At 48.0% G+C, this 141,737-nt stretch overlaps 3 protein-coding genes across 9 annotated transcripts; all 3 read left to right on the top strand.

Annotated features, from left to right (window-relative positions):
* Window positions 1-34,487: 34,487 nt before the first annotated feature.
* Window positions 34,488-68,157, top strand: LOC144373442 (uncharacterized). 6 transcript variants are annotated; one of them, XM_078036513.1, is made up of 15 exons: window positions 34,488-34,501; window positions 36,201-36,337; window positions 37,341-37,671; window positions 38,389-38,489; window positions 39,787-40,992; window positions 51,011-51,223; window positions 56,048-56,235; window positions 57,202-57,407; window positions 57,644-57,849; window positions 58,923-59,037; window positions 60,407-60,522; window positions 60,689-60,919; window positions 62,002-62,116; window positions 64,419-64,519; window positions 64,686-68,157. In XM_078036513.1, exons 6-15 carry the CDS (start codon window positions 51,182-51,184, stop codon window positions 64,911-64,913), a joined length of 1,548 nt encoding a protein of 515 aa, XP_077892639.1. In that variant the 5' UTR covers window positions 34,488-34,501; window positions 36,201-36,337; window positions 37,341-37,671; window positions 38,389-38,489; window positions 39,787-40,992; window positions 51,011-51,181; the 3' UTR covers window positions 64,914-68,157. The 6 variants fall into 6 exon arrangements, with proteins under 6 accessions (XP_077892639.1, XP_077892643.1, XP_077892640.1 ...); XM_078036517.1 differs by lacking the exon at window positions 38,389-38,489 and having other exon boundaries at window positions 40,013-40,992; XM_078036514.1 differs by lacking the exon at window positions 38,389-38,489.
* Window positions 68,158-72,230: 4,073 nt separating this feature from the next.
* Window positions 72,231-95,839, top strand: LOC144373443 (uncharacterized). The gene is made up of 12 exons (XM_078036519.1): window positions 72,231-73,082; window positions 78,674-78,886; window positions 83,731-83,918; window positions 84,885-85,090; window positions 85,327-85,532; window positions 86,606-86,720; window positions 88,086-88,201; window positions 88,368-88,598; window positions 89,681-89,795; window positions 92,098-92,198; window positions 92,365-93,570; window positions 95,465-95,839. Exons 2-11 carry the CDS (start codon window positions 78,845-78,847, stop codon window positions 92,590-92,592), a joined length of 1,548 nt encoding a protein of 515 aa, XP_077892645.1. The 5' UTR covers window positions 72,231-73,082; window positions 78,674-78,844; the 3' UTR covers window positions 92,593-93,570; window positions 95,465-95,839.
* Window positions 95,840-99,323: 3,484 nt separating this feature from the next.
* Window positions 99,324-120,614, top strand: LOC144373444 (uncharacterized). 2 transcript variants are annotated; one of them, XR_013433133.1, is made up of 11 exons: window positions 99,328-100,765; window positions 106,358-106,570; window positions 111,417-111,604; window positions 112,571-112,776; window positions 113,013-113,218; window positions 114,292-114,406; window positions 115,764-115,879; window positions 116,046-116,276; window positions 117,359-117,473; window positions 118,056-118,199; window positions 119,716-119,852. XR_013433133.1 is itself a non-coding variant. In XM_078036520.1 (10 exons), the coding sequence occupies exons 2-10, from the start codon at window positions 106,529-106,531 to the stop codon at window positions 119,877-119,879; spliced, it is 1,383 nt and encodes a 460-aa protein (XP_077892646.1). In that variant the 5' UTR covers window positions 99,324-100,765; window positions 106,358-106,528; the 3' UTR covers window positions 119,880-120,614. The 2 variants fall into 2 exon arrangements, 1 of the variants encoding a protein (XP_077892646.1); XM_078036520.1 differs by lacking the exon at window positions 118,056-118,199 and having other exon boundaries at window positions 99,324-100,765; window positions 119,716-120,614.
* Window positions 120,615-141,737: the final 21,123 nt, after the last annotated feature.

Raw genomic sequence — 141,737 nt, 5'->3', positions numbered from 1 at the left:
GTGATTAGGAACTGGAAGACAGGGTGTACCAGCCAGTTGTTGTCACTGAGTGACTAAGCACAGTTCTGATAAGGAGTGCTGGGGTCCATGTAGATCATGCTACTAGTAGAAGCCCTCCTACAGGGTGAGAGAGCTGGGGTGTTCTCCACCCACTCCTGCCAGCCATGGTTGGAAGCTGCTTCTGGCCTTCACTGTAGGCAAATGGGCCATGGTGTTGGGTGCTGGAGGTCAGCTGGGTGTGAAGAAATGGCATAGTGCTGGACAATGTCATCCAGCTTTGAATCCCCAGACTGGGATCTATAGCAGGGCAAGGTCAGAGACTGTGCTCAGTGCAGCGTCTACTTCTCAGCATAGTGCCAGGCACACAACGGAACTTCATCAATACCCGTGGAATGCTCTGACTCACCCCAGCCCTTCTCTAGGCCTCTCAGCTGGGCTCTCTCTGCTGGTCCTGTCTGTTCTAGTATATTCAGCTCTTGCTTCTTCGTAATTCGCTTTCCTGAATTGTGTCCTCTTTCTCCACACTCCTTTGGTCACTCTTTCTCCACACTCCTGTGGTCCCAAATGGCTGTGTGGTGGGGCTGTGGCAGAGAGATCTCATTACTACCAGAGATGGAGTTTTTAAGCCAAATAAGACACGTGCTCTGCTGCTAAGGATGGTCTTCAGCATAACGTGAGGTAGAAGGTTTGAAATTAGGATTTTCCTCCCAATCTTAAGGCATGTCATCCCTGTGTGCAGACCAGGAAGTGCCCTGGGAAGAAAGGCAGGTATGGGTTTGGAATCAGAGACCAGCATGAGAAGAACACTTTCACTGCTTACTGGACAATGACCTTGGGCATGTTCTGTAACCTCTTGGGACCTCAGTGTTTGCATATCTGAAATGGGGATAGTTGTATGACTGACTTCAGGAGGTGGGTAGAGAGAATCCTAGAAGTAGAGGAAGAAAACACACAGCATCTGTGAAGCACCCCGCCCCCACCTTTAGTCTTTCCATGATTTTCTAAGCGTGTGTTGATTGACTGTTGGTAACAGCATGCCTGTAGAATACCTGAGGGCCCGTCTAATTTTGCCCAGTTGCCACATTTGCAAGGACACCTTCTACTAGAATCCGATCTAGGAAGCTGGGGTCCCTTTGCAGAACATACAAGATCCACAGCAAAGTTCAAGCCCCTGAGACAGAGGGCTTCTGCTGGTGTCCTCATGTCCTCGTGGGCACTGCAATGCCTTTCTCCACCGATGTTCATTGAGAGCCTGGTCCAGGCCAGGCAGGGCTCCCTGCTGAGAATGTGGCAGAGAATGAAGCACATGCCTGGCTGGCTTGTAGGGGAACAGTCGGGGGCAAGACAGGCCAGTGATGGTGAAGACAAGACCAGTTAGTTGACTTGTCCCAAGGTCTTTTAGCCAAGCACTCTTCTAAGCACCTTTTCATAAAAGCTTCCTCATCCCTCAATAGTTGCACGAGGAACAGTCCTTTGGTTGTCCCCATTTTCCATAGGTGACAACTGAGGCACTGAAAGATCAGGTCACTTGGCCAAGGTCATGGAGATAGCACAGGGGGAAGTGTTGGCTGCAAACCCTCCCAGGTGGCTCCAGCTTTGGGCTCTTTATCCCCCCCGGCCTGCAACCTCTTGGTCATGCTGTGGCCCCTCTGACCTGTCTGTCACCAAATAGTGATTCACTGCAGGGCCTTTCCCGAGTCCTGTTCCACCTCAGAGTGCCTGTGTCTCACAGAGAGTTAACCAGTTTCCTGGGCCCCACTGGAGTTCCTGGTTTTGCCAATCTGGGGTGGGGTCTGAGAATGTGTGTTTGTAACAAGGTCCCAGGTGACCCTGAAGCTGATGGGTCTCAACACAGGTGACTTTCCTCCTCCCCTCAGGTCATTTGACAATGCCTAGAGACCTTCTGTGTTATCACAAGTCAGGGGTGCTGGTGCACAACTCAAGTAGAGGCCATGGGTGCTGCTAAATGTCTACCACTGCACGGGGAAGGCCTCTACAGACTAAGAAGGCAGGTGTGGGTTTGGCATCTGTGAAGCACCCCACCCCCGTCATTAGTCTTTCCATGATTTTCTAAGCGTATGTTGATTGGCTGTTGGTTACAACATGCCTGCAGATCTACCTGAGGTCCTGTCTAATCCACACGGATGGAGAAGCTCACTTTTGCCCAGTTGCCACATTTGCAAGGACACCTTCTAATAGAATTGGATCTAGGGAGCTGGGGTCCCTTTGCAGAACATACAGGATCCACAGCAAATTCAAGCCCCTGAGACAGAGGGCTTCTGCTGGTGTCCTCATGTCCTCATGGGCACTGCAATGCCTTTCTCCACTGATGTTCATTGAGAGCCTGGTCCAGGCCAGGCAGGGCTCCCTCAACACAGGTGACTTTCCCCCTCCCCTCGGGTCACTTGACAATGCCTAGAGACCTTTTGAGTTATCACAAGTCAGGGGTGCTGGTGCACAACTCAGGTAGAGGCCATGGGTGCTGCTGAATGTCTACACTACACGGGGAAGACCTCTGCAGACTAAGAAGGATGTGGCCTGATGGGCCAAGGGCGCCAAGGTGAGGAACCCAGTGTGGAGTACAAGCACATGAGCTTGGGTGTGTTCAGGTATGGCCTCGGGGCTTGTTTCAAATGTGGCTTCTGTCAGTGCAAAACTCCAGCACCTCTGAGTGGCAGCGTTTCTGACAAGCTCTGAATAGCAGTGTATTCTGAAATTTTTTTGTATACATATAATTTTACCCATTTTCACAATTATTTGATAGGTGTCATGAATGTTTTAATTGTTAGAATTTGTGTGTGTGTGTGTGTGTGTGTGTGTGTGTGTGTATGAGGTTTGGAAACAGGACATAAATTTGGCCTTCTTCATGGGCCATATTAGTATACACAACTGCTAACAGATGCTTAGCAGTAATTATAAGTCACATTTCTTTCCTTTAATCTTTCCATGAAGATGTGCCTTTCATGTGTAAAAACAAGTGTTTTCAAAATTGACTCTCTGGACAGATCTTTGGGCTCAGGTGTCAGTGTTCCAAACTGTGCCAGAAAACACCAAATCTGATTTCACAGACTGGGCTGTCCTTAGCTCTGGCCTCCAAATTCATTCCCCTTCCTGGCTGTACAACCCATGAGACTTGCCAGAAAGGAAGAGCCATGGAAGACTTTAAGGAGGACAGCCACAGGATCCTCTTTGCTCCTAGCCTCTTGAGAAAATAATAAAAACAATCACATCAAGCAAACACATGGTCTAGAACCTTCTTCTGTAAATAATTACTATTTACCATATTGATATGTGTGCCGTGGTCCAAATTGTATTTGAGAGAGAGAGAGAGAGAGAGAGAGAGAGAGAGAGAGAGAGAGAGAGAGAGAGAGAATGTGTGTGTGTTTGATTCTTAAGAATCAAAGCCAGAGAACAGAGATAATTCTATTAGCTGCATTTGAATAGCACTTGGCCTCCTTTCCTAGCAGGGAAGGACCTGAAGTCAATGGCAGAGCTTGTTCATGGTGTAGCCAAGTTGTCTCTGTGGCATTTTCAATGCTAGAGCATCTGTTCTGAGAATTTTAGTAGAGCACCTAATTTTTTTATCTTTGCAGGAACTTGCAGATGTGGGTGTTGAATGAGGGGTATCCATCAGAGGAGAAAAGTTCTTGTTTTGGAGATGGGGAATGTCTAAAGGCTTGTTAGAATGAGTGGAATGAGGTCACTTAAGACTTCAATGAGAGATAGCAAAAGCAGGGGTAGGGGATGGGGTTATGGCTCAGAGGTAGAGCACTCACCTCACATGTGCAAGGCCCTGGGTTCAATCCTCAGCACCACATAAATAAATAAATAAATCAAGTTATTAAAAAGAAAAGCAGGGGTGAGGGTGGATATACAACAAGCCTCTGAGATGTTCTTTCCATGTCAGGAGGTAGCAGGACATTGGAGCAATGCCTCTGCATCCACTGCTCAGTTCCATCTTGGGGGCAGACCCAGCACTGCAAGCTGATGAGGAACAGGACATAGGAAAGCCATTTACTGCAGATGACACGATTGAGCATCTGGCTCATCCCAGAGAATGGGGGGAGGCAGATGCAAGCCAGGCTTGGAAGACCCCATGGAGTACCACCAGGTGACCAACAGCCAGTTCAAAACTCTATTGTTCCTTAGAAAACTTGGATTAGAACCACCATTTAGCCCAACTACCCCACTCCTCGGTCTGTACCCAAAGGACTTAATATCAGCATACTGTAGAAAGGCAGCCACACCAATGTTTATAGTAACTCAATTCACTATAGCTAAACTGTGGAAGCAACCTAGATGTTCTGCTGTGGATACAAAAACATTATCCTATATAAACACAATGGACTAATGCTCAGCATTAAAAGAAAATATAATGATACCATTTGCAGGTAAATGAATGGAGTTGGAGACTATCATGCCAAGTGAAGTAAGCCAATCCCATAAACCCAGAGGCTGAATGTTCTTCTCTTAAGAACTAGATGCTGATCCAAAATGGGGGGAATGTGAGAAATGGAGAAATTTTGATCAAATGGGAGGGAGGAGAGGGAAGGATGTATGGGGCAGGATAGATGGTGGAATGAGATGGACATTATTCCCCCAGGTACATGGATGAGTAACATAGGGTGCAATGCTACATCGTGTCCAATTAGGTAAATGAAAAGTTGTGTTGCAATAGTGTACAGTGAATCTAAATGCATTCTTGCCGGGGTCCTGCCCTAGCGGGGTCCAGGGAGTCCTGAAGGATGAGTGGCGTCGGCGAAAAGATGAGACAGGAGTCGTTCCATTGGAGCAATCTCCAGAGAGAGATGCAGTTTTCTCTGGGTCATCTTTTATTACAATTTTTCTCATCATTATAGATTCAGAATACGTCATTGATTATATAATTTAAAACTTTGCCGAGACATGAAATTTCCTTAACCATGATTGGGGGTACAAAAAAATGTAACATTAATTTACATTTTTCCAGGATATGACCTTCAGTTGTGTAATTATTAAAAGTACAGAATCATTAATAAAATATGTCACTTATTTACATTTTTCAGATTTTCCCAAGATTTACTATTTTTCCCGAGATATGTTATATTCTTATTAACTAATGCCAAGCTACGTAACCAGACTCTAAGTCTCTTAACCAATCATTGACCTAAAGTACACTTGTACTTTATTTCTAATCTAAAATTCCCATCTAAAAAAGTCCCTTTAAATCTTATATTTAAAATATCCTAAAGCTTATGAAGCATGTGTGAGGCCCCAGGTTCCATCCCCAGTATCAAAACAAATAAAATAAAAATCCCAAAGCCATATACCCTTTGGAAGATGGAGGTGTGGATGTGGCAAGCCGTCATCAGGGCTCACCCCTTATTACACATCAGAGAATTCATGCTGGAGAGAACCTTGGGGTGTGTGTGTCGGGGGTGGAGCCATCCCTTCAGAAGCCGGAGAGCTCCCCCTGCTGGTTACAACCCTGGAATGTGGACCATGTGGGGAGCCTCTGCTGGCTCTTCTGCTCTTTGTTATACTGGATAATTTGTAGAACAGTCACCTTTTAGGCAAGTGGGTCTATCAAGCTCCTAGTCTACCATGCTAGAAGTTAGTATTATTAAGATTGTTGTTTTGAGATGGGATCCTGCTGTTTTGCCCATGCTGGTCTTGAATTCCAGCAATCCTCCTGCCTCAGTGTGTGGGACTACAGGTGCATGCCATTGTGCCTACCTCTAGAGCAACTCTTTGAATTTGGTAAAACTGAGAAAACCCACTAGTATAACTCAGAACTCGGTATACATCGATTCTTCACCCCAGAGAAAAACCCTGGGAGCTGAAGGAATGTGAGGAAAATTCCTTTCAGATTTGAAATCCACCACATGAGCTGAAAGGAAGCTGAAAATGGCCTGCCCGGTGCCTTCTACCTGCGGAGGCCAGTGTTTAACTGTGCCTGTCCTTGGTCACCACATCCTGTGGATCACAGGGAGGGGTGTCACAGGTGCCAGAGTGACAAGGCTGAGCAGGTGGACAGCCATCAGTGACCTAGCCCAGCCATGATTAGGCTAAGGAGATGGATCTTTAGAGAGCATTGCCCTGCAGACCTTCCTGGGCTGGCCTCCTCCCGTGGGTTCAGCTGTAGTTTGGGGATGAGACTGAAGGCCCTTGCTATAGGACACCCTGTGTCCTTGTTTCTCTGTAGCACATTACCTTCTCTGTGAGGCCACAAGTAGTCTGTATCTGAGCAAGAAGCAATTCCCATTGCAACTGCATGCTACTAGATTTGGAATTTTTGGAATGAAATCTTCTTTTAAGATGAAAACCACTAAAATATGGCTGTCATAAAAAAATGAAAACCTCAAAAACATTATTCTAAATGAAAGACGGCAGATATCAGAGTCCATATTATATGGTTTTATCCTTAGGAAATGTCCAGAAAAGGACATTTTTCAGAGACAAATGAGATTTAGTGGTGTCCTGAAAATGGCAAATGAGAGTGACCACAATGTTATGGGGACGGGGGGGGGGTGGTTCTAAAACTGAATTACGGAGATGATTCAATGTTTTGGTAAATTACAAATCTCTAAAGTGTGGAGAGCCACAATGAATGACCACACCTTCCAGAGGTTCTCTGGTCTTGTGATAACCATTTAAGTAATTTTCTGTTCATCATCTCACCACTCTTATCAGTTGCTGAAGGTCATGTCTCATGCTTCCTCTGAGAAGGGAGCTTCCAGTGGGTTCTCACCAGTTGGGAGTTACTTTGAAAAAAGAATTTGACTTTCCCACGTTGTCTCAGTGCACCTGGCTGATTTCATATTTTTGTACTAGTTGAAAAGCTTGCCTTCTAGAAAACTGCCAATTAAACATTTCCTTAGAAAAATGTAATGGTGCCTCCTGTTTTTCAAATTCAGAACTAGATTAGCATAGTTTCATCTTTAGGATAGTGTGGTGTGTTTTTGTGTGTGTGTAATAGAAATTGAGTGCTTTTAGATTTTGCACTGTAATAGTTTCTGATGCCAACTGCTCAGAATTGGGATAAACGTCATGGGTTAAAAACATGGTAGTTTACAAGGCTGCCCTCACAGATTGAGGAGTCCCCAGACCACCTTCACTTCTGAGAGCTGGCTACAAATTCAGGGCTCCCCACTACCCCTGTATGTTAGGTAACTCACTAGAATGATTCTCAGAACTCAGGACAAAAAGGTGTGTTTTTGTTGCTTGTTTTTGGTACCAGGGATTGAACCCAGGTGTGCTTAACCACTGAGTCACATCCCCAACCCAACCCTTTTTTATTTTTTATCAGAGACAGGATCTCTCTAAGCTGCCTTTCTAAGATGCTGAGTCTGCCTTTGAACTTGAGAACCTCCTTCCTCAGCCTCTGGAGTCACTGGATCATGGATATGCACCACCATACAATATTACATTGTCATCATAAATTTAATGATAGCTAAAAGAGACCCAGTAGAACCAGCCTAAGGAAGAGATGTAGATTGGGCAAGGCCTAGGAACTTCCAAATGCAAAGCTCCTGTCATTTCCCAGGAGCACATTAGGCTACCTGCACACTTATGTGTGACAATACACAGAGTACTGCCAACCAGGGAGGCTCACCTGAGCATCAGGGTCCAGGGTTTTAATTGGACTTTCATTACACAGATATAGTGGATTCTATCCTTGACCCCTCAGTTGAACCCAGTCACCAGCCCCCTTCCTTTCCCTAGAGGATGGACTGATACCACATGGCTCAAAGCCCCAACCCTCGAATCATTTGGTTGGTAATTCTGGCAAGGCCAGGCTGCCACTCTGCATATCATGCATGGTCCAAGGGCTCTCTTGTTGCTCAGGAAATTCCAAGGAACCAGCAACAAGGATCGGCCAAATACTTTATTACATAGCACCCACCCTAAAACAAATCAGTCAAAAATCCTTCTTCACTTATTATTCAATTAAACATGTACCGCAGTCTGTCTGGGCCAAAAAACTGGGAGGTGACAAGCAACTTGAAGGTTGAAGCGGGAACTGCTTCATTTCGGGAAAACTCAGCGGGAACTGAGTGGGAACTCAAGTAGTGGGCACCCAAGGTAGTAAGAGCCGCTTTATTGCAGAACAGCAGAGGTATACATACCTAACTGATTACACACAGCTTGACTCAATTAGCATTATCTAGATACAACAGTCAGCCAATAAGGAATCCCCACCAACTTAATGGCTCGGTGGCGTTGTCTTACAAACCACTCCTCCTGGCAAACTGCCAGGCGCCATCTTGATTTGCGGTCCCCAACAAACATGTAACAAACATGAAGATTACAGACATTCCTCAATAAACAACTGCAGTGTATCACTCCTGCTTATAGACTCCCTGTTGAGGAGACTGGAAACCAAAGTCTTTGTCTAACACAGCAGGAGTGAGCTCAGCTACAATTACTAAGGAAGAAGAGGGGGACAGGAATCTGTGCCAAATACTCCAAGACATTTGGAGGTCCCCTCGATGACCTTCTCTGGGACTTGGTTTTCTTCTCTAGAAGAGGAAGGGCTTTGCCCATGTGGAAATAAAGGCCTTTCAAATAAGAGCAGTCAGAGATGATTCAGAGGTTCCTATAACCAAGTCATCAGCCACCTCCACCTGCAGCAGACATCCAAATGCATGCAGGGAGTGAGACACCTTTACAATGAAAAAAAAAATAATAAAAGGAAGCTCAGGTGTGCCCCAGGTTGAGAGCTGTTGGCGTGGAAAACTGGGCTGACCTAGCTGGGAGCAGGACATCTCATGTGGCTGCTTCAGGGAGATATGTGACTTTCCATGGTTGGTCCTGAGTTGGTAGTGGGGGCAAAAGACAGAGGAGCTGCAGTGATTGACCAAGTTCAGGCCATGTCTGAGATGACTGCTGCACACGTCACCTTCTGGCTTCCTGGTTGCTGAAGAAGTGTGAGCCAGACCTGTGGCTCAGTGGTGTGGCCATCTTCCGCTTGTGTGCTTATGGATCCCCCTTCTGCACATTCTCTTGCTGGAGAGAGGCTGGCCAATTCAGGGACCACTAGAGATGCTATCTTCACCACGTGGGGAATGTTCCATTGTTCATGTACACCGTAGCACATGATCTTGTTATATCATCTTCATAATATCTGATAAGAAATGGAGGCCGTGCAGAAGAATGGAGCAAATTGTTCTCTTTAATGTGACGTCTAGCCTGTTCATTGATCCAAGTTCAGAAACAAGCGCAGATGCCACCACGTCAAGCCAATGAGAAATCCAGAGCAATGCAGCAGCCCATCACTTCCTTTGCCAATGCACAGACACAGATCTGTATCCCAGGGAGAGCTGCTGTCAATAACTTATTCCAGAGTTAGTGATACTTTTGTTAGTGGTTCCTTGAAAGGTCCTTTGCAAGGAGGTTCAACCTTTCCCCTGTGACTCTTAATAGACAAAATCTTGTGGTTTAATGTAACAAAGAGGTCTTTAGGAAGATGCTGTGGGAAGGATCTAGACCCAAGTCCTTTGCAGTACTTTTCCATGCCTGAGAATAGCAGTGTAGATTTATCATTGGAGGCAAAACCCCTAAGTAAGTGGGCCTTACTGTACCAGTACTCAGGGGAAGAACTGATGTGTCCCAAGTGAGTGAATCTTATGGCCATAAGGAATTCTCTGAGTAAAATTTTTAGCTAGGAGTTCAAGGGTTTCTGAAAAATTTGCTCATTTTAATTTAAGAATAATGTTGGTTCTTTCAAGCTTTCTGGGAGATTATGTATGGTAAAAACAGTGTCATTTTTAAACGTGGGGTAATGCCTTATGGAGTTCTAATGATTCCTGTAAAATATGTGCCTTGATCACTTGATATGAAAGTTAGGAGCCTCAGGTTGGGGGAAAAAAAGCAAGCAGCTGCTAATGGTTGTAAGGACTGTGCATGTTTAACAAGGAAATGCTTCAGCTCATCCTGAAAACAGATATACATTGATGCATACATATTCCAACTCTTTAAGAATGGAAGCTGGGTAAGACCCACCCGAAGGTACGCAGGGTGGCCCCGGAGGCCTTGGTTCCTGGCCAGGCCCCACCTTTACAGGATTTCCAGAATTATGCTGACAGGTGATCCATAATCTGAAAATAACCTGTTAAAAAGCTCCCTTTTAAAAGTTCCTTCTCCAATACTAATTTAAGATAGTGACCAAGTTGTCTGTATTATGATGGGCAACTACATGGAGAAATTTAGATAATATCCATCTGAAATAATCTGATACCAGAAAGCAGCCATTTTGGGAGCACTAGAGATTATCCAAGTGAAGGTTATAATTTTTAATATTATTCTTTTTTCAGAACCAGGGTCTTCACGTTGATAATGTGTAATACTCTCTTTGAATCACTCTAGATTTACTCTTTGGGGTCCATTTAGGAGCATCATTTTGGCTGAGGCTGCTACTTTGGCATAACTGCTTGCTAGAGCATTTCCTTTCACATCCATGGTGCCATTTCTCATTCTGACTTTGCAGGGGCCACAGCCCTGATGATAGCCGGCCCTCTAAGAAGGAAGGAAGCTGCATCTACATGTTCCTTAATTTGTTCATTTTTATGGGGGTTCTAGCAGAGGTTAGGAAACCCTCCTTGTTTTCAAAGCATCCTAAAGTCACATGATGCTGCCAAGCAAACCTACTCTCAGTGCACATGAGTTCACAAACTCTGTGTGGTAAATGCAGTACATTTTGCCATCTGGTCTGACATCCCCTCAGGTCGACTATATTCTAAAGAGAATTCAAATTAGTGATCACGTATTCTGCTTGATAACCTCCAGTTTCAGTTCTGAGAGAGGATTCATCAACAAATAATAAGACAGGTTTCTTAATTGGAACTTCTAACAAATCCAAGTGAGCTACAGAGATTCTGTGATTAAGGAAAGACAACTGTGAGTGTCCCCTTCTGTTAAAAGCTAGAGAATGTCAGGATCCAGAGCACGAGAGTGGTAAAAAGAAATGTGAGAGGGAGAGAACAACACATGTCCTAAGAGGCTAATTAGCTAGCTGAAAGTGAAAACCTCTTTGTTCACAGATGACATGATTTTGTACGCAGAAAATCCTAAGCATCCACTAAAACCTATTAGAATACAAGAGTCCCACAACATTGCTAGAATCAAGATCAATATACAAAAATCACTACTACTTCTGTACATGCACAACGGGCAATCCAAAAATGAAATTGAGAAAACAATTCCATGTATAATGTCACCAGAAAGAACAAAATACTTAGGGATAAAATAAAAAAGGAAGTGCAACATTTATATTCTGAAAGCTAAACACACTGGTTGAAAGAAATTAAAGAAGTTATAAAAGAGAAGTGGAAAAACATCCCATGTTCATGGTCAGAAGACATGCTATTGTCAAGATGACTGATCTATACAGTAAAGCACTCTCTATCAGAATCCCAGCTGTATTATTTGTGGAAATTGACATGTTGATTCTAATATTTACATGGAATTGCTAGATATCAAGAGTAGCCAGAATAACTTTTAAAAAGAAGAACACAGTAGAAAACCCCATACTTCACAACTTTGAAACCTACTACAAAGCAACAGCAGTTAAGATAGTGTGGTACAGATGTTGTAGATCAATGGAATAGAATCGAGAGCTCAGAAGTAAACCTACATGTCTATGGATGGCTAATTTTCAACAAGTGTGACAAGACCATTCAATAGGGAAAAAATAGTCTTTCCTTTCTTCTCCTTATCTTTTTCTTTCTTTTTTCCCTTCCCTTAACCAATGATGATGGAACACTTGGAGGGCCTATGCACAAGAATAAAGTTGGACCACATCTCGCCAATATGAATACAAAATAGATTAAAGACCTAAATGTAAGAACTCTTAGAAGAAAACATGGATCAAATCTTCACGACCTCAGATTTGACAGTAAATTCTTAGACATGACACCAAATGCATAAGCAATGACAATAAAATAGAAAAACACAATTGAAACTCAAGTCTTTGTGCTTCAAAGGATACTTATTAAGAAATGGAAACAAAACCTACAGAATGGAAGAAAATAATTACAAATCATGTACCAATAAGGAACTTATATCCAAAATATTCAAAGAACCAATAAAACTGGATAATAAAAGACAACCAGATTAAAACAGCAATGCTGGAACTCCAAAACTATTGGCGAGAAATCAGAATCCTAAGGACTGCTGGTAGGACTGTAAAATATTGCAGCCACTTTGAAAAACAGTCTGGCAGAGTTACCATGTGACCTAGCAATTCTGCTCTTAGGTACATATCTAAAAGAACAAAAACATGTTTACACAAAAGTTGTACATACATGTATATGGCAGCATTATTTATAATGGACAAAATGCAAAAGTAACCCAAATGTACATCAACTGACGAATGGATAAGATGTAGTATATCCAAGCAAACAGAATGTTACTCAGCCATAAAATGTAAGGAAGTACAGATACCTACGACAACATGGGTAAACCGCAACAATGTTATACTAAGTGAAAGAAGCCAGCCACAATGGACCATGTGTGACTGCATTGATAGGAATTTTCTAGAAGAGGCAAATCTATAGAGATAGAAAGTAGACTAGCTATTGCTTCAGGCTGGGGTAGCAGATGGGGATCGGGGGAGTGGCAGAGGGTATGGGGATTTCTCTTTGGAGTGATGAATGTGATCTAAAATTGACAGTGATGATGTTGCACAGCTCTGGGAATACACTAAAAATGGCTCCAGGGCCATGTGGATGGCTGACCACACAATGACAGATGAGCTCAACAGTAGTTTATAAAAGGAAGATACAGAATGTCCCACTGGGCAACATGGGGATGCATGTGGGTGCAGAGTGGACTAGCAGTGGCTGTGGGAGGCACTTTTGTAGAAATGAGGATAAGGGGACCCCTGGCTCCTGGGGGAGGAAGTGACTAGCTTGTCTGAACCCTTCTGCAAGCCGACTTCAACCTCACACATCTTACAAAAAGAAAACAAAATAAAATGGATTACAGACTTAAGTGTAAAGCCGCAAACTACAAAACTTTTATAAATTAACAGGAGACAAGCTTTAGACCATGAATTAGGGATATGGTTCTTAGACACGACACCAGAAGCACAATGCATGAAGGGAAATTAATAAACTGGACTATCAAAATAAAAACCTGTTGCTTGGTGAATGGCCAAGTGGCCTTGCTAAAAGAATGAAAGGACAAACTGTGGATTGTGAGAAAATATTCGCAAATTATCTATTTGAAAATGGAATTGCCTAGAATAAATAAAGAAATGAACAGTAACTGAACAGTAAAAGAAATCATCAGGGTGGAGCTGTAGCTTAGTGGTTAAGCTCTTGCCTAGCATGTGTGTGGTCCTGAGTTCAACCCCCAGTACTGGGGGGAAAAGAAAGAAAAAATAAACAAACAAATAATCCAACTAGAAAATGAGCAAAACATACAAACAGACATTTCACCAAAAAGGATATGCAGATAGATGTTTAAGAAAAGAACACACACACACGGAAGGAGTTCAGTGTTATTAACTATTAGGGAAATATAAATTAAAGCCATAAGGAGATGTCACTATATACCCGCTAGAACAGCTTTTAAAATGGTGATAATACTACATGCTAGTGAGCATGCAGAGAGCATCTATCTCTTACACGTTGCTGATGGGAATATAAAATGCTAAGACCACTTTGAATAAACAGTTTGGCAGTTTTTTTGTTTGTTGTTTGGTACCAGGGATTGAACCCATGGGTATTTAACCACTGAGTCATATCCCCAGCCCTTTTTTATATTTTATTTAGAGCTAGGATCTCACCAAGTTGCTCAGGGCCTTGCTAAGTTGCTGAGCTGGCTTTGAACTCATAATCGTCCTGCCTCAGCCTCCCAAGCCACTGGGAGAACAGGCAGATGTCACGGCACCCAGCTGGCAGTTTCTTTAAAAACAGAGCATATACCGACCATACATCTAGGAATCTTAGAACTTGGCATATTCCAGAGAAATGAAATCTTATGCCCATGCAGAAATAGGTATGGGGTTGGTATACACTTCAGAGAATTGAAAGCAGGGACTCAAAGACATGCTCATACACCCATGTTCATGGCAGCATTATTCACAATAGACAAAAGGTGGAAATAACCCAATTGTCCCTTGACAAGTGACTATATAAACACCACAGGGATGGAGTTATATATAGGCAACAGCTGTATACATGACATATATATGGAGTTATATGTGTGTGCACACGCATGTGCATGCAAATGTTATTGATCTCTAAAGGTCGATTCTGCCAAATGCTACTAAAGTGAAATCAACGAGAAAAAGGAGAAATACTGTGTGACTCTACTTGTATGAGGTACTCAGAGTAGGCATACTTCTTGAGACATAAAGGGGAATGGTAGGGCTGAGAGACAGGGAGGGGGAGTTAACATTTGGTAAGTACAATTTCAGTTTTTCAAAATGTAAAGAATTTTCCCCCCAGTGCTAGGGATTGAATCCAGGGGTGATCTACCACTGAGCCGTATCACTAGCTCTTTTTATTGTTTTTATTTCAAGATGAGGTCTCATTAAGCTGCTAAGGCTGGCCTTGAATTGTGATGCTCCTGCCTTAGCTTCCTAAGCAGCTGGGATTACAGGTGTGCGCCACCACACCCAGCACAGAGGAAATGAATACTATGAACAGAAGGTGATTATGATAGCACAACAATATGAATTTATTTAATGCCAATGTTCTGCACACTTAAAATGGTTAAGATGGTAAAGTTTACATGTATTTGCTACAATTTTTAAAGTTTAAATGTCTAAAATATGTACATGAGTGTTTATGATAGCTTTGGTTGGAATAGCCCCAAACTGGGAACAAGCCAAATATGCTAGAAAGGGCAAATGGTTAAAAAAAATGGCAGTAATAATAAGTACTTAGTAATAAAAGTAAGAAACTATAAACCAACTTGAATAGACATCAACAGTCTAAAAGCCAACTCAAAACATCACACACTATGTGACTCCATTTATTTTTTTTATTTTTTATTTTTGTATTTGTTTCAGTTTAAACTTTAATGAAATACATATTTTATTTCAATTTCTTCTCTCTACATTTGAATGGTATCTATAAATAAATTTTATTCATCTTATATCAACACATGAATTTCTTCTTTTGTGAGTAGGATGGTAATAACTAAATGTTCTCAAGTTTACAAAATTATAGATATGAAGAATAGATTGGTGGTTGCCATCTTCCAGATGTTGGGAGGGTGGATGAGTGTCTCTACAGGTGAAAGGAGGGATCTTTGTGGAGATAGAAGTTTTGTACATCGATGGTGGTGGTGGTTACATAAGTCTACTTCTGCTACAATTGCATAGAACTCCACACACACACTTTCACAGATGAGTCCATGCAAAACTGATTAATCTGAACAAACTCAGTGGGTTACATCAATGCCAACTTGCTGGTTTTCATATTATAGTTCTGTAAAATATTACCATTTCGGGAAACTGGGTGAATGGTGCATGGGTATCTTTTTGTACTAATTTTGCAACTTCCTGTGAATGTATAATTATTTCAAAAGTATAATTATTTAGGTATAAACAACATGCCAACCAAAATAAAAAACAAACTTGCTAGTGACCTTACAGCATTTGAAGGCTTGACCACAACACAGACCAGAAAGTTGCCACCGATCTGACCTGGGCTGTCCATACTGAACTGGCTTTTGTCTCACTTAGCCACAAAGGTCAGCAGTGCACAACAACTGTGTCACTTTTTTTCTTTTAAATATATACTTTTTAGTTGTGGTTGGGCACAATACCTTTGTTTTATTTATTCATTTTTCCGTGGTGCTGAAGATCGAACCCAGGGCCTTGCATGTGCTCTACCGCTGAGCCACAACCCCAACCCAACTATGTCGGTCTTGGTCGGCTCTGCCACGATTTCTACTTTTCTGTATATCTGAACATTCTAACCCTGATCCGATCGATCTAAAGACTATCTGAGCAGGAGTCCGTTTCTCACAACACATTCCTGCCGTCCTTTGTGGCAGGTTTGTGCATCATTTGTGCAAGAATGGACTGCATAAAGCGGAGCCTGAGATGAACGGGAAAACCCTGGGATACGCGTGTGTGACGACCACACGTTGGAATCAGAATAAATGCAGAAATGCCTGTGAAACTGGAGAAAGTACTTCATCTGCAAAACTCCAGGGCTTTCCTGGAGCGGGTTTCAATCTCTCCACCCTGTCTTATCCACCCTGTGGATCCTCCCTACACTTCGTGGGTCCCGGGCCTGGATAGCTTGGAGAGCTCCCTGCGCCAGCCCGACCTCCCAGGCGCTCACAAGCGGCCGCCTCCAACTCGCAGACCCGCGCCCGGGGCTGGCCCCGCCCCAGCCCCGCCCCCGGGCCCTAGCGCGAGGACCCCGCGGAGCTGTCCGCGGCTACGCCTGATCCAACCTACCCTGTGGCCCATCCGGATAATTCTTCCAACACGATATGCGCTACGGCGTGGTCCTCGGGTCTCGCACCTCCAGCCGAGGGCTGGGGCCCGCCGTTTGACGAGGAGCCTCGTGGCAGGCGAAGGACCGGCTGCCCCGGAGGGAGGAGGCGCGGCTCGCGCTTCAGCATGGCGGCGGCGGTGCGCGCTGAGGGCCGCTTTCCTGCGCTGTGCGGTGTGTCGACCGGTGAGCGCGGGGAGGGGGCGCGGGAGCCGGGGGTCGCCGGGGCCTGCGGGAGTCCAGGCGGAGGGAAGTGAGCAGCGTCCCGCGGCTCTCCCATCCAGCCCGGGACCGCTGGGTGACCTTGCGCGCGTTCCCTGCCTCTCTGGCGTCGGGGCGCTTGGCTGTAAAGTGACCGTGAAGTGTAGTGGGTTCTTCACGGTTCGTTTTGGTGAAGAGGAGGGAACTGGCGAGCCTTGCTTTCCCGGCGGGCAGGCGCGACCCCCCCCCCCCCCCTCACATGGTGATGCCCACCGGGTTCGGGGCTGAGAGGCGCCCGCGGGGCTCTGAAGGTGATGGTGGTTGTCCAGGTGGAGTCGGAGAGCACTGGCCTCCGTCAGCTGAATTCCAGCTGGCCGGTGGCCTCCGTGCAGAGACGGATGACTCGGACGTCAGCCCTCAGTGTCGCCTTTCCTGTCCCCCGGGGCCCTGGTGGGTTGTGTGCACCCTAGGAAGGCGCCCTGCTGCTGTGTTGCCTAAGGTTGGCTCCAGGGCCGCTGCGTGGCCGCCGCCTGCCTTCTCTGCCCTATTTTGTTGTTAAGTCCACAGTTCAGCATTTCCAATTGTGGAACTCAAAGCCCCCTAAAACCCTCAAAGTCCTTTTTTTTTTTTTTTTGGTAACTCATTTTGTAGCAAAAAATTTCACCAGCAATCTTGGCAGAAAATCTGACCTTAATATTCTTTTCTTTTGTCTTTATGATTGTCTCTTCCCTTTTATTTTTCTTTCCCCATCTCCTAGTATTTCAAGGCTGTCTTCCTTCATGAGTCTAAACTGTGTGCCAGCCACTGTCTTCCTCTGTTCATGCGTTTTCCCTCACTGCCTTCCCAGTCCCTTTATGGAGTAGGTTCTGTTATTATACTCTTTATACAGGTGGTGGAGGGAGCCACATAGATTGAGCAAGGGACATAGGTTTTTGCACCCAAAATTCCTGACACCAAAGTGTGTTTCCCCGTCCCCCCCTTTTTTGTCTTCTTGTGTATAACTATTTTTTTTTTGGTTTTTTTTTTCAGCTTTCTTGAACTATAATTCACATACCATACAGTTCATCTATTTGAAGTGCACAATATTTGCACAAACCTGTGCATTTATCATTATAATCTAATTAGAACATTTTTATCACTCCAAGAAGGAAGCTTTTTAGCTGTAGCCACCACTGATCTATTTTCCACTCTTCTTAGCTCTCCTATTCTAGACATTTCATGTAAGTAGAACCACATACATGGCTGGCTTATTTAGTGCAAGGTCATCAAGATTCATCCACATTGTAACATGTATCATCCTGAATTTCTTAGGGCTGAATTGTAACGTGTCCATCACCACACTTTATCTGCTCATCAGTTGAGGGACACTTGGGTTGTTTTCCATCTTTTGGCTATTATGCCTAATGTTGCTGTAAACATCAGCATGCCATGTTTTTACATTGTGTGTCTATTTTCTTTTCTCTTGAGTATGTGCCTGGGAATGGAGTTGCTGGATAAAATGGTAATTCCACACTTGAGGGATGGCCAGAATGTTTTCAAAGTACCTGAGGGTACAGTGAGGGTTTTGATTTTTCTTTAGCAACATTTCTTATTATCTGTTCTTTTGATTATAGCCATCCTAGTGAGTATGAAATGGTATTAATTTGAAATTTTGATTTGCATTTCCCTGATGGATAATGAATGTATTTTCATGTGCTTATTAGCCATTTTTACATGTTTTTTTGAGAAATGTCTGTTCAAGTGTTTTGGCTCTTTTAAAATTGGGTTTTCATTTTATTATTGAATTGTAAGGAGTTCTAAAGATGTCTAATCAGATGTATGATTTGCAGAATTTTATTCCATATGTTGTTTTTTAACTTTCTTAATAGTTTGTGGGTTTTTTGTTTTTTGTTTTTTTTTTTTTTTTTTTTGTACTGAGGGTTGAACCCAGGGGTGCCTAATCACTGAGACACATTTTCAACCCTTGTTTATATATATATTTTTAGAGACAGGGTCTCACTGAGTTGCTTAGGGGTTTTCTAAGGCTGGCTTTGAACTCAACAATCCTCCTGCCTCAGCCCCTAGAGCTGCTGGGAATATAGGCGTGCACCACGAAGCCTGGCTTGATAGTGTTTTTTTGAGGCATACAAGGTTTTTGTTTATTTGTTTTTGTAGTGCTAGAGACTGAACCCAGGCATGCTGGTTCTTCTACCGCTGAGCTGAGCTTTATCCCCATCCCCGAAACACAGGTTTTAAATTTTGGTGAAGTCTGGTTTATGGGTTTTTTTTTTTTTTTTTCTTTTTATCACTTGTACTTTTGGAGTTATGTTTAAGAAACATTGCTAGACCCGAGGTCATGATAATTTACCTCTGTTTTTCTTCTAGGAGTTTTATAGTTGTAGCTCTTACCTTCAGGTCTTTAGTCCATTTTGAATTAAGTTGTACATAAGGTGTGAGGTAGGGCTCCAACTTCATTCTTTTTTTTTTTTTTTTTAAAAGAGAGAGAGAGAGAGAGAGAGAGAGAATTTTTCATATTTATTTTTTAGTTCTCGGCAGACACAACATCTTTGTTGGTATGTGGTGCTGAGGATCGAACCCGGGCCGCTCGCATGCCAGGCGAGCGCGCTAATGCCTGAGCCACATCCCCAGCCCCAAATAATTAAGTTGTATTTTTTTAAATATCTTTTTTATTGTTGTTGTTTATTATTTTTTTTTTTTTATGTGGTGATGGGGATTGAACTCAGGACCTCATGTGTGCTAGGCAGGCACTTTACCACTGAGCTATCTCCCCAGCCCCCCAACTTCATTCTTCTATGGGTTGACACCCTGTTATTCCAACACCATTTATTGAACACATTCCTTTTCCCCTATTGAATGGTCATGGTCCCTCTGCCAAAAACCAGTTGCCCACAAATGCTGTCTAAGTGTGTTCTGGAGAACCACACTGTATGAAGGGTTGCACAGGGAGGTACAGTCAGCCTGGTGCTGTGGGGGCTCCAGAGGGTGGAGGTTTCACAAGAGCTGCTGAGCATCCAGGATCTGGTGGATCCAGGATCTCATATACAAAAGTGTATGAGAGCGAATTCAAGACTAACTGTGTGTTTGGATGGCTATGGGGAGGGTGGGGCAGGGGCAGCAGGAGGCTGGTGTGGAAGCCTGGGGCCATGTGGCAGTCCTGCAGGCTGTGCCCAGAATTTGTAACTTGGCAGCAGGAAGCCAGGGAAGGACATGTCAGGGCTGTTAATTGATGAAGCCTCTTACTGTAGAAAGGTGGTAAATACAAGGGGAGAGGTGGGAGACCCATTAAAAAACCTTGAACCTGTGTCTGAGTGATGCTAAGGCCTGAACAAAGAAGTGGCAACAGGACCGCAGCAGAGGTGTGGCCCACGGCAGAGGGATTTTTAAGGTGACTGCCAAGCATGAAGCCTGGTTGATGGGAGGGTGAAGAGAAGGTGCAGCATGATGGCAGCTACCTGGCCAGTGGTCACTAAGCCTGGAAATCACTCATCCACTTCTCTTAGTTCTTTAATTCTGTGGATGGTATTATTCTGTGAATGTTACTGTTTTATTTATTTTTGGGGTACTGGGCATTGCACCCTATTGTGCTTTACAGAGCCACATCCTCAACCCTTTATATCTCCAGACCTGAATTTGCACTTCCCCTGCCTTAGCCTCCTCGGTATCTGTGGTTGCGGGTTTGTGCCACAGTAGGTGGCTCACCTTATTATTTTAAATGTCCCTCTTCATGTAGGAATGTATCTTTAAAATTTATTTATTCTTGTTGGAGGCCTGTGGACATAGCTAAGTGGTAAAGCACTTGCCCAGCATATGTGAGGCTCTGGGTTCTATTGCCCACACCATAAAACAACTCCACTTTTTGCTGAGTGCAGAGGCCTTCATCTGTAATCCCAGCAACTTGGGAGCCTGAGACAGGAGAATTGCAAGTTGGAAACCAGTCTGGGCAACTTAGGGAGACCCTTTCTCAAAAAACGAAGAGGGGATGTGGCTCAGTGGTGAAGCACGTGCCTGCAGGCTCCGGGCCCTGGGTTCAACCCCAGCACTGGAACCAAAAAATATTTATTTACTTATTTTTAATTGACAGGTCATTTCTGGTGCTGGCAGCTTTCCCTGAACACCTTTCCAACAGCTTCTGTTTTGGCGCTGAAGACCACTCTCAGCAATGGTGAGATTCATTTGGGAAGTATCTGTTCTCATAAGATTTAATAAGAGTTTCTGTAGATTTGAAAATGTGAATGGACAAGGCATGTCCTTGATGATGGTATTGTACCGTCTTGAGTATTTTTCAAATTTTTTATGAGTGCAATTGTTGTAGTTCAAGGCTTTAAAAAATAATGGTTGCCATTTTTGAGTAGGTATTGTGCACTAGGCTTGAAACATATCACCTTGTTCAGCCCTCACACTGGCTTTCATGAGCTTATTCGCATTTTAGAGATGATAAGGTGAATCTCTGAGAAGCCAAGTGACTTGTTCAAGATCATGCAGCCAGGCCAGGCACAGTAGTGCACACTTGTAATCCCAGTGACTTCGGAGGCTGAGGCAGGAGGTTGCAAGTTCAAGGCCAGCTCTGTCTTAAAATAAAAATAAAAAGGACTAGGGATGGGGCTCAGTGGTTAAATACCCCTGAATTCAATGCCCAGTACCTTCCCCCAAAAAAGAATGAAAGAAATCACACAGCCAGTGAAGCAGGGCTGGTCCCAGAGCTTTCTGGCTGTTGTGATGCCCCCTCCTGTGGACACAGACTTCCTTGACATAGTGCAGGGCCTCTGTTCAGCTGCCTTCTGGGAAGTCCAGGCCAACCTTGCTGTGCAAGGAAGCCTGGCCCTTTCACCTTGAGCTTCTGGGACTCCTGAGTGCTGGGCTTCCCTGTGGGTCTCCTGCCTTTTCCTCTTGTAGACCCACCTGTGAGATGCCTTGGAGATCCTGGGAGAAGTCCAGCTGACAGGGCTTTCTCCCTAATGGCAGATTTCCTACGACCTGTCACACCCACTGTGAATCAACCAGTTTGATTTGTTGCTTGGTTGATTCACTCACTGATTTATAAACAGTTTATTTACCCCTTAACATGTGCCAGGCACTGCCCTGACCTGAGCCGGTGTAGGGCCTGATAGGGATAGCTGTCCTCACTGCAGGTTGCTGTGCTATTCATTAAAATATTAACTTTCAGGCTGGGGGTGCGGCTCAGAGGTTGAGCCTTGCCTAGGGTGCCCAAGGCCCGAAATTGAATCCCCAGCTCCACACCGGAAGTAAAAAAAAAAAAAAAAAAAAAAAAATTGAGTTTCCAAAAGGTCGTAAAAGGCTCAGAGCTTTCATTCCTAGTCCTTTTCTGCTCCTTCCCATCATCTAGGAACACTAATTCTTTCACCTTCCTCTGGTTATATTTCTAAATACACTCAGTCTTCTTTAAACAACATTGTTATGCTAATTGGAGATGTAACAGTCTATCCTTACCCTTACTTTCTTCCAGTATAGGTAGAAGCCGAGTTTGGACTGAATCTCTGGGCATTGTTTTTGTTATTAAATTATGTGCACATTCAGAGTGGAGCTAGGTAGTATTCTACTGTTACATTTTTTCCTGAAATTCATAATTGCCTGACTTTTAAGAAGTTGATTGCTTTCCTTATCACTCTATTTTTCTAAATGCTGCAACAAATTAGTCAGAAACATAGTAATAAATTTTCTAAAATCTCTCACCAACCAGTTTTCCTAGAAGAGACCCAAGTGAGAAGGAAGGAGTTCTTGGTGTAGAACGTGATGTGTGCTGAGGTAGAACCCTGGGGGCCTCTCCGTCCCCACCTGAGGGGTTGTGGCCTATCCCACTTTAGGCTGCAGGGTTGTTGCTTCCTGAGTCTGGGGTCTCATGACCTAAACTTAATAAGAACTCAAAGGATCAGAACAGAGTTGATAAGTGAGGTGGATTGTGATCTGTAAGTGAGCTTCAGAACGTGACTCAGCCTGAACTACTGAACTTTCTTCTTTAAAAAATCATAACACGGGGCTGGGGATGTGGCTCAAGCAGTAGCACACTCCCCTGGCATGGGTGCGGCCCGGGTTCAATCCTCAGCACCACATACAAACAAAGATGTTGTGTCTGCCGAAAACTAAAATGTAAATAAAATATTAAAAAAAAAATCGTGACACAATGTAAGCAAAACCGTTTATACAAGTGTGCATGAAAATTGACTGTTGTTTTGGTGGTACTGAGGATTGAACTGAGGGGCACCCTATCACTAAGCTACATAACCAGCCCTTTTGATATATTTTTTCTTTGTTTATTTTTTTGATGGTGCTGGGGATTGAATCCAGGGCCTTGTGCATGCAAGGCAAGCACTCTACCAACTGAGGTATATCCCAGACCTATGTTTTATTTTGAAACAGGTTCTTGCTAAGTTGCTAAGGCTGGCTTCGAACTTGCAATCCTTTGCCTCAGTCTCCTGAGTCACTGGGATTACAGCCATGTGCCATGCACCCAGAAAAAGTGACTATTTCTAATGTGTACAAAGCCCTGGGTTCAATCCCCAGTTCTTCCCTGCCTCCCATTAAAACAAACAAACAAAAAACAAGTGGCTATTTCTAAATTCTAAAGTTGATTTCTTTTTATTTTTGACAGTTGGTTTCTTTTAGGCTGGGTACATTATTAGCTATGAGTGATATTTCAGTCTTTCCAAAAAATCTGTTAATAATTTTTACACTTCTTGAACTACATTAAAGATTATAATGCTGAACAGAGCAAGATGAAATGTTTTAATATTAGATATGTGTTGAAGATGAAGGTGTTTACAAGAAAGGCTGTGTATAGCAGAATGAGATTTGTAATGATAAAGTTCTGGTTTGTTAAACAATGAAGACCCAGGGCTGGGGTTGTAGCTCAGTAGCAGAGTGCCTGCCTAGCATGTGAGGCACTAGGTTTGATCCTCAGCACCACATATAAATAAATAAAGATCCATCAACAACTTCAAAAAAAATGAAGACCCAATGTTTTCTGGCTACATTTTATTTGGTAGTTCATCAGGTGGGCTACAGGTCTAGAGGACATCTGTGTGCTAGGTGCGATCTCCCTCCCCACAGGTGAGCAAATCATCTGGAATCGAAATTAGTGTTGAAATCTCATCCAGTCATCCAGTTCCTTGTGGCATTGGCAAATGTATCTCATAGGCCTACATTTGAAACAAAATGGTCGTATTAAGTGCTGTCCAGTAATCAAAGATTATCCCTTTGTGTTTGGGTCTCTGTATTCAGTGGAACTATTTCGATGGCTTCCTACCACCCTTAGATGTCACTCTCCCTGTCCTTACCCGCTTTCTTTCTCTGGTCCTGTGAGTCATGGTTGATGCTGCTGATGAATCTGCAGTTACTGTCCTCTGCATGGCTTCACTCAGACTTGAAAACAGCTGTTGTCAGGTTTTTGTTTTGTGTTTATCAAGCCAATACCCTAAAGGCCACTTTCCCTCCAGGGCTGTTTGGATCCTGTCACTTCTCTAGTGAAGCACAGAGCTCAAGAATCTGTGCATGCACTGATCTTGCCAGCACTGTCCCACTCCTTCATCACCACCTGTTCCTGTCACCTCTGCCTTCTTCCTCACGTGAAACCGCCATCCCTGGGACTGGTCAGATGGCTTCCTCTCAGACATGGCTGTTCTAAAACCTTTTCTCAAGTAATAGATGCATGTGGTTAAAAAAAAAAAAAATCCCTCAAAATACAAAAATGCGGGTCTTTCACATCCAACCTTAAGTGCCCCTGTTTTCTTCCACAGAGGCAGCCGCTCCTCAGTCTCTTGCCTGATCTTCTGGAGCTGTCTACAGCATGCCTTCCCTGCTTCCTTGTGTTTTGAACATAAAGGGCAGGGTACCCTCTACACATTGAGTCTTGTTCTTCTGAAGAGTTTCACTTGAAGGTCTTTCCTCATCTGTCCACTGCCCAGCTGCATACAGCAGAGGGCGCCATTTGCCCAGAGCAGCCCAGGAGCTTGGGCTGGATAATGCAGGGCAGAAACCCTGGCTGTACAGAGCTTTCTTGAGACTGGGACATCCACTGTGGAAATGAACCATGACCTCTCTAGGAAGGGCATTTAGGTGGCTTTCATTCCTAAAAGTTTGGTTTTATTTTTTAAATAACAATTGTCCTCAAAATATGATTCTTAAAAGATTAGAATTTTTAGAGACTTATTTTCATCAAGTCACAGTTATTTGGTGCTGGCAGCTCCACAGCCAGGGAGCATCTAACTTGGTTTTGTTTCATCTCTCTGTAGGCCCTTTGTCACTGCAGGGAACCAGAGACAGCCGACACTTCACCAGCTTGAGTCATGCGCTACAGACACAGTGCTGTATCTCTCCTCCCACCAGCCGGTCAGGCCAGCAGTACAGACCCTACAGCTTCTTCACTAAATGTAGGTAGACTGGCACACACTTCCACTTCCTGCAACAGGAAAGTAGGGGTGCTTTCCTATCTTAATTTTTCTTCTGTCATAAACGAATTAACATTTTAGTGATTATTCAACTAAAAATGCAACTAGAATTATCTCATGTGCTACAGCTGTATTTGGAGAGCACTAGTTTATCTGAGCCCCTCATTTGGGGCACCCAAGGCCTAGAAGTATTGAATTGTGCCCCAGATACCCTGCTGATTTAGAGTCACACCAAGAAGGCCCTTACTGTTTTTAGCTGGGCCTTTGCTAGGACATATCATTTGGAGAAGTTCAAGAGACGTCACTACTGAGACCTGAGTTGTGATTGGCAGACATCAGGGAAGCAAGTCTACTTACTGGTCAGGGACTTACTGGGATTTAATGTTAGCCATCTTTTGTGGAAACAAAGTGGAATTGTCTCCTCTTGTGTTTTCCAAATGTAATCATGTTTTATGTTCACTGTATGATTTTATTTTATTTTCATTACCTCAGTGACATGGATGAAGCTGGGCTTTGTGGCCTTTCTTATTCTTAGGAGAGTGTAGATCTTTGCTTTACAACTACAGAGTTTTTCAAAACCCCGTTTCCTTACAGTGACAGCAGATGAGCTCTGGAAAGGTGCTTTAGCAGAGACTGGTGCTGGGGCAAGAAAAGGAAGAGGCAAAAGAAGCAAAAAAAAGAGAAGGAAGGATCTGAACAGGGGTCAGGTCATTGGTGAAGGTAAACGTGTTTGGTTGTTTTGACAGTTTTCAGATTTGGTCCTGAACTTGGGGTGGGAAACTGATGATCTTGGGAAGGGGAGAAATAGCAAGCAAGCTGGGTCTGAGGGAGGCCTGGGGGGGCCCAACGGCAAACTTTGTTCTAAAAAGAGTCTATGTGCTTTTAAAGTGTTTTCCCCCGATTTTATGGATATTTGGCAAACTGGAAACATTCTCATTAAGTGCATAAGAATCCATGGTTTAGAGTCCAACCAGGGGGCTTACCAGCTGCCCCAGAGTGTCACGTACTCCATGGGGCACAGCTGTGATAGGTCCTGTGCTGCACACAGCCCAGTGCAGGCAGGTGGAGCTCGCAGAGAGCTGGCAGGCTTCCCCTGCCCAGAGAAGACAGTGACCAAGAGCAGATCTGTAGTCACAGGGCCTGTTGCCGCTACTCAACTGGGCTGCTGTCACACAGAAACTGCCCTGCACAGCGCATGGTTGGACAGGCCCAGCTGTGTTCCGGTAAAACTTTATTTACAAATCAGCTGGTGGGCCGCACTTGGCCTTGGTCCTTCACGTGCTGATGTGATTGTTTATACTTGTGCTTTTGAAAGCAAAAATAGGATAGGTGAACTTGAATTGGCTTATTTTTACTGTTGTGCAGACTCATCACTTTTGATACTAACAACCTTTCAGAAATAAAGGAAGCACCTTGTGCTGCACTTCTAAGATTGCACATCTGCTTGGGTGCTTTTACTACTTGTATCTTGTTTTAGTTTTTAAGCATTTGTTATTTATTTTTAATAATGTTAATAATAATAATAATAATTATTATTATTATTTTTGAGACAGGTCTTGCCATCTGGTCTTGCCAGGCTGGTCTTGAACTTGCAGGTTAAAACCTCCCTCCTGTCTCAGCCTCCCACCTAGCTGGGACTGCTCACATGCACCACTGTGTCTGGCTATAATTTATGTTTTCAAATTATAAAAATCGTATGCATACCTTCTCAGTAAAAACGCAGAGTGTAGAGAAAACTAAAAGCCCCTGATGTCCTTCCTGCCGTCCACATTCCCATTGTCTCCCCTGAGGGGCCACTGGTCTCCTATTGGTATTTCCTTCAGTTGTTTTTGTGTGTGCTGGTGCGCGCTTTTGTATCAATTCCTTAAAGAAATAGATATCGTCTTTAAAAAGAAAAGAAAAGAAAAAGATAATTATACTATATGGTACATGCAATTGTATAATCTGCTTTTTTTTTTTTTTTTTTTTAACCCAATAAGAGGTCTCAGGGCTGGACATGGTGGCAAACCCCTTAACCCCAGCGACTGGAGAAGCTGAGGCAGGAGGATGACAAGTTTCAAGGCCCGCCTCAAGAATTTAGTGAGACCCTGTCTCAAAATAAATAAAAAGGGTTGGGGATGTGGCTCAGTGGTAGAACGCCACTGGGTTCAATTTCCAGAACCAAAAGTAATAATAATAACATGTCTTAGAAATCATTCCACATCAGAACCTGGAGAGCAACGTTTTTTTTTTTTTTTTTTTAAGAGAGAGAGAGAGAGAGAGAGAAATTAATATTTTATTTTTTAGTTTTTGGTGGACACAACATCTTTATTTGTATGTGGTGCTGAAGATTAAACCCCGCGCCGCGCGCATGCCAGGCAAGCGCACTACTGCTTGAGAGCCACATCCCCAGCCCGAGAGCAACGGCTTTTGATTTTGTGCAGGATATGGCGCCTGCTGGCTGTGCGTTCAGCCGTTCCTCTGTTGCCGACTCTGTTGCCGACCTGCATTACAGGTCGTGTTTCAGCAGACATCTTAGCGCTCACAGGCCTCACGAGTGTTTCTCTTGGTAAAAGTGAAAATGCGGTCACATGCCTGTAGGGTAGATGTGCATAAAACTGTGACAGTGCCAGGTCACCTGCCAAGTGATCGCATCAGCTCCAACTCCACAATACTGTGCTGGTGTCTGTGCACGCGTTCCCTGGCATCTTAGCAACATGAAGAGTGAGCACCTTTTAGAAGTTGTCACTTACCTATAATCTTTACCCTTCAGGACGCTCCGGCTTCTTGTGGCCGGGTCTGAATGCCCCTCTCATGAGAAATGGAGCCGTGCAGACCATTGCCCAGAGGAGCAAGGAGGAGCAGGAGCAGGTGGCGGCTGACATGCTCCAGCAAAGGGAAGAGTGGGACTGGAAGCGGAGGATGAAAGTGAAGCGGGAGCGAGGCTGGAGCGGGAACACATGGGGTGGCCTCAGTGTCGGTCCCCCGGACCCTGGTCCCAATGGAGGTAGTGGAGGCCTGGTTTGCTTGCCTTTGGTAGAGGACGTATCGTCCTACAGTGTTTCTGAAAATAATTTTATTGTTTACTTGTCTGTTTAGATTACCCTTTCTGAAAAAAGAATTTGACCTCTTTGACTAACTTTCCACATTGTTATCCCGGTTGCATTTGTGGGACACTAGAGGCCTGTAACCAGGAAGTGTTCCTCCAACAGGATGGAAAGCCCTGGGTCCCAGTGCCTTAGCAGGTGCCTTAGACATGGTGGTGTGCATTATAGATCTGTAGGGCACAGCGTTTCCCAAACACGTGGCCTCAGGCTTGGAGTGCTGTTTAACAGCAGAGTTGAGGGACCCCAGAGAGCTGTCACTAAGCCTTCGTAAAAGCAAACATGAAACAAAAACTGACGACACTTAGGCTGAATTAGAAAACAAAGCCTCCCCCTCCCCACAGAGGCAGATTCACCTGAAAATCTTGCTCTTGCCAGTGAGTGGGAGAAGAGGAAGCAAACAGGAGTTTGGCTCAAAGTAGAGGAACGGTTGGGCTGGAGAGGATGGGGCGAGCGTGCAGGAGGGTGGAGGTCTGGGAGGGAGAGGACCTGCCCACGAGCCAAGTCCCCAGTAACCAGATCCAGAGTTTAGACAGACAGGCTGCTGTTACCAGCAGGGGCAGGGTGCAGGTTTGGGTGAGCCTGTGCAATGGGGGTGGAAAGGCGGGGAGGTCACCTGGTATCTGGTAGCTTTGGTCAGGAGTCATCAAGCCAGATAGTGGCATTGGTGAACATGGCCACCAGAATATTTCTTGATGAGAAGGTGGCACTTGGCACTGGCTTCACTATCACCCAGTGGGTGGGACCCTGGCAGTGTCCAGGAAAGAAGATTGACTCTTGAGCTGACCGCTTTCAAAGCCGACTGCTGGGTACAGAAGCTTTTATTCTGCTCTCCTATTTTATTTTGTAATTGAGATTTTCTGTAATAAGTAAAAGCAAGAGAATTTGGGAGTGTTGGAAACAGCTGTGGTGGTGAGCGGAGGCTGAATTAAGAGAACTGAAAGCTGAGGAGCCGGGAGTTCCCGAGCGGGTCAGACCCGCAGTTGAGAGTGGTGAGCGTAGGCCAGGCTCTGATCTCTCCCGGCAGCAGCAGCAGGCCACTTGTGACCAGACAGCTGCGTGGGTTCTGGCCTGGAGAGGGCGGTAGAGACAAAAGTGTAGGGATTGAGGACGTTGGCGAGATCTATGAGGAGTGAGGGACTTTGGTGTCTTTGAGGGACTTTGGTGAGAGAGGCTGTGAAGAGCCCAGGAGACCAGATGGGAAAGCAGCGAGGAAGGCTCTGGAGGTGTCGGCGCTCCAGGAACCTGTGCCTCGGGAGCCGGCAGCAGGGAGCTGGAGAGAGGGAGGCTGCGGTCAGAGAGCCGTGGCTGAGCTCGTGAAGTCAGGCCAGGCAGTCCCTGTGGATGATGGGAACTGGGGCGCAGCCTGGAGAGCGGCACCAGAGAGCTCAGGTTCTTCCCATTAGAAGTCTGAGGGCACCTGGGAAAGGCTGTCCCACGTGAGCAGCGTGGATGCTCTTATCTGTGTGCTTTTTCTTCTCTCCTTGTAGAGACCTATGAGGACTTTGATACCAGGATACTCGAGGTAGGCCTGCCGAGCTCAACTCCCAGGGTCCTCTGGAGAGGTTGCCGGGGTCGGGTGGGCAGGAGGAGCTGAGCAGAGCTGTGGTGACAGTGATCTCTCGGACACAGACTCAAGTTCAGGGAGGAATTAACACAATTTGAAGTTCAGTTCCTTCATGTTGGTGGTCCCCACTGCTGCCTTGGTTTGTGGGGACTATGAAATTGAGGTTTGTGAGGGGCAAATTCAGGAGCACAATTTGGAGATTATGTTAAGTTCCTTCTTCCTGGAGCTAGAGTGTGCTCTGTGGTGGCCTCTTGTGGAGCTGTACACCAGTTGTATCTAGGACACAATCAGAGAACAGGTTGGGAGGAGCAGGGGCAGGGGCAGAAAGCCTCAGGTTATGGCCAGTGTGCAGTTTGACTAGGGCAGTGGTCTCTGGGCTGCTCACAGATCCTGTATCAGGTGTGCTTGAACCACCCTTCCAGGGTGGTTCTCTGATGGCCAGTGTTCCTTGGAGCTGGCACTGTGCATTTAATCAGTGTTTCATAATGTGGAACAGAGCCGGGCTCGGTGGTGCACAGCTGAAATCCCAGTAGTTTGGGAGGCTAAGGAGGGAGGATGGTGAGTTCCACAGCCTCAGCAAAAGCAAGGCCCTAAGCAACTCAGTGAGACCCTGTCTCTGAATAAAATACGAAAAAGGGATGGGGATGTGGCTCAGTGGTCAAGTGCCCTGAGTTCAATTCCCAGTACCTCCCCAAATTGTGGAATAATTTATATATCAAATTTGTGACAAAGCCTCTCTGAATATGTATATTATTTCTTCAATATCAGTTATATTATGGAATTTTTAAAATATGTTTACAAGTGTTTTATGTTGGTATCCCATTGTGTGTTATTCCCCCCACCCCAATTCTAGAGATTGAACCCAGGGCTTTGTGCATTGCTAGGCACGCACTCTGCCACCAAACCACATCCCCAGCCCTTTTAACTTTTTATTTTGAGAAGGGTCTCGCTAAGTTGCCCAGGCTGGCCTTGACTTTGCCTTCTTCCTGCTTCAGTCTCCTGAGTCACATGGATTACAGGCGTGTGCCCCTACACACACCCCAGTTCATAGCTTTTGAAAGTTAATCCCACTGAAAGAGTCTTTCATATGTAGGTTGTTTCCTATAAGATCATTCAAAAGTGTGGCCTCAGCCTCCCTTTTCCTTAAACTTCTTCCTAGGAAGGAAAGGGGACAACTGTCATTTAAGCAGTTTAGTTAATAGTTTCATAATTCCTGGCCTTTAAAATAGGCTGAAAAAATGGGAGATTTTCCTGAAGTTTATAATGAATAGGTGTTTCCAAATTCTGTATTCTTGTTTAAGCCTGATCCTTAACATAGCAGTCCAGTCCTGCGAAGTTTTTTCCTTACGTTGCATTTCATCATTTCTAAGATATTTTAGTACCTTTGATACTGGAATTTGTCTTATAATCAGTGTTAAACTATTTCAAAGTTTAATCCATAGTGTTTTCTTTCCTGTGTACATTTATTAAGATGGGGTACATTGAGTTGTGTAGTTGTAAATTCCTTTAAAGATTATCTTAGTTAACTCTCCTAATAACCCAATGAAATAGGAAGAGAAAGTCTTATTTCCATTGTGTTCCCGAAATGCTTCAGAGGGAGGGTTTGTTTGGGAAGTTTGCTTTTGTGCCTACAGACTGGAGGAGGTGCTGGGTCCTGCACCAAGCCTTGTGTGGCTGAGCCAGCAGGTCCTCGTCCTCTACCTCAGAGTTTTCTTCAGCTGTCCTATTGATGAAGCATTTTGTCTTTTAGGTCAGAAATGTTTTCAATATGACAGCCAAAGAGGGAAGGAAGAGATCAGTCCGTGTCCTGGTGGCTGTGGGGAATGGGCAGGGAGCTGCAGGTGAGTGGGGTGACGCTGAACACAAAGAGGCCTGGCTGCCCGGCTGGAAGCCAGGGCCCTGCTGCCAGTCTCACTTTTTCTACTAATAGAGCCGCCTAGAGGTCTGGGCTCACAAACCTGGTGGTAAACCACGAAGCTTCTCAGAGAAAGAAAGAAAAGCTCTTAAGGCCTACATCTGAGGACTGGGTATTTTAAAGGGCTTAAGACACTATTGTATGGTGCATAATAGTGAAAACTTAGAACAAGTTCAATCGGGCCTGGTTACAGGATAGCTGTCCAATATAATATTCTTTTTTTTAATATTTATTTTTAGTTATAGGTGGACACAAGATCTTTATTTTTTATGTGGTGCTAGGGATCAAACCCAGTGCCTCACGCATGCCAGGCGAGTGCTCTCCCTCTGAGCCACAACCACAGGCCTCCAAAGTAATATTCTATAGCCATTAAAGAATTGTGAAAAATTACTTACACAATAAGTAATTTTGGTTAAAAATTTGTCATGTAATCATGATTTTTTTTTAAAGTCATTTATATGCAAGGAAAAAAACTAGAAGACTGTACACTGACTGATAAGTGTTCACTTGGGTTAGCAGGTTTGTCAGTCATTTAAATTTTCTTCTTTAGACTTTTAAAGTTTCCCTACTGAACATCTTGTTTTTGAAATGTGTTCACATAGAACTGAAAAACTGTTTGTTGCTTCCTTTTGAAAATTTCAAAGCAAAAGCAAAAGACATGATAGTGCTTTGCTGTAAGAGACCATGGTTAGCAGTTAGTGTTGTCTCTTTTCAAAAATATCTTTTCTGAAATTTTGTGTCCATGTTACCTCCCTTTACCTTTTTATCAAAAGCTTAGCAGAGATCTTATTATAGCCATGAATTTGCACCTTGCTCTTCTTGCTTGGTTTTGCCCTGAGAGGTCTTCTGTTAGCATAAGCAGATTTCTGGTATTGGTTTCATAGTGTTCCAGTGTGTGCATAGACATGATTTTTGACCCAATCCCTATTGTTTCCAAATTTGTATCATTTATTACAAACAACAACAATAACATTGACCTTTTTGTACATGGAGCTTGTTGAACTTTTGGAAATATAGAAATAGGAGAAATGTCTTGAAATTGCTGCCGCACTGGGTGTAAATGTCAAGTATTGCCAGATCTCCTCCTCAAAGGTTGCATCAGTTTATGTCCCTCTGTACCACCCATCCTTGCCCTGAGTAGTATCAGACTTTACTGATTGTCAGTATGATCCCTGAAACGTCTCTCCCAGTTTACACCTGTACTTTCTAAGTTAGGAGAGTGCCGACGCCATTTTGCGTGTTCATTGGCCGTTGCGCTTTCCCTTTGGACATCTGTCAGTCCAGGTGCTTTGCCTATTGTTTTAATTGGGTGGTTTTCTTGTCTTTATTGATTGGGATTAGCTTCTTGTAAGTTAAGGACATGAGCCTTTTTTGTCTTATCATCTTTTGACTTAGTTTTGAATTTTTTTCCACATCGAAGCTTTAAAATCCACAGAAGTTTTAAACCTTAACATAGCAAATTTATCAGTCCTAGGTCACTTCTGGTTTGTGTTTTGCTTAGAAAGTCTCCTTTTGAAGATTATAAGTAAGTCCACTCATATTTCCCTCTAGGACTTCCATGGTTTACTTTGTTCTGTTTAAACTAGGAACTGGAATTGAAGCCCTTTTCATCCCAGGCCTCAGATGTCTTGCCTATTTTATTTTCCTGTGTGTAATTTTAAAACAAAGTACTTTTTTCAAATTAAATAATAAATGGTGGCAGCAAATAATGGAAGCATTTCTGCAACTTGTGATAGACCTCATTTCCTAGGGTAAAGCATTTACAAATTGGAAACTATTAGGTTTATTTTTCTGGTTAATTAAAATTGAAATTCTACTGAAATCATAGTTTTACTCTATAACAATGTATTTTTCCCCTATCCCTTCTTGTCATTTTAATCTCTTTGCACAAGTGCCCCAAAACATTTGCCTTTTATAAATATAGAGCATACTTAATTTTAAAAATTGAGTATATTTCATTTTATTAGAGATTTATAAAAGGTAATGTTATGTATCTCAATGTCAAGTCTGTCGAATGCCTCAGAACAGATGAGCACATCTCTGGCTTTCTTCATGGCTGGTTGTGCAGAGCAGGTGTTCTGTGGGCAGTTGAAAGAAGGGCGTGAAATGCTGTAGAGCCCAAACTGGGAGCTGGGGAGAGGCACAGGCTGGGTCAGAGTAGCTTTCCTTTTCATAAGTTTTGCTTTTTCTTTTGAAGGTTTTGCCATTGGGAAGGCCACTGAGCGGGTGGATGCTTTCAGGAAAGTACGTGCATGTTTTTCTTTGTTAACATTTAGTAGAAGATGAAAAGCTCTGTGTTCACATGGGGGCACTGCAGGCACACAGTCACGTATCACGAAGGAATCGTCAGTGTATGTGTGATAATGATATTGTAGCTAAGTCCTTATGTTTTAAGGTGCATAGGTGGAATTTTTTATAATAAAATACTTTATAAAATAGTTTTGAAACCCAGCGAGAGATTTAGGAGAATTTGTTCCTTCCTTTCTTCAGGCAAAGAACAAAGCCATCCACTATTTGCATTACATAGAGCGGTATGAAGACCATACAAGTGAGTGTGGGTCTTTTCTTGTAAGATTTGCAGAATGCCACTGTGTCCTGGTGTGTCTGTGACATGCCCAATGGGTGTCTTTGTGTTGCTCTGACTGCATTCTTACAAATGTGCAAAATGAGGAAACAGCCTGGCCTCGGGGGGTGGCAGGAGAATGAGTGGGGTCAGCGTCTGTGTGTCCTGTGGGCTGGCTTCTTAGGGCAGCACCCAGTGCTCTGTGGCTTTTGCAGACATTAAAGCCACATGCCTGACCCTCCTGTGTCTGCTTTACCCCCCAGTATTCCATGACATCTCCTTGAGATATAAGAGGACACACACATCAAGATGAAGAAATAGCCCAGAGGTAACTGGAAAGCTCTGACTCTCTGTTGAACATAAAGCAGAGAAAGCACCACAGTCCCACCCTCCCCCCTGGGGTTGTTCGCCTCTCCTTGAACTCATCCTGAGAGTGACAGATGGAAGTCCTGAATTAGGCTGAGGAAGGCCAGGCTCCTGGGGAAGAAGCCAAGGTCGGGCTGCACAGGCCCAGGCCTGTTCCTGGAGTGGCTGAGGCATGCAGAGCAGGTGGTGGTGGTCCGGTTGGATGAGTGGGCACGTGGTTCCTCCTGGAGCCTTCACCCAGCTGGACGGTGTGTTTTCCTGCCAGTCACGTGCTGTTCCTCTACAAGTGTCGTGGTGTTAGGCTTGTTATTTGGTGCTGGGGATTAAAGCAGAGCCCCACACCTGTGAAGCACGCGCTGTCACGGAGCTCCCCCAGCCCCTCACCATTGAGTACTGTTGAACTTCTATGATCTCTATTCATTGAGGCACTGGGTGAGCAGAAATGGCCTTTCTTGTCTTGTGGACAGGCCACAGGCAGTGTTGGTTATGGGGACAGTCACACCCAGTGCACTCTTGGTGCAGAATTCTTAAACATTTGGATTTGCATTTTGCTTGCAGTTCTGTAGTAAGAACCTGTTTCATTTGACTGTAGTTTTTTAAATCTCAGGAGTTCAGGTCAGGAGCTGGGCGCAGTGGTGCACACCTGTAATCCCAGTGACACTCAGAAGGCTGAGATAGGAGGATTGCAAGTTCCAGGCCAGCCTCAGCAACTTAGTGAGGCCCTAAGCAACTGAGCTACTGCCTTGTGCCTTCCTCAGTGCTGTCAAGAGGAGGAGGAGGGCCACCTTCATCAGGGTGGCCAGAGGTGGCCTCTGAGCAGGGGCAGTGTGAGTGAGATCCTGAAGGAAGAGGAGCAGAGGGGCAGGTCTGGGAGAACGTTCCAGGCTGGTGCGTGCCCCAGGTAGTGTGCCCTCCTGCACAGGCCATGTGAGGACAGTGCAGTAAGTGGGGTCGGGCACGGGGTGTGTGTGTGTGTGTGTGTGTGTGTGATAATGATATTGTGGGGGGAAGATCCTGCAGATGTCTTTGTTTAATTCAGAGAGCAATGGCCAGTGAGAGGTTGTGCCCCGGAGCCTTGATTTGCTGAGGATCAAACCCAGTGCCTCACACATGCCGGGCAAGCGCTCTGCTCTATAGCCCCAGCCCTGGCTTGTGTTTTTGATGCTCTTCTGGAGGAGGGATTGCCGGTGGCCAAGAGCAGGGCACGTGGCTAGAGGGGAGGAGACCACCCCAGCACTGAAGGCCATCAGGGAGGTGAGAAAGCACTCCAGGAGCCACCAATTCAGGAGACGCTGCCACTTAGGCCAGAAGGTGTTCCCAGGAGAGGGAAGTGGTGTCGCTGCCAGGGCAGCTGAGTGGTCTAGGAGGGTGAGGACAGGCGTCTCCCTTGATGGTAACCAGGCATGGACACGGGAGCTGGCCTGGGCAGAGGGCCAAGAGTTTTCAGGCACTAAAGTTTTAATGTAAGTAACATCGTGGTTTCCCCCCCCACTACGTTTAAGGTAGATATTCTGTTTAATTTTTGTACATACCATTGAATAAATGTCGTCCTAGAAGTCACACTAGCTGGGGGTGGTGAAGCCAAAATGTCATTCCCTAAACCCAGAGCCACACGAAAGACAGCATGCTGGCAGGTGCTCAGTCCATTTCCTGTCTCCTAGGATACGGCCTGCGCTGCCACAGGGCCATCATTACCATCTGCCGGCTCATTGGCATCAAGGACATGTATGCCGAGGTCTCTGGGTCCGTCAACATGCTCAACCTCACCCGGGGCCTCTTCCATGGGCTCTCCTGCCAGGTAACCTTCCCTGGGGTTTGAGCAGGTCTGGCTATGCTGCAGACCAAGGTGCTGAGGGTCTCCTAGGGGCTCCCACGGCCACCTGCTGCAGTGACCCCAGGGCTCTGCTGCCCAACCAGAGCTAATCTTGTTTCTCAACATCACCTCACCCAGTCGTTTTGAACCAAATCTCAGGTCCCATTTTATTTCATTCGTAAATATTTCAGTGTATTTCTAAAGGATCAGAATCAGAAACCTGAGAAGTGGTTTCTGATTCTGATCCTTTAGAGGATCTAAAGGATCCGTTTACTTCTATGGTAGAGCGCTTGCTAGGAACACTTAAGGCCCAGGTTTGATCCCCAGCACTGGGGAAAAAAAAATGTCATGGTACCCTTACCATTCCTAAATATCATGACTCAGTATTATCAAGTATCGAATCTGTTCATTCAAATCTATCCATTCGTCTGATTTAAAAACTTTTTTTTTTACACAGTTTTTGATTCAATCCCATTGATTTGATTCAATCCAGTTGAGAAGATGTCAGCACTTCTAAAGTTTCTCCTGTGTCTTTTAAGTCTCTCTTGGTCTGTCCCTCTCTCTTCCCCCCTTGCTGCTGTTATGTTGAAGAAGTCAGGTGTTTTGTCCCATAGTGTTTCCAGGGTTGAGCACCCGTGGAGTCCTTGATGTCCTTTCCCCCCTGGACCTCCTGTGATTTGGTTGTTAGATCTCAGGGCTCCACCAGGTTCAGGCTTGGTGCTTGGCCCGGCAAGCACGTGCTTAGGGAGTTTGGAAGGCGAGGCCTGGCGTACCCCAGTTTGGGGTGGGAAGGTGGGCTGAGGCATCCCCCTGTGACAGCCACTGTGGTTTAACCACCCAGAATCAGCTGGCACTGCTCTTTCCCCCAAGCTCTCTGGTGGGTTCTGCACTCCCACCCCCACCCCACCCCTGTGGTGGTGCCTCTCACTCCTATAGCCACAGGGACCCTCGGAGACCTAACTGCTGTTCTCACTTTGGTCTTGCCCAGGAAACCCACCAACAGCTGGCCGACAAGAAAGGTCTCCATGTGGTGGAATTCCGGGAGGAATGTGGCCCCCTGCCCATCCTGGTCGCCTCCCCCCGGGGGGCCTTGAGGAAGGATCCTGAGCCAGAAGAGGAGGTTCCCGACATCAGGCTGGACTGGGAAGAGGTGAAGGCTGCACAGGGAATGAAGCGCTCTATTTGGTCAGGTCTCAAGAGGGCCTCCACCTGACCTTCCTGCCACCTGGCTCCCCTACTGCAACACCGTGCCTGCTGCCCTAGGCGCCTGGGACTCCCCCGTCACATCTTGCTGTGTCACCTCTTTTTTCTTTTTTGAGGTAATTTCAACCTTCTTTATTTACAAATAAATAATTCTAGTTTTGATTTATTGATCACGTGATCTGTGCCAGGCAGTGTGACAGGGACATTATGTACTGACCTCAGTTCAAGACTACTTTAAATACTCCATGAAACCAGCAAAAGCAAATGGAGCAGGGAGACAGGAAAAGACCCACCCAGGGGTAATGTGCACAGGGACATGAAGGGCTGTGGTGGCTGTGCCCGACGCCCGCTCGGGCTGACCCATCCCTGGGAGGTGACCTCCTGCCCTGTCCCTCACAGCTGCACCCACCTCCAGCAGGGCCCAGGCTGCCCTGGTGGCAGGAAGTGCCTCATTGTTCCAACTTGAACATCAAGTGCCAGCAGCAGGAACCTCTTGTCACACGCTTGACACCTCTTGTGTGGTGTCTGGAGAAATGTCTCTTCACCTCTTTTTGCCCATTTGAAAAATTGAGTTATTTGTGTTTTTATCATTGAGTTGTAAAGATGCTTTAGTATTGTGGACACAGGCCCCTGTAAGGGGTGTGACCCACCATGTTCCTCCTCCGTGGGCAGATCATCATTTCCTGTTTCTTTGAATACTTTCTCTGCCCCCATCCTCCCCCAATCCTCTGCCTACCCAGGTAGGCCCTTGTCACAGTCCCCCAGTTTATTGCCTTTAAGACAATAGAGTAGTTAAAGCACAATTAATGCCAACATTTTTTTTACACATGTAGATGTGCAATGTATGATAACAACACAGAGACCAGGCAGGAGTCCTGGAAATATGCTGTCACCTGGTTCTCTCAAGGGGTCATTTGAAGGTGGACTGGTTAAGGTAAAGATGTGCACTTAAACCCTATTGTAAAGGAGTCACTAGCGTGACACAGAGCTGTAGCTATTAAGCCAGCAAAGAGAATGAGGTGCAATCTTAAAAATAACTCATTGTGCTGTTGCAGTGGCACACACCTGTAATCCTAGCTGCTCAGGAGGCTGTGCAGGAGTTTCCCAAGTTCAAGTGCAGCCTCAGCAACTTAGCAGGACCCTGTCTCAGAAAGGGCTGGGCAAACATACAATGCTCTTGATTTGTTGATTATACATATCCTTTGATTAAAGTCCAAACATAACGAGTCTTTAGAGACATTTTGTATCAGAAAAAAATAAACTTTTCTTTTGCAAGTTGCTAGATAATGTAGAAATTTGGTACAAAAAAAACAAAATGCAAAAAAATGTGTATGTATTTATAGTGAATAGGATTGCCTGAGGCGCGTAATACTTGTTTATTTAATGTGTGCCCTTGCAGACAATTTTACATGTTTGTATGACAGGACATACATGTATGTGTGAGTGTGTGTGTGTGTGTGTGTGTGTGTGTGTGAGAGAGAGAGAGAGAGAGTGTGTGAGAGTGTGTGTGTGTGTGTGAGTGAGAGAGAGAGAGAGGGGGGAGAGAGAGAGAGAGAGAGAGAGAGAGAGAGAGAGAGAGAGAGAGAGAGAGAGAGAGAGAGAGAGAGAATGTGTGTGTCTTTTATATACAAAAGAGGCTGAAATATCTATCCAGGCAGAATATGTGATCAGACCCAAGCCTGTGCAGGGAGTTGGGTGACCATTAACTTATGCTGATCTGATGGGTCACAAGTCCCAATGTGTATCACCCACACTTCAGTCAGCAACAGCAGCCAATCTCCCAACTGTAGCAGCATTAGTTAGTTTCCCTGCACACTCTGTGTTCCTGACATCACAGTGCTGTAAGTTGGTGGCCCTCGTTAAGCAAAGTCATATTTGCAAAATAGCATTATTTGTTTTTAAAGCTTTTAAAGACATGGTTTTCTTGGGGGGAAAAAAAAAGGCTTGGGACCCAGCTCAGTGGTGGATTGCTTGCATCGATGTGGGAAGCTATGGGTTCCATCCCCCGCACCACAGAACAAACTCAAAAAACCCTCAATCCAAGAGAAGGCAGAGAAAGAGGAGAAGGGGAACAAGGAACAGGCGGCCCCAAAGAGAAGCCTGGGAAGTTCAAAGCAGCCGTTCCTAGACCGCACTAAGTGCAAGCCCTCTGAACACCTGTGCACATCCTGTCAGCGCACTGTGCTGTGTTCTGTTGAGCTTAACTTTGTCCTCCTGGTGTTCCCCTTCAGGGTCTGTCCACTTCTGGCAGCAGGCTGGTCCCGTCTCCACCTCTCCTCGCAGTTCTCAAGTATTTTAATGTTCTGCCGTACAGTGCGTGCTCCCTGAGTATGGTACATCTTGGAGAACTGTCCCATCATCATTCAGGTGGTGTCCCTCTATATGATTGGCAGTTTTCCTTGCACGTAGTTAATATAGTCTGAGCTTCATACAGTGACTACTGCTTTCCTTCACTAGAGTTGGCCCCGTGTTTCCCTCTTCAACACTTCACTCTTAATCTACGGTGGTCCCCTCGTACCCACGGTTCAGCTCGCCAAGGTTTCAGGTACTTGTGGTCAACTGCAGTCCCAAACTGTTAAGTGGAAAATTCCAGAAATAAAAAAATTTCCTAAGTTTTAAATTATATTTCATTGTGTGTAATGCTATGAAGTCTCGCACTGTCCCCCTGAGGTATGAATTGTCCCTTTGTCCAGTGTGTCAACACTGTATACGCTCCCTGCCTGTTACTCACTCTTGGTAGCCATCTTGGTTATCAGATGGACTGTTGCAGTATTACTGCTGACACTCACATACCCCTGATTTTACTTAAAGCTTAAGGGGAGCGATGGTGGGAAGTTTATTGAATTATGTTAAAATTATTCTATTTTACTATTAGTTACCATTGTCAATCTCCTCCTGTGCCTAATTTATAACAGTCATAAGAATGTAGATATAGGGGGAAACAGTGTATATAGGGCTCAGTGCCATCTGCAGCTCAGGCATCCACTGGGAGTCTCGGGATGTATCCCTGGGTGGGGGTACTACTGTATATTTTAAGTGGACTTCTAGACACCAAAGGGTTGGAACCTGTTTTTTGAACCCCTCTGATAATCTCTGATAATTGGTACGTTTAGGCCCCTGACATATAATGTGATTATTGATCCAGTTGAAATAGCATCTGCTGTGCTTGGTACCGTTCTGTGTAATTGCCCTGGTTCTTTGTGCCTGTTTTTGTCTGTCTCTTCTTTTCCTGCCTTTTGATTCCATCTACTCACATTTCTCAGCACACCTGTTATACTTCTTTTTAAAAACCTTTTTTAGTGGTTGTAGTGTATACTGACAACTAACCCAGGTCCACTTTCGGATGACACTGCCGGGTCAAGACTGGTGTCAGTACCTCACAGCAACAAAGCATTCCTGGTGCTTCTGCCACCCCGCGTCACACTGTCATCTCACATGTACATATACAGTTCTCATCGAGGACATTTGTTAATTTTGTTCTGAACAAACTTATCCAAGAAAACTTAAGTTGTTATTCTTTTCTATGTAAGTCTCTTTCTGGCCGGGATCATGGTCCTTTTCTTTTAAAGGACTTCTTTTATCATTTCTTGCCAGGCAGCTTCCTGGTGACACAGTCCCTCCGTGGTGTGTCTGAGAGTCTCTATTTCTCTTCACTCTGAGGCTGAGTTTTCAGGACATGGCTGTAGGTTGGGGGGCTTTCACCTCAACACTTCTAAGTGTTTTGCTCCACGCTCTTCCTTGAATACTTTCTGAGCAGTTGGATATATTGTGTCTCTGTTCCCAGAGGCAGGGCTTCTTCCACTGGCCCCTTTAGGGTGTGTGTGTTTGATGGTGGTTCTGTTTTGGTGTTGGCTTGGCTTTCTCTTGGTGCTGCAGTTTGGATTCCTGGAGGCTGAGGCTGGGTGGAGTTGTTTTGTTGTTCCTTCTGCTTGAAGTTCTCTGAGCCACTTTGATTTGGTACTAATTTGGGAAGTTCTCCTCTTCCGTGGATTCCCATCTTGTCTACATGACACCTCTTATCTTCCCACAGTTCTTAGATGTTGGTTCTTTCTCTCCCTGTCTCCCTCCCCCTCAGCCTCTCGCCCTCTCCCTCTGCTCCTTTCCCTCTCCATCTCCCCCTCTCCCCCTCTACCTCTCCCTTCTCCTCCCCCACTCCTCTGCTTGTCTCCCTTTCTCTCTCTGTCTCCCTCTCCCTTGTTGCCCCCTCCTTGTCTCTCTCTCTTTCCCTCTCCCTCTCCATCTCCCTCTCCCTGTCTCCCTCATCTCCCTCTCCCTCTCCCTCTCCCTCTTCTCCCTCTCCCTCTCCCTATCTTGCTTTGCTTTCGTGTTTTGGAAGCTGAGACATTCTTTGCTCAGTGGAGTCCAGTATGTTAATGAGCTCATCAAAGCTCTTCCTCATTTGTGTCCCACCATTTTGTGTCTCCATCTCTTTCTGCCTTGTCCCCTCTGCTGGTGCCTGTTCTCTGTCTTTCCATGAGAGCCCTTGGCAGGTTAGTCGTGGTTGTTTGAGGGGTTCCTGGTCTGAGTGTCCCAGCATCCCTCCTGGTGGGAGTCTAGTGTCCGTGCTTGCTCCTCTCTCAGGCCTTTGCCTTTTAGTCTGCCTTGTAACTCTAGCACTGGGGAAGGGAGCTCGTGGAAATAGGCCTTGAGGAGTGTCCAGGAGTGGGAGGCAAGCTTTCTGTGGCCCCTCCAGCGGGTCCCTGTCTCCTGAGCCTGCATCCTGGGCTGGGAATGTCCCTAGTGCTTCTCCCTGTTGCCCTCTTAGGTGGAACAGCAGGACTCAGGGTGCTGGAGCTGGTTGCCTGCCTTCCCCCAGGTGACACAGGCTCTGGTGATTCCCAGTTGTTCAGACTCTGATAAAGCAGTTTCTCTAGAGGGCAGCCTTGTTAGGAACAGAATGCTCTGGCATATGTCAGAAAGGTCCAGAAACATGAGGAACCTGGAGACAGTCTCAGTGGGAACACTGAACTCCTGCAGCTGAAACCCACAAAGGTGGAGGGCCCCTGTGATCTGGCGGTGGTTCTGAGTTTTTCTTTTTCTTTTTTCTGTTTCTTTCTTTTTTCTTTTCTTTTTTTTTGGTACTGGGGGTTAAACTCAGGACATCACTCTGCAGAACAAGCTCTGCCCACTGGGTTCCCTCCCTGGAGTTTTCAATATTCAACTTGCCTACTGAGCCTCCAGAAATCCATCAATTACAACCTGCCTTTGCCAAGACTAGTATACACATTTTCATAGCAGCTTTGTTTATAGACAAGAACTGGAAACAGTGTAGATGTCTATCAGCAGGTGAGTGGATGCAGACTCCCCAGGCCCACCTTATGAGACAGTTGATCACTCAAAAATAGGAAAGGGTGAGCTATTGGCACTTAACCTTGATGATGCTCAAAATAATTATGTTGAAAGAAGCCAGATTTAAAAAAAAAAAATAAAACATGCTGTATGATTCCGTTTATTGAAACTTCTAGAAAGTATATAGTAACAAAAAGCAGATCAGGGGTCACCTGGAGATGTGAGGGGGGATGGTGGAGGTGTGAAGGGATTGCAGAGAGGCAGGAGGAAACTTTTAGGGTGATAGACATGTTGTTTACATTGATTGTGGTGCCCTCACAGCTGATGCATAGTATTGGAACTCAGCAGAGTGTGCTTGAAATGTGCAGGTTGCTGCCCTTCATTGAAACTGTTTTTTGAAATTAGCTACAACCAACAGGGGACAGAGAAGCCCCCAAGTGGTCTCTTCCTTTACTGAAGACTATGATGTAGAAATTGATTGCAGAAGAAATCTCTTTCCTGTCCATGCAATGTTTTGAGCTTATCAGTGCTTAACTCCTGCGTGGCTAAATCGATCCTGCTTCAAATGCTGGGCGAGATCTTCAGGGGTGTAAGTACCACGTAGGCAACATGATGCCAAAGCGAGGTCTGTGCCCCCAGATGCAGGTCCCTTCCCTCATGCATCAATCCTTTGGGGATTCCAAGGCCTTTGGAAAGAAAGTTGAGGGGTCCTGGGAGCAAAGAGGGTTGGGGATGTGCCAAGGGATGAGTAGGAGGTGCGCACTGGGAGGAGGACACTCCACACGGGCCTCCACTGTGCACCCAGTGTTCCACGAGGCTGGTTCAGAGCCAGGGCTGCAGGCCAGGCACATCTGGGAACATTGCAGGTTCAGGGGACTCTGCCGAGCCTAGAGAAGGGGATACTGGTGCTGAGCAGCATATATCAGGGAAATCGGTCGCTCCCACCTGACTGATCCCTTTCCAGGGCAGTCTTGGGGCCCTGCTGCAGGGACACCCAGTGAGGATGCTCGAGGAAACCTTTCTGTCCAGGAACGCGGTGGGGCTGGTGAGGGCTGGGGTCCTAGGGCGAGCTGGCTGCAGCTTTTTACCTGAAGTCCCCCTGTCCCGCCCCTTGATGATCCTCCTGGAGTCGGGCCCCAAGTGACTTCTCCCTTGGAAGCCTTTGGGAGGCACCGAGGAACTGTCTGGGGCCCTGTCCCTGAGGGCCACAGGGCTTTCAGTGTTTGCTGACTTGAGTCTTGGGGAGTTTGTAAGGAGGACTCCAGCCCTCCACCTCTACCCGCAGACATCCAATGGATGGCTAAAGGCAGAATTAGAAGGGCAGCATCTCTGCCTCAATATATGGCCCATCCATCCCCTTTGCCTGAGTCACCTTGGATTTGTTACTGGACCCTGCTGGCTTCATCAGTGCCCACCAGCACAAGGAACAGGAAAAAAAAAAAAAAAAGAAAGAAAAAGGAAAAAATCAAGAACTTTGATCAAACTGGGGAGAAGCAGCCAGAAGGCTTGGAAGAAGCCCCTGACCCACAGAAGTGGTTACAGTTTATAGAAACAAAACCGAAGTGATCTACATACGTGAATTTCCTTGGCCTGAAGAAAAGCAAAAATGGGAAAAACACAGAAAATGCCTAGGCAGATGGCCTGTGCCCAGGCCTGAGGAAGGGCAGGACCCATCTTAGCTTTCCTGGCTCCTGAGGTGGGAGTAGGGTTGCAGCCCGTCTCTATTTTCAGCAGAAGAAAGTTGCTCTTAATTCAGAATCCAGACCCCCACCCCCATGCAGTCTGTTTCATGTCCCAGGAACAAGGTCTGATTGATGTGCATCTGAGAGCCAAAGCTGGTGACACAGCTCTCCTGACAAGGCACCACCTGGCCAATCCTGGGAAGATGGACAGACCTCAACTGGTCAGGACCACCTGCTTTGGCAGCTGTGCAAAGCCCAAGCCCTTGCCCTCATTCCCCTCTCTATAAAAGCTCCAAGTCATTGTCACCCCCTGAAAACAGGCTAAGATGTGGGTCCCCTGCCTTCCCCGTGTGGCTGCACTCATAAAAGTTCCTTTCCTGCTGGGCATGGTGGTGCATGCCTGCAATCCCAGAGATTCTCGGGAGGCTGAGGCAGGAGGATCACTTGAGGTCAACCTTGGTGATTTTGTGAGACCCTCAGCAATGTAGCAAGACCCCTTCTCAAAACAAGAATAAAAAGGATTGGGGTGTGCTCAGTGGTAAGGCACCCGGGTTCAATTCCTAGTCCTTTACCTGGAGCTGAAGCTCCCTTCTTCCTTTTCTTTTGCGGGTTAAAGCTTCCCCTGTGCATTCAGTGTCATTGGACTTGGAGTTATCATTGACCCAACTCAGAAGTTCCCATCTCTGGTATCTCCACCTCCTCTTGGTACTGGGGATTGGACCAGGGGCTCTGCCACTGAGCTACATCCTCAGCCCTTTTAATTCTTTATCTTAAGACAGTGCCTCAATAAGTTGCTAAACCTGGCCTCAAACCCACAATCCTCCTGCCTCAGCCTCCTGAGTCACTCTATCACAGGTGGGTGGCACTGTGCTCGGCCTGTGGTTGCATTTGGATGCAGTCCAAGCTGCTGCAGGTTTGAGGAATGTTCTGTGGGCATCTATATAACAGTACCTGGACAGGGGTGCTTTCTGCAGGGGGCGCCAGACCCTCTCGCTGTTTTTTTCTGTGGATGTCTGCCTGGCCTGTAGTGGGTTGGTCACAGGACATTCAGGAGAGATCTAGGGCACTGGGCAGTGCCCTCCATCCAGCAGGTGACCTGGCAGGAAGAGCCCTTGCAGCAGGGAAGTGGGGTGGCACTCTGTAGGTGAAAGCACAGAGCTCTCTGATGACTAGTGACTAACACAATGTGAAGCAGAAACATCCCATGAACTTCATGTTCAAGTACAAAGCTGGCTAGGATGACTGGGTGGCATTGCAATCTCCTGAAGGTCCTTCTTGGATTCATACAAAAAGAGAGAGCGAGGGACTAAGGGGCAGGAAGGAAACACAACTTTTTCAAACACTGAGATCTGGAGTCCAGCTCCTGCCATGTAGTCAGTGAATGAATGGATAATAATTGTTTTTACGGGACCATGTGACCTGGGGCTGCTCGGCTTCCTGTGGGCCCTCAGCATCCCTATGTATAAAGCAGGGGCACAGACCAAGGGTGCTGTCAGCTTTCTGTTGCTGTGACAAAGCATCTGAGAGAATCCCCTTAAAAGGAAACAGGGTTTCTTTTGGCTCACGGCTGCATAGGTCTCAGTCCATGGCACCTTAGCCCTGTTGCTTTGGGCCTGTGACAGCACAGTAGGACATCCTGGCAGCTGGAGCACATGACAGAGGAGGCTGCTCATTTCTGATACTGGGGATATTGGGACCCAGCCCAGTCCTACCCACCCTGGGAAGAGGGTGGGTAGGACTGGGCTGGGTCCCAATATCCCCCTCAAGGTCACACCCCTAATGATCTCATTCCTTCCAGGAGGCCCCACCTACTAAAGTTTCCATTATGTCCCAAGGGCCACAGGCTGGTGACCAAGCCTTTAGCACATGGGCAATGGGGACATTTGACATCCAAACCACAATACCAAGTGATCATTAGCTGGGGGCTAACCCCTGGTCTCCGGGCCAACCCCTCCCCACAGCCCAGGCCTGGGGAGATTGACTGCATTCTGCAGGACATTCACTGCAGGCAGCTGCCTCAGCCAACAGGGAAGTCCTTAGCAGAGGCTCTTTTATTTCACGGGGGGTGGTACCAGTGATTGATCTCAGGGATGCTTGACCACTGAACCCCATCCCCAGCCCAATTTTGAATTTGATTTAGGCTCAGGGTCTCACTGATTTGCTTAGTGCCTTGCCATTGCTAAGGCTGATTTTGAAATTTTTGATCCTCCTGCCTCAGCCTCCCGAGGTGCAGGGATTCCAGGAGTGCACCACTGCGTTGGCCAAGGGGCTCCTTTTTGGCAGTGGGGTTTCCTTGGAGAGAAAGCTGACCCTGTCCTGGGGTCATCCCTGATTTGCCCACACAGCAAAGCTTTGTTACTTTTTCTTTTCTCTGGAGGGCAACTCAATTCATACCTAGTAAACATAGCCCCACAGGTTCTCTGATTAAGAATAGTGCAGAGCTGGGGGGCAGTGGTACATGCTTGTAATCCCAGACACTCTGGAGGCTGAGGCTGGAGGATGGCATGTTTGAAGCCAACCTTAGCCATTTAGTGAGGCTCTGAGCAACTCAGTGAGACTCTGTCTGTAATGAAGTATTTTAAAAAGGGCTGGGGATGTGGCTCAGTGGTAAAGCACCCCTTGGTTCAACCCCTGGTACCAAAAGAGAGAGAGAGAGAGAAGTGAAGAAATAAGGGAAATCAAAACTCAAGCTAAGATCTTAACCCTGCAAACGCAGCTGGTAGAGAAACGTGCTGACTTCAGGGCTATGAGGATTCACCTCACCAAGACTCAGGTAGCAAATGCTCTCCAAACCTGTCACCCTCAGGGCTGGGTGAGCTCTGCGGTAGAGCACTTGCCTAGCATGTGCAAGGCCCTGGGTTCAATGCCCGGTGCGGCAACAAAAAGAATTTCAAAACCCCATGTGATCTTCAGGTCCAGGGAGAGCAGTCAGAGCAGCTGTCTGCCCCTGAGACTGGGCCTGGGAGCATGCCAGGGGGCTCATCAAAGGTCCGGGGAATTGCCACCAGTGCGGCCAAGGTCACTCCTAGATGGCAAAATGAAACCTGTGAGCCACGTTTTCTGTGACTCTCAGGAATCCCTTCCACACCTCTGTCCTTAAAACAGGGAAGAGTAATAATGTCACTCAGTCCCTTTGTAGTGCTGGGACCACAGTGGTCTTTAGAGGAGATCTCATGGCTGCCCTGGGTCACCCCCTGCTTCACATCCCCTTGGTGACCAGTGGTCTCTTCCCACCTGAATGCTGTCCAGACCCGACTCCTGGGGTGCAAGCCTTCCCCTCCACCCTTTACCAGTGCTCACCAGCTGCCCTGGGGCATGGGAGGCTGTGACCCAGGCTTGGGTAGGGCTTCCCCCTTAGCCAGAGCCGTCCTGAGAGCCCCAGGCTGCAGCCCCAGCCTGGAAGTGGCTGCCTGGAACAGAGCAGGAGGTTGCTCCCTGTGGCCCCTCTGGCCCCTCTCTTCCTCCTGTGGAAGGAGCATGTGAGGAATGGCTTGTCCTTAACCCTGTGCAGAAGCTTCCAAAGAAACCGCTTCAAAGCCCTGGAGCAGGGGAGGGTTTTGAAAGGTTTGTGGAGCCATCTGAGAAGAAATGGCAGAACTTCAGAGATGAACAAGAGAGCAGGAGTTCCAAGCCTCTTTCGATGGAGTTTCTAGCAAAACAGGATGTTGGTTGCAGGAGCCAGATGCAAGCCAGGCTCAGATGACCCCATGGAGTACCATCAGGCGACCAATGGCCACTTGAAAACTGTATCGTAAAAGAGCTTCCAGTCCTGAAGCGCAAACTATGCCAGGGGCCTCCAGGCTAAATGACAGAAGCAGGCACACAATGACACATGGCCTGTGACCTCACTCATGGAGAGTATAATACAGATGTACCATAGAAGTAGAAAACATTATTGTGACCAATATTTTCATAATGATGATTGTTAGGATGGCCTTTCATGTTGGTTGTGATAATTGACAGCTGTCATTTTACAAATAATGTTGATCAAACGCTCCCTCTGGGCCATGCTCTAGGCCAGCCACTCTACCTGCCTTGCCTACCTGATCCTCACAGTGTCCCCAAGAAGCCAACACAACAAACCAGAAAGCACAATGTCCCTGCTAGCAAGTGCAGGACCTAAGTCTTGAACCCAGACACAGAGACCAACCAAATTCAATGAAATATTTACTGGAATACTGGTAGAAATCTAGGAGAAGAGGCTGTGGCCTAGAAATGGGGAGGGTTGGCTTCAATCCTCAAAACCCAAAGCTGTCAAGATGGTTCAATTGACCATCCACGTTAGAAACTACTCTCCAACGAAATATGCCCCAAACATTGTCAAAACTGAGGGACCGATTGGGAGGAAATGGCAACCCAGTAGAACAGGAGGCACGAGGAGAAACACAGATGAGCACTATGCACGGGAGGAGGTCACTGGAACACAGCTGGCAAGAAGATGAACACAGGCTCAAATGATGTGTTTTATTTATTTATTTTTTACCCAAATTAAGGATGTTGATAATATGTGCTGGGAGGGGATAGGAAGATAAGCTTTTTTCATACACTTTGGAGGCACATTTAACATTATCCATGAAACTTAAAAAATGCACGAATGCTATGCTCCCTACAACACAGAAATTCAGGTCTTGGGACGTGCCCTGGGAAGCTCCCAGAAGGAAGTTCATTTCAATGCCGTGTTAAATTATAAGACGTGTACAATGCAATGGCCATTGGCAGGAAGTCTGTGGCCACAGTGAATAAGGAGGCACGTGCTGACTGCAAGTTCTTAGGACCTGTGGGTGGAAAGAAGACCCTGGACCACATGTTTCAGCTGTGGGACACAGACACAGCCCTGAACATAGGCTGGTCCAGCGGCACTGTGCATCTCTCCAGATCCACACAGTGTGGAAACCGCAGCCATCACTTGGCTTTAGGGACAGAAGCTGAGGTGATTTTCTTTTCTGAGAGATAGGGGACCACGGGTGACTCCCTAATAGACAGATGACCAGAGCCACCTCTGGGGAGAGTCTGGGCCAGGAGGTGATGGGAGAAGAGGAATTCGATCATCTGTTTCCATTTTTCTGTGATTTGGTTCAAGTGGTAAAGCGGTGCTATTTATTAATTAATGGATCAAATAGGTTCATCATTGTTTTAGAGTACAATTAGGTGCCTTCAAACTTTAGGCTACATGGGCACATTTGAGAACGGTGCCAGCCATTCTCTCATCCTTTGGGTCATTCCCCTCCTATGTCCTGTGAGACATTTTCTATGTGAGGCTTGAAGAAGAAGAAGAAGAGAATATTCTGTAAAGAAAACCTTATGATCTGTGCATTATAAAATTGAATGGGTTCATTCAGAAATCAGAAGTTCTATTGAAAGCTCTTTGCATGAGGCAAATAAAACTTATTTTTAGGCATCCTGGTGAAGACAAGGTTTTATCTTTCTGTCTCATGTCTGTGTTTTTCTTTTTATTTGTTAGAATGAAATCCATAGGTTGGCAGACCATTCTATCAGATGTGTACCTAGATGACATTTCAATTACCCACTTTTACATGGTAGACATTTTGTACATGAACACTGCCTGTCTGCAACTTTTTTTAAAACAGGACTGGGCTCAGGAGCCCAAATACCAATGTTAGCTGGAACATGTTCTCCAGTTTGGCCTATCTGTCAGTATTCCCTGAGGTCATCTGTTCCATGAGCTTCGTTACTCCTGCTCCCTCACCAGCTTTCATAGAAACCACATGCTGTCTATGAGTCAGAGACACCAATCTCACAACATAGCATTCTTTGAGTATCCAAAGTCCCACTTTTCACTTCGCCATGCCTGACATTGTCGGTAATATTTATCGGCAAATGTGAGATTTTCAAAGATCCAATTCTATGTGCTCCTTTCCCAAAGAGCCTTAGGCAGGGCTATAGCATACATAAATATGAAGGAAAGGCCTAGTTTTTAAAATGTCATCCATCGAATAGTTGACACATGTCTGAGATATTTTTTATTTTGGAGGAGGTATTATTTAATAGGGAAATCCAACAGCTACATGATAGTGAAATGAGAAGTCTTGCATCCATTTTATTCTTTGTGATGATTTTGATGAGTAAGGATAAGATACTTCCTTGTTCCAATGAAGATGTTGCCCACTTCTGTGAATGGATGCACCGTGTCACCCACTACTTGCATATCTGCATGTTGTGCTTGACATTACCATCGTACTCGGCACGTGGCAGAAAGTCAATACTGAAGTTCAGCTCTTGTGTTCTAGCAGCTGTGCTGCAGATCCTTGGTGTGCCACCTTGTGCAATCCATGCTGCTCTGTTCATGTTCCTATTGACTTCCTGGTGATGAGCATCATGGTCTCCTGGTCTTGAGAATGGCCAAGCATTTCTCTGTGAATGTGGAAGGTGGGCATGTGGAAGGCTTCAGGGAGGAGGGATCATTGATCATGTACTCTAATCCATGTGCCTGTTTAATGACCTGTTTTTCTTCTTGGGTTTTAAGGGAGACACTGTCCTCAAACACTTCTGTGTAGCTGGGAATGCAGGCTTCTGCTTCACCTTGAAGGAAGCATTCATGAATCCTTTCCAGAAGACATGAGAAGAGAGAGTGAGCCTCTGGTAACATGCAGGTTCCTTGCATTGCCCATGGGCTAGAGGAGAGAAGAGTTGCTTCATGAGATTTGATCCCCTTTTTCCTGAAAAGTTCCACACGGAGGTGAGTCCCCAGCATGTTTAGACATCATTTCAGACATCTTTGTTGATGGAAATGAATCACACCCCCTGATGATGTGGAAGAGCTAAAGATGGGTTTGCTATGAATTTTCTATTTCATTTCTCAGGGCCTGAGTCAAGCCAGCCATTGTGCTGTCAGCGCATGAGCTGCTGGTCAAATGTGAGGAAGTGGTCTTGCTTTATGAAAACACCATCCTGAGTCAGTGAGCCAGAGGCAGCCTGCAGTCCCTCTTTTCCTGTAAAGGCAGATTGCTGTGGATGGCCTCTGGCCTCATCATGCAGCCCTGCTCAGAGTAGGGGATTGAGGGTCCAGGCAGATCCCAGTTCCTTTTGACCTTTATTGCCATTGGGCCACCCCAGGGTCCTTGGACTCTACCTGGTCTTCTGGCCTGGGTCAGGGGATGTGAGGTTTGGAATCCCCCTCTGTGGCAGGATCCCAGGCCCCCCAGCCACTTGAGGGCAGCACATCCTTCCCTAATTGTGTTAGAGGGGGAGGATTCTCCCGCCCATCCTCATCCATGCTCATCCCTCATTTTGTAGCTTCGCACCTTAGGACCTTTATTCATTGACTTACGCTAAGATGAGTCAATCAGCAGTCTCCCAAGGGTTTACATTGTGGTAATTGACACCGAACATCTGTTTTGTAATTAAACCATTTTGGAGGACACAGTTGAGTGGCATTAAGCATGTTCATGTTGGTGTATAGGCGTCACCACCATGCATCTCCAGAACTCACGTGGACGTACTCTTGCCATCAATGCGGAATTCTAGTGCCCTTGAGGCCCAGGAAAAGAACATTGTACTTTATCTTTTTATGAACCTGATAATTGAGAATCTGAGATAAGTGAAATCCTACAAAATTTGCCTTTCTCTGGACACGATCATTTTCAAGGGATGCAGTTCACCCCCACTCGTGGGCATATCAGGTCCACTGCTAACTCTGCGGGTGTTTCAATTGCACTCTCGGTGACGGTGGTGACTGTGTGCACATGAGCTGTGTGTCCAGCTCAGATCCCAGGATCTAGGGTCTTTGGTTCCACGCAGCCTATAGGTTGCCTGTTCCTCCAGGTGTCTGCAGGCCAGTGGCACGAAGGCCCTGGGCCTGGTGGTTTCTTTAGGTGAGTGCAATACGTGTCCACAGTGTGGTGGGACATGATGGACTATAAATAGAAGCAATGCCTGGATACTCCTGGGATCTCAGTAGGCTCAGCCTGTGTGCTGAGAATTGTTGTGACCTCCTAATTAATGGGGCCCCAGAATCCCAGAGAAAAGGGCAAGTCCAGAGCAGTGGAACCTCACTGTCTGTGAGAGAACTTTTGGGGTGGGGGGCCGGGATACATTGATGTGAGGACTCTGATGCAGAGTCACGTGCTTCGAATCCAGGTAGAGGTGCTCAGGAACAGCCTGGGCTGGCACGTGGGTTCCCCACCTGCACACCTGTGGAACATCTTGGGGCTCTGATTAGCACAGCAGCCTGACCACGTGAGGGCATCTGCTGTCTCTGCGTACAGTGAGCTGGGTTTTCTTCACGTCCCTCAACAATTCCACATAACACCAGCTCTGAACCCAGAGTCCTGGGCACTTAGTTGAGGCTCCATCAGCTCCCACCTCTCTCTACCTGACAGCGCCCTCCTGGCTCCCTCTGCACTCATTACATTGAAGATGAAACCCTGGAGGGTGGGACTTCCCGTCATCCAGAAGTTCCCAAACACATTCCACTGTTCCTGGAACTCAAATGGTTGGGGGGTCCACAAGCACCCTGGCATCCATGTGTGGGAACCATGGTAGTATAATCAAGAAACAGGAAGGAGAGGGGTTGGACTGATCAGTACAGATGGCAGGGCCTAGTACAGAGTGGAACGGAGAGTTCTCACCCGGGGTGATTGTTGTGATGTGCACAAATGCTCTGCTGGTGCTGGGGTGCCCGCATGGTTTCTGGGGTCTTGAAAGGCTACAGATGCCCACAGAGTGTTCTCAGATGCACAGTGGGAGGCCCGTTGCAATATGTACATGTGGAAGAAGTAGGAGACCCCCTTAGTGTGGAGGTGCCATCTAGAAGGCAGCCTCACTTCTCTGAAAAAGTTGATTGGAAAAAAAGGGTCCGTACCTGTGCCCAAAGGGCCATATATGCTCCTGGAAGTTGGTGGTGGAAATAGTTCTCCATCCATTAATCACTCCCTCACTCACTAATGTCCTTGTGTCCTTGAGAAAGGCTCTCCCTTTCCTGGTTTTCCTGAATAGAAATCCTCTTGCCTCTTGGGTGAATAGGGTTATGGGTTGTGCAGAGGGTGGTGGTTTACTGAGCATCTTAGAGACTGTCCTTTATGGAGCCTAATGATCCTAACTGGGGAATGAGGCCAGGGTCCTAACTGTGGTTAGTGTGAGGACACCATGGGTTCAGAGAGGGAAAGAAGGACAAGGGAAACTCAGATGTCCCTTCATGGCCCCTGGAGTTAGAGGACTTACCCCTTTGCACCTGGGATCAGGAGACCTCGTTTCCTCGAGGACACGCACACTCAGACGTTAATCTTGAGTGTGGGTTCCTTTCTGGGGTCCAGGGCTGTTGTTAGCCACCAGGAATGACAGTGCTCTCCATGCTGAGTGGAGCCAGTTTTTGCCAGGAAATAGCCCGTGGTCACGCCTTGTGCAAAGCATCCCACGCCAGGGGCTCCCATCCCTACATTCCTGTCCTGAAAGGAAACCACTCAGAGGCAAGGTGGGTCCAACCACCTCCCATGTGTTCACTCATCACTGTGTTCCAGCATCACCCCAGTTTACAGTCCTGATGGGATTGGATGTGGCTCAGAATGTCACCTTCATGAGCTCTACCCTGCCACGGCTGCAGTTCTGCAGTGGGAGAAACTCAAAACCTCAAAACACATGCACATGAAAGAAAAGAGCAAGAGCCAGAGCCCAAACAGGGCCACATGTGGCAAGGACAGCTGGAGTGCCTAGGTTGGGACTCAGAATTATGTCAGTGGGGTGGCATTGCTGCTGACACCAGCATGATAACAGAGAGCCAGCCCTGCTCCTTTTGCGGAGCAGTGTGTTGGGGAAGGCAGAAGAAATTGAGAGGCAGGATTGAGTTTGGCCCTAGGAGGAGGTTGGGTAAAAGGCCAGTGTGAGTTGGAGGGCCTGGGCAGATAGAGAGAGGCCAGGGCACACCCCAAAGCCTGGAGACTGCACTTGATGTCCAGGGTTGTGAAACACCACCTCCCCTCTTACTCACAACTGAGAGCAATGGGCATTGATGAGTTCCGTTTGTGTGCGGCTGCATCCAAGGTGGCTCGGCTAGGCACCTCTGTTTCCTTGACTCAGGAGGCTGGGAGTCCAGGCTCCACTGAGGCTCGGCCGGGAGGATCGGACTCTGAGTTTATGCCTGTGTTCCTGGTAGGATCCATGTTGGCTGAGCCTCAGTGTTTTTGCAATGAGAGGATGGGTGACTGTCATGTCTTTATCACAGGACACACTTGCTAAATGGATTTGTTTGCTCTGGGGAGGAAAGAGAGAGAGGGGAGTGGTGCTGGAGACAGGGATGCAGACAGGGGTCATGGACTTGGCATAACTCAGTCTTGGAGGTGATATCCCATCACCTGTACCCACTTCAATTCCCATGAATGCAGAGGCTGAGCCCCCTTGAGGTGAGGGGTGAACCGGTTCTGGGCAGCAGGATGCTGTGGTACCTCGGAGTCTCTGTGAGACCCCAACACTAGACACACTTGGCCCTTTTGAAATCTTAGGAGAAGCCTTGGGAAGTTGTATGGCAGAGGGGAGCAGCCTCTGCATCTCAGTCCCCTCCAACTTGCCATGGTATAGAGAGGGAACTGCAGCCACGATGGGACGGACATTGGCCACGTCCCTGTGTGGGACACAGGCCTGATTGAGTTGGGGTGCATTCTTTGTCTCTGCCCTTCTTGTGATTGTCCCATCTCTACATTTGTGCTTTAGCCACCTGTGAGTCCCATCTCTGGTTTCAGAGAGAATAGAGGGTGTTATGGGCCAATAGACACAATAAACCCTAGAGATTAGATGCTACCCTACTTTCCAGAAAAGACTGGGCACACCATGAGTTGCACAATGATGGGACCAGGGTCCAAAAGCTGCTGAGAGGGAAGGACTGGTTGTGAATGCATTTTTGAAGGCTCCAAGCTGGAACTCTAGTGGCACCAAGCAGGGCAGATGCTGGTGGGGATGTTTGGGTAGTTGTTGGTGAACACCTGCGCACCTGAGATGTTTAGGCATGGAGGAGAAATCAGCAGCTCACAGGGCTTTTGAAAGTGGTCTTATGTGAAAAGAGGCTCAGGTATGGGCACAGGAAATGACATCATTGCCTTGACAATGGATCAAACAGAACATGGAACCCTGGTATCCAGGCACCCACTTAACTGACCAAGCCATCCGAGCTCATTTGGTTGGAGAAACTGGAGTGAGAAGGATGTTCTCCTGTGGTTGCAAACAATGCCGAGCCTCAGGCTCCCAGGAATCTCAGGGGGGCCAACTAGCCCTTTTGTGGATGCACTGGGTGAGGCTTCATCTTAGACGCCAGAGCCTCTGGCGATTGTCGCAGAGGAGCTCAAGAGTAACAGTGAGTAGCACAGGGCAGGTGAGCCCAGCAGGCCCTCTAGTCTGATCCCTGATGAATGGCCCAGGACTCCTATTCTGACTGTGTGTGTGTGGGTGTGTGTGGGTGTGTGTTTGTACTGATGGGAACTGTCCCATTGTGCTTTGACTCTAGTGTATTGGCACAAGTCATTTTTCTGTTTGTCACCATTTCCATTTTAAACCAACATTCTTGGTCCCAACCCAGGATGAAAATGATGAGAACACGGAGGAGCCCTTCAGGGTACAGAGCCTTGAACCTTACAGGCAGGACCAGCTTAGGAATGAGCTCCTGCCTGTCATTTTTGGGAGGAACCTACATTTCAGCGGCAACATGGGGTTAATCTCCTGGGATTCCATCCCCACCCATCAGGTGCTGGATCTCTTGTTCCCAAGGTAAGCACCAGACCACCAAGCCCAAGTGTGTAGCCCCCTCATGCCTGGGTCTTGGGGCTGCCATGTACCTCTCAGGGACCCAAAGGTTTGTGATACCTAATGAGATAGAGGACCACACTCATAGTGGAATGTCAGTCCTGAATGGGACGAGTCCTGGAGGTGCCTGCCACAGCCTTGCAAGGGGAGTGAACTCCGCTCTCAGGCAGAGAAACCATCCTGACTCCAGCTGATCCACAGAGGTCCGTGGAGCAGTCCCCACACACTGGGCACCACAGCTCAATGGTGTGCACTGAGCTCATTCCCAGGTGGACTCAGCGAGGCCAGGTGGTCTTTCTGGTGTGATATTGGCTTTGTGAAGAACGTAGATCTGTGCCAGAGGCGTCTCAAAACTCAGGCCTTGGGAAAAGCACTTTTGGGTTAATAAAGACATGTTAATTTCCATAGTGGGACAGAGCATCCTAGCTGGGACATAGCTGGACAGGGGCTTTGGACATGGCGGCTCCCACACCCAGAGATATGTGGGAATCAGCAGTTTGGGCTCATTCACTGATGAACATGGAGAAAGCACCCACTGTGTGAAGACACGTTTCCAGTCACATTTCATAATTCATTGAAAAATAGGGTGCAAATGACTGCCATTGTGTCCCTTTTCATGGGGGTCAGCCTCAAACCGCAGGTGCCATGAGTACATATCCTACATGTGACTGCATCCCTGACTCCATGGGGCATAAGTGCACGTTGTCCTCTTCAGTGACTATGGTGGACCCCTGGACCAACTTCAACATGGAATGGGCTTGGGGTCAAGAGGGTGGGCTCCTGTTTCCAGAATAGGGACCTGCAAGGTGATTTGACTTGGGAAGGCTGAGGAAAGACTGCTCTCCCCAGTGTAGGGTCAGAGGTTTTCTCTGGAGGCCGTGGTGAAGGCAAGGCCAGGGTTTTGCTGACTCCACACCTTCCTCCCCACAGTGCCTCACCTTCCTTCCTGGGGACCTGGGTGAACCTCTACTCCGAGGCTTCCCATCAGCCTCCAGGCTTTCTGAGTCTGCAGCAGCTGCTATCCATGTGGCTCCTGCTGGGAGGCTTGAACCTGGAACACCAAGCACACCACCTCCTGGCCGCAATTGAAGATGGCAAATCAAGCCAGGCAAAGCCTGAGAGCCAGGCGGACTGTGGTGAGTACCTAAGGGTATATGAGGAAAGGTCCGACTGTTGTCCCACTGCAGGGAGTCTGTATGCCTGGTGTTGGGCTGGAAATTAGGACAAGCCTTTGTCCATTCAGGAAGTGACCCCAGTCTGCAAAGAGGTCCTGTGTGGGCCAAGGGCCTGAGTTCTTCCTGGCAGCAGAGGTATTGTCTGTCTGTGGGAAGGTCAGGGCAAGGCAGTCATGTTGGCATCTTTTCTCCTCTAGCTACAAGCTCAGTTCCTGTCACGGCTCCTCAGCCAACCCCAGAGCCAGAGCCTTCTCCCAGGGAAGGGGCAGAGCCGGAGTCCAGGACATCAGGGGTCTCTACTTGGTCCTCCCCAAGGCCCCAATATAACAAGCGGATGAGAGGCAGGTGCCTCATTCACGTCTACCTGGAAAAGGAAAGGACAACACAGTATAGGAGCATCCTGGTGAGTCTTCGAGCAGGGGAGTCTCCTGGGAGCCCACAGTGGGGAAGACCGAGTCCACAGCAAACACTTTGGACTAGGCCTGTCTTCTTGAACTGGAGCTTCTGGAAGGTCAGGAAGGAGAGCAGAAAGTGAGGAAGAGAGAGGCGGGAGAGCAGCAGCATGCCAGGTCTGGGTGCGAGTGGGCCTGCGTGTTTTGGGATGTGCAGGTCAGAAGTGCAGGAGTGAGTGCTGGGTTCAGAGGAGGTCAGAGAAATATCGAGGGTACAGGCCATCCTCTACTGACCTTGGTATTGAGGAGGAGTATATTGAACCGTGGAGGTTGAAGCACAGGAGTTGGCAGTCATTTTCTTGTGTGTGGGAGGGGATATGTTGCTGGTTGAAGGGAAGGGAGCCATTGTAGAATGATTAGGGTGGGTAGGTGTGGGTCACAGAGAACTGGGGGCCTTGGAGGGGCCCATTAGTGTCCTAGTTTGCATGTATGTGAATAGAGATTTAGCGGCTCTCTCTGCAGAATTTTCCTGGGTGTGTAGTATCCATCATGAGACTCTGGTGTCCACCTCCAGGGGAGCTATGTTGAACCACTGCACCTGCTGGGTCCGAACCTCCTGACACCCTAGCAAGCACTGACACTCTCGAGCCCAGCAGCTTCCATGCCTATCATTAAAGAGTCCTAGTGTGTGTTGTGCCCTGGCTGTCAGGACCAAAGCACCTAGGGTTTGTGCCTGGTCCACACAAAAATGCAGCTGCATCCCAGACCAGAGCAGGGATATGGAAGTGCACTGGACCATTCCTCCCATCTTGATGGGACTAGAGTGTGTCTGTACAAAGTCTTTTGGTCCTTATTCCCTTGTCCCTGTAGGGCATAGCAGGTTGAAGCAAACTCTTGTACCAAGATTGGACTAGAGGCTCATAGGAAGACCCCCACATGATCACATGAAGGCCTCAGGTAGCAGGGTATCAAGATGGTGCCCTTGTGTTGAGAGCTCACTTGTCTCTGATTGTCCTTGAGCACTGTCCTCTGGGTAGCTACTCCCAAATTCCCTCTCTGATGAGCTTTCTCCAACCCTGCTCAGGTGACCTGCCAGGACAGGGCTCCAGTCATCATCCGCAGGGCCTTAGATGCACACTTGCTCCAGCAGGAGGACCCAGAAAACTACGAGCTTCTGCAAATTCTCTCGAACCATCAGAGTAAGTGGAACCATCAGAGGGTAGGGAGCAGTGAGTCACAGTGGGCTCACGATAACTGGGAGCCAGAACACAGTGTGCATTGACCCAGTGCCCAGGATGAGTATGGTGGGACTTGTGCATAAAACAAAGTGTAATGATGGGGCATAAATCTGCAGGTTCTTCATGTTCCCCAGGGGCTGTGGACCTGCCTATCATGTGTTCTTTCCTTGGCCTGAGGAGGCATTGCAAAGCTATTATCCACAAGGGGCCAAGAAGAGAGGCTTCTTTGTCTTGTGTCAAAGAAGACAGACAACCACAGGGTGCCTACTTTGGTGGCCTTTCCTGACCTAGATGAGTACATGAGAAAAGCAGTTCAATGAAGAATCATTTCTGGCTTCCAATCTTTCTATTCATTGCAAACTGAGTTTACTTAGGACCAGAGGCCATTTCTAGAGAGAAGAGTGTGGTAGAATAGAACCCTTCACAGCTTGTAAACTCTTCTTGGAGAGAGAGAGAGAGAGAGAGAGAGAGAGAGAGAGAGAGAGAGAGAGAGAGAGAGAGAGAGAGAGAGAGAGAGAAAGAAGAAGAAGAAAGAGGAGGAGGAGGACGAGGAGGAGGAGGACAAGGATGAGGAGGACGAGGAGAAGGAGGACATGGAGGAGGAGAAGGAGAAGTAGAAAAATGAAAATAAGTTGAAGGAGGAGACCATGAATAAGAAGGTCAAGATGACTTTAAGAAGAAGCATGAGGAGAAGATGAAGAAGAACAAGAACAAGAAGGAGAAACACAAGCCGAACAAGAAGTATAACAATAAATTGATTAAAAATGTGAATGAGAATTAGACTCATGAGGAGAAAATGCAGAAGTGGGGAACTCAAGAGAAATATATATCTCTGGATGGCACAGCCCTGCTGTGGACATCCTCCACCTACGCTCAACACACCTCCAAACCATACCCCTCCAATTAGTGTAGCCCTGTATGAGTGGATGAATCCACTGGCAAGGTGGAGGCACCCACCATCAAGTGCTTTTCCATAAACCGACCTGTGATCATTGCTGCAGTGGGGAGAAAAATTTGAACACATGAGTCTTTGGGGACCAATCCAGATACAAACTCTAGCTGTTTGTCTTTGGTGGGTCCAACGTGAACTAAGAAGGTCTGGGGTACAAGGGGCTATTTCCTTGAAAGGTGTTCCTGTAGGGGACCTCCTGTGCATAGAGGGTCCTCAGGGAGGAATCAGTGGGGAGTCTTTGGTGCAACAGTAGCTGGATTCGGGGGCTCTCAGGTCTGTGTGTGAGACCTGAGCTGGCAGAGGCTCTCAGTTGTGGGGGATGTTGGGTAGTGTATTACTTGAGTGTCACCTACCACGCCTCTGCCCCTGCCTCTCCAGAGCTGAGGATCCCTGCTGATGGAAACGTATATTACGCCCTGGATGGCAGAGTGGATTATAACTTTCTTCTTCAGGAAACAGCTGCCAGCAAGTTGTTTAAAGTCAAGCCAAAGGAGGTAAACAGCCACCTTCTTCAGTCTTTACTCCTGGTTCCACTCCACATCTTCCAAGGGGACAAGAACCTCAGGTTCTGGATGGATGTTTTAGAATGCCCACAGAGCCAACTGCCAGGCTGGGTGGGGTGCAGGTGCTGGGCTTTGCTGATGTTGTCATCCCCCACAGTTCTTGGAGCCTTCTGTGGCAGTGGCATCCAGGATCCCAGCAGCTGTGAGCAGCAGCTCTGCGGTGGCTGCAGGACCATTGCCCCAGGCCACCCAAACCAATGAGTGGTGCATGAGAAAAGTCACCAGTAGCAGCTCCTCACTGCTTCACTCCAGCGACCAGGTGGAAGACAGCCGCTTTGTCCACGTCCTCCTAGAGGGACAGAGCCTGAGGGAGACAAAGCGCATCCTGGTAAGCCCGACAGCAGGGCTGCCTCCTGGGTGTCCCCACAGTGGAAGGCAGGAGACACAGCTAACCCTGGGGCTGTGGTGGGAAATTAAGAAGAGAGAGGTCAGTCTTAAGGGCTTGACCTGAGTGGGGAGAGCCTCAGCATGCCCAGCTGCAGCGGTGAGTGGGCCTGTGTATTGTGGGTTTGGCAGGCCAGAAGTGCAGACGGAAGTGCTGTGGACAGATGAAGGCAGAGATATGTCCAGGGTGCAGGCTGCAGTGCCTAGAACTTGGTATTCTCAATGAGTGAGGTTGGAGCAGCGGAGCTGGCAGTGACTTGTCACATGTGTAGGAGGGGGTGTGTTCCTGGTGGCAGGGAAGAGAACCTCCTTAGCATGACTAGGTGTGAAAATTTGGGGTCGGGATCACCTGGGGGGTCATGCCAAACTTCGGAATGTCAGTCTTTGCATGTATGTAAATACGGAGCTAAAGGGGTTCTTGGCAGAATTTCTATGGATGTGCAGTAGACACGCTAATGCTGCAGGTGTCCAGCTGCAGAGGAGACATGTTCAGTGACTGCCAGTGCTGAGTCAAGTACATCATTAGAACCAGACCCGCACCGAGCTTCCAGAGCCCAGGGCCTCTCCAGGCTATCATGAAGCACTCAAGTGCACACTCTTGTATCTGAGTCTGTTTTGTGTAGTGGCAGTCAGGACCAAAATTTTCAGTGCATCTGCCTCTTCCACCCACAAAGGCAGCCTGCATCCCAGAGCACACTTGGTGCGCAGATCCCTGGCCCATTGCTGTCATCTCAGTGAGATGAGAGTGTGTCTGTGCATAGGCAGTTTGGTCCTTTGACCTGAGTGGAATGTGGCTCCCCAGGGGGAGGGGAGATGGCAGGTACAGGCAGATATTTGTACCAGGATTGTTCTAGTAGCACGTTGCAAGAACCCAGGTGGTATATGGAGGCCACACTCAGGTAGCAGGATAACAAGATTGTGCCCTTGTATATGTAGCTAACATTTCTCCTGAATGTTTGACCACAGTCTTCTGGGTAGCTCCTCTAAAAGCCATTCTCTGATGACATTTGTCCCACCCTGATCTAGGTGACGTGTCAGGAGAGGGTGACAAGCTTCATCCGCAGGGCCTTGGACCAAAATTTGTTGCAGCATGAGGATGTGGACAACTTTGAGCTGCTGAGAATGATGTCTCTGCATGACAGTAAGTAGGACAATCAGACAGTGGGGAGACATGATCCACAGTGGGCTCAGGATAACTCACAGCCAAGAGAAAGTGGGCCTTGGCCCTAAAATAGCCAGAGTGTGGTGGGCCTGGTGCAGGAAACCAAGTGCAGTGATGGGCGTGTCCAGTGTGGACGAGTTCAATGAGGCCCCAGGCGGCTGCTGGACCTCTCTAAATGTGTTCTCCCCTGGACCTGGTCTGGCAATGCAAAGCTAATATCGATGAGGGCAAGGCAGAGAGAGGCTCAGTCTATCATCAGTTTGGTTTATGGCTCACTGATAAGGATGCCTTCAAATGAAGAGGAGCAGAGCATGGGTCCTGATTGGATCAGCATTGCTATGGACAGAAGCCGCACAGGTCCCAATCCATGGCCAGGATATGAGAAGTCCTGCCTACTCAAGAATGTCAGGATTGCAGCAACTGGGAACAGGACTCAGTGAAGAGGAAGTCAAGGCCAGGGGACAGCCTGTTTGGGTTCTTTTTGGAACAATTCCAAGTCCTCTGTGCCTGGGTGCCCATCTCCTGAAGATATCAGAATGGCCAGGTTATTATTCCTTCCAGCAACAAAGAAGGGCATCTGAAGAACAGAGGCCACAATGCTGAGCTGTCCACAATGCCAGTGCTCTTTCCTTTCTTGTGAGCCCGACACTCCTAGCCTCCACCATCCCAGCCTGTCCACAGTAGAACCCACCATCTGTCGAGCACGTAAGTGAGTTTTCCCATTTTCACACACTGCCTCATTTGAGTTGGCTCTGTCTCACACATGAGGAAGACTGAGGTGCAAGGAGCTGGGCAAGGGGCAGTGTCTGCGAATCTCAGGGACTTGGGAGGCAGTGCAGGGGGAAGGGGATTTCCAAACAGCCTCAGAAACTTAGGGAGACCCTGTACCCAAGTCAAAAGGCCTGGGAATGGTCTCAGTGCTTAAGTGCCTCTGGCTTTATCCCTAGTAAAAAAATAAGCCAGTCAAAAGGAATTACCAAACCGAGAATCTACAAAGGTGATTTCAGAAACAGACTTTCAACCCAAGCATCAGTTGAGAGCAGGCTCCAGACCAGGGGAGGTTTGTGTGTAACAGACGTCAAAAGGGAGGACTACGGGGGGCCTGGAACCCACTAGGTGTGATGGCATCTATGCCTTATGGCAGGAGGGTGGCAGTGATGCTGGCCCTCTCCTAGAGTTTGGAAACCTTGTTTTCATTGGGGAAGCTTTATGGAGGTGGAATCTATTTTAGCAATCCTGGTCCAGATGAGGTGCTGACTACCACAGGTAGAAGCCTATCCAGAATGCGGTGTCTGTTATTCAGTCTTTCCTGACTGTGACAATGACAAAGAAAGGAAGTCACTTGTCTTTGGTCTTGGTTTCACTCCTGGCCATTGATTGAGAACTGATTTCATCTTGGACTACTGAACAGAGGCTGCATCTGGGCAGAAGAGTGTGATAGATTTGAACTCCTCAGGACGCCCCACCATTGCCAGAGAAAGAAGGAGAAGGAGGAGGAGGAGAAAGAGACACTCCTGAGTGGGGAGAGGATCACACGATAAAGAGCAGGAGGCAGAAGAAGAAAAAGAAGGAGGTGAACAGAAGGAAGGGTGGAGGGAGATACACAAGAAGAAGAACAAGAAGGAATCATGTAAGAACAGGAAAAAGACCCAGAAAGAACTACAAGAAGATGCAGGACAGAAAGAAGAGCCAGAAGTAGAACAAGAACCAGAATAAAAGTACCAAGCAGACAGCTCCTGATGAGAAACAAGGGGAAGGAGAGCGATCCTAGAAAACAATAGAGTTCTCCAGGGCACCACCCTGCTCAAGTCCTCCCATGTCCACGCCCAACACACCTCTGATGGATACCACCTCCCCTCCGTGTATTCATCCATGAGTGGATTCATCCAGGGCAAGGGGATGAATTCCCCCACCATCCAACGCTTCCCTGAATGCCCATGTGTGAGCATGGCTGCCCTGGGGAGAAAGGCCTAAGCACAGGAGCCTTTGCCAATCCTGATGCAGATCCTGGCAGTGTCCCTTTGGCAGATCCAACCTGCACTGAGAAGTTCTGGGCCCAAGGTGCTGTTTCCATTGCCAGGTGCTCTTTTGGTTTAGAATCCTGTACATCATCTTCTCCAGGGAAGAATCACTGAGGGAGTCTTTGGTGGCACTGTAGCTGGATAGGAGGGCTCTCAATTCTGGTGCAGGCTCGCCCTGGCGGAGACTCTCAGGGGTTGTGGGTGTTTTGTGGTCTAATCCTTGAGTGCCACCTAACAATTCTCTCCACTTTGCTCTGCAGAAATCAAGGTCCCTGACCACTCACTGATGTATCTGTCCATGAATCCACAAATCAAATATTATTTCATCGTGAGGAAACGCCGCGAGGTCAAGGGAAAGGAGGTAAACACCTACCTTATTCAAGCTGTACTTGTGCTGCCATTCCACTCCCACCTGGGGAAATGAGAAGCCTGAGCACCTGGACATATGTGCTAGAAGCCCATAGAGCCAACTGACAGGCTGGGGTGGCTTTCTGTTTCTGGGTTTGCTGATGTTCCATCCCCCACAGTTCTCAGAATCAACCTGCAAGTCCTCCAGGCCGCTTTCCCACAAGCAGGTGGGAGACACCTGCTTAATTCGTGTCCACTTAGAAACACAAAGTCCAAAGATGGCCAAGACTGTTTTGGTAAGCCTGGGAGCAGGGGTGTCCCCTGGTGCTTACACCTGGGTGGGGAGCAGACACTGGTCCAATACCATGAACTACTCATGCCCTCTTGAATTTGGAGCTTCTGGATGATCAGGAGGATAGATGGGAATCAAGAAGGAAGAGGTCAGTGTGAAGGGCTGGAGCTGAGATGAGGGAGAGCAGCAGCTTGTCCACCGCCATGTCTGAGGGAGTCTGTGTGTCAGGTGGCAGCATGCAGTCCAGAAGGGCAGAGGCAGGTATGGGTGACAGATGAGAACAGGCCAGGACCTAGGTTGCAGGTTCCTCTGTATGGGATGCTGGCCTCTATGGAGCAGGACACCAGTATGAGGTTCTGCATGTTCCTTGAACAAGGAGCTGAGAGGGTCTCTCTGCAGAGTCAGTATGGATGTGGAGCAAGCACACTAAATGTCCAGGTAACCCAATGTTTACCCTTGGCGGAACAGGTGCCCTCGTACACCCCAGCCAGCACTGAGCCTCTGGAGGCCAGGAGCTCTCATGGCTCTCTTTCGTCACTCCTGTGTGTGGTCACGTTCCTGGGTCTGATTTGGGCCCTGGCAATCCAGACCAAAGCCTCTAGGTTTTGTGCCTAGGCCATTCCCAATGCCGCCTGCATCCTCGGGCAGACCTAGGATCTTGGAGGCTATTGTCCCATTCCTCCCAACTTGTGGGATGAGATTGCATCTGTATGCAGGTAGTGGGGTCCTTTCACTTGGAGAGGAGTGCAGCTCCACAAAGAGCAATGGCAGGTCCAGGAAGTCCTATGTACAAGGATTGGGCTAGTAGCCTATGGGAAGAGCCCACGCGATGAGCAGGAGGTCAGCCTCAGGTAGTAGGGTCATGGATGTTGCCCTTGTATTTAGAGTGGAGGTGCCTCCAGAATGCCCCTGCCCACTGTCCTTGAGTAGTCACTTCAAGGCCCATTTCCTGAAGGCCTGTCTTCCATGCTGCTCCAGGTGACCTGCCACGATCGGGCTCCTGTCGTCATCCGCAGGGCCCTCGAGCTACACTTGCTTACTCAGGAGAAGCCGGAGGAATATGAGCTGGGCCAAATCATCTCTCACCGTCAGAGTAAGTGGGACAATCAGATGACAGAGAGCAAGGGTCAGGATGTGGACTCAGGTCGACTCTTAGCACCAAAGAGCATTCTCTGACCCCCAAGAACACTCTAACAGGGTGTGTTGGGCTCGTGCACAAAGCCAACTGCACTTCTGCTGGTGTAAGCTCTCCAGGTGTTTTGGTATACCCCAGTGGCTAGTGCGGCTCCCCACCAGGTGCCCTGCCCAGGACATGAAGACGCATGCAAAGCTGACATCATTGAGGAGTGAGGAGGAAAGCCTCTTTCCAGGAGCAGTATGGTTCTGTGGTCTGAGATAGGAGTGGTTTCAGAGGAACATGGGAATGCATGGGCTAAAGATGGAACTGGCATTTTGTGGACTGAAGCAGTAGGATTAAAAGCCTTCTGTGTGACCAGAAAACCACTGCCTGGGCAGAGCATTGCCAAGATTCTAGCAAGCAGTAACAGGATGAAATTGGGAAGAAAACACAGCCTGGGAGACAGCTTGAATCATCTGTTTTTGCATCAATTCCATGGTCTTCCGCACCTGAGTCCACTAGCCAAGGAGTGATCCCAATAGCCAGGTTATGATCCCTAACTAGAGTCAGATGAGGGCTTCCTGAGCACGTAGCCACAGAGCTCATCTGATAATAATGTCAGCGCTTTTTCATTGGTTGGTTGGTTGGCTTTTGTGAGCCAAACACCTCAGCAGCCATTATCCCAGCCTATGTACGCTGAAGACCACCATCCCAATGAGTTCTAGGATCACTTGTCTCCTATCTTAACCTTCTGTTAGGTTAGTAGAGTCTATGGAAGAGGAAGTCTGTCTGGGGCCTTGGTAGCCTAAGAAATTCATAGCAGAGATCCCCACATCCAACCCAGAAGGGATAGAGAACAGGCTCTAGGTTAGAGGAGGGCGAGAGGAAAGAGGTGTTCAGAGGAAGAAGAAGCTGGCTGTTGTATTCCCCCACTCGGGGTCATGGCACCACTGGGCCATACACCATGTCGGAGGGAAGCAGTCCCTTTGCTGGTCTTTGGAATCATTGTTCTCAGGAGGGCAGCATTTGGAATGTGGCCTCCATTCTCAGAAGCCTGGTTCACATGGAAGCAGGCTCCACCAACGCAGAAGCGTGGCTCTAATGTGGTATCCGTGCTGGTCAGCCTGTCCTCACCGTGGCCATACTTGAGAATCCTAGGCCTTTTCTCTGGGTTTCACAACTTTCTCTTTGGTTGTGCACTGAGGCTGTCCATAAAGCTCTAGTGTGTGGCAGTGGAGAGCTCCTCAGCCCTTGCCACAAAGGCATAGACTGGGAGAGAGAGAACAAGGCTGGGAGAGAGGGAGAGAGAGAAAGACGGAGAGGAGAAGGAGGACCTCTACTTGGAGAATGAGGATTCAGTGGAGCCAACAGGGACAAGGTACTGTTGCCCAGGGCGCACTCCTGTTTAGGTCTTCCTCCAAGCATGCTCCACCTTTCTTCCAGTCCCTCCCACCTCCCAGTAGTGTATTCATCTTGAATGAGAATTTCATGTTGACATCAGAGCACTCACCATCCAATGCTTCCTTCCAAACCCACCTGTGAAGATGGCTCATGTGGGGTCTGAATCTTCGGCACTTTTGTGGGAGATTTCAGATGCAAACCCTAGTGGTGTGCTTTGGCAGACGCAAGAGGACCTGGGATGTTTTGGAGTCCAAAGCCTTTGGTAGGAACAGACATTAGGTCTGTTGAAGTGCTCTGCCTAGTTCTTCCTCAGGGAGGACTGTGGAGGCTGTCTTGTTGGTATTGGTGCTGAATTGGAGAGCTCTCAGGTGTGTGGCTCAGTTCGTTTCTGGCACAGGCTCTCAGATGTTGGGGTGTCCCAGGGAGCACCTCCTGAGCCACCTTATTTTGTACACCCCTCTCTCCCCAGAGCTGAGGATTCCAGCGCAGGCCAACGTATTTTACGCAAAGAACCCTCACACGAAACCCAACTTCGTGCTGAGGAAAAGGAGCCTCTCCCAAAAGAATGATGAGTGGATCCAGCCTCAACCTCCCTCTCGTCCTGCAAAGAAGGCTCCAGCCCTCCTGAGGATGCTTGCAAAACCATTCTGCTGCTGTGTGCCTGGGCGGGGCTGAGGCAGCCCAGGAATATTTACATTGATTACTATTTGCTTCAAAGTTTGAATCTATAGTTTGCCATTGTCTTTGACCTTGTTTAGTAACACAGTTGTTACTCTATCCTGTATTTGTTGTTCCCATTAATATATTATTATTTTAAAATATATATGTTTTTGTTACCTGATCTACTGTGATGATTTGTTACCTGATCTACTGTGATGGTTTTTGATCCAAATTGTGCATTTGATGATAATGAATGCCATGCATTTAGGAACCTGTAGACTCTAGACAATGAATGAATGTCTACTGTTGCATGGACTGGTCTGCAGAGTCCTGTAGCATTTGAGCTTGTGTGAGGGCTTCATAGGGCTTGCAAAAAGTCCAGGTCAGATGGTCCTGCATGAAGCTTAGCTCCTAGTGGTCTCCTCTACAGCATAAGGGCCAAGGAGAAACCCACTTCCACACAGAAGATGGGAAGCTACCTTATGAAGGTGATCGTAGGTGTGGGACCCTCTTGCTAGGACCCTTTTTCTATTGGGCCAAAACTGTGCTCTGAATGTGATTGCTGAGAAGAGCTTGGAATTTCCTGATTGAAACAGTTCATGCAAGCTGCTTCCACTTGCAGGAACAAAGTGTGTTCTCGTTGAGCACTTTGGGGTGTCCCAGGTTGCACTAGAGTGTGTCAGAAGCACTTGTAATGATTGGCATTCACGGTTTCACATTGAAGCCTCTGTGCCATCTGTCAACCACTGATGGCTGCAAGTGGGTACCCTGCCTTTCAATGAGTTTTCTGAAAAAGTAGGAGTTTTGAAGAACTGATCTTCTCAGCATTCCCCTTGCCTCCCCAAGTTGGGTGATGTCAATTATACAGGCTTCCTTGGGAGCACACATTTTATATTGAGCTGGAATTGGACTCTGGATGCGATTGCTGAAAATAGCTGGGGAATGGGAGAATGGAAGCTGTTTGCTGCAAGCAGTTTCAATTTGCTTTGTTGATTAACTTTGTTGTAAGTGAGCACATGCTATTTTTTTTTTCCTGTGGACCTAGAAGAATTCAAAACTGCTTCTTACAGGTGACAGGCATGCTTACACATTGAAGCCTCTGTGCCATTGATAAAAAAAAAAACAGTTCACTCATGTGGGCACCTGCACTTCAAGTGAATGTTGTAAATGAGTGTGACAAATGGATGTCAGTGAGACTTTGGAGAACTGATCTTCTCAGCTGGTCCTCTTTTTCACTGCACGTTGGTGATGCTAGATTCAAGAGATCTCTTTCTGGCACCCTTTGTGTTTCATGCCTGAACTGTGCTCTGAAAGTTCTTGAGGAGAACAGCTTAGAAGTGCAGAAGTGAAGCTGTTTGTTGAAGCAGCTTCAAGTGGCACAAGCTAACTTGTTCTCAGTGAGCACATGGGGATTTTCCCTGGTTGAAGCAGTGTGAATGAGAATGGCTTCTCAGAGCTGGTAGGCATGTTTGCATTTGGCAAACTTTGCCATCTGTCACCCAGAGTTCCTTGCATGAAACCTACATTTCCAGTGTTTTCAGAAAGGTGTGATGAGTGGGTTTCCATGGAATTTTGTGGAATTGATCTTTTCAGGCAGTCCTCATTGCCTTCTCAAAATTGTTGATCCTGGTGCAAGGGCTCTCTTGTCAGCCAACATTGTATTTTGGGCCTGACCTCGGCTCTGAATGTACTTGCTGTACTTCCCATCTTTCCTCTCTCTGGTCCACTCCTCAGATCCCATCCTCCTTTCAATAGGGCCTCATCCAAGAAGCCTCCCCATGTGCCTCCCACTTGATTTCAACTTCTCCAGTGCACTTATTGTCTAAGCAGGGATTCCCAGGAGAGAGGGCTCTCCATTCTGCACACTGAAATTTCTCAGCAGGGAGGACTCCTCCATGCTTGGATGGCGGGGCTGCAATCACCTGGAAGGTGGAAATAGGAGGCTGGTGGTGTTCCTAGCCAGGATGCTGGTGATTGCAGTGCATTTAATCTATGGCCCTCAAGGAGGTTTATGCTGCAGATTTGTGTACTTCTGCATCTGTATGCACACAGTTCTTCATGTGGGGAAAAAAGCAATGTTCTCAAAGTTTGCTTTATATTATACTCAACTGGTAATTTACAAACCCCAGTGTCCCATCTTAGCCCAGAGCCATTCCATCAGCCCAGGGCCAGTGGGTGGTCCAGCGGTCAGTACTATGCACAGCTCCCAGGTGGCTCCAGTGTGTAGCTGAATTTGAGAGCCAGTGTACTGTAGGATTTGCTCTTGAGGTTAGAATTCATTGACTTCCTCTTATGTCATTTCACTGGTTCAGGATATTCCTTGTCTCATGGACTATTCTGTGAAATCTTCAAGTTAGCCATCTCTGGTCATTTCTTCCATTTGATGGCACCTGGTTCAACAGCTTGTTGTTGGGTGGGGTCGGTCATGGGCAGTCCTGGGTCACAGAGAGGGACAGGAAGACCCTAATGTGGAATGGTGGTGTAGAGAGTAAGGGTGGGGCCAGAGCCCACACTGTGGTTAGGGTAGGGAAGGGATCTGAAGAGACTACCTTGAAAGCGAGCTCTGGCTGCAGTTAACCAGGAATCAGGGCCTGGAAATGGAAGCCATGACAGGGCTTCTGACTAGAAAGGACACATCTTTCTGGGCTCAGTTGGAGGTCCATCGAGGCAGAGGAAAAGAGAGAGGATGCAGGAGAGGGGGATGGTCTAGATCACAGAGCCGCTCCGTCATCATATCTTAGAGAATGGATTTTTTTCTTCCAGTTGTTGGTAAATGCTAATTCCTTCACGTGTTACATTCACATCCACCTCGTCCATTGGAAAGGCTGCTCAACCACCACAGGCAGTGGTATCTTGGTGGATGTGTGCATTCTAAAAGGAGGTGAGGTTGGCGCCAATAGAGTGTGTGGGCGCTCAGGCATTGGCAAGCTTGCTTTGGAGAGTGAATCCTCTAAATGTTATTGGGCTGTTTTTGAAAGATCGTGTGGTTTGGCTAGACCTAGAATGCTTCCACACAATTTAGCATGGTGTATATTTTAGAGAGCATGATCACTGAGGGGCAGGTTGCTGGTGTGAAGCCGTGAGCATTAACATCTATCAAGTTTCTCACCTGGAGTTGGCTACCTACAACTGGTGACAGTGTTTTGCTCCTACGGAGCAATACTGAACAAGTCTCTGGGCCAGTAATCCATTGCTGAACTCCATCACTAACAAAAAGTCCCTGAGTGAAGGTGAGGACCAGAAGAGCCCGGGAACCACCTGACAGCAGCCCTGAAGTCCTGACCTCTGGCACATCATATGCAAACTCAACTGGGTATCAACCTCTTCCTGGGCTCATTAGAACTGTGTGCTTCAACTTTCAGAAACAAATGCAGAATGACAGAATCTTCTCTGAGGACACTTTTCTAAGTCTTGTTTGCAGCACGTGTTCTAAGTCTTATTTGCAGCATGTCTTCACTGGAATGAGTAGTCATTTGGCATTCTGTTGTACTTAAAATTTCATGAGATTCTGTCGCTCCCACCTGACAGATCCCTTTCCAGAACAATCTTGGGGCCCTGCTGCAGGGACACCCAGTGAGGATGCTCGAGGAAACCTTTCTGTCCAGGAAAGCGGTGGGGCTGGTGAGGGCTGGGGTCCTAGGGCGAGCTGGCTGCGGCTTTTTACCTGAAGTCCCCCTGTCCCGCCCCTTGATGATCCTCCTGGAGTCGGGCCCCAAGTGACTTCTCCCTTGGCAGCCTTTGGGAGGCACCGAGGAACTGTCTGGTGCCCTGTCCCTGAGGGCGACAGGGCTTTCAGTGTTTGCTGACTTGAGTTGTAAGGATTTTGTAAGGAGGACTCCAGTCCTCCACCTCTACCCGCAGACATCCAATGGATGGCTAAAGGCAGAATTAGAAGGGCAGCATCTCTGCCTCAATATATGGCCCATCCATCCCCTTTGCCTGAGTCACCTTGGATTTGTTACTGGACCCTGCTGGCTGCATCAGTGCCCACCAGCACAAGGAACAGGCAAAAAAAAGAAATAAAAAGGAAAAAATGAAGAACTTTGATCAAACTGGGGAGAAGCAGCCAGAAGGCTTGGAAGAAGCCCCTGACCCACAGAAGTGGTTACAGTTTATAGAAACAAAACCCAAGTGATCTACATCCGTGAATTTCCTTGGCCTGAAGAAAAGCAAAAATGGGAAAAACACAGAAAATGCCTAGGCAGATGGCCTGTGCCCAGGCTTGAGGAAGGGCAGGACCCATCTTAGCTTTCCTGGCTCCTGAGGTGGGCGTGGGGTTGCAGCCCGTCTCTATTTTCAGCAGAAGAAAGTTGCTCTTAATTCAGAATCCAGACCCCCACCCCCATGCAGTCTGTTTCATGTCCCAGGAACAAGGTCTGATTGATGTGCATCTGAGAGCCAAAGCAGGTGACACAGCTCTCCTGACAAGGCACCACCTGGCCAATCCAGGGAAGATGGACAGACCTCAACTGGTCAGGACCACCTGCTTTGGCAGCTGTGCAAAGCCCAAGCCCTTGCCCTCATTCCCCTCTCTATAAAAGCTCCAAGTCATTGTCACCCCCTGAAGACAGGCTAAGATGTGGGTCCCCGGCCTTCCCCGTGTGGCTGCACTGATAAAAGTTCCTTTCTTGCTGGGCATGGTGGTGCATGCCTGTAATCCCAGAGATTCTCGGGAGGCTGAGGCAGGAGGATCACTTGAGGTCAACCTTGGTGATTTTGTGAGACCCTCAGCAACGTAGCAAGACCCCTTCTCAAAACAAGAATAAAAAGGATTGGGGTGTACTCAGTGGTAAGGCACCCGGGTTCAATTCCTAGTCCTTTACCTGGAGCTGAAGCTCCCTGCCTCCTTTTCTTTTGCGGGTTAAAGCTTCCCCTGTGCATTCAGTCTCATTGGGCTTGGAGTTACCATTGACCCAACTCATAAGTTCCCATCTCTGGTATCTCCACCTCCTCTTGGTACTGGGGATTGGACCAGGGGCTCTGCCACTGAGCTACATCCTCAGCCCTTTTAATTCTTTATCTTAAGACAGTGCCTCAATAAGTTGCTAAACCTGGCCTCAAACCCACAATCCTCCTGCCTCAGCCTCCTGAGTCACTCTATCACAGGTGGGTGGCACTGTGCTCGGCCTGTGGTTGCATTTGGATGCAGTCCAAGCTGCTGCAGGTTTGAGGAATGTTCTGTGGGCATCTATATAACAGTACCTGAAGGGGGCGCCAGACCCTCTCGCTGTTTTTTTCTGTGGATGTCTGCCTGGCCTGCAGTGGGTTGGTCACAGGACATTCAGGAGAGATCTAGGGCACTGGGCAGTGCCCTCCATCCAGCAGGTGACCTGGCAGGAAGAGCCCTTGCAGCAGGGAAGTGGGGTGGCACTCTGTAGGTGAAAGCACAGAGCTCTCTGATGACTAGTGACTAACACAATGTGAAGCAGAAACATCCCATGAATTTCATGTTCAAGTACAAATCTGGCTAGGATGACTGGATGGCATTGCAATCTCCTGAAGGTCCTTCTTGGATTCATACAAAAAGAGAGAGCGAGGGACTAAGGGGCAGGAAGGAAACACAACTTTTTCAAACACTGAGATCTGGAGTCCAGCTCCTGCCATGTAGTCAGTGAATGAATAGATAATAATTGTTTTTATGGGACCATGTGACCTGGGGCTGCTCGGCTTCCTGTGGGCCCTCAGCATCCCTATGTATAAAGCAGGGGCACAGACCAAGGGTGCTGTCAGCTTTCTGTTGCTGTGACAAAGCATCTGAGAGAATCCCCTTAAAAGGAAACAGGGTTTCTTTTGGCTCATGGCTGCATAGGTCTCAGTCCATGGCACCTTAGCCCTGTTGCTTTGGGCCTGTGACAGCACAGTAGGACATCCTGGCAGCTGGAGCACATGACAGAGGAGGCTGCTCATCTCTGGGTAACTGGGAAGAGGGTGGGTAGGACTGGGCTGGGTCCCAATATCCCCCTCAAGGTCACACCCCTAATGATCTCATTCCTTCCAGGAGGCCCCACCTACTAAAGTTTCCATTATGTCCCAAGGGCCACAGGCTGGTGACCAAGCCTTTAGCACATGGGCAATGGGGACATTTGACATCCAAACCACAATACCAAGTGATCATTAGCTGGGGGCTAACCCCCGGTCTCCGGGCCAACCCCTCCCCACAGGCCAGGCCTGGGGAGATTGACTGCATTCTGCAGGACACCCACTGTAGGCAGCTGCCTCAGCCAACATGGAAGTCCTTAGCAGAGGCTCTTTTATTTCACGGGGGGTGGTACCAGTGATTGATCTCAGGGATTCTTGACCACTGAACCCCATCCCCAGCCCAATTTTGAATTTGATTTAGGCTCAGGGTCTCACTGATTTGCTTAGTGCCTTGCCATTGCTAAGGCTGATTTTGAAATTTTTGATCCTCCTGCCTCAGCCTCCCGAGGTGCAGGGATTCCAGGAGTGCACCACTGCGTTGGCCAAGGGGCTCCTTTTGGGCAGTGGGGTTTCCTTGGAGAGAAAGCTGACCCTGTCCTGGGGTCATCCCTGATTTGCCCACACAGCAGTGCTTTGTTACTTTTTCTTTTCTCTGGAGGGCAACTCAATTCATACCTAGTAAACATAGCCCCACAGGTTCTCTGATTAAGAATAGTGCAGAGCTGGGGGGCAGTGGTACATGCCTGTAATCCCAGACACTCTGGAGGCTGAGGCTGGAGGATGGCATGTTTGAAGCCAACCTTAGCCATTTAGTGAGGCTCTGAGCAACTCAGTGAGACTCTGTCTGTAATGAAGTATTTTAAAAAGGGCTGGGGATGTGGCTCAGTGGTAAAGCACCCCTTGGTTCAACCCCTGGTACCAAAAGAGAGAGAGAGAGAGAAGTGAAGAAATAAGGGAAAACAAAACTCAAGCTAAGATCTTAACCCTGCAAACGCAGCTGGTAGAGAAACGTGCTGACTTCAGGGCTATGAGGATTCACCTCACCAAGACTCAGGTAGCAAATGCTCTCCAAACCTGTCACCCTCAGGGCTGGGTGAGCTCCGCGGTAGAGCACTTGCCTAGCATGTGCAAGGCCCTGGGTTCAATGCCCAGTGCGGCAACAAAAAGAATTTCAAAACCCCATGTGATCCTCAGGTCCAGGGAGAGCAGTCAGAGCAGCTGTCTGCCCCTGAGACTGGGCCTGGGAGGACTCACTGGGAGGATGCCAGGGGGCTCATCAAAGGTCCGGGGAATTGCCACCAGTGCGGCCAAGGTCACTCCTAGATGGCAAAATGAAACCTGTGAGCCACGTTTTCTGTGACTCTCAGGAATCCCTTCCACACCTCTGTCCTTAAAACAGGGAAGAGTAATAATGTCACTCAGTCCCTTTGTAGTGCTGGGACCACAGTGGTCTTTAGAGGAGATCTCATGGCTGCCCTGGGTCACCCCCTGCTTCACATCCCCTTGGTGACCAGTGGTCTCTTCCCACCTGAATGCTGTCCAGACCCGACTCCTGGGGTGCAAGCCTTCCCCTCCACCCTTTACCAGTGCTCACCAGCTGCCCTGGGGCATGGGAGGCTGTGACCCAGGCTTGGGTAGGGCTTCCCCCTTAGCCAGAGCCGTCCTGAGAGCCCCAGGCTGCAGCCCCAGCCTGGAAGTGGCTGCCTGGAACAGAGCAGGAGGTTGCTCCCTGTGGCCCCTCTGGCCCCTCTCTTCCTCCTGTGGAAGGAGCATGTGAGGAATGGCTTGTCCTTAACCCTGTGCAGAAGCTTCCAAAGAAACCGCTTCAAAGCCCTGGAGCAGGGGAGGGTTTTGAAAGGTTTGTGGAGCCATCTGAGAAGAAATGGCAGAACTTCAGAGATGAACAAGAGAGCAGGAGTTCCAAGCCTCTTTCGATGGAGTTTCTAGCAAAACAGGATGTTGGTTGCAGGAGCCAGATGCAAGCCAGGCTCAGATGACCCCATGGAGTACCATCAGGCGACCAATGGCCACTTGAAAACTGTATCGTAAAAGAGCTTCCAGTCCTGAAGCGCAAACTATGCCAGGGGCCTCCAGGCTAAATGACAGAAGCAGGCACACAATGACACATGGCCTGTGACCTCACTCATGGAGAGTATAATACAGATGTACCATAGAAGTAGAAAACATTATTGTGACCAATATTTTCATAATGATGATTGTTAGGATGGCCTTTCATGTTGGTTGTGATAATTGACAGCTGTCATTTTACAAATAATGTTGATCAAACGCTCCCTCTGGGCCATGCTCTAGGCCAGCCACTCTACCTGCCTTGCCTACCTGATCCTCACAGTGTCCCCAAGAAGCCAACACAACAAACCAGAAAGCACAATGTCCCTGCTAGCAAGTGCAGGACCTAAGTCTTGAACCCAGACACAGAGACCAACCAAATTCAATGAAATATTTACTGGAATACTGGTAGAAATCTAGGAGAAGAGGCTGTGGCCTAGAAATGGGGAGGGTTGGCTTCAATCCTCAAAACCCAAAGCTGTCAAGATGGTTCAATTGACCATCCACGTTAGAAACTACTCTCCAACGAAATATGCCCCAAACATTGTCAAAACAGAGGGACCGATTGGGAGGAAATGGCAACCCAGTAGAATAGGAGGCACGAGGAGAAACACAGATGAGCACTATGCACGGGAGGAGGTCACTGGAACACAGCTGGCAAGAAGATGAACACAGGCTCAAATGATGTGTTTTATTTATTTATTTTTTACCCAAATTAAGGATGTTGATAATATGTGCTGGGAGGGGATAGGAAGATAAGCTTTTTTCATACACTTTGGAGGCACATTTAACATTATCCATGAAACTTAAAAAATGCACGAATGCTATGCTCCCTACAACACAGAAATTCAGGTCTTGGGACGTGCCCTGGGAAGCTCCCAGAAGGAAGTTCATTTCAATGCCGTGTTAAATTATAAGACGTGTACAATGCAATGGCCATTGGCAGGAAGTCTGTGGCCACAGTGAATAAGGAGGCACGTGCTGACTGCAAGTTCTTAGGACCTGTGGGTGGAAAGAAGACCCTGGACCACATGTTTCAGCTGTGGGACACAGACACAGCCCTGAACATAGGCTGGTCCAGCGGCACTGTGCATCTCTCCAGATCCACACGGTGTGGAAACCGCAGCCATCACTTGGCTTTAGGGACAGTAGCTGAGGTGATTTTCTTTTCTGAGAGATAGGGGACCACGGGTGACTCCCTAATAGACAGATGACCAGAGCCACCTCTGGGGAGAGTCTGGGCCAGGAGGTGATGGGAGAAGAGGAATTCGATCATCTGTTTCCATTTTTCTGTGATTTGGTTCAAGTGGTAAAGCCCTGCTATTTATTAATTAATGGATCAAATAGGTTCATCATTGTTTTAGAGTACAATTAGGTGCCTTCAAACTTTAGGCTACATGGGCACATTTGAGAACGGTTCCAGCCATTCTCTCATCCTTTGGGTCATTCCCCTCCTATGTCCTGTGAGACATTTTCTATGTGAGGCTTGAAGAAGAAGAAGAAGAGAATATTCTGTAAAGAAAACCTTATGATCTGTGCATTATAAAATTGAATGGGTTCATTCAGAAATCAGAAGTTCTATTGAAAGCTCTTTGCATGAGGCAAATAAAACTTATTTTTAGGCATCCTGGTGAAGACAAGGTTTTATCTTTTTGTCTCATGTCTGTGTTTTTCTTTTTATTTGTTAGAATGAAATCCATAGGTTGGCAGACCATTCTATCAGATGTGTACCTAGATGACATTTCAATTACCCACTTTTACATGGTAGACATTTTGTACATGAACACTGCCTGTCTGCAACTTTTTTTAAAACAGGACTGGGCTCAGGAGCCCAAATACCAATGTTAGCTGGAACATGTTCTCCAGTTTGGCCTATCTGTCAGTATTCCCTGAGGTCATCTGTTCCATGAGCTTCGTTACTCCTGCTCCCTCACCAGCTTTCATAGAAACCACATGCTGTCTATGAGTCAGAGACACCAATCTCACAACATAGCATTCTTTGAGTATCCAAAGTCCCACTTTTCACTTCGCCATGCCTGACATTGTCGGTAATATTTACCGGCAAATGTGAGATTTTCAAAGATCCAATTCTATGTGCTCCTTTCTCAAAGAGCCTTAGGCAGGGCTATAGCATACATAAATATGAAGGAAAGGCCTAGTTTTTAAAATGTCATCCATCGAATAGTTGACACATATCTGAGATATTTTTTATTTTGGAGGAGGTATTATTTAATAGGGAAATCCAACAGCTACATGATAGTGAAATGAGAAGTCTTGCATCCATTTTATTCTTTGTGATGATTTTGATGAGTAAGGATAAGATACTTCCTTGTTCCAATGTAGATGTTGCCCAGTTCTGTGAATGGATGCACCGTGTCACCCACTACTTGCATATCTGCATGTTGTGCTTGACATTACCATCGTACTCGGCAGGTGGCAGAAAGTCAATACTGAAGTTCAGCTCTGGTGTTCTAGCAGCTGTGCTGCAGATCCTTGGTGTGCCACCTTGTGCAATCCATGCTGCTCTGTTCATGTTCCTATTGACTTCCTGGTGATGAGCATCATGGTCTCCTGGTCTTGAGAATGGCCAAGCATTTCTCTGTGAATGTGGAAGGTGGGCATGTGGAAGGCTTCAGGGAGGAGGGATCATTGATCATGTACTCTAATCCATGTGCCTGTTTAATGACCTGTTTTTCTTCTTGGGTTTTAAGGGAGACACTGCCCTCAAACACTTCTGTGCAGCTGGGAATGCAGGCTTCTGCTTCACCTTGAAGGAAGCATTCATGAATCCTTTCCAGAAGACATGAGAAGAGAGAGTGAGCCTCTGGTAACATGCAGGTTCCTTGCATTGCCCATGGGCTAGAGGAGAGAAGAGTTGCTTCATGAGATTTGATCCCCTTTTTCCTGAAAAGTTCCACACGGAGGTGAGTCCCCAGCATGTTTAGACATCATTTCAGACATCTTTGTTGATGGAAATGAATCACACCCCCTGATGATGTGGAAGAGCTGAAGATGGGTTTGCTATGAATTTTCTATTTCATTTCTCAGGGCCTGAGTCAAGCCAGCCATTGTGCTGTCAGCGCATGAGCTGCTGGTCAAATGTGAGGAAGTGGTCTTGCTTTATGAAAACACCATCCTGAGTCAGTGAGCCAGAGGCAGCCTGCAGTCCCTGTTTTCCTGTAAAGGCAGATTGCTGTGGATGGCCTCTGGCCTCATAATGCAGCCCTGCTCAGAGTAGGGGATTGAGGGTCCAGGCAGATCCCAGTTCCTTTTGACCTTTATTGCCATTGGGCCACCCCAGGGTCCTTGGACTCTACCTGGTCTTCTGGCCTGGGTCAGGGGATGTGAGGTTTGGAATCCCCCTCTGTGGCAGGATCCCAGGCCCCCAAGCCACTTGAGGGCAGCACATCCTTCCCTAATTGTGTTAGAGGGGGAGGATTCTCCCGCCCATCCTCATCCATGCTCATCCCTCATTTTGTAGCTTCGCACCTTAGGACCTTTATTCATTGACTTACGCTAAGATGAGTCAATCAGCAGTCTCCCAAGGGTTTACATTGTGGTAATTGACACCGAACATCTGTTTTGTAATTAAACCATTTTGGAGGACACAGTTGAGTGGCATTAAGCATGTTCATGTTGGTGTATAGGCGTCACCACCATGCATCTCCAGAAGTCACGTGGACATACTCTTGCCATCAATGCAGAATTCTAGTGCCCTTGAGGCCCAGGAAAAGAACATTGTACTTTATCTTTTTATGAACCTGATAATTGAGAATCTGAGATAAGTGAAATCCTACAAAATTTGCCTTTCTCTGGACACGATCATTTTCAAGGGATGCAGTTCACCCCCACTCTTGGGCATATCAGGTCCACTGCTAACTCTGCGGGTGTTTCAATTGCACTCTCGGTGACAGTGGTGACTGTGTGCACATGAGCTGTGTTTCCAGCTGGGATCCCAGGATCTAGGGTCTTTGGTTCCACGCAGCCTATAGGTTGCCTGTTCCTCCAGGTGTCTGCAGGCCAGTGGCACGAAGGCCCTGGGCCTGGTGGTTTCTTTAGGTGAGTGCAATACGTGTCCACAGTGTCGTGGGACATGATGGACTATAAATAGAAGCAATGCCTGGATACTCCTGGGATCTCAGTAGGCTCAGCCTGTGTGCTGAGAATTGTTGTGACCTCCTAATTAATGGAACCCCAGAATCCCAGAGAAAAGGGCAAGTCCAGAGCAGTGGAACCTCACTGTCTCTGAGAGAACTTTTGGGGTGGGGGGCCGGGATACATTGATGTGAGGACGCTGATGCAGAGTCACGTGCTCCGAATCCAGGTAGAGGTGCTCAGGAACAGCCTGGGCTGGCACGTGGGTTCCCCACCTGCACACCTGTGGAACATCTCGGGGCTCTGATTAGCACAGCAGCCTGACCACGTGAGGGCATCTGCTGTCTCTGCGTACAGTGAGCTGGGTTTTCTTCACGTCCCTCAACAATTCCACATAACACCAGCTCTGAACCCAGAGTCCTGGGCACTTAGTTGAGGCTCCATCAGCTCCCACCTCTCTCTACCTGACAGAGCCCTCCTGGCTCCCTCTGCACTCATTACATTGAAGATGAAACCCTGGAGGGTGGGACTTCCCGTCATCCAGAAGTTCCCAAACACATTCCACTGTTCCTGGAACTCAAATGGTTGGGGGGGCCACAAGCACCCTGGCATCCATGTGTGGGAACCATGGTAGTATAATCAAGAAACAGGAAGGAGAGGGGTTGGACTGATCAGTACAGATGGCAGGGCCTAGTACAGAGTGGAACGGAGAGTTCTCACCCGGGGTGATTGTTGTGATGTGCACAAATGCTCTGCTGGTGCTGGGGTGCCCGCATGGTTTCTGGGGTCTTGAAAGGCTACAGATGCCCACAGAGTGTTCTCAGATGCACAGTGGGAGGCCCGTTGCAATATGTACATGTGGAAGAAGTAGGAGACCCCCTTAGTGTGGAGGTGCCATCTAGAAGGCAGCCTCACTTCTCTGAAAAAGTTGATTGGAAAAAAAGGGTCCGTACCTGTGCCCAAAGGGCCATATATGCTCCTGGAAGTTGGTGGTGGAAATAGTTCTCCATCCATTAATCACTCCCTCACTCACTAATGTCCTTGTGTCCTTGAGAAAGGCTCTCCCTGTCCTGGTTTTCCTGAATAGAAATCCTCTTGCCTCTTGGGTGAATAGGGTTATGGGTTGTGCAGAGGGTGGTGGTTTACTGAGCATCTTAGAGACTGTCCTTTATGGAGCCTAATGATCCCAACTGGGGAATGAGGCCAGGGTCCTAACTGTGGTTAGTGTGAGGACACCATGGGTTCAGAGAGGGAAAGAAGGACAAGGGAATCTCAGATGTCCCTTCATGGCCCCTGGAGTTAGAGGACTTACCCCTTTGCACCTGGGATCAGGAGACCTCATTTCCTCGAGGACACGCACACTCAGACGTTAATCTTGAGTGTGGGTTCCTTTCTGGGGTCCAGGGCTGTTGTTAGCCACCAGGAATGACAGTGCTCTCCATGCTGAGTGGAGCCAGTTTTTGCCAGGAAAGAGCCCGTGGTCACGCCTTGTGCAAAGCACCCCACACCAGGGGCTCCCATCCCTACATTCCTGTCCTGAAAAGAAACCACTCAGAGGCAAGGTGGGTCCAACCACCTCCCATGTGTTCACTCATCACTGTGTTCCAGCATCACCCCAGTTCACAGTCCTGATGGGATTGGATGTGGCTCAGAATGTCACCTTCATGAGCTCTACCCTGCCACAGCTGCAGTTCTGCAGTGGGAGAAACTCAAAACCTCAAAACACATGCACATGAAAGAAAAGAGCAAGAGCCAGAGCCCAAACAGGGCCACATGTGGCAAGGACAGCTGGAGTGCCTAGGTTGGGACTCAGAATTATGTCAGTGGGGTGGCATTGCTGCTGACACCAGCATGATAACAGAGAGCCAGCCCTGCTCATTTTGCGGAGCAGTGTGTTGGGGAAGGCAGAAGAAATTGAGAGGCAGGATTGAGTTTGGCCCTAGGAGGAGGTTGGGTAAAAGGCCAGTGTGAGTTGGAGGGCCTGGGCAGATAGAGAGAGGCCAGGGCACACCCCAAAGCCTGGAGACTGCACTTGATGTCCAGGGTTGTGAAACACCACCTCCCCTCTTACTCACAACTGAGAGCAAGGGGCATTGATGAGTTCAGTTTGTGTGTGGCTGCATCCAAGGTGGCTCGGCTAGGCACCTCTGTTTCCTTGACTCAGGAGGCTGGGAGTCCAGGCTCCACTGAGGCTGGGCTGGGAGGATCGGACTCTGAGTTTATGCCTGTGTTCCTGGTAGGATCCATGTTGGCTGAGCCTCAGTGTTTTTGCAATGAGAGGATGGGTGACTGTCATGTCTTTATCACAGGACACACTTGCTAAATGGATTTGTTTGCTCTGGGGAGGAAAGAGAGAGAAGGGAGTGGTGCTGGAGACAGGGATGCAGACAGGGGTCATAGACTTGGCATAACTCAGTCTTGGAGGTGATATCCCATCACCTGTACCCACTTCAATTCCCATGAATGCAGAGGCTGAGCCCCCTTGAGGTGAGGGGTGAACCGGTTCTGGGCAGCAGGATGCTGTGGTACCTCGGAGTCTCTGTGAGACCCCAACACTAGACACACTTGGCCCTTTTGAAATCTTAGGAGAAGCCTTGGGAAGTTGTATGGCAGAGGGGAGCAGCCTCTGCATCTCAGTCCCCTCCAACTTGCCATGGTGTAGAGAGGGAACTGCAGCCACGATGGGACGGACATTGGCCACGTCCCTGTGTGGGACACAGGCCTGATTGAGTTGGGGTGCATTCTTTGTCTCTGCCCTTCTTGTGATTGTCCCATCTCTACATTTGTGCTTTAGCCACCTGTGAGTCCCATCTCTGGTTTCAGAGAGAATAGAGGGTGTTATGGGCCAATAGACACAATAAACCCTAGAGATTAGATGCTACCCTACTTTCCAGAAAAGACTGGGCACACCATGAGTTGCACAATGATGGGACCAGGGTCCAAAAGCTGCTGAGAGGGAAGGACTGGTTGTGAATGCATTTTTGAAGGCTCCAAGCTGGAACTCTAGTGGCACCAAGCAGGGCAGATGCTGGTGGGGATGTTTGGGTAGTTGTTGGTGAACACCTGCGCACCTGAGATGTTTAGGCATGGAGGAGAAATCAGCAGCTCATAGGGCTTTTGAAAGTGGTCTTATGTGAAAAGAGGCTCAGGTATGGGCACAGGAAATGACATCATTGCCTTGACAATGGATCAAACAGAACATGGAACCCTGGTATCCAGGCACCCACTTAACTGACCAAGCCATCCGAGCTCATTTGGTTGGAGAAACTGGAGGGAGAAGGATGTTCTCCTGTGGTTGCAAACAATGCCGAGCCTCAGGCTCCCAGGAATCTCAGGGGGGCCAACTAGCCCTTTTGTGGATGCACTGGGTGAGGCTTCATCTTAGACGCCAGAGCCTCTGGCGATTGTCGCAGAGGAGCTCAAGAGTAACAGTGAGTAGCACAGGGCAGGTGAGCCCAGCAGGCCCTCTAGTCTGATCCCTGATGAATGGCCCAGGACTCCTATTCTGACTGTGTGTGTGTGTGTGTGTGTGTGTGTGTGTGTGTGTGTGTGGGTGTGTGTTTGTACTGATGGGAACTGTCCCATTGTGCTTTGACTCTAGTGTATTGGCACAAGTCATTTTTCTGTTTGTCACCATTTCCATTTTAAACCAACATTCTTGGTCCCAACACAGGGTGAAAATGATGAGAACACGGAGGAGCCCTTCAGGGTACAGAGCCTTGAACCTTACAGGCAGGACCAGCTTAGGAATGAGCTCCTGCCTGTCATTTGTGGGAGGAACCTACATTGCAGCGGCAACATGGGGTTAATCTCCTGGGATTCCATCCCCACCCATCAGGTGCTGGATCTCTTGTTCCCAAGGTAAGCACCAGACCACCAAGCCCAAGTGTGTAGCCCCCTCATGCCTGGGTCTTGGGGCTGCCATGTACCTCTCAGGGACCCAAAGGTTTGTGATACCTAATGAGATAGAGGACCACACTCATAGTGGAATGTCAGTCCCGAATGGGACGAGTCCTGGAGGTGCCTGCCACAGCCTTGCAAGGGGAGTGAACTCCGCTCTCAGGCAGAGAAACCATCCTGACTCCAGCTGATCCACAGAGGTCCGTGGAGCAGTCCCCACACACTAGGCACCACAGCTCAATGGTGTGCACTGAGCTCATTCCCAGGTGGACTCAGCGAGGCCAGGTGGTCTTTCTGGTGTGATATTGGCTTTGTGAAGAACGTAGATCTGTGCCAGAGGCGTCTCAAAACTCAGGCCTTGGGAAAAGCACTTTTGGGTTAATAAAGACATGTTAATTTCCATAGTGGGACAGAGCATCCTAGCTGGGACATAGCTGGACAGGGGCTTTGGACATGGTGGCTCCCACACCCAGAGATATGTGGGAATCAGCAGTTTGGGCTCATTCACTGATGAACATGGAGAAAGCACCCACTGTGTGAAGACACGTTTCCAGTCACATTTCATAATTCATTGAAAAATAGGGTGCAAATGACTGCCATTGTGTCCCTTTTCATGGGGGTCAGCCTCAAACCGCAGGTGCCATGAGTACATATCCTACATGTGACTGCATCCCTGACTCCATGGGGCATAAGTGCACGTTGTCCTCTTCAGTGACTATGGTGGACCCCTGGACCAACTTCAACATGGAATGGGCTTGGGGTCAAGAGGGTGGGCTCCTGTTTCCAGAATAGGGACCTGCAAGGTGATTTGACTTGGGAAGGCTGAGGAAAGACTGCTCTCCCCAGTGTAGGGTCAGAGGTTTTCTCTGGAGGCCGTGGTGAAGGCAAGGCCAGGGTTTTGCTGACTCCACACCTTCCTCCCCACAGTGCCTCACCTTCCTTCCTGGGGACCTGGGTGAACCTCTACTCCGAGGCTTCCCATCAGCCTCCAGGCTTTCTGAGTCTGCAGCAGCTGCTATCCATGTGGCTCCTGCTGGGAGGCTTGAACCTGGAACACCAAGCACACCACCTCCTGGCCGCAATTGAAGATGGCAAATCAAGCCAGGCAAAGCCTGAGAGCCAGGCGGACTGTGGTGAGTACCTAAGGGTATATGAGGAAAGGTCCGACTGTTGTCCCACTGCAGGGAGTCTGTATGCCTGGTGTTGGGCTGGAAATTAGGACAAGCCTTTGTCCATTCAGGAAGTGACCCCAGTCTGCAAAGAGGTCCTGTGTGGGCCAAGGGCCTGAGTTCTTCCTGGCAGCAGAGGTATTGTCTGTCTGTGGGAAGGTCAGGGCAAGGCAGTCATGTTGGCATCTTTTCTCCTCTAGCTACAAGCTCAGTTCCTGTCACGGCTCCTCAGCCAACCCCAGAGCCAGAGCCTTCTCCCAGGGAAGGGGCAGAGCCGGAGTCCAGGACATCAGGGGTCTCTACTCGGTCCTCCCCAAGGCCCCAATATAACAAGCGGATGAGAGGCAGGTGCCTCATTCACGTCTACCTGGAAAAGGAAAGGACAACACAGTATAGGAGCATCCTGGTGAGTCTTCGAGCAGGGGAGTCTCCTGGGAGCCCACAGTGGGGAAGACGAAGTCCACAGCAAACACTTTGGACTAGGCCTGTCTTCTTGAACTGGAGCTTCTGGAAGGTCAGGAAGGAGAGCAGAAAGTGAGGAAGAGAGAGGCGGGAGAGCAGCAGCATGCCAGGTCTGGGTGCGAGTGGGCCTGCGTGTTTTGGGATGTGCAGGTCAGAAGTGCAGGAGTGAGTGCTGGGTTCAGAGGAGGTCAGAGAAATATCGAGGGTACAGGCCATCCTCTACTGACCTTGGTATTGAGGAGGAGTATATTGAACCGTGGAGGTTGAAGCACAGGAGTTGGCAGTCATTTTCTTGTGTGTGGGAGGGGATATGTTGCTGGTTGAAGGGAAGGGAGCCATTGTAGAATGATTAGGGTGGGTAGGTGTGGGTCACAGAGAACTGGGGGCCTTGGAGGGCCCCATTAGTGTCCTAGTTTGCATGTATGTGAATAGAGATTTAGCGGCTCTCTCTGCAGAATTTTCCTGCGTGTGGAGTATCCATCATGAGACTCTGGTGTCCACCTCCAGGGGAGCTATGTTGAACCACTGCACCTGTTGGGTCCGAACCTCCTGACACCCTAGCAAGCACTGACACTCTCGAGCCCAGCAGCTTCCATGCCTATCATTAAAGAGTCCTAGTGTGTGTTGTGCCCTGGCTGTCAGGACCAAAGCACCTAGGGTTTGTGCCTGGTCCATACAAAAATGCAGCTGCATCCCAGACCAGAGCAGGGATATGGAAGTGCACTGGACCATTCCTCCCATCTTGATGGGACTAGAGTGTGTCTGTACAAAGTCTTTTGGTCCTTATTCCCTTGTCCCTGTAGGGCATAGCAGGTTGAAGCAAACTCTTGTACTAAGATTGGACTAGAGGCTCATAGGAAGACCCCCACATGATCACATGAAGGCCTCAGGTAGCAGGGTATCAAGATGGTGCCCTTGTGTTGAGAGCTCACTTGTCTCTGATTGTCCTTGAGCACTGTCCTCTGGGTAGCTACTCCCAAATTCCCTCTCTGATGAGCTTTCTCCAACCCTGCTCAGGTGACCTGCCAGGACAGGGCTCCAGTCATCATCCGCAGGGCCTTAGATGCACACTTGCTCCAGCAGGAGGACCCAGAAAACTACGAGCTTCTGCAAATTCTCTCGAACCATCAGAGTAAGTGGAACCATCAGAGGGTAGGGAGCAGTGAGTCACAGTGGGCTCACGATAACTGGGAGCCAGAACACAGTGTGCATTGACCCAGTGCCCAGGATGAGTATGGTGGGACTTGTGCATAAAACAAAGTGTAATGATGGGGCATAAATCTGCAGGTTCTTCATGTTCCCCAGGGGCTGTGGACCTGCCTATCATGTGTTCTTTCCTTGGCCTGAGGAGGCATTGCAAAGCTATTATCCACAAGGGGCCAAGAAGAGAGGCTTCTTTGTCTTGTGTCAAAGAAGACAGACAACCACAGGGTGCCTACTTTGGTGGCCTTTCCTGACCTAGATGAGTACATGAGAAAAGCAGTTCAATGAAGAATCATTTCTGGCTTCCAATCTTTCTATTCATTGCAAACTGAGTTTACTTAGGACCAGAGGCCATTTCTAGAGAGAAGAGTGTGGTAGAATAGAACCCTTCACAGCTTGTAAACTCTTCTTGGAGAGAGAGAGAGAGAGAGAGAGAGAGAGAGAGAGAGAGAGAGAGAGAGAGAGAGAGAGAGAGAGAGAGAAAGAAGAAGAAGAAAGAGGAGGAGGAGGACGAGGAGGAGGAGGACAAGGATGAGGAGGACGAGGAGAAGGAGGACATGGAGGAGGAGAAGGAGAAGTAGAAAAATGAAAATAAGTTGAAGGAGGAGACCATGAATAAGAAGGTCAAGATGACTTTAAGAAGAAGCATGAGGAGAAGATGAAGAAGAACAAGAACAAGAAGGAGAAACACAAGCCGAACAAGAAGTATAACAATAAATTGATTAAAAATGTGAATGAGAATTAGACTCATGAGGAGAAAATGCAGAAGTGGGGAACTCAAGAGAAATATATATCTCTGGATGGCACAGCCCTGCTGTGGACATCCTCCACCTACGCTCAACACACCTCCAAACCATACCCCTCCAATTAGTGTAGCCCTGTATGAGTGGATGAATCCACTGGCAAGGTGGAGGCACCCACCATCAAGTGCTTTTCCATAAACCGACCTGTGATCATTGCTGCAGTGGGGAGAAAAATTTGAACACATGAGTCTTTGGGGACCAATCCAGATACAAACTCTAGCTGTTTGTCTTTGGTGGGTCCAACGTGAACTAAGAAGGTCTGGGGTACAAGGGGCTATTTCCTTGAAAGGTGTTCCTGTAGGGGACCTCCTGTGCATAGAGGGTCCTCAGGGAGGAATCAGTGGGGAGTCTTTGGTGCAACAGTAGCTGGATTCGGGGGCTCTCAGGTCTGTGTGTGAGACCTGAGCTGGCAGAGGCTCTCAGTTGTGGGGGATGTTGGGTAGTGTATTACTTGAGTGTCACCTACCACGCCTCTGCCCCTGCCTCTCCAGAGCTGAGGATCCCTGCTGATGGAAACGTATATTACGCCCTGGATGGCAGAGTGGATTATAACTTTCTTCTTCAGGAAACAGCTGCCAGCAAGTTGTTTAAAGTCAAGCCAAAGGAGGTAAACAGCCACCTTCTTCAGTCTTTACTCCTGGTGCCACTCCACATCCTCCAAGGGGACAAGAACCTCAGGTTCTGGATGGATGTTTTAGAATGCCCACAGAGCCAACTGCCAGGCTGGGTGGGGTGCAGGTGCTGGGCTTTGCTGATGTTGTCATCCCCCACAGTTCTTGGAGCCTTCTGTGGCAGTGGCATCCAGGATCCCAGCAGCTGTGAGCAGCAGCTCTGCGGTGGCTGCAGGACCATTGCCCCAGGCCACCCAAACCAATGAGTGGTGCGTGAGAAAAGTCACCAGTAGCAGCTCCTCACTGCTTCACTCCAGCGACCAGGTGGAAGACAGCCGCTTTGTCCACGTCCTCCTAGAGGGACAGAGCCTGAGGGAGACAAAGCGCATCCTGGTAAGCCCGACAGCAGGGCTGCCTCCTGGGTGTCCCCACAGTGGAAGGCAGGAGACACAGCTAACCCTGGGGCTGTGGTGGGAAATTAAGAAGAGAGAGGTCAGTCTTAAGGGCTTGACCTGAGTGGGGAGAGCCTCAGCATGCCCAGCTGCAGCGGTGAGTGGGCCTGTGTATTGTGGGTTTGGCAGGCCAGAAGTGCAGACGGAAGTGCTGTGGACAGATGAAGGCAGAGATATGTCCAGGGTGCAGGCTGCAGTGCCTAGAACTTGGTATTCTCAATGAGTGAGGTTGGAGCAGCGGAGCTGGCAGTGACTTGTCACATGTGTAGGAGGGGGTGTGTTCCTGGTGGCAGGGAAGAGAACCTCCTTAGCATGACTAGGTGTGAAAATTTGGGGTCGGGATCACCTGGGGGGTCATGCCAAACTTCGGAATGTCAGTCTTTGCATGTATGTAAATACGGAGCTAAAGGGGTTCTTGGCAGAATTTCTATGGATGTGCAGTAGACACGCTAATGCTGCAGGTGTCCAGCTGCAGAGGAGACATGTTCAGTGACTGCCAGTGCTGAGTCAAGTACATCATTAGAACCAGACCCGCACCGAGCTTCCAGAGCCCAGGGCCTCTCCAGGCTATCATGAAGCACTCAAGTGCACACTCTTGTATCTGAGTCTGTTTTGTGTAGTGGCAGTCAGGACCAAAATTTTCAGTGCATCTGCCTCTTCCACCCACAAAGGCAGCCTGCATCCCAGAGCACACTTGGTGCGCAGATCCCTGGCCCATTGCTGTCATCTCAGTGAGATGAGAGTGTGTCTGTGCATAGGCAGTTTGGTCCTTTGACCTGAGTGGAATGTGGCTCCCCAGGGGGAGGGGAGATGGCAGGTACAGGCAGATATTTGTACCAGGATTGTTCTAGTAGCACGTTGCAAGAACCCAGGCGGTATATGGAGGCCACACTCAGGTAGCAGGATAACAAGATTGTGCCCTTGTATATGTAGCTAACATTTCTCCTGAATGTTTGACCACAGTCTTCTGGGTAGCTCCTCTAAAAGCCATTCTCTGATGACATTTGTCCCACCCTGATCTAGGTGACGTGTCAGGAGAGGGTGACAAGCCTCATCCGCAGGGCCTTGGACCAAAATTTGTTGCAGCATGAGGATGTGGACAACTTTGAGCTGCTGAGAATGATGTCTCTGCATGACAGTAAGTAGGACAATCAGACAGTGGGGAGACATGATCCACAGTGGGCTCAGGATAACTCACAGCCAAGAGAAAGTGGGCCTTGGCCCTAAAATAGCCAGAGTGTGGTGGGCCTGGTGCAGGAAACCAAGTGCAGTGATGGGCGTGTCCAGTGTGGACGAGTTCAATGAGGCCCCAGGCGGCTGCTGGACCTCTCTAAATGTGTTCTCCCCTGGACCTGGTCTGGCAATGCAAAGCTAATATCGATGAGGGCAAGGCAGAGAGAGGCTCAGTCTATCATCAGTTTGGTTTATGGCTCACTGATAAGGATGCCTTCAAATGAAGAGGAGCAGAGCATGGGTCCTGATTGGATCAGCATTGCTATGGACAGAAGCCGCACAGGTCCCAATCCATGGCCAGGATATGAGAAGTCCTGCCTACTCAAGAATGTCAGGATTGCAGCAACTGGGAACAGGACTCAGTGAAGAGGAAGTCAAGGCCAGGGGACAGCCTGTTTGGGTTCTTTTTGGAACAATTCCAAGTCCTCTGTGCCTGGGTGCCCATCTCCTGAAGATATCAGAATGGCCAGGTTATTATTCCTTCCAGCAACAAAGAAGGGCATCTGAAGAACAGAGGCCACAATGCTGAGCTGTCCACAATGCCAGTGCTCTTTCCTTTCTTGTGAGCCCGACACTCCTAGCCTCCACCATCCCAGCCTGTCCACAGTAGAACCCACCATCTGTCGAGCACGTAAGTGAGTTTTCCCATTTTCACACACTGCCTCATTTGAGTTGGCTCTGTCTCACACATGAGGAAGACTGAGGTGCAAGGAGCTGGGCAAGGGGCAGTGTCTGCGAATCTCAGGGACTTGGGAGGCAGTGCAGGGGGAAGGGGATTTCCAAACAGCCTCAGAAACTTAGGGAGACCCTGTACCCAAGTCAAAAGGCCTGGGAATGGTCTCAGTGCTTAAGTGCCTCTGGCTTTATCCCTAGTAAAAAAATAAGCCAGTCAAAAGGAATTACCAAACCGAGAATCTACAAAGGTGATTTCAGAAACAGACTTTCAACCCAAGCATCAGTTGAGAGCAGGCTCCAGACCAGGGGAGGTTTGTGTGTAACAGACGTCAAAAGGGAGGACTACGGGGGGCCTGGAACCCACTAGGTGTGATGGCATCTATGCCTTATGGCAGGAGGGTGGCAGTGATGCTGGCCCTCTCCTAGAGTTTGGAAACCTTGTTTTCATTGGGGAAGCTTTATGGAGGTGGAATCTATTTTAGCAATCCTGGTCCAGATGAGGTGCTGACTACCACAGGTAGAAGCCTATCCAGAATGCGGTGTCTGTTATTCAGTCTTTCCTGACTGTGACAATGACAAAGAAAGGAAGTCACTTGTCTTTGGTCTTGGTTTCACTCCTGGCCATTGATTGAGAACTGATTTCATCTTGGACTACTGAACAGAGGCTGCATCTGGGCAGAAGAGTGTGATAGATTTGAACTCCTCAGGACGCCCCACCATTGCCAGAGAAAGAAGGAGAAGGAGGAGGAGGAGAAAGAGACACTCCTGAGTGGGGAGAGGATCACACGATAAAGAGCAGGAGGCAGAAGAAGAAAAAGAAGGAGGTGAACAGAAGGAAGGGTGGAGGGAGATACACAAGAAGAAGAACAAGAAGGAATCATGTAAGAACAGGAAAAAGACCCAGAAAGAACTACAAGAAGATGCAGGACAGAAAGAAGAGCCAGAAGTAGAACAAGAACCAGAATAAAAGTACCAAGCAGACAGCTCCTGATGAGAAACAAGGGGAAGGAGAGCGATCCTAGAAAACAATAGAGTTCTCCAGGGCACCACCCTGCTCAAGTCCTCCCATGTCCACGCCCAACACACCTCTGATGGATACCACCTCCCCTCCGTGTATTCATCCATGAGTGGATTCATCCAGGGCAAGGGGATGAATTCCCCCACCATCCAACGCTTCCCTGAATGCCCATGTGTGAGCATGGCTGCCCTGGGGAGAAAGGCCTAAGCACAGGAGCCTTTGCCAATCCTGATGCAGATCCTGGCAGTGTCCCTTTGGCAGATCCAACCTGCACTGAGAAGTTCTGGGCCCAAGGTGCTGTTTCCATTGCCAGGTGCTCTTTTGGTTTAGAATCCTGTACATCATCTTCTCCAGGGAAGAATCACTGAGGGAGTCTTTGGTGGCACTGTAGCTGGATAGGAGGGCTCTCAATTCTGGTGCAGGCTCGCCCTGGCGGAGACTCTCAGGGGTTGTGGGTGTTTTGTGGTCTAATCCTTGAGTGCCACCTAACAATTCTCTCCACTTTGCTCTGCAGAAATCAAGGTCCCTGACCACTCACTGATGTATCTGTCCATGAATCCACAAATCAAATATTATTTCATCGTGAGGAAACGCCGCGAGGTCAAGGGAAAGGAGGTAAACACCTACCTTATTCAAGCTGTACTTGTGCTGCCATTCCACTCCCACCTGGGGAAATGAGAAGCCTGAGCACCTGGACATATGTGCTAGAAGCCCATAGAGCCAACTGACAGGCTGGGGTGGCTTTCTGTTTCTGGGTTTGCTGATGTTCCATCCCCCACAGTTCTCAGAATCAACCTGCAAGTCCTCCAGGCCGCTTTCCCACAAGCAGGTGGGAGACACCTGCTTAATTCGTGTCCACTTAGAAACACAAAGTCCAAAGATGGCCAAGACTGTTTTGGTAAGCCTGGGAGCAGGGGTGTCCCCTGGTGCTTACACCTGGGTGGGGAGCAGACACTGGTCCAATACCATGAACTACTCATGCCCTCTTGAATTTGGAGCTTCTGGATGATCAGGAGGATAGATGGGAATCAAGAAGGAAGAGGTCAGTGTGAAGGGCTGGAGCTGAGATGAGGGAGAGCAGCAGCTTGTCCACCGCCATGTCTGAGGGAGTCTGTGTGTCAGGTGGCAGCATGCAGTCCAGAAGGGCAGAGGCAGGTATGGGTGACAGATGAGAACAGGCCAGGACCTAGGTTGCAGGTTCCTCTGTATGGGATGCTGGCCTCTATGGAGCAGGACACCAGTATGAGGTTCTGCATGTTCCTTGAACAAGGAGCTGAGAGGGTCTCTCTGCAGAGTCAGTATGGATGTGGAGCAAGCACACTAAATGTCCAGGTAACCCAATGTTTACCCTTGGCGGAACAGGTGCCCTCGTACACCCCAGCCAGCACTGAGCCTCTGGAGGCCAGGAGCTCTCATGGCTCTCTTTCGTCACTCCTGTGTGTGGTCACGTTCCTGGGTCTGATTTGGGCCCTGGCAATCCAGACCAAAGCCTCTAGGTTTTGTGCCTAGGCCATTCCCAATGCCGCCTGCATCCTCGGGCAGACCTAGGATCTTGGAGGCTATTGTCCCATTCCTCCCAACTTGTGGGATGAGATTGCATCTGTATGCAGGTAGTGGGGTCCTTTCACTTGGAGAGGAGTGCAGCTCCACAAAGAGCAATGGCAGGTCCAGGAAGTCCTATGTACAAGGATTGGGCTAGTAGCCTATGGGAAGAGCCCACGCGATGAGCAGGAGGTCAGCCTCAGGTAGTAGGGTCATGGATGTTGCCCTTGTATTTAGAGTGGAGGTGCCTCCAGAATGCCCCTGCCCACTGTCCTTGAGTAGTCACTTCAAGGCCCATTTCCTGAAGGCCTGTCTTCCATGCTGCTCCAGGTGACCTGCCACGATCGGGCTCCTGTCGTCATCCGCAGGGCCCTCGAGCTACACTTGCTTACTCAGGAGAAGCCGGAGGAATATGAGCTGGGCCAAATCATCTCTCACCGTCAGAGTAAGTGGGACAATCAGATGACAGAGAGCAAGGGTCAGGATGTGGACTCAGGTCGACTCTTAGCACCAAAGAGCATTCTCTGACCCCCAAGAACACTCTAACAGGGTGTGTTGGGCTCGTGCACAAAGCCAACTGCACTTCTGCTGGTGTAAGCTCTCCAGGTGTTTTGGTATACCCCAGTGGCTAGTGCGGCTCCCCACCAGGTGCCCTGCCCAGGACATGAAGACGCATGCAAAGCTGACATCATTGAGGAGTGAGGAGGAAAGCCTCTTTCCAGGAGCAGTATGGTTCTGTGGTCTGAGATAGGAGTGGTTTCAGAGGAACATGGGAATGCATGGGCTAAAGATGGAACTGGCATTTTGTGGACTGAAGCAGTAGGATTAAAAGCCTTCTGTGTGACCAGAAAACCACTGCCTGGGCAGAGCATTGCCAAGATTCTAGCAAGCAGTAACAGGATGAAATTGGGAAGAAAACACAGCCTGGGAGACAGCTTGAATCATCTGTTTTTGCATCAATTCCATGGTCTTCCGCACCTGAGTCCACTAGCCAAGGAGTGATCCCAATAGCCAGGTTATGATCCCTAACTAGAGTCAGATGAGGGCTTCCTGAGCACGTAGCCACAGAGCTCATCTGATAATAATGTCAGCGCTTTTTCATTGGTTGGTTGGTTGGCTTTTGTGAGCCAAACACCTCAGCAGCCATTATCCCAGCCTATGTACGCTGAAGACCACCATCCCAATGAGTTCTAGGATCACTTGTCTCCTATCTTAACCTTCTGTTAGGTTAGTAGAGTCTATGGAAGAGGAAGTCTGTCTGGGGCCTTGGTAGCCTAAGAAATTCATAGCAGAGATCCCCACATCCAACCCAGAAGGGATAGAGAACAGGCTCTAGGTTAGAGGAGGGCGAGAGGAAAGAGGTGTTCAGAGGAAGAAGAAGCTGGCTGTTGTATTCCCCCACTCGGGGTCATGGCACCACTGGGCCATACACCATGTCGGAGGGAAGCAGTCCCTTTGCTGGTCTTTGGAATCATTGTTCTCAGGAGGGCAGCATTTGGAATGTGGCCTCCATTCTCAGAAGCCTGGTTCACATGGAAGCAGGCTCCACCAACGCAGAAGCGTGGCTCTAATGTGGTATCCGTGCTGGTCAGCCTGTCCTCACCGTGGCCATACTTGAGAATCCTAGGCCTTTTCTCTGGGTTTCACAACTTTCTCTTTGGTTGTGCACTGAGGCTGTCCATAAAGCTCTAGTGTGTGGCAGTGGAGAGCTCCTCAGCCCTTGCCACAAAGGCATAGACTGGGAGAGAGAGAACAAGGCTGGGAGAGAGGGAGAGAGAGAAAGACGGAGAGGAGAAGGAGGACCTCTACTTGGAGAATGAGGATTCAGTGGAGCCAACAGGGACAAGGTACTGTTGCCCAGGGCGCACTCCTGTTTAGGTCTTCCTCCAAGCATGCTCCACCTTTCTTCCAGTCCCTCCCACCTCCCAGTAGTGTATTCATCTTGAATGAGAATTTCATGTTGACATCAGAGCACTCACCATCCAATGCTTCCTTCCAAACCCACCTGTGAAGATGGCTCATGTGGGGTCTGAATCTTCGGCACTTTTGTGGGAGATTTCAGATGCAAACCCTAGTGGTGTGCTTTGGCAGACGCAAGAGGACCTGGGATGTTTTGGAGTCCAAAGCCTTTGGTAGGAACAGACATTAGGTCTGTTGAAGTGCTCTGCCTAGTTCTTCCTCAGGGAGGACTGTGGAGGCTGTCTTGTTGGTATTGGTGCTGAATTGGAGAGCTCTCAGGTGTGTGGCTCAGTTCGTTTCTGGCACAGGCTCTCAGATGTTGGGGTGTCCCAGGGAGCACCTCCTGAGCCACCTTATTTTGTACACCCCTCTCTCCCCAGAGCTGAGGATTCCAGCGCAGGCCAACGTATTTTACGCAAAGAACCCTCACACGAAACCCAACTTCGTGCTGAGGAAAAGGAGCCTCTCCCAAAAGAATGATGAGTGGATCCAGCCTCAACCTCCCTCTCGTCCTGCAAAGAAGAAGGCTGCAGCCCTCCTGAGGATGCTTGCAAAACCATTCTGCTGCTGTGTGCCTGGGCGGGGCTGAGGCAGCCCAGGAATATTTACATTGATTACTATTTGCTTCAAAGTTTGAATCTATAGTTTGCCATTGTCTTTGACCTTGTTTAGTAACACAGTTGTTACTCTATCCTGTATTTGTTGTTCCCATTAATATATTATTATTTGAAAATATATATGTTTTTGTTACCTGATCTATTGTGATGATTTGTCACCTGATCTACTGTGATGGTTTTTGATCAAAATTGTGCATTTGATGATAATGAATGCCATGCATTTAGGAACCTGTAGACTCTAGACAATGAATGAATGTCTACTGTTGCATGGACTGGTCTGCAGAGTCCTGTAGCATTTAAGCTTGTGTGAGGGCTTCATAGGGCTTGCAAAAAGTCCGGGTCAGATGGTCCTGCATGAAGCTTAGCTCCTAGTGGTCTCCTCTACAGCATAAGGGCCAAGGAGAAACCCACTTCCACACAGAAGATGGGAAGCTACCTTATGAAGGTGATCGTAGGTGTGGGACCCTCTTGCTAGGACCCTTTTTCTATTGGGCCAAAACTGTGCTCTGAATGTGATTGCTGAGAAGAGCTTGGAATTTCCTGATTGAAACAGTTCATGCACGCTGCTTCCACTTGCAGGAACAAAGTGTGTTCTCGTTGAGCACTTTGGGGTGTCCCAGGTTGCACTAGAGTGTGTCAGAAGCACTTGTAATGATTGGCATTCACGGTTTCACATTGAAGCCTCTGTGCCATCTGTCAACCACTGATGGCTGCAAGTGGGTACCCTGCCTTTCAATGAGTTTTCTGAAAAAGTAGGAGTTTTGAAGAACTGATCTTCTCAGCATTCCCCTTGCCTCCCCAAGTTGGGTGATGTCAATTATACAGGCTTCCTTGGGAGCACACATTTTATATTGAGCTGGAATTGGACTCTGGATGCGATTGCTGAAAATAGCTGGGGAATGGGAGAATGGAAGCTGTTTGCTGCAAGCAGTTTCAATTTGCTTTGTTGATTAACTTTGTTGTAAGTGAGCACATGCTATTTTTTTTTTCCTGTGGACCTAGAAGAATTCAAAACTGCTTCTTACAGGTGACAGGCATGCTTACACATTGAAGCCTCTGTGCCATTGATAAAAAAAAAAAACAGTTCACTCATGTGGGCACCTGCACTTCAAGTGAATGTTGTAAATGAGTGTGACAAATGGATGTCAGTGAGACTTTGGAGAACTGATCTTCTCAGCTGGTCCTCTTTTTCACTGCACGTTGGTGATGCTAGATTCAAGAGATCTCTTTCTGGCACCCTTTGTGTTTCATGCCTGAACTGTGCTCTGAAAGTTCTTGAGGAGAACAGCTTAGAAGTGCAGAAGTGAAGCTGTTTGTTGAAGCAGCTTCAAGTGGCACAAGCTAACTTGTTCTCAGTGAGCACATGGGGATTTTCCCTGGTTGAAGCAGTGTGAATGAGAATGGCTTCTCAGAGCTGGTAGGCATGTTTGCATTTGGCAAACTTTGCCATCTGTCACCCAGAGTTCCTTGCATGAAACCTACATTTCCAGTGTTTTCAGAAAGGTGTGATGAGTGGGTTTCCATGGAATTTTGTGGAATTGATCTTTTCAGGCAGTCCTCATTGCCTTCTCAAAATTGTTGATCCTGGTGCAAGGGCTCTCTTGTCAGCCAACATTGTATTTTGGGCCTGACCTCGGCTCTGAATGTACTTGCTGTACTTCCCATCTTTCCTCTCTCTGGTCCACTCCTCAGATCCCATCCTCCTTTCAATAGGGCCTCATCCAAGAAGCCTCCCCATGTGCCTCCCACTTGATTTCAACTTCTCCAGTGCACTTATTGTCTAAGCAGGGATTCCCAGGAGAGAGGGCTCTCCATTCTGCACACTGAAATTTCTCAGCAGGGAGGACTCCTCCATGCTTGGATGGCGGGGCTGCAATCACCTGGAAGGTGGAAATAGGAGGCTGGTGGTGTTCCTAGCCAGGATGCTGGTGATTGCAGTGCATTTAATCTATGGCCCTCAAGGAGGTTTATGCTGCAGATTTGTGTACTTCTGCATCTGTATGCACACAGTTCTTCATGTGGGGAAAAAAGCAATGTTCTCAAAGTTTGCTTTATATTATACTCAACTGGTAATTTACAAACCCCAGTGTCCCATCTTAGCCCAGAGCCATTCCATCAGCCCAGGGCCAGTGGGTGGTCCAGCGGTCAGTACTATGCACAGCTCCCAGGTGGCTCCAGTGTGTAGCTGAATTTGAGAGCCAGTGTACTGTAGGATTTGCTCTTGAGGTTAGAATTCATTGACTTCCTCTTATGTCATTTCACTGGTTCAGGATATTCCTTGTCTCATGGACTATTCTGTGAAATCTTCAAGTTAGCCATCTCTGGTCATTTCTTCCATTTGATGGCACCTGGTTCAACAGCTTGTTGTTGGGTGGGGTCGGTCATGGGCAGTCCTGGGTCACAGAGAGGGACAGGAAGACCCTAATGTGGAATGGTGGTGTAGAGAGTAAGGGTGGGGCCAGAGCCCACACTGTGGTTAGGGTAGGGAAGGGATCTGAAGAGAGTACCTTGAAAGCGAGCTCTGGCTGCAGTTAACCAGGAATCAGGGCCTGGAAATGGAAGCCATGACAGGGCTTCTGACTAGAAAGGACACATCTTTCTGGGCTCAGTTGGAGGTCCATCGAGGCAGAGGAAAAGAGAGAGGATGCAGGAGAGGGGGATGGTCTAGATCACAGAGCCGCTCCGTCATCATATCTTAGAGAATGGATTTTTTTCTTCCAGTTGTTGGTAAATGCTAATTCCTTCACGTGTTACATTCACATCCACCTCGTCCATTGGAAAGGCTGCTCAACCACCACAGGCAGTGGTATCTTGGTGGATGTGTGCATTCTAAAAGGAGGTGAGGTTGGCGCCAATAGAGTGTGTGGGCGCTCAGGCATTGGCAAGCTTGCTTTGGAGAGTGAATCCTCTAAATGTTATTGGGCTGTTTTTGAAAGATCGTGTGGTTTGGCTAGACCTAGAATGCTTCCACACAATTTAGCATGGTGTATATTTTAGAGAGCATGATCACTGAGGGGCAGGTTGCTGGTGTGAAGCCGTGAGCATTAACATCTATCAAGTTTCTCACCTGGAGTTGGCTACCTACAACTGGTGACAGTGTTTTGCTCCTACGGAGCAATACTGAACAAGTCTCTGGGCCAGTAATCCATTGCTGAACTCCATCACTAACAAAAAGTCCCTGAGTGAAGGTGAGGACCAGAAGAGCCCGGGAACCACCTGACAGCAGCCCTGAAGTCCTGACCTCTGGCACATCATATGCCAACTCAACTGGGTATCAACCTCTTCCTGGGCTCATTAGAACTGTGTGCTTCAACTTTCAGAAACAAATGCAGAATGACAGAATCTTCTCTGAGGACACTTTTCTAAGTCTTGTTTGCAGCACGTGTTCTAAGTCTTATTTGCAGCATGTCTTCACTGGAATGAGTAGTCATTTGGCATTCTGTTGTACTTAAAATTTCATGAGATTCTGTCGCTCCCACCTGACAGATCCCTTTCCAGAACAATCTTGGGGCCCTGCTGCAGGGACACCCAGTGAGGATGCTCGAGGAAACCTTTCTGTCCAGGAAAGCGGTGGGGCTGGTGAGGGCTGGGGTCCTAGGGCGAGCTGGCTGCGGCTTTTTACCTGAAGTCCCCCTGTCCCGCCCCTTGATGATCCTCCTGGAGTCGGGCCCCAAGTGACTTCTCCCTTGGCAGCCTTTGGGAGGCACCGAGGAACTGTCTGGTGCCCTGTCCCTGAGGGCGACAGGGCTTTCAGTGTTTGCTGACTTGAGTTGTAAGGATTTTGTAAGGAGGACTCCAGCCCTCCACCTCTACCCGCAGACATCCAATGGATGGCTAAAGGCAGAATTAGAAGGGCAGCATCTCTGCCTCAATATATGGCCCATCCATCCCCTTTGCCTGAGTCACCTTGGATTTGTTACTGGACCCTGCTGGCTGCATCAGTGCCCACCAGCACAAGGAACAGGCAAAAAAAAGAAATAAAAAGGAAAAAATGAAGAACTTTGATCAAACTGGGGAGAAGCAGCCAGAAGGCTTGGAAGAAGCCCCTGACCCACAGAAGTGGTTACAGTTTATAGAAACAAAACCCAAGTGATCTACATCCGTGAATTTCCTTGGCCTGAAGAAAAGCAAAAATGGGAAAAACACAGAAAATGCCTAGGCAGATGGCCTGTGCCCAGGCTTGAGGAAGGGCGGGACCCATCTTAGCTTTCCTGGCTCCTGAGGTGGGCGTGGGGTTGCAGCCCGTCTCTATTTTCAGCAGAAGAAAGTTGCTCTTAATTCAGAATCCAGACCCCCACCCCCATGCAGTCTGTTTCATGTCCCAGGAACAAGGTCTGATTGATGTGCATCTGAGAGCCAAAGCAGGTGACACAGCTCTCCTGACAAGGCACCACCTGGCCAATCCAGGGAAGATGGACAGACCTCAACTGGTCAGGACCACCTGCTTTGGCAGCTGTGCAAAGCCCAAGCCCTTGCCCTCATTCCCCTCTCTATAAAAGCTCCAAGTCATTGTCACCCCCTGAAGACAGGCTAAGATGTGGGTCCCCGGCCTTCCCCGTGTGGCTGCACTGATAAAAGTTCCTTTCTTGCTGGGCATGGTGGTGCATGCCTGTAATCCCAGAGATTCTCGGGAGGCTGAGGCAGGAGGATCACTTGAGGTCAACCTTGGTGATTTTGTGAGACCCTCAGCAACGTAGCAAGACCCCTTCTCAAAACAAGAATAAAAAGGATTGGGGTGTACTCAGTGGTAAGGCACCCGGGTTCAATTCCTAGTCCTTTACCTGGAGCTGAAGCTCCCTGCCTCCTTTTCTTTTGCGGGTTAAAGCTTCCCCTGTGCATTCAGTCTCATTGGGCTTGGAGTTACCATTGACCCAACTCATAAGTTCCCATCTCTGGTATCTCCACCTCCTCTTGGTACTGGGGATTGGACCAGGGGCTCTGCCACTGAGCTACATCCTCAGCCCTTTTAATTCTTTATCTTAAGACAGTGCCTCAATAAGTTGCTAAACCTGGCCTCAAACCCACAATCCTCCTGCCTCAGCCTCCTGAGTCACTCTATCACAGGTGGGTGGCACTGTGCTCGGCCTGTGGTTGCATTTGGATGCAGTCCAAGCTGCTGCAGGTTTGAGGAATGTTCTGTGGGCATCTATATAACAGTACCTGAAGGGGGCGCCAGACCCTCTCGCTGTTTTTTTCTGTGGATGTCTGCCTGGCCTGCAGTGGGTTGGTCACAGGACATTCAGGAGAGATCTAGGGCACTGGGCAGTGCCCTCCATCCAGCAGGTGACCTGGCAGGAAGAGCCCTTGCAGCAGGGAAGTGGGGTGGCACTCTGTAGGTGAAAGCACAGAGCTCTCTGATGACTAGTGACTAACACAATGTGAAGCAGAAACATCCCATGAATTTCATGTTCAAGTACAAATCTGGCTAGGATGACTGGATGGCATTGCAATCTCCTGAAGGTCCTTCTTGGATTCATACAAAAAGAGAGAGTGAGGGACTAAGGGGCAGGAAGGAAACACAACTTTTTCAAACACTGAGATCTGGAGTCCAGCTCCTGCCATGTAGTCAGTGAATGAATAGATAATAATTGTTTTTATGGGACCATGTGACCTGGGGCTGCTCGGCTTCCTGTGGGCCCTCAGCATCCCTATGTATAAAGCAGGGGCACAGACCAAGGGTGCTGTCAGCTTTCTGTTGCTGTGACAAAGCATCTGAGAGAATCCCCTTAAAAGGAAACAGGGTTTCTTTTGGCTCATGGCTGCATAGGTCTCAGTCCATGGCACCTTAGCCCTGTTGCTTTGGGCCTGTGACAGCACAGTAGGACATCCTGGCAGCTGGAGCACATGACAGAGGAGGCTGCTCATCTCTGGGTAACTGGGAAGAGGGTGGGTAGGACTGGGCTGGGTCCCAATATCCCCCTCAAGGTCACACCCCTAATGATCTCATTCCTTCCAGGAGGCCCCACCTACTAAAGTTTCCATTATGTCCCAAGGGCCACAGGCTGGTGACCAAGCCTTTAGCACATGGGCAATGGGGACATTTGACATCCAAACCACAATACCAAGTGATCATTAGCTGGGGGCTAACCCCCGGTCTCCGGGCCAACCCCTCCCCACAGGCCAGGCCTGGGGAGATTGACTGCATTCTGCAGGACACCCACTGTAGGCAGCTGCCTCAGCCAACATGGAAGTCCTTAGCAGAGGCTCTTTTATTTCACGGGGGGTGGTACCAGTGATTGATCTCAGGGATTCTTGACCACTGAACCCCATCCCCAGCCCAATTTTGAATTTGATTTAGGCTCAGGGTCTCACTGATTTGCTTAGTGCCTTGCCATTGCTAAGGCTGATTTTGAAATTTTTGATCCTCCTGCCTCAGCCTCCCGAGGTGCAGGGATTCCAGGAGTGCACCACTGCGTTGGCCAAGGGGCTCCTTTTGGGCAGTGGGGTTTCCTTGGAGAGAAAGCTGACCCTGTCCTGGGGTCATCCCTGATTTGCCCACACAGCAGTGCTTTGTTACTTTTTCTTTTCTCTGGAGGGCAACTCAATTCATACCTAGTAAACATAGCCCCACAGGTTCTCTGATTAAGAATAGTGCAGAGCTGGGGGGCAGTGGTACATGCCTGTAATCCCAGACACTCTGGAGGCTGAGGCTGGAGGATGGCATGTTTGAAGCCAACCTTAGCCATTTAGTGAGGCTCTGAGCAACTCAGTGAGACTCTGTCTGTAATGAAGTATTTTAAAAAGGGCTGGGGATGTGGCTCAGTGGTAAAGCACCCCTTGGTTCAACCCCTGGTACCAAAAGAGAGAGAGAGAGAGAAGTGAAGAAATAAGGGAAAACAAAACTCAAGCTAAGATCTTAACCCTGCAAACGCAGCTGGTAGAGAAACGTGCTGACTTCAGGGCTATGAGGATTCACCTCACCAAGACTCAGGTAGCAAATGCTCTCCAAACCTGTCACCCTCAGGGCTGGGTGAGCTCCGCGGTAGAGCACTTGCCTAGCATGTGCAAGGCCCTGGGTTCAATGCCCAGTGCGGCAACAAAAAGAATTTCAAAACCCCATGTGATCCTCAGGTCCAGGGAGAGCAGTCAGAGCAGCTGTCTGCCCCTGAGACTGGGCCTGGGAGGACTCACTGGGAGGATGCCAGGGGGCTCATCAAAGGTCCGGGGAATTGCCACCAGTGCGGCCAAGGTCACTCCTAGATGGCAAAATGAAACCTGTGAGCCACGTTTTCTGTGACTCTCAGGAATCCCTTCCACACCTCTGTCCTTAAAACAGGGAAGAGTAATAATGTCACTCAGTCCCTTTGTAGTGCTGGGACCACAGTGGTCTTTAGAGGAGATCTCATGGCTGCCCTGGGTCACCCCCTGCTTCACATCCCCTTGGTGACCAGTGGTCTCTTCCCACCTGAATGCTGTCCAGACCCGACTCCTGGGGTGCAAGCCTTCCCCTCCACCCTTTACCAGTGCTCACCAGCTGCCCTGGGGCATGGGAGGCTGTGACCCAGGCTTGGGTAGGGCTTCCCCCTTAGCCAGAGCCGTCCTGAGAGCCCCAGGCTGCAGCCCCAGCCTGGAAGTGGCTGCCTGGAACAGAGCAGGAGGTTGCTCCCTGTGGCCCCTCTGGCCCCTCTCTTCCTCCTGTGGAAGGAGCATGTGAGGAATGGCTTGTCCTTAACCCTGTGCAGAAGCTTCCAAAGAAACCGCTTCAAAGCCCTGGAGCAGGGGAGGGTTTTGAAAGGTTTGTGGAGCCATCTGAGAAGAAATGGCAGAACTTCAGAGATGAACAAGAGAGCAGGAGTTCCAAGCCTCTTTCGATGGAGTTTCTAGCAAAACAGGATGTTGGTTGCAGGAGCCAGATGCAAGCCAGGCTCAGATGACCCCATGGAGTACCATCAGGCGACCAATGGCCACTTGAAAACTGTATCGTAAAAGAGCTTCCAGTCCTGAAGCGCAAACTATGCCAGGGGCCTCCAGGCTAAATGACAGAAGCAGGCACACAATGACACATGGCCTGTGACCTCACTCATGGAGAGTATAATACAGATGTACCATAGAAGTAGAAAACATTATTGTGACCAATATTTTCATAATGATGATTGTTAGGATGGCCTTTCATGTTGGTTGTGATAATTGACAGCTGTCATTTTACAAATAATGTTGATCAAACGCTCCCTCTGGGCCATGCTCTAGGCCAGCCACTCTACCTGCCTTGCCTACCTGATCCTCACAGTGTCCCCAAGAAGCCAACACAACAAACCAGAAAGCACAATGTCCCTGCTAGCAAGTGCAGGACCTAAGTCTTGAACCCAGACACAGAGACCAACCAAATTCAATGAAATATTTACTGGAATACTGGTAGAAATCTAGGAGAAGAGGCTGTGGCCTAGAAATGGGGAGGGTTGGCTTCAATCCTCAAAACCCAAAGCTGTCAAGATGGTTCAATTGACCATCCACGTTAGAAACTACTCTCCAACGAAATATGCCCCAAACATTGTCAAAACAGAGGGACCGATTGGGAGGAAATGGCAACCCAGTAGAACAGGAGGCACGAGGAGAAACACAGATGAGCACTATGCACGGGAGGAGGTCACTGGAACACAGCTGGCAAGAAGATGAACACAGGCTCAAATGATGTGTTTTATTTATTTATTTTTTACCCAAATTAAGGATGTTGATAATATGTGCTGGGAGGGGATAGGAAGATAAGCTTTTTTCATACACTTTGGAGGCACATTTAACATTATCCATGAAACTTAAAAAATGCACGAATGCTATGCTCCCTACAACACAGAAATTCAGGTCTTGGGACGTGCCCTGGGAAGCTCCCAGAAGGAAGTTCATTTCAATGCCGTGTTAAATTATAAGACGTGTACAATGCAATGGCCATTGGCAGGAAGTCTGTGGCCACAGTGAATAAGGAGGCACGTGCTGACTGCAAGTTCTTAGGACCTGTGGGTGGAAAGAAGACCCTGGACCACATGTTTCAGCTGTGGGACACAGACACAGCCCTGAACATAGGCTGGTCCAGCGGCACTGTGCATCTCTCCAGATCCACACGGTGTGGAAACCGCAGCCATCACTTGGCTTTAGGGACAGTAGCTGAGGTGATTTTCTTTTCTGAGAGATAGGGGACCACGGGTGACTCCCTAATAGACAGATGACCAGAGCCACCTCTGGGGAGAGTCTGGGCCAGGAGGTGATGGGAGAAGAGGAATTCGATCATCTGTTTCCATTTTTCTGTGATTTGGTTCAAGTGGTAAAGCCCTGCTATTTATTAATTAATGGATCAAATAGGTTCATCATTGTTTTAGAGTACAATTAGGTGCCTTCAAACTTTAGGCTACATGGGCACATTTGAGAACGGTGCCAGCCATTCTCTCATCCTTTGGGTCATTCCCCTCCTATGTCCTGTGAGACATTTTCTATGTGAGGCTTGAAGAAGAAGAAGAAGAGAATATTCTGTAAAGAAAACCTTATGATCTGTGCATTATAAAATTGAATGGGTTCATTCAGAAATCAGAAGTTCTATTGAAAGCTCTTTGCATGAGGCAAATAAAACTTATTTTTAGGCATCCTGGTGAAGACAAGGTTTTATCTTTCTGTCTCATGTCTGTGTTTTTCTTTTTATTTGTTAGAATGAAATCCATAGGTTGGCAGACCATTCTATCAGATGTGTACCTAGATGACATTTCAATTACCCACTTTTACATGGTAGACATTTTGTACATGAACACTGCCTGTCTGCAACTTTTTTTAAAACAGGACTGGGCTCAGGAGCCCAAATACCAATGTTAGCTGGAACATGTTCTCCAGTTTGGCCTATCTGTCAGTATTCCCTGAGGTCATCTGTTCCATGAGCTTCGTTACTCCTGCTCCCTCACCAGCTTTCATAGAAACCACATGCTGTCTATGAGTCAGAGACACCAATCTCACAACATAGCATTCTTTGAGTATCCAAAGTCCCACTTTTCACTTCGCCATGCCTGACATTGTCGGTAATATTTACCGGCAAATGTGAGATTTTCAAAGATCCAATTCTATGTGCTCCTTTCTCAAAGAGCCTTAGGCAGGGCTATAGCATACATAAATATGAAGGAAAGGCCTAGTTTTTAAAATGTCATCCATCGAATAGTTGACACATATCTGAGATATTTTTTTATTTTGGAGGAGGTATTATTTAATAGGGAAATCCAACAGCTACATGATAGTGAAATGAGAAGTCTTGCATCCATTTTATTCTTTGTGATGATTTTGATGAGTAAGGATAAGATACTTCCTTGTTCCAATGAAGATGTTGCCCACTTCTGTGAATGGATGCACCGTGTCACCCACTACTTGCATATCTGCATGTTGTGCTTGACATTACCATCGTACTCGGCAGGTGGCAGAAAGTCAATACTGAAGTTCAGCTCTGGTGTTCTAGCAGCTGTGCTGCAGATCCTTGGTGTGCCACCTTGTGCAATCCATGCTGCTCTGTTCATGTTCCTATTGACTTCCTGGTGATGAGCATCATGGTCTCCTGGTCTTGAGAATGGCCAAGCATTTCTCTGTGAATGTGGAAGGTGGGCATGTGGAAGGCTTCAGGGAGGAGGGATCATTGATCATGTACTCTAATCCATGTGCCTGTTTAATGACCTGTTTTTCTTCTTGGGTTTTAAGGGAGACACTGCCCTCAAACACTTCTGTGCAGCTGGGAATGCAGGCTTCTGCTTCACCTTGAAGGAAGCATTCATGAATCCTTTCCAGAAGACATGAGAAGAGAGAGTGAGCCTCTGGTAACATGCAGGTTCCTTGCATTGCCCATGGGCTAGAGGAGAGAAGAGTTGCTTCATGAGATTTGATCCCCTTTTTCCTGAAAAGTTCCACACGGAGGTGAGTCCCCAGCATGTTTAGACATCATTTCAGACATCTTTGTTGATGGAAATGAATCACACCCCCTGATGATGTGGAAGAGCTGAAGATGGGTTTGCTATGAATTTTCTATTTCATTTCTCAGGGCCTGAGTCAAGCCAGCCATTGTGCTGTCAGCGCATGAGCTGCTGGTCAAATGTGAGGAAGTGGTCTTGCTTTATGAAAACACCATCCTGAGTCAGTGAGCCAGAGGCAGCCTGCAGTCCCTGTTTTCCTGTAAAGGCAGATTGCTGTGGATGGCCTCTGGCCTCATAATGCAGCCCTGCTCAGAGTAGGGGATTGAGGGTCCAGGCAGATCCCAGTTCCTTTTGACCTTTATTGCCATTGGGCCACCCCAGGGTCCTTGGACTCTACCTGGTCTTCTGGCCTGGGTCAGGGGATGTGAGGTTTGGAATCGCCCTCTGTGGCAGGATCCCAGGCCCCCCAGCCACTTGAGGGCAGCACATCCTTCCCTAATTGTGTTAGAGGGGGAGGATTCTCCCGCCCATCCTCATCCATGCTCATCCCTCATTTTGTAGCTTCGCACCTTAGGACCTTTATTCATTGACTTACGCTAAGATGAGTCAATCAGCAGTCTCCCAAGGGTTTACATTGTGGTAATTGACACCGAACATCTGTTTTGTAATTAAACCATTTTGGAGGACACAGTTGAGTGGCATTAAGCATGTTCATGTTGGTGTATAGGCGTCACCACCATGCATCTCCAGAAGTCACGTGGACATACTCTTGCCATCAATGCAGAATTCTAGTGCCCTTGAGGCCCAGGAAAAGAACATTGTACTTTATCTTTTTATGAACCTGATAATTGAGAATCTGAGATAAGTGAAATCCTACAAAATTTGCCTTTCTCTGGACACGATCATTTTCAAGGGATGCAGTTCACCCCCACTCGTGGGCATATCAGGTCCACTGCTAACTCGGCGGGTGTTTCAATTGCACTCTCGGTGACGGTGGTGACTGTGTGCACATGAGCTGTGTGTCCAGCTCAGATCCCAGGATCTAGGGTCTTTGGTTCCACGCAGCCTATAGGTTGCCTGTTCCTCCAGGTGTCTGCAGGCCAGTGGCACGAAGGCCCTGGGCCTGGTGGTTTCTTTAGGTGAGTGCAATACGTGTCCACAGTGTGGTGGGACATGATGGACTATAAATAGAAGCAATGCCTGGATACTCCTGGGATCTCAGTAGGCTCAGCCTGTGTGCTGAGAATTGTTGTGACCTCCTAATTAATGGAACCCCAGAATCCCAGAGAAAAGGGCAAGTCCAGAGCAGTGGAACCTCACTGTCTCTGAGAGAACTTTTGGGGTGGGGGGCCGGGATACATTGATGTGAGGACGCTGATGCAGAGTCACGTGCTCCGAATCCAGGTAGAGGTGCTCAGGAACAGCCTGGGCTGGCACGTGGGTTCCCCACCTGCACACCTGTGGAACATCTCGGGGCTCTGATTAGCACAGCAGCCTGACCACGTGAGGGCATCTGCTGTCTCTGCGTACAGTGAGCTGGGTTTTCTTCACGTCCCTCAACAATTCCACATAACACCAGCTCTGAACCCAGAGTCCTGGGCACTTAGTTGAGGCTCCATCAGCTCCCACCTCTCTCTACCTGACAGAGCCCTCCTGGCTCCCTCTGCACTCATTACATTGAAGATGAAACCCTGGAGGGTGGGACTTCCCGTCATCCAGAAGTTCCCAAACACATTCCACTGTTCCTGGAACTCAAATGGTTGGGGGGGCCACAAGCACCCTGGCATCCATGTGTGGGAACCATGGTAGTATAATCAAGAAACAGGAAGGAGAGGGGTTGGACTGATCAGTACAGATGGCAGGGCCTAGTACAGAGTGGAACGGAGAGTTCTCACCCGGGGTGATTGTTGTGATGTGCACAAATGCTCTGCTGGTGCTGGGGTGCCCGCATGGTTTCTGGGGTCTTGAAAGGCTACAGATGCCCACAGAGTGTTCTCAGATGCACAGTGGGAGGCCCGTTGCAATATGTACATGTGGAAGAAGTAGGAGACCCCCTTAGTGTGGAGGTGCCATCTAGAAGGCAGCCTCACTTCTCTGAAAAAGTTGATTGGAAAAAAAGGGTCCGTACCTGTGCCCAAAGGGCCATATATGCTCCTGGAAGTTGGTGGTGGAAATAGTTCTCCATCCATTAATCACTCCCTCACTCACTAATGTCCTTGTGTCCTTGAGAAAGGCTCTCCCTGTCCTGGTTTTCCTGAATAGAAATCCTCTTGCCTCTTGGGTGAATAGGGTTATGGGTTGTGCAGAGGGTGGTGGTTTACTGAGCATCTTAGAGACTGTCCTTTATGGAGCCTAATGATCCCAACTGGGGAATGAGGCCAGGGTCCTAACTGTGGTTAGTGTGAGGACACCATGGGTTCAGAGAGGGAAAGAAGGACAAGGGAATCTCAGATGTCCCTTCATGGCCCCTGGAGTTAGAGGACTTACCCCTTTGCACCTGGGATCAGGAGACCTCATTTCCTCGAGGACACGCACACTCAGACGTTAATCTTGAGTGTGGGTTCCTTTCTGGGGTCCAGGGCTGTTGTTAGCCACCAGGAATGACAGTGCTCTCCATGCTGAGTGGAGCCAGTTTTTGCCAGGAAAGAGCCCGTGGTCACGCCTTGTGCAAAGCACCCCACGCCAGGGGCTCCCATCCCTACATTCCTGTCCTGAAAGGAAACCACTCAGAGGCAAGGTGGGTCCAACCACCTCCCATGTGTTCACTCATCACTGTGTTCCAGCATCACCCCAGTTCACAGTCCTGATGGGATTGGATGTGGCTCAGAATGTCACCTTCATGAGCTCTACCCTGCCACAGCTGCAGTTCTGCAGTGGGAGAAACTCAAAACCTCAAAACACATGCACATGAAAGAAAAGAGCAAGAGCCAGAGCCCAAACAGGGCCACATGTGGCAAGGACAGCTGGAGTGCCTAGGTTGGGACTCAGAATTATGTCAGTGGGGTGGCATTGCTGCTGACACCAGCATGATAACAGAGAGCCAGCCCTGCTCATTTTGCAGAGCAGTGTGTTGGGGAAGGCAGAAGAAATTGAGAGGCAGGATTGAGTTTGGCCCTAGGAGGAGGTTGGGTAAAAGGCCAGTGTGAGTTGGAGGGCCTGGGCAGATAGAGAGAGGCCAGGGCACACCCCAAAGCCTGGAGACTGCACTTGATGTCCAGGGTTGTGAAACACCACCTCCCCTCTTACTCACAACTGAGAGCAAGGGGCATTGATGAGTTCAGTTTGTGTGTGGCTGCATCCAAGGTGGCTCGGCTAGGCACCTCTGTTTCCTTGACTCAGGAGGCTGGGAGTCCAGGCTCCACTGAGGCTGGGCTGGGAGGATCGGACTCTGAGTTTATGCCTGTGTTCCTGGTAGGATCCATGTTGGCTGAGCCTCAGTGTTTTTGCAATGAGAGGATGGGTGACTGTCATGTCTTTATCACAGGACACACTTGCTAAATGGATTTGTTTGCTCTGGGGAGGAAAGAGAGAGAAGGGAGTGGTGCTGGAGACAGGGATGCAGACAGGGGTCATAGACTTGGCATAACTCAGTCTTGGAGGTGATATCCCATCACCTGTACCCACTTCAATTCCCATGAATGCAGAGGCTGAGCCCCCTTGAGGTGAGGGGTGAACCGGTTCTGGGCAGCAGGATGCTGTGGTACCTCGGAGTCTCTGTGAGACCCCAACACTAGACACACTTGGCCCTTTTGAAATCTTAGGAGAAGCCTTGGGAAGTTGTATGGCAGAGGGGAGCAGCCTCTGCATCTCAGTCCCCTCCAACTTGCCATGGTGTAGAGAGGGAACTGCAGCCACGATGGGACGGACATTGGCCACGTCCCTGTGTGGGACACAGGCCTGATTGAGTTGGGGTGCATTCTTTGTCTCTGCCCTTCTTGTGATTGTCCCATCTCTACATTTGTGCTTTAGCCACCTGTGAGTCCCATCTCTGGTTTCAGAGAGAATAGAGGGTGTTATGGGCCAATAGACACAATAAACCCTAGAGATTAGATGCTACCCTACTTTCCAGAAAAGACTGGGCACACCATGAGTTGCACAATGATGGGACCAGGGTCCAAAAGCTGCTGAGAGGGAAGGACTGGTTGTGAATGCATTTTTGAAGGCTCCAAGCTGGAACTCTAGTGGCACCAAGCAGGGCAGATGCTGGTGGGGATGTTTGGGTAGTTGTTGGTGAACACCTGCGCACCTGAGATGTTTAGGCATGGAGGAGAAATCAGCAGCTCATAGGGCTTTTGAAAGTGGTCTTATGTGAAAAGAGGCTCAGGTATGGGCACAGGAAATGACATCATTGCCTTGACAATGGATCAAACAGAACATGGAACCCTGGTATCCAGGCACCCACTTAACTGACCAAGCCATCCGAGCTCATTTGGTTGGAGAAACTGGAGGGAGAAGGATGTTCTCCTGTGGTTGCAAACAATGCCGAGCCTCAGGCTCCCAGGAATCTCAGGGGGGCCAACTAGCCCTTTTGTGGATGCACTGGGTGAGGCTTCATCTTAGACGCCAGAGCCTCTGGCGATTGTCGCAGAGGAGCTCAAGAGTAACAGTGAGTAGCACAGGGCAGGTGAACCCAGCAGGCCCTCTAGTCTGATCCCTGATGAATGGCCCAGGACTCCTATTCTGACTGTGTGTGTGTGTGTGTGTGTGTGTGTGTGTGTGTGTGTGTGTGGGTGTGTGTTTGTACTGATGGGAACTGTCCCATTGTGCTTTGACTCTAGTGTATTGGCACAAGTCATTTTTCTGTTTGTCACCATTTCCATTTTAAACCAACATTCTTGGTCCCAACACAGGGTGAAAATGATGAGAACACGGAGGAGCCCTTCAGGGTACAGAGCCTTGAACCTTACAGGCAGGACCAGCTTAGGAATGAGCTCCTGCCTGTCATTTGTGGGAGGAACCTACATTGCAGCGGCAACATGGGGTTAATCTCCTGGGATTCCATCCCCACCCATCAGGTGCTGGATCTCTTGTTCCCAAGGTAAGCACCAGACCACCAAGCCCAAGTGTGTAGCCCCCTCATGCCTGGGTCTTGGGGCTGCCATGTACCTCTCAGGGACCCAAAGGTTTGTGATACCTAATGAGATAGAGGACCACACTCATAGTGGAATGTCAGTCCCGAATGGGACGAGTCCTGGAGGTGCCTGCCACAGCCTTGCAAGGGGAGTGAACTCCGCTCTCAGGCAGAGAAACCATCCTGACTCCAGCTGATCCACAGAGGTCCGTGGAGCAGTCCCCACACACTAGGCACCACAGCTCAATGGTGTGCACTGAGCTCATTCCCAGGTGGACTCAGCGAGGCCAGGTGGTCTTTCTGGTGTGATATTGGCTTTGTGAAGAACGTAGATCTGTGCCAGAGGCGTCTCAAAACTCAGGCCTTGGGAAAAGCACTTTTGGGTTAATAAAGACATGTTAATTTCCATAGTGGGACAGAGCATCCTAGCTGGGACATAGCTGGACAGGGGCTTTGGACATGGCGGCTCCCACACCCAGAGATATGTGGGAATCAGCAGTTTGGGCTCATTCACTGATGAACATGGAGAAAGCACCCACTGTGTGAAGACACGTTTCCAGTCACATTTCATAATTCATTGAAAAATAGGGTGCAAATGACTGCCATTGTGTCCCTTTTCATGGGGGTCAGCCTCAAACCGCAGGTGCCATGAGTACATATCCTACATGTGACTGCATCCCTGACTCCATGGGGCATAAGTGCACGTTGTCCTCTTCAGTGACTATGGTGGACCCCTGGACCAACTTCAACATGGAATGGGCTTGGGGTCAAGAGGGTGGGCTCCTGTTTCCAGAATAGGGACCTGCAAGGTGATTTGACTTGGGAAGGCTGAGGAAAGACTGCTCTCCCCAGTGTAGGGTCAGAGGTTTTCTCTGGAGGCCGTGGTGAAGGCAAGGCCAGGGTTTTGCTGACTCCACACCTTCCTCCCCACAGTGCCTCACCTTCCTTCCTGGGGACCTGGGTGAACCTCTACTCCGAGGCTTCCCATCAGCCTCCAGGCTTTCTGAGTCTGCAGCAGCTGCTATCCATGTGGCTCCTGCTGGGAGGCTTGAACCTGGAACACCAAGCACACCACCTCCTGGCCGCAATTGAAGATGGCAAATCAAGCCAGGCAAAGCCTGAGAGCCAGGCGGACTGTGGTGAGTACCTAAGGGTATATGAGGAAAGGTCCGACTGTTGTCCCACTGCAGGGAGTCTGTATGCCTGGTGTTGGGCTGGAAATTAGGACAAGCCTTTGTCCATTCAGGAAGTGACCCCAGTCTGCAAAGAGGTCCTGTGTGGGCCAAGGGCCTGAGTTCTTCCTGGCAGCAGAGGTATTGTCTGTCTGTGGGAAGGTCAGGGCAAGGCAGTCATGTTGGCATCTTTTCTCCTCTAGCTACAAGCTCAGTTCCTGTCACGGCTCCTCAGCCAACCCCAGAGCCAGAGCCTTCTCCCAGGGAAGGGGCAGAGCCGGACTCCAGGACATCAGGGGTCTCTACTCGGTCCTCCCCAAGGCCCCAATATAACAAGCGGATGAGAGGCAGGTGCCTCATTCACGTCTACCTGGAAAAGGAAAGGACAACACAGTATAGGAGCATCCTGGTGAGTCCTCGAGCAGGGGAGTCTCCTGGGAGCCCACAGTGGGGAAGACCGAGTCCACAGCAAACACTTTGGACTAGGCCTGTCTTCTTGAACTGGAGCTTCTGGAAGGTCAGGAAGGAGAGCAGAAAGTGAGCAAGAGAGAGGCGGGAGAGCAGCAGCATGCCAGGTCTGGGTGCGAGTGGGCCTGCGTGTTTTGGGATGTGCAGGTCAGAAGTGCAGGAGTGAGTGCTGGGTTCAGAGGAGGTCAGAGAAATATCGAGGGTACAGGCCATCCTCTACTGACCTTGGTATTGAGGAGGAGTATATTGAACCGTGGAGGTTGAAGCACAGGAGTTGGCAGTCATTTTCTTGTGTGTGGGAGGGGATATGTTGCTGGTTGAAGGGAAGGGAGCCATTGTAGAATGATTAGGGTGGGTAGGTGTGGGTCACAGAGAACTGGGGGCCTTGGAGGGCCCCATTAGTGTCCTAGTTTGCATGTATGTGAATAGAGATTTAGCGGCTCTCTCTGCAGAATTTTCCTGGGTGTGGAGTATCCATCATGAGACTCTGGTGTCCACCTCCAGGGGAGCTATGTTGAACCACTGCACCTGCTGGGTCCGAACCTCCTGACACCCTAGCAAGCACTGACACTCTCGAGCCCAGCAGCTTCCATGCCTATCATTAAAGAGTCCTAGTGTGTGTTGTGCCCTGGCTGTCAGGACCAAAGCACCTAGGGTTTGTGCCTGGTCCATACAAAAATGCAGCTGCATCCCAGACCAGAGCAGGGATATGGAAGTGCACTGGACCATTCCTCCCATCTTGATGGGACTAGAGTGTGTCTGTACAAAGTCTTTTGGTTCTTATTCCCTTGTCCCTGTAGGGCATAGCAGGTTGAAGCAAACTCTTGTACCAAGATTGGACTAGAGGCTCATAGGAAGACCCCCACATGATCACATGAAGGCCTCAGGTAGCAGGGTATCAAGATGGTGCCCTTGTGTTGAGAGCTCACTTGTCTCTGATTGTCCTTGAGCACTGTCCTCTGGGTAGCTACTCCCAAATTCCCTCTCTGATGAGCTTTCTCCAACCCTGCTCAGGTGACCTGCCAGGACAGGGCTCCAGTCATCATCCGCAGGGCCTTAGATGCACACTTGCTCCAGCAGGAGGACCCAGAAAACTACGAGCTTCTGCAAATTCTCTCGAACCATCAGAGTAAGTGGAACCATCAGAGGGTAGGGAGCAGTGAGTCACAGTGGGCTCACGATAACTGGGAGCCAGAACACAGTGTGCATTGACCCAGTGCCCAGGATGAGTATGGTGGGACTTGTGCATAAAACAAAGTGTAATGATGGGGCATAAATCTGCAGGTTCTTCATGTTCCCCAGGGGCTGTGGACCTGCCTATCATGTGTTCTTTCCTTGGCCTGAGGAGGCATTGCAAAGCTATTATCCACAAGGGGCCAAGAAGAGAGGCTTCTTTGTCTTGTGTCAAAGAAGACAGACAACCACAGGGTGCCTACTTTGGTGGCCTTTCCTGACCTAGATGAGTACATGAGAAAAGCAGTTCAATGAAGAATCATTTCTGGCTTCCAATCTTTCTATTCATTGCAAACTGAGTTTACTTAGGACCAGAGGCCATTTCTAGAGAGAAGAGTGTGGTAGAATAGAACCCTTCACAGCTTGTAAACTCTTCTTGGAGAGAGAGAGAGAGAGAGAGAGAGAGAGAGAGAGAGAGAGAGAGAGAGAGAGAGAGAGAGAAAGAAGAAGAAGAAAGAGGAGGAGGAGGACGAGGAGGAGGAGGACAAGGATGAGGAGGACGAGGAGAAGGAGGACATGGAGGAGGAGAAGGAGAAGTAGAAAAATGAAAATAAGTTGAAGGAGGAGACCATGAATAAGAAGGTCAAGATGACTTTAAGAAGAAGCATGAGGAGAAGATGAAGAAGAACAAGAACAAGAAGGAGAAACACAAGCCGAACAAGAAGTATAACAATAAATTGATTAAAAATGTGAATGAGAATTATACTCATGAGGAGAAAATGCAGAAGTGGGGAACTCAAGAGAAATATATATCTCTGGATGGCACAGCCCTGCTGTGGACATCCTCCACCTACGCTCAACACACCTCCAAACCATACCCCTCCAATTAGTGTAGCCCTGTATGAGTGGATGAATCCACTGGCAAGGTGGAGGCACCCACCATCAAGTGCTTTTCCATAAACCGACCTGTGATCATTGCTGCAGTGGGGAGAAAAATTTGAACACATGAGTCTTTGGGGACCAATCCAGATACAAACTCTAGCTGTTTGTCTTTGGTGGGTCCAACGTGAACTAAGAAGGTCTGGGGTACAAGGGGCTATTTCCTTGAAAGGTGTTCCTGTAGGGGACCTCCTGTGCATAGAGGGTCCTCAGGGAGGAATCAGTGGGGAGTCTTTGGTGCAACAGTAGCTGGATTCGGGGGCTCTCAGGTCTGTGTGTGAGACCTGAGCTGGCAGAGGCTCTCAGTTGTGGGGGATGTTGGGTAGTGTATTACTTGAGTGTCACCTACCACGCCTCTGCCCCTGCCTCTCCAGAGCTGAGGATCCCTGCTGATGGAAACGTATATTACGCCCTGGATGGCAGAGTGGATTATAACTTTCTTCTTCAGGAAACAGCTGCCAGCAAGTTGTTTAAAGTCAAGCCAAAGGAGGTAAACAGCCACCTTCTTCAGTCTTTACTCCTGGTGCCACTCCACATCCTCCAAGGGGACAAGAACCTCAGGTTCTGGATGGATGTTGTAGAATGCCCACAGAGCCAACTGCCAGGCTGGGTGGGGTGCAGGTGCTGGGCTTTGCTGATGTTGTCATCCCCCACAGTTCTTGGAGCCTTCTGTGGCAGTGGCATCCAGGATCCCAGCAGCTGTGAGCAGCAGCTCTGCGGTGGCTGCAGGACCATTGCCCCAGGCCACCCAAACCAATGAGTGGTGCGTGAGAAAAGTCACCAGTAGCAGCTCCTCACTGCTTCACTCCAGCGAGCAGGTGGAAGACAGCCGCTTTGTCCACGTCCTCCTAGAGGGACAGAGCCTGAGGGAGACAAAGCGCATCCTGGTAAGCCCGACAGCAGGGCTGCCTCCTGGGTGTCCCCACAGTGGAAGGCAGGAGACACAGCTAACCCTGGGGCTGTGGTGGGAAATTAAGAAGAGAGAGGTCAGTCTTAAGGGCTTGACCTGAGTGGGGAGAGCCTCAGCATGCCCAGCTGCAGCGGTGAGTGGGCCTGTGTATTGTGGGTTTGGCAGGCCAGAAGTGCAGACGGAAGTGCTGTGGACAGATGAAGGCAGAGATATGTCCAGGGTGCAGGCTGCAGTGCCTAGAACTTGGTATTCTCAATGAGTGAGGTTGGAGCAGCGGAGCTGGCAGTGACTTGTCACATGTGTAGGAGGGGGTGTGTTCCTGGTGGCAGGGAAGAGAACCTCCTTAGCATGACTAGGTGTGAAAATTTGGGGTCGGGATCACCTGGGGGGTCATGCCAAACTTCGGAATGTCAGTCTTTGCATGTATGTAAATACGGAGCTAAAGGGGTTCTTGGCAGAATTTCTATGGATGTGCAGTAGACACGCTAATGCTGCAGGTGTCCAGCTGCAGAGGAGACATGTTCAGTGACTGCCAGTGCTGAGTCAAGTACATCATTAGAACCAGACCCGCACCGAGCTTCCAGAGCCCAGGGCCTCTCCAGGCTATCATGAAGCACTCAAGTGCACACTCTTGTATCTGAGTCTGTTTTGTGTAGTGGCAGTCAGGACCAAAATTTTCAGTGCATCTGCCTCTTCCACCCACAAAGGCAGCCTGCATCCCAGAGCACACTTGGTGCGCAGATCCCTGGCCCATTGCTGTCATCTCAGTGAGATGAGAGTGTGTCTGTGCATAGGCAGTTTGGTCCTTTGACCTGAGTGGAATGTGGCTCCCCAGGGGGAGGGGAGATGGCAGGTACAGGCAGATATTTGTACCAGGATTGTTCTAGTAGCACGTTGCAAGAACCCAGGCGGTATATGGAGGCCACACTCAGGTAGCAGGATAACAAGATTGTGCCCTTGTATATGTAGCTAACATTTCTCCTGAATGTTTGACCACAGTCTTCTGGGTAGCTCCTCTAAAAGCCATTCTCTGATGACATTTGTCCCACCCTGATCTAGGTGACGTGTCAGGAGAGGGTGACAAGCCTCATCCGCAGGGCCTTGGACCAAAATTTGTTGCAGCATGAGGATGTGGACAACTTTGAGCTGCTGAGAATGATGTCTCTGCATGACAGTAAGTAGGACAATCAGACAGTGGGGAGACATGATCCACAGTGGGCTCAGGATAACTCACAGCCAAGAGAAAGTGGGCCTTGGCCCTAAAATAGCCAGAGTGTGGTGGGCCTGGTGCAGGAAACCAAGTGCAGTGATGGGCGTGTCCAGTGTGGACGAGTTCAATGAGGCCCCAGGCGGCTGCTGGACCTCTCTAAATGTGTTCTCCCCTGGACCTGGTCTGGCAATGCAAAGCTAATATCGATGAGGGCAAGGCAGAGAGAGGCTCAATCTATCATCAGTTTGGTTTATGGCTCACTGATAAGGATGCCTTCAAATGAAGAGGAGCAGAGCATGGGTCCTGATTGGATCAGCATTGCTATGGACGGAAGCCGCACAGGTCCCAATCCATGGCCAGGATATGAGAAGTCCTGCCTACTCAAGAATGTCAGGATTGCAGCAACTGGGAACAGGACTCAGTGAAGAGGAAGTCAAGGCCAGGGGACAGCCTGTTTGGGTTCTTTTTGGAACAATTCCAAGTCCTCTGTGCCTGGGTGCCCATCTCCTGAAGATATCAGAATGGCCAGGTTATTATTCCTTCCAGCAACAAAGAAGGGCATCTGAAGAACAGAGGCCACAATGCTGAGCTGTCCACAATGCCAGTGCTCTTTCCTTTCTTGTGAGCCCGACACTCCTAGCCTCCACCATCCCAGCCTGTCCACAGTAGAACCCACCATCTGTCGAGCACGTAAGTGAGTTTTCCCATTTTCACACACTGCCTCATTTGAGTTGGCTCTGTCTCACACATGAGGAAGACTGAGGTGCAAGGAGCTGGGCAAGGGGCAGTGTCTGCGAATCTCAGGGACTTGGGAGGCAGTGCAGGGGGAAGGGGATTTCCAAACAGCCTCAGAAACTTAGGGAGACCCTGTACCCAAGTCAAAAGGCCTGGGAATGGTCTCAGTGCTTAAGTGCCTCTGGCTTTATCCCTAGTAAAAAAATAAGCCAGTCAAAAGGAATTACCAAACCGAGAATCTACAAAGGTGATTTCAGACGTCTTTTACTCACAAGGGAGGACTACGGGGGGCCTGGAACCCACTAGGTGTGATGGCATCTATGCCTTATGGCAGGAGGGTGGCAGTGATGCTGGCCCTCTCCTAGATTTTGGAAACCTTGTTTTCATTGGGGAAGCTTTATGGAGGTGGAATCTATTTTAGCAATCCTGGTCCAGATGAGGTGCTGACTACCACAGGTAGAAGCCTATCCAGAATGCGGTGTCTGTTATTCAGTCTTTCCTGACTGTGACAATGACAAAGAAAGGAAGTCACTTGTCTTTGGTCTTGGTTTCACTCCTGGCCATTGATTGAGAACTGATTTCATCTTGGACTACTGAACAGAGGCTGCATCTGGGCAGAAGAGTGTGATAGATTTGAACTCCTCAGGACGCCCCACCATTGCCAGAGAAAGAAGGAGAAGGAGGAGGAGGAGAAAGAGACACTCCTGAGTGGGGAGAGGATCACACGATAAAGAGCAGGAGGCAGAAGAAGAAAAAGAAGGAGGTGAACAGAAGGAAGGGTGGAGGGAGATACACAAGAAGAAGAACAAGAAGGAATCATGTAAGAACAGGAAAAAGACCCAGAAAGAACTACAAGAAGATGCAGGACAGAAAGAAGAGCCAGAAGTAGAACAAGAACCAGAATAAAAGTACCAAGCAGACAGCTCCTGATGAGAAACAAGGGGAAGGAGAGCGATCCTAGAAAACAATAGAGTTCTCCAGGGCACCACCCTGCTCAAGTCCTCCCATGTCCATGCCCAACACACCTCTGATGGATACCACCTCCCCTCCGTGTATTCATCCATGAGTGGATTCATCCAGGGCAAGGGGATGAATTCCCCCACCATCCAACGCTTCCCTGAATGCCCATGTGTGAGCATGGCTGCCCTGGGGAGAAAGGCCTAAGCACAGGAGCCTTTGCCAATCCTGATGCAGATCCTGGCAGTGTCCCTTTGGCAGATCCAACCTGCACTGAGAAGTTCTGGGCCCAAGGTGCTGTTTCCATTGCCAGGTGCTCTTTTGGTTTAGAATCCTGTACATCATCTTCTCCAGGGAAGAATCACTGAGGGAGTCTTTGGTGGCACTGTAGCTGGATAGGAGGGCTCTCAATTCTGGTGCAGGCTCGCCCTGGCGGAGACTCTCAGGGGTTGTGGGTGTTTTGTGGTCTAATCCTTGAGTGCCACCTAACAATTCTCTCCACTTTGCTCTGCAGAAATCAAGGTCCCTGACCACTCACTGATGTATCTGTCCATGAATCCACAAATCAAATATTATTTCATCGTGAGGAAACGCCGCGAGGTCAAGGGAAAGGAGGTAAACACCTACCTTATTCAAGCTGTACTTGTGCTGCCATTCCACTCCCACCTGGGGAAATGAGAAGCCTGAGCACCTGGACATATGTGCTAGAAGCCCATAGAGCCAACTGACAGGCTGGGGTGGCTTTCTGTTTCTGGGTTTGCTGATGTTCCATCCCCCACAGTTCTCAGAATCAACCTGCAAGTCCTCCAGGCCGCTTTCCCACAAGCAGGTGGGAGACACCTGCTTAATTCGTGTCCACTTAGAAACACAAAGTCCAAAGATGGCCAAGACTGTTTTGGTAAGCCTGGGAGCAGGGGTGTCCCCTGGTGCTTACACCTGGGTGGGGAGCAGACACTGGTCCAATACCATGAACTACTCATGCCCTCTTGAATTTGGAGCTTCTGGATGATCAGGAGGATAGATGGGAATCAAGAAGGAAGAGGTCAGTGTGAAGGGCTGGAGCTGAGATGAGGGAGAGCAGCAGCTTGTCCACCGCCATGTCTGAGGGAGTCTGTGTGTCAGGTGGCAGCATGCAGTCCAGAAGGGCAGAGGCAGGTATGGGTGACAGATGAGAACAGGCCAGGACCTAGGTGGCAGGTTCCTCTGTATGGGATGCTGGCCTCTATGGAGCAGGACACCAGTATGAGGTTCTGCATGTTCCTTGAACAAGGAGCTGAGAGGGTCTCTCTGCAGAGTCAGTATGGATGTGGAGCAAGCACACTAAATGTCCAGGTAACCCAATGACCACCCTTGGCGGAACAGGTGCCCTCGTACACCCCAGCCAGCACTGAGCCTCTGGAGGCCAGGAGCTCTCATGGCTATCTTTCGTCACTCCTGTGTGTGGTCATGTTCCTGGGTCTGATTTGGGCCCTGGCAATCCAGACCAAAGCCTCTAGGTTTTGTGCCTAGGCCATTCCCAATGCCGCCTGCATCCTCGGGCAGACCTAGGATCTTGGAGGCTATTGTCCCATTCCTCCCAACTTGTGGGATGAGATTGCATCTGTATGCAGGTAGTGGGGTCCTTTCACTTGGAGAGAAGTGCAGCTCCACAAAGAGCAATGGCAGGTCCAGGAAGTCCTATGTACAAGGATTGGGCTAGTAGCCTATGGGAAGAGCCCACGCGATGAGCAGGAGGTCAGCCTCAGGTAGTAGGGTCATGGATGTTGCCCTTGTATTTAGAGTGGAGGTGCCTCCAGAATGCCCCTGCCCACTGTCCTTGAGTAGTCACTTCAAGGCCCATTTCCTGAAGGCCTGTCTTCCATGCTGCTCCAGGTGACCTGCCACGATCGGGCTCCTGTCGTCATCCGCAGGGCCCTCGAGCTACACTTGCTTACTCAGGAGAAGCCGGAGGAATATGAGCTGGGCCAAATCATCTCTCACCGTCAGAGTAAGTGGGACAATCAGATGACAGAGAGCAAGGGTCAGGATGTGGACTCAGGTCAACTCTTAGCACCAAAGAGTAGTCTCTGACCCCCAAGAACACTCCAACAGGGTGTGTTGGGCTCGTGCACAAAGCCAACTGCACTTCTGCTGGTGTAAGCTCTCCAGGTGTTTTGGTATACCCCAGTGGCTAGTGCGGCTCCCCACCAGGTGCCCTGCCCAGGACATGAAGACGCATGCAAAGCTGACATCATTGAGGAGTGAGGAGGAAAGCCTCTTTCCAGGAGCAGTATGGTTCTGTGGTCTGAGATAGGAGTGGTTTCAGAGGAACATGGGAATGCATGGGCTAAAGATGGAACTGGCATTTTGTGGACTGAAGCAGTAGGATTGAAAGCCTTCTGTGTGACCAGAAAACCACTGCCTGGGCAGAGCATTGCCAAGATTCTAGCAAGCAGTAACAGGATGAAATTGGGAAGAAAACACAGCCTGGGAGACAGCTTGAATCATCTGTTTTTGCATCAATTCCATGGTCTTCCGCACCTGAGTCCACTAGCCAAGGAGTGATCCCAATAGCCAGGTTATGATCCCTAACTAGAGTCAGATGAGGGCTTCCTGAGCACGTAGCCACAGAGCTCATCTGATAATAATGTCAGCGCTTTTTCATTGGTTGGTTGGTTGGCTTTTGTGAGCCAAACACCTCAGCAGCCATTATCCCAGCCTATGTACGCTGAAGACCACCATCCCAATGAGTTCTAGGATCACTTGTCTCCTATCTTAACCTTCTGTTAGGTTAGTAGAGTCTATGGAAGAGGAAGTCTGTCTGGGGCCATGGTAGCCTAAGAAATTCATAGCAGAGATCCCCACATCCAACCCAGAAGGGATGGAGAACAGGCTCTATGTTAGAGGAGGGCGACAGGAAAGAGGTGTTCAGAGGAAGGAGAAGCTGGCTGTTGTATTCCCCCACTCGGGGTCATGGCACCACTGGGCCATACACCATGTCGGAGGGAAGCAGTCCCTTTGCTGGTCTTTGGAATCATTGTTCTCAGGAGGGCAGCATTTGGAATGTGGCCTCCATTCTCAGAAGCCTGGTTCACATGGAAGCAGGCTCCACCAACGCAGAAGCGTGGCTCTAATGTGGTATCCGTGCTGGTCAGCCTGTCCTCACCGTGGCCATACTTGAGAATCCTAGGCCTTTTCTCTGGGTTTCACAACTTTCTCTTTGGTTGTGCACTGAGGCTGTCCATAAAGCTCTAGTGTGTGGCAGTGGAGAGCTCCTCAGCCCTTGCCACAAAGGCATAGACTGGGAGAGAGAGAACAAGGCTGGGAGAGAGGGAGAGAGAGAAAGACGGAGAGGAGAAGGAGGACCTCTACTTGGAGAATGAGGATTCAGTGGAGCCAACAGGGACAAGGTACTGTTGCCCAGGGCGCACTCCTGTTTAGGTCTTCCTCCAAGCATGCTCCACCTTTCTTCCAGTCCCTCCCACCTCCCAGTAGTGTATTCATCTTGAATGAGAATTTCATGTTGACATCAGAGCACTCACCATCCAATGCTTCCTTCCAAACCCACCTGTGAAGATGGCTCATGTGGGGTCTGAATCTTCGGCACTTTTGTGGGAGATTTCAGATGCAAACCCTAGTGGTGTGCTTTGGCAGACGCAAGAGGACCTGGGATGTTTTGGAGTCCAAAGCCTTTGGTAGGAACAGACATTAGGTCTGTTGAAGTGCTCTGCCTAGTTCTTCCTCAGGGAGGACTGTGGAGGCTGTCTTGTTGGTATTGGTGCTGAATTGGAGAGCTCTCAGGTGTGTGGCTCAGTTCGTTTCTGGCACAGGCTCTCAGATGTTGGGGTGTCCCAGGGAGCACCTCCTGAGCCACCTTATTTTGTACACCCCTCTCTCCCCAGAGCTGAGGATTCCAGCGCAGGCCAACGTATTTTACGCAAAGAACCCTCACACGAAACCCAACTTCGTGCTGAGGAAAAGGAGCCTCTCCCAAAAGAATGATGAGTGGATCCAGCCTCAACCTCCCTCTCGTCCTGCAAAGAAGGCTCCAGCCCTCCTGAGGATGCTTGCAAAACCATTCTGCTGCTGTGTGCCTGGGCGGGGCTGAGGCAGCCCAGGAATATTTACATTGATTACTATTTGCTTCAAAGTTTGAATCTATAGTTTGCCATTGTCTTTGACCTTGTTTAGTAACACAGTTGTTACTCTATCCTGTATTTGTTGTTCCCATTAATATATTATTATTTTAAAATATATATGTTTTTGTTACCTGATCTACTGTGATGATTTGTTACCTGATCTACTGTGATGGTTTTTGATCCAAATTGTGCATTTGATGATAATGAATGCCATGCATTTAGGAACCTGTAGACTCTAGACAATGAATGAATGTCTACTGTTGCATGGACTGGTCTGCAGAGTCCTGTAGCATTTGAGCTTGTGTGAGGGCTTCATAGGGCTTGCAAAAAGTCCAGGTCAGATGGTCCTGCATGAAGCTTAGCTCCTAGTGGTCTCCTCTACAGCATAAGGGCCAAGGAGAAACCCACTTCCACACAGAAGATGGGAAGCTACCTTATGAAGGTGATCGTAGGTGTGGGACCCTCTTGCTAGGACCCTTTTTCTATTGGGCCAAAACTGTGCTCTGAATGTGATTGCTGAGAAGAGCTTGGAATTTCCTGATTGAAACAGTTCATGCAAGCTGCTTCCACTTGCAGGAACAAAGTGTGTTCTCATTGAGCACTTTGGGGTGTCCCAGGTTGCACTAGAGTGTGTCAGAAGCACTTGTAATGATTGGCATTCACGGTTTCACATTGAAGCCTCTGTGCCATCTGTCAACCACTGATGGCTGCAAGTGGGTACCCTGCCTTTCAATGAGTTTTCTGAAAAAGTAGGAGTTTTGAAGAACTGATCTTCTCAGCATTCCCCTTGCCTCCCCAAGTTGGGTGATGTCAATTATACAGGCTTCCTTGGGAGCACACATTTTATATTGAGCTGGAATTGGACTCTGGATGCGATTGCTGAAAATAGCTGGGGAATGGGAGAATGGAAGCTGTTTGCTGCAAGCAGTTTCAATTTGCTTTGTTGATTAACTTTGTTGTAAGTGAGCACATGCTATTTTTTTTTCCTGTGGACCTAGAAGAATTCAAAACTGCTTCTTACAGGTGACAGGCATGCTTACACATTGAAGCCTCTGTGCCATTGATAAAAAAAAACAGTTCACTCATGTGGGCACCTGCACTTCAAGTGAATGTTGTAAATGAGTGTGACAAATGGATGTCAGTGAGACTTTGGAGAACTGATCTTCTCAGCTGGTCCTCTTTTCCACTGCACGTTGGTGATGCTAGATTCAAGAGATCTCTTTCTGGCACCCTTTGTGTTTCATGCCTGAACTGTGCTCTGAAAGTTCTTGAGGAGAACAGCTTAGAAGTGCAGAAGTGAAGCTGTTTGTTGAAGCAGCTTCAAGTGGTACAAGCTAACTTGTTCTCAGTGAGCACATGGGGATTTTCCCTGGTTGAAGCAGTGTGAATGAGAATGGCTTCTCAGAGCTGGTAGGCATGTTTGCATTTGGCAAACTTTGCCATCTGCCACCCAGAGTTCCTTGCATGAAACCTACATTTCCAGTGTTTTCAGAAAGGTGTGATGAGTGGGTTTCCATGGAATTTTGTGGAATTGATCTTTTCAGGCAGTCCTCATTGCCTTCTCAAAATTGTTGATCCTGGTGCAAGGGCTCTCTTGTCAGCCAACATTGTATTTTGGGCCTGACCTCGGCTCTGAATGTACTTGCTGTACTTCCCATCTTTCCTCTCTCTGGTCCACTCCTCAGATCCCATCCTTCTTTCAATAGGGCCTCATCCAGGAAGCCTGCCCATGTGCCTTCCACTTGATTTCAACTTCTCCAGTGCACTTATTGTCAAAGCAGGGACTCCCAGGAGAGAGGGCTCTCCATTCTGCACACTGAAATTTCTCAGCAGGGAGGACTCCTCCATGCTTGGATGGCGGGGCTGCAATCACCTGGAAGGTGGAAATAGGAGGCTGGTGGTGTTCCTAGCCAGGATGCTTGTGACTGCAGTGCATTTAATCTATGGCCCTCAAGGAGGTTTATGCTGCAGATTTGTGTACTTCTGCATCTGTATGCACACAGTTCTTCATGTGGGGAAAAAAGCAATGTTCTCAAAGTTTGCTTTATATTATACTCAACTGGTAATTTACAAACCCCAGTGTCCCATCTTAGCCCAGAGCCATTCCATCAGCCCAGGGCCAGTGGGTGGTCCAGCGGTCAGTACTATGCACAGCTCCCAGGTGGCTCCAGTGTGTAGCTGAATTTGAGAACCAGTGTACTGTAGGATTTGCCCTTGAGGTTAGAATTCATTGACTTCCTCTTATGTCATTTCACTGGTTCAGGATATTCCTTGTCTCATGAACTATTCTGTGAAATCTTCAAGTTAGCCATCTCTGGTCATTTCTTCCCTTTGATGGCACCTGGTTCAACAGCTTGTTCTTGGGTGGGGTCGGTCATGGACAGTTTTGTCCCTGGGTCACAGAAAGGGACAGGAAGACCCTAATGTGGAATGGTGGTGTAGAGAGTAAGGGTGGGGCCAGAGCCCACACTGTGGTTAGGGTAGGGAAGGGATCTGAAGAGAGTACCTTGAAAGCGAGCTCTGGCTGCAGTTAACCAGGAATCAGGGCCTGGAAATGGAAGCCATGACAGGGCTTCTGACTAGAAAGGACACATCTTTCTGGGCTCAGTTGGAGGTCCATCGAGGCAGAGGAAAAGAGAGAGGATGCAGGAGAGGGGGATGGTCTAGATCACAGAGCAGCTCCGTCATCTTAGAGAATGGATTATTTTCTTCCAGTTGTTGGTAAATGCTAATTCATTCACGTGTTACATTCACATCCACCTCGTCCATTGGAAAGGCTGCTCAACCACCACAGGCAGTGGTATCTTGGTGGATGTGTGCATTCTAAAAGGAGGTGAGGTTGGCACCAATAGAGTGTGTGGGCGCTCAGGCATTGGCAAGCTTGCTTTGGAGAGTGAATCCTCTAAATGTTATTGGGCTGTTTTTGAAAGATCGTGTGGTTTGGCTAGACCTAGAATGCTTCCACACAATTTAGCATGGTGTATATTTTAGAGAGCATGATCACTGAGGGGCAGGTTGCTGGTGTGAAGCCGTGAGCATTAACATCTATCAAGTTTCTCACCTGGAGTTGGCTTCCTACAACTGGTGACAGTGTTTTGCTCCTACGGAGCAATACTGAACAAGTCTCTGGGCCAGTAATCCATTGCTGAACTCCATCACCAACAAAAAGACACTGAGTGAAGGTGAGGACCAGTAGAGCCCGGGAACCACCTGACAGCAGCCCTGAAGTCCTGAGCTCTGGCACATCATATGCCAACTCAAATGGGTATCAACCTCTTCCTGGGCTCATTAGAACTGTGTGCTTCAACTTTCAGAAACAAATGCAGAATGACAGAATCTTCTCTGAGGACACTTCTCTAAGTCTTGTTTGCAGCATGTCTTCACTGGAATGAGCAGTCATTTGGCATTCTGTTGTACTTAAAATTTCATGAGATTCTACTCCTACTTGGTAGGTTGAGTGAAAGTGACTTGGCCTGAATGCATTTTACATCCCAAAATATGGCTTGTCTTTTCTCCTAAACCTATCAGGGCAATCAGAGCAGCCAAGGAGTACTATAAATTCAGGCACAAAATGGCCAGATAGACTGGGATCACTGTATATCTTTCTAGAACCTTCTTTCATGCTCTGGCTTTCCTGAGGTAAAATGGAGACTCTGTGATCCAGATTTGTTAGCAAGTAGTTTTCTTGGGAGGTGATGCTAGAAAACTCCAGGTGGGAACAGGAAGTGATTAGGAACTGGAAGACAGGGTGTACCAGCCAGTTGTTGTCACTGAGTGACTAAGCACAGTTCTGATAAGGAGTGCTGGGGTCCATGTAGATCATGCTACTAGTAGAAGCCCTCCTACAGGGTGAGAGAGCTGGGGTGTTCTCCACCCACTCCTGCCAGCCATGGTGGGAAGCTGCTTCTGGCCTTCACTGTAGGCAAATGGGCCATGGTGTTGGGGGCTGGAGGTCAGCTGGGTGTGAAGAAATGGCATAGTGCTGGACAATGTCATCCAGCTTTGAATCCCCAGACTGGGATCTATAGCAGGGCAAGGTCAGAGACTGTGCTCAGTGCAGCGTCTACTTCTCAGCATAGTGCCAGGCACACAACGGAACTTCATCAATACCCGTGGAATGCTCCGACTCGCCCCAGCCCTTCTCTAGGCCTCTCAGCTGGGCTCTCTCTGCTGGTCCTGTCTGTTCTAGTATATTCAGCTCTTGCTTCTTCGTAATTCGCTTTCCTGAATTGTGTCCTCTTTCTCCACACTCCTTTGGTCACTCTTTCTCCACACTCCTGTGGTCCCAAATGGCTGTGTGGTGGGGCTGTGGCAGAGAGATCTCATTACTACCAGAGATGGAGTTTTTAAGCCAAATAAGACACGTGCTCTGCTGCTAAGGATGGTCTTCAGCATAACGTGAGGTAGAAGGTTTGAAATTAGGATTTTCCTCCCAATCTTAAGGCATGTCATCCCTGTGTGCAGACCAGGAAGTGCCCTGGGAAGAAAGGCAGGTATGGGTTTGGAATCAGAGACCAGCATGAGAAGAACACTTTCACTGCTTACTGGACAATGACCTTGGGCATGTTCTGTAACCTCTTGGGACCTCAGTGTTTGCATATCTGAAATGGGGATAGTTGTATGACTGACTTCAGGAGGTGGGTAGAGAGAATCCTAGAAGTAGAGGAAGAAAACACACAGCATCTGTGAAGCACCCCGCCCCCACCTTTAGTCTTTCCATGATTTTCTAAGCGTGTGTTGATTGACTGTTGGTAACAGCATGCCTGTAGAATACCTGAGGGCCCGTCTAATTTTGCCCAGTTGCCACATTTGCAAGGACACCTTCTACTAGAATCCGATCTAGGAAGCTGGGGTCCCTTTGCAGAACATACAAGATCCACAGCAAAGTTCAAGCCCCTGAGACAGAGGGCTTCTGCTGGTGTCCTCATGTCCTCGTGGGCACTGCAATGCCTTTCTCCACCGATGTTCATTGAGAGCCTGGTCCAGGCCAGGCAGGGCTCCCTGCTGAGAATGTGGCAGAGAATGAAGCACATGCCTGGCTGGCTTGTAGGGGAACAGTCGGGGGCAAGACAGGCCAGTGATGGTGAAGACAAGACCAGTTAGTTGACTTGTCCGAAGGTCTTTTAGCCAAGCACTCTTCTAAGCACCTTTTCATAAAAGCTTCCTCATCCCTCAATAGTTGCACGAGGAACAGTCCTTTGGTTGTCCCCATTTTCCATAGGTGACAACTGAGGCACTGAAAGATCAGGTCACTTGGCCAAGGTCATGGAGATAGCACAGGGGGAAGTGTTGGCTGCAAACCCTCCCATGTGGCTCCAGCTTTGGGCTCTTTATCCCCCCCGGCCTGCAACCTCTTGGTCATGCTGTGGCCCCTGTGACCTGTCTGTCACCAAATAGTGATTCACTGCAGGGCCTTTCCCGAGTCCTCTTCCACCTCAGAGTGCCTGTGTCTCACAGAGAGTTAACCAGTTTCCTGGGCCCCACTGGAGTTCCTGGTTTTGCCAATCTGGGGCGGGGTCTGAGAATGTGTGTTTGTAACAAGGTCCCAGGTGACCCTGAAGCTGATGGGTCTCAACACAGGTGACTTTCCTCCTCCCCTCAGGTCATTTGACAATGCCTAGAGACCTTCTGTGTTATCACAAGTCAGGGGTGCTGGTGCACAACTCAAGTAGAGGCCATGGGTTCTGCTAAATGTCTACCACTGCACGGGGAAGGCCTCTACAGACTAAGAAGGCAGGTGTGGGTTTGGCATCTGTGAAGCACCCCACCCCCGTCATTAGTCTTTCCATGATTTTCTAAGCGTATGTTGATTGGCTGTTGGTTACAACATGCCTGCAGATCTACCTGAGGTCCTGTCTAATCCACACGGATGGAGAAGCTCACTTTTGCTCAGTTGCCACATTTGCAAGGACACCTTCTAATAGAATTGGATCTAGGGAGCTGGGGTCCCTTTGCAGAACATACAGGATCCACAGCAAATTCAAGCCCCTGAGACAGAGGGCTTCTGCTGTTGTCCTCATGTCCTCATGGGCACTGCAATGCCTTTCTCCACTGATGTTCATTGAGAGCCTGGTCCAGGCCAGGCAGGGCTCCCTCAACACAGGTGACTTTCCCCCTCCCCTTGGTTCATTTGACAATGCCTAGAGACCTTTTGAGTTATCACAAGTCAGGGGTGCTGGTGCAAAACTCAGGTAGAGGCCATGGGTGCTGCTGAATGTCTACACTGCATGGGGAAGACCTCTACAGACTAAGAAGGATATGGCCTGATGGGCCAAGGGCGCCAAGGTGAGGAACCTAGTGTGGAGTACAAGCACATGAGCTTGGGTGTGTTCAGGTATGGCCTCGGGACTTGTTTCAAATGTGGCTTCTGTCAGTGCAAAACTCCAGCACCTCTGAGTGGCAGCATTTCTGACAAGCTCTGAGCAGCAGTGTATTCTGAAATTTTTTTGTATAAATATAATTTTACCCATTTTCACAATTATTTGATAGGTGTCATGAATGTTTTAATTGTTAGAATTTGTGTGTGTGTGTGCATGCGTGTGTGTGTGTGTGTGTGTGTGTGTGTGTGTGTGTGGTGTATGAGGTTTGGAAACAGGGCATAAATTTGGCCTTCTTCATGGGCCATATTAGTATACACAACTGCTAACAGATGCTTAGCAGTAATTATAAGTCACATTTCTTTCCTTTAATCTTTCCATGAAGATGTGCCTTTCATGTGTAAAAACAAGTGTTTTCAAAATTGACTCTCTGGACAGATCTTTGGGCTCAGGTGTCAGTGTTCCAAACTGTGCCAGAAAACACCAAATCTGATTTCACAGATTGGGCTGTCCTTAGCTCTGGCCTCCAAATTCATTCCCCTTCCTGGCTGTACAACCCATGAGACTTGCCAGAAAGGAAGAGCCATGGAAGATTTTAAGAAGGACAGCCACAGGATCCTCTTTGCTCCTAGCCTCTTGAGAAAATAATAAAAACAATAACATCAAGCAAACACATGGTCTAGAACCTTCTTCTGTAAATAATTAGTATTTACCATATTGATATGTGTGCCGTGGTCCAAATTGTATTTCAGAGAGAGAGAGAGAGAGAGAGAGAGAGAGAGAGAGAGAGAGAGAGAGAGAGAGAGAGAGAGACAATGTGTGTGTGTTTGATTCTGAAGAATCAAAGCCAGAGAACAGAGATAATTCTATTAGCTGTATCTGGATAGCACTTGGCCTCCTTTCCTAGCAGGGAAGGACCTGAAGTCAATGGCAGAGCTTGTTCATGGTGTAGCCAAGTTGTCTCTGCAGCATTTTCAATGCTAGAGCATCTGTTCTGAGAATTTTAGTACAGCACCTAATTTTTTTATGTTTGCAGGCACTTGCAGATGTGGGTGTTGAATGAGGGGTATCCATCAGAGGAGAAAAGTTCTTGTTTTGGAGATGGGGAATGTCTAAAGGCTTGTTAGAATGAGTGGAATGAGGTCACTTAAGACTTCAATGAGACATAGCAAAAGCAGGGGTAGGGGATGGGGTTATGGTTCAGAGGTAGAGCACTCACCTCACATGTGCAAGGCCCTGGGTTCAATCCTCAGCACCACATAAATAAATAAATAAATAAAGTTATTAAAAAGAAAAGCAGGGGTGAGGGTAAATATACAAGAAGCCTCTGAGATGTTCTTTCCATGTCAGGAGGTAGCAGGACATTGGAGCAATGCCTGTGCATCCACTGCTCAGTTCCATCTTGGGGGCAGACCCAGCACTGCAAGCTGATGAGGAACAGGACATAGGAAAGCCATTTACTGCAGATGACACGATTGAGCATCTGGCTCATCCCAGAGGATAGGGGGAGGCAGATGCAAGCCAGGCTTGGAGGACCCCATGGAGTACCACCAGGTGACCAACAGCCAGTTCAAAACTCCATTGTTCCTTAGAAAACTTGGATTAGAACCACCATTTGGCCCAACTACCCCACTCCTCGGTCTATACCCAAAGGACTTAATATCAGCATACTGTAGAAAGGCAGCCACACCAATGTTTATAGTAACTCAATTCACTATAGCTAAACTGTGGAAGCAACCTAGATGTTCTGCTGTGGATACAAAAACATTATCCTATATAAACACAATGGACTAATGCTCAGCATTAAAAGAAAATATAATGATACCATTTGCAGGTAAATGAATGGAGTTGGAGACTATCATGCTAAGTGAAGTAAGCCAATCCCATAAACCCAGAGGCTGAATGTTCTCTCTTAAGAACTAGATGCTGATCCAAAATGGGGGGAATGTGAGAAATGGAGAAATTTTGATCAAATGGGAGGGAGGAGAGGGAAGGATGTATGGGGCAGGATAGATGGTGGAATGAGATGGACATTATTCCCCCAGGTACATGGATGAGTAACATAGGGTGCAATGCTACATCGTGTCCAATTAGGTAAATGAAAAGTTGTGTTGCAATAGTGTACAGTGAATCCAAATGCATTCTTGCCGGGGTCCTGCCCTAGCGGGGTTCAGGGAGTCCTGAAGGATGAGTGGCGTCGGCGAAAAGATGAGACAGGAGTCGTTCCATTGGAGCAATCTCCAGAGAGAGATGCAGTTTTCTCTGGGTCATCTTTTATTACAATTTTTCTCATCATTATAGATTCAGAATACGTCATTGATTATATAATTTAAAACTTTGCCGAGACATGACATTTCCTTGACCATGATTGGGGGTACAAAAAATGTAACATTAATTTACATTTTTCCAGGATATGACCTTCAGTTGTGTAATTATTCAAAGTACAGAATCATTAATAAAATACGTCACTAATTTACATTTTTCAGATTTTCCCAGGATTTACTATTTTTCCCGAGATATGTTATATTCTTATTAACTAATGCCAAGCTACGTAACCAGACTCTAATTCTCCTAACCAATCATTAATCTAAAGTACGCTTGTACTTTATTTCTAATCTAAAATTCCCATCTAAAAAAGTGCCTTTAAATCTTATATTTAAAATATCCTAAAGTTTATGAAGCATGTGTGAGGCCCTAGGTTCCATCCCCAGTATCAAAACAAATAAAATAAAAATCCCAAAGCCATATACCCTTTGGAAGATGGAGGTGTGGATGTGGCAAGCCGTCATCAGGGCTCACCCCTTATTACACATCAGAGAATTCATACTGGAGAGAACCTTGGGGTGTGTGTGTCGGGGGTGGAGCCATCCCTTCAGAAGCCGGAGAGCTCCCCCTGCTGGTTACAACCCTGGAATGTGGACCATGTGGGGAGCCTCTGCTGGCTCTTCTGCTCTTTGTTATACTGGATAATTTGTAGAACAGTCACCTTTTAGGCAAGTGGGTCTGTCAAGCTCCTAGTCTACCATGCTAGAAGTTAGTATTATTAAGATGTTTGTTTTGAGATGGGATCCTGCTGTTTTGCCCATGCTGGTCTTGAATTCCAGCAATCCTCCTGCCTCAGTGTGTGGGACTACAGGTGCATGCCATTGTGCCTACCTCTAGAGCAACTCTTTGAATTTGGTAAAACTGAGAAAACCCACTAGTATAACTCAGAACTCGGCATACATCAATTCTTCACCCCAGAGAAAAACCCTGGGAGCTGAAGGAATGTGAGGAAAATTCCTTTCAGATTTGAAATCCACCACATGAGCTGAAAGGAAGCTGAAAATGGCCTGCCCGGTGCCTTCTACCTGCGGAGGCCAGTGTTTAACTGTGCCTGTCCTTGGTCACCACATCCTGTGGATCACGGGGAGGGGTGTCACAGGTGCCAGAGTGACAAGGCTGAGCAGGTGGACAGCCATCAGTGACCTAGCCCAGCCATGATTAGGCTAAGGAGATGGATCTTTAGAGAGCATTGCCCTGCAGACCTTCCTGGGCTGGCCTCCTCCCGTGGGTTCAGCTGTAGTTTGGGGATGAGACTGAAGGCCCTTGCTATAGGACACCCTGTGTCCTTGTTTCTCTGTAGCACATTACCTTCTCTGTGAGGCCACAAGTAGTCTGTATCTGAGCAAGAAGCAATTCCCATTGCAACTGCATGCTACTAGATTTGGAATTTTTGGAATGAAATCTTCTTTTAAGATGAAAACCACTAAAATATGGCTGTCATAAAAATAAAAACCTCAAAAACTTTTTTCTAAATGAAAGACGGCAGATATCAGAGTCCATATTATATGGTTTTATCCTTAGGAAATGTCCAGAAAAGGACATTTTAAAGAGACAAATGAGATTTATTGGTGTCCTGAGAATGGCAAATGAGAGTGACCACAATGTTATGGGGACGGGGGGGGGTGGTTCTAAAACTGAATTACGGAGATGATTCAATGTTTTGGTAAATAATAATTTACAAATCTCTAAAGTGTGGAGAGCCACAATGAATGACCACACCTTCCAGAGGTTCTCTGGTCTTGTGATAACCATTTAAGTAATTTTCTGTTCATCATCTCACCACTCTTATCAGTTGCTGAAGGTCATGTCTCATGCTTCCTCTGAGAAGGGAGCTCCCAGTGGGTTCTCACCAGTTGGGAGTTACTTTGAAAAAAGAATTTGACTTTCCCACGTTGTCTCAGTGCACCTGGCTGATTTCATATTTTTGTACTAGTTGAAAAGCTTGCCTTCTAGAAAACTGCCAATTAAACATTTCCTTAGAAAAATGTAATGGTGCCTCCTGTTTTTCAAATTCAGAACTAGATTAGCATAGTTTCATCTTTAGGATAGTGTGGTGTGTTTTTGTGTGTGTGTAATAGAAATTGAGTGCTTTTAGATTTTGCACTGTAATAGTTTCTGATGCCAACTGCTCAGAATTGGGATAAACGTCATGGGTTAAAAACATGGTAGTTTACAAGGCTGCCCTCACAGATTGAGGAGTCCCCAGACCACCTTCACTTCTGAGAGCTGGCTACAAATTCAGGGCTCCCCACTACCCCTGTATGTTAGGTAACTCACTAGAATGATTCTCAGAACTCAGGACAAAAAGGTGTGTTTTTGTTGCTTGTTTTTGGTACCAGGGATTGAACCCAGGTGTGCTTAACCACTGAGTCACATCCCCAACACAACCCTTTTTTATTTTTTATCAGAGACAGGATCTCTCTAAGCTGCCTTTCTAAGATGCTGAGTCTGCCTTTGAACTTGAGAACCTCCTTCCTCAGCCTCTGGAGTCACTGGATCATGGATATGCACCACCATACAATATTACATTGTCATCATAAATTTAATGATAGCTAAAAGAGACCCAGTAGAACCAGCCTAAGGAAGAGATGTAGATTGGGCAAGGTCTAGGAACTTCCAAATGCAAAGCTCCTGTCATTTCCCAGGAGCACATTAGGCTACCTGCACACTTATGTGTGACAATACACAGAGTACTGCCAACCAGGGAGGCTCACCTGAGCATCAGGGTCCAGGGTTTTAATTGGACTTTCATTACACAGATATAGTGGATTCTATCCTTGACCCCTCAGTTGAACCCAGTCACCAGCCCCCTTCCTTTCCCTAGAGGATGACTGATACCACATGGCTCAAAGCCCCAACCCTCGAATCATTTGGTTGGTAATTCTGGCAAGGCCAGGCTGCCACTCTGCATATCATGCATGGTCCAAGGGCTCTCTTGTTGCTCAGGAAATTCCAAGGAACCAGCAACAAGGATTGGCCAAATACTTTATTACATAGCACCCACCCTAAAACAAATCAGTCAAAAATCCTTCTTCACTTATTATTCAATTAAACATGTACCGCAGTCTGTCTGGGCCAAATAACTGGGAGGTGACAAGCAACTTGAAGGTTGAAGCGGCAACTGCTTCATTTCGGGAAAACTCAGCGGGAACTGAGTGGGAACTCAAGTAGTGGGCACCCAAGGTAGTAAGAGCCGCTTTATTGCAGAACAGCAGAGGTATACATACCTAACTGATTACACACAGCTTGACTCAATTAGCATTATCTAGATACAACAGTCAGCCAATAAGGAATCCCCACCAACTTAATGGCTCGGTGGCGTTGTCTTACAAACCACTCCTCCTGGCAAACTGCCAGGCGCCATCTTGATTTGCGGTCCCCAACAAACATGTAACAAACATGAAGATTACAGACATTCCTCAATAAACAACTGCAGTGTATCACTCCTGCTTATAGACTCCCTGTTGAGGAGACTGGAAACCAAAGTCTTTGTCTAACACAGCAGGAGTGAGCTCAGCTACAATTACTAAGGAAGAAGAGGGGGACAGGAATCTGTGCCAAATACTCCAAGACATTTGGAGGTCCCCTCAATGACCTTCTCTGGGACTTGGTTTTCTTCTCGAGAAGAGGAAGGGCTTTGCCCATGTGGAAATAAAGGCCTTTCAAATAAGAGCAGTCAGAGATGATTCAGAGGTTCCTATAACCAAGTCATCAGCCACCTCCACCTGCAGCAGACATCCAAATGCATGCAGGGAGTGAGACACCTTTACAATGAAAAAAAAATAATAAAAGGAAGCTCAGGTGTGCCCCAGGTTGAGAGCTGTTGGCGTGGAAAACTGGGCTGACCTAGCTGGGAGCAGGACATCTCATGTGGCTGCTTCAGGGAGATATGTGACTTTCCATGGTTGGTCCTGAGTTGGTAGTGGGGGCAAAAGACAGAGGAGCTGCAGTGATTGACCAAGTTCAGGCCATGTCTGAGATGACTGCTGCACACGTCACCTTCTGGCTTCCTGGTTGCTGAAGAAGTGTGAGCCAGACCTGTGGCTCAGTGGTGTGGCCATCTTCCGCTTGTGTGCTTATGGATCCCCCTTCTGCACATTCTCTTGCTGGAGAGAGGCTGGCCAATTCAGGGACCACTAGAGATGCTATCTTCACCACATGGGGAATGTTCCATTGTTCATGTACACCGTAGCACATGATCTTGTAATATCATCTTCATAATATCTGATAAGAAATGATAGCAGTGCAGAAGAATGGAGCAAATTATTCTCTTTAATGTGACGTCTAGCCTGTTCATTGATCCAAGTTCAGAAACAAGCGCAGATGCCACCACGTCAAGCCAATGAGAAATCCAGAGCAATGCAGCAGCCCATCACTTCCTTTGCCAATGCACAGACACAGATCTGTATCCTAGGGAGAGCTGCTGTCAATAACTTATTCCAGAGTTAGTGATAGTTTTGTTAGTGGTTCCTTGAAAGGTCCTTTGCAAGGAGGTTCAACCTTTCCCCTGTGACTCTTAATAGACAAAATCTTGTGGTTTAATGTAACAAAGAGGGTCTTTAGGAAGATGCTGTGGGAAGGATCTAGACCCAAGTCCTTTGCAGTACTTTTCCATGCCTGAGAATAGCAGTGTAGATTTATCATTGGAGGCAAAACCCCTAAGTAAGTGGGCCTTACTGTACCAGTACTCAGGGGAAGAACTGATGTGTCCCAAGTGAGTGAATCTTATGGCCATAAGGAATTCTCTGAGTAAAATTTTTAGCTAGGAGTTCAAGGGTTTCTGAAAAATTTGCTCATTTTAATTTAAGAATAATGTTGGTTCTTTCAAGCTTTCTGGGAGATTATGTATGGTAAAAACAGTGTCATTTTTAAACGTGGGGTAATGCCTTATGGAGTTCTAATGATTCCTGTAAAATATGTGCCTTGATCACTTGATATGAAAGTTAGGAGCCTCAGGTTGGGGGAAAAAAAGCAAGCAGCTGCTAATGGTTGTAAGGACTGTGCATGTTTAACAAGGAAATGCTTCAGCTCATCCTGAAAACAGATATACATTGATGCATACATATTCCAACTCTTTAAGAATGGAAGCTGGGTAAGACCCACCCGAAGGTACGCAGGGTGGCCCCGGAGGTCTTGGTTCCTGGCCATGCCCCACCTTTACAGGATTTCCAGAATTATGCTGACAGGTGATCCATAATCTGAAAATAACCTGTTAAAAAGTTCCCTTTTAAAAGTTCCTTCTCCAATACTAATTTAAGATAGTGACCAAGTTGTCTGTATTATGATGGGCAACTACATGGAGAAATTTAGATAATATCCATCTGAAATAATCTGATACCAGAAAGCAGCTATTTTGGGAGCACTAGAGATTATCCAAGTGAAGGTTATAATTTTTAATATTATTCTTTTTTCAGAACCAGGGTCTTCACGTTGATAATGTGTAATACTCTCTTTGAATCACTCTAGATTTACTCTTTGGGGTCCATTTAGGAGCATAATTTTGGCTGAGGCTGCTACTTTGGCATAACTGCTTGCTAGAGCATTTCCTTTCACATCCATGGTGCCATTTCTCATTCTGACTTTGCAGGGGCCACAGCCCTGATGATAGCCGGTCCTCCAAGAAGGAAGGAAGCTGCATCTACATGTTCCTTAATTTGTTCATTTTTATGGGGGTTCTAGCAGAGGTTAGGAAACCCTCCTTGTTTTCAAAGCATCCTAAAGTCACATGATGCTGCCAAGCAAACCTACTCTCAGTGCACATGAGTTCACAAACTCTGTGTGGTAAATGCAGTGCATTTTGCCATCTGGTCTGACATCCCCTCAGGTCGACTATATTCTAAAGAGAATTCAAATTAGTGATCACGTATTCTGCTTGATAACCTCCAGTTTCAGTTCTGAGAGAGGATTCATCAACAAATAATAAGACAGGTTTCTTAATTGGAACTTCTAATAAATCCAAGTGAGCTACAGAGATTCTGTGATTAAGGAAAGACAACTGTGAGTGTCCCCTTCTGTTAAAAGCTAGAGAATGTCAGGATCCAGAGCACTAGAGTGGTAAAAAGAAATGTGAGAGGGAGAGAACAACACATGTCCTAAGAGGCTAATTAGCTAGCTGAAAGTGAAAACCTCTTTGTTCACAGATGACATGATTTTGTACGCAGAAAATCCTAAGCATCCACTAAAACCTATTAGAATACAAGAGTCCCACAACATTGCTAGAATCAAGATCAATATACAAAAATCACTACTACTTCTGTACATGCACAACGGGCAATCCAAAAATGAAATTGAGAAAACAATTCCATGTATAATGTCACCAGAAAGAACAAAATACTTAGGGATAAAATAAAAAAGGAAGTGCAACATTTATATTCTGAAAGCTAAACACACTGGTTGAAAGAAATTAAAGAAGTTATAAAAGAGAAGTGGAAAAACATCCCATGTTCATGGTCAGAAGACATGCTATTGTCAAGATGACTGATCTATACAGTAAAGCACTCTCTATCAGAATCCCAGCTGTATTATTTGTGGAAATTGACATGTTGATTCTAATATTTACATGGAATTGCTAGATATCAAGAGTAGCCAGAATAACTTTTAAAAAGAAGAACACAGTAGAAAACCCCATACTTCACAACTTTGAAACCTACTACAAAGCAACAGCAGTTAAGATAGTGTGGTACAGATGTTGTAGATCAATGGAATAGAATCGAGAGCTCAGAAGTAAACCTACATGTCTATGGATGGCTAATTTTCAACAAGTGTGACAAGACCATTCAATAGGGAAAAAATAGTCTTTCCTTTCTTCTCCTTATCTTTTTCTTTCTTTTTTCCCTTCCCTTAACCAATGATGATGGAACACTTGGAGGGCCTATGCACAAGAATAAAGTTGGACCACATCTCGCCAATATGAATACAAAATAGATTAAAGACCTAAATGTAAGAACTCTTAGAAGAAAACATGGATCAAATCTTCACGACCTCAGATTTGACAGTAAATTCTTAGACATGACACCAAATGCATAAGCAATGACAATAAAATAGAAAAACACAATTGAAACTCAAGTCTTTGTGCTTCAAAGGATACTTATTAAGAAATGGAAACAAAACCTACAGAATGGAAGAAAATAATTACAAATCATGTACCAATAAGGAACTTATATCCAAAATATTCAAAGAACCAATAAAACTGGATAATAAAAGACAACCAGATTAAAACAGCAATGCTTGAACTCCAAAACTATTGGCGAGAAATCAGAATCCTAAGCACTGCTGGTAGGACTGTAAAATATTGCAGCCACTTTGAAAAACAGTCTGGCAGAGTTACCATGTGACCTAGCAATTCTGCTCTTAGGTACATATCTAAAAGAACAAAAGCATGTTTACACGAAAGTTGTACATACATGTATATGGCAGCATTATTTATAATGGACAAAATGCAAAAGTAACCCAAATGTACATCAACTGACGAATGGATAAGATGTAGTATATCCAAGCAAACAGAATGTTACTCAGCCATAAAATGTAAGGAAGTACAGATACCTGCGACAACATGGGTAAACCGCAACAATGTTATACTAAGTGAAAGAAGCCAGCCATAATGGACCATGTGTGACTGCATTGATAGGAATTTTCTAGAAGAGGCAAATCTATAGAGATAGAAAGTAGACTAGCTATTGCTTCAGGCTGGGGTAGCAGATGGGGATCGGGGGAGTGGCAGAGGGTATGGGGATTTCTCTTTGGAGTGATGAATGTGATCTAAAATTGACAGTGATGATGTTGCACAGCTCTGGGAATACACTAAAAATGGCTCCAGGGCCATGTGGATGGCTGACCACACAATGACAGATGAGCTCAACAGTAGTTTATAAAAGGAAGATACAGAATGTCCCACTGGGCAACATGGGGATGCATGTGGGTGCAGAGTGGACTAGCAGTGGCTGTGGGAGGCAGTTTTGTAGAAATGAGGATAAGGGGACCCCTGGCTCCTGGGGGAGGAAGTGACTAGCTTGTCTGAACCCTTCTGCAAGCCGACTTCAACCTCACACATCTTACAAAAAGAAAACAAAACAAAATAAAATGGATTACAGACTTAAGTGTAAAGCCCCAAACTACAAAACTTTTATAAATTAACAGGAGACAAGCTTTAGACCATGAATTAGGGATATGGTTCTTAGACACGACACCAGAAGCACAATGCATGAAGGGAAATTAATAAACTGGACTATCAAAATAAAAACCTGTTGCTTGGTGAATGGCCAAGTGGCCTTGCTAAAAGAATGAAAGGACAAACTGTGGATTGTGAGAAAATATTCGCAAATTATCTATTTGAAAATGGAATTGCCTAGAATAAATAAAGAAATGAACAGTAACTGAACAGTAAAAGAAATCATCAGGGTGGAGCTGTAGCTTAGTGGTTAAGCTCTTGCCTAGCATGTGTGTGGTCCTGAGTTCAACCCCCAGTACTGGGGGGAAAAGAAAGAAAAAATAAACAAACAAATAATCCAACTAGAAAATGAGCAAAACATACAAACAGACATTTCACCAAAAAGGATATGCAGATAGATGTTTAAGAACACACACACACGGAAGGAGTTCAGTGTTATTAACTATTAGGGAAATATAAATTAAAGCCATAAGGAGATGTCACTATATACCCGCTAGAACAGCTTTTAAAATGGTGATAATACTACATGCTAGTGAGCATGCAGAGAGCATCTATCTCTTACACGTTGCTGATGGGAATATAAAATGCTAAGACCACTTTGAATAAACAGTTTGGCAGTTTTTTTGTTTGTTGTTTGGTACCAGGGATTGAACCCATGGGTATTTAACCACTGAGTCATATCCCCAGCCCTTTTTTATATTTTATTTAGAGCTAGGATCTCACCATTTGCTCAGGGCCTTGCTAAGTTGCTGAGCTGGCTTTGAACTCATAATCGTCCTGCCTCAGCCTCCCAAGCCACTGGGAGAACAGGCAGATGTCACGGCACCCAGCTGGCAGTTTCTTTAAAAACAGAGCATATACCGACCATACATCTAGGAATCTTAGAACTTGGCATATTCCAGAGAAATGAAATCTTATGCCCATGCAGAAATAGGTATGGGGTTGGTATACACTTCAGAGAATTGAAAGCAGGGACTCAAAGACATGCTCATACACCCATGTTCATGGCAGCATTATTCACAATAGACAAAAGGTGGAAATAACCCAATTGTCCCTTGACAAGTGACTATATAAACACCACAGGGATGGAGTTATATATAGGCAACAGCTGTATACATGACATATATATGGAGTTATATGTGTGTGCACACGCATGTGCATGCAAATGTTATTGATCTCTAAAGGTCGATTCTGCCAAATGCTACTAAAGTGAAATCAACGAGAAAAAGGAGAAATACTGTGTGACTCTACTTGTATGAGGTACTCAGAGTAGGCATACTTCTTGAGACATAAAGGGGAATGGTAGGGCTGAGAGACAGGGAGGGGGAGTTAACATTTGGTAAGTACAATTTCAGTTTTTCAAAATGTAAAGAATTTTCCCCCCAGTGCTAGGGATTGAATCCAGGGGTGATCTACCACTGAGCCGTATCACTAGCTCTTTTTATTGTTTTTATTTCAAGATGAGGTCTCATTAAGCTGCTAAGGCTGGCCTTGAATTGTGATGCTCCTGCCTTAGCTTCCTAAGCAGCTGGGATTACAGGTGTGCGCCACCACACCCAGCACAGAGGAAATGAATACTATGAACAGAAGGTGATTATGATAGCACAAC

The sequence above is a fragment of the Ictidomys tridecemlineatus genome, unplaced genomic scaffold (assembly GCF_052094955.1).
Source record: "Ictidomys tridecemlineatus isolate mIctTri1 unplaced genomic scaffold, mIctTri1.hap1 Scaffold_398, whole genome shotgun sequence".
Lineage (NCBI taxonomy): Eukaryota > Metazoa > Chordata > Mammalia > Rodentia > Sciuridae > Ictidomys > Ictidomys tridecemlineatus.
The sequence above is the reverse complement of the archived record's forward strand: the minus strand, read 5'-3'. Positions and strand labels throughout refer to the sequence as shown.

Bases quoted from the DNA above. Each gene is read 5' to 3' on its own strand.
- LOC144373444 (XM_078036520.1), top strand. From the start codon at position 106,529: ATGAGATTTGATCCCCTTTTTCCTGAAAAGTTCCACACGGAG. The intron at 113,219-114,291 runs GTGAGTCCTCGA...AACCCTGCTCAG, and splicing joins CACAGTATAGGAGCATCCTG to GTGACCTGCCAGGACAGGGC. The intron at 117,474-119,715 runs GTAAGTAGGACA...TTTGCTCTGCAG, and splicing joins AATGATGTCTCTGCATGACA to AAATCAAGGTCCCTGACCAC.
- LOC144373442 (XM_078036518.1), top strand. From the start codon at position 51,182: ATGAGATTTGATCCCCTTTTTCCTGAAAAGTTCCACACGGAG. The intron at 57,850-58,922 runs GTGAGTCTTCGA...AACCCTGCTCAG, and splicing joins CACAGTATAGGAGCATCCTG to GTGACCTGCCAGGACAGGGC. The intron at 60,920-62,001 runs GTAAGCCCGACA...ACCCTGATCTAG, and splicing joins GGGAGACAAAGCGCATCCTG to GTGACGTGTCAGGAGAGGGT.
- LOC144373443 (XM_078036519.1), top strand. From the start codon at position 78,845: ATGAGATTTGATCCCCTTTTTCCTGAAAAGTTCCACACGGAG. The intron at 78,887-83,730 runs GTGAGTCCCCAG...GTCCCAACACAG, and splicing joins CTGAAAAGTTCCACACGGAG to GGTGAAAATGATGAGAACAC. The intron at 88,599-89,680 runs GTAAGCCCGACA...ACCCTGATCTAG, and splicing joins GGGAGACAAAGCGCATCCTG to GTGACGTGTCAGGAGAGGGT.